This window comes from Chiloscyllium punctatum, chromosome 9 (genome assembly GCF_047496795.1).
Source record: "Chiloscyllium punctatum isolate Juve2018m chromosome 9, sChiPun1.3, whole genome shotgun sequence".
NCBI lineage: Eukaryota > Metazoa > Chordata > Chondrichthyes > Orectolobiformes > Hemiscylliidae > Chiloscyllium > Chiloscyllium punctatum.
This window is the reverse complement of record NC_092747.1, coordinates 3,769,145-3,899,305: the sequence shown is the minus strand read 5'-3', so window position 1 is coordinate 3,899,305 and position 130,161 is coordinate 3,769,145. Positions and strand designations below refer to the sequence as shown.

General features: G+C 45.0%; 2 protein-coding genes across 4 annotated transcripts; one reads left to right on the top strand and one right to left on the bottom strand.

Moving 5' to 3' along the window:
* Positions 1 to 10,433: 10,433 nt before the first annotated feature.
* spcs2 (signal peptidase complex subunit 2) lies at positions 10,434 to 25,893 on the bottom strand. Of its 2 annotated transcripts, none has more exons than XM_072576730.1 (5): positions 25,780 to 25,893; positions 23,268 to 23,351; positions 21,489 to 21,648; positions 16,069 to 16,204; positions 10,434 to 15,628 (listed from the first exon to the last, which is right to left on the bottom strand). In XM_072576730.1, exons 1-5 carry the CDS (start codon positions 25,816 to 25,818, stop codon positions 15,442 to 15,444), a joined length of 606 nt encoding a protein of 201 aa, XP_072432831.1. In that variant the 5' UTR covers positions 25,819 to 25,893; the 3' UTR covers positions 10,434 to 15,441. The 2 variants fall into 2 exon arrangements, with proteins under 2 accessions (XP_072432831.1, XP_072432832.1); XM_072576731.1 differs by having other exon boundaries at positions 23,268 to 23,348; positions 25,780 to 25,865.
* Positions 25,819 to 128,546, top strand: xrra1 (X-ray radiation resistance associated 1). 2 transcript variants are annotated; one of them, XM_072576728.1, is made up of 19 exons: positions 25,819 to 25,937; positions 26,134 to 26,305; positions 39,720 to 39,815; positions 42,880 to 43,055; positions 44,985 to 45,056; positions 66,553 to 66,625; positions 72,654 to 72,751; positions 75,210 to 75,355; positions 75,573 to 75,677; positions 79,489 to 79,775; positions 84,730 to 84,782; positions 87,056 to 87,181; positions 90,305 to 90,395; positions 94,526 to 94,644; positions 96,323 to 96,595; positions 112,703 to 112,856; positions 113,790 to 113,905; positions 118,482 to 118,587; positions 128,201 to 128,546. In XM_072576728.1, the coding sequence occupies exons 3-19, from the start codon at positions 39,725 to 39,727 to the stop codon at positions 128,422 to 128,424; spliced, it is 2,310 nt and encodes a 769-aa protein (XP_072432829.1). In that variant the 5' UTR covers positions 25,819 to 25,937; positions 26,134 to 26,305; positions 39,720 to 39,724; the 3' UTR covers positions 128,425 to 128,546. The 2 variants fall into 2 exon arrangements, with proteins under 2 accessions (XP_072432829.1, XP_072432830.1); XM_072576729.1 differs by lacking the exons at positions 25,819 to 25,937; positions 26,134 to 26,305; positions 39,720 to 39,815; ... (1 more) ...; positions 44,985 to 45,056; positions 66,553 to 66,625 and adding an exon at positions 67,209 to 67,823.
* Positions 128,547 to 130,161: the final 1,615 nt, after the last annotated feature.

Here is a 130,161-nt window from a genome sequence, read left to right as displayed (position 1 = left end):
GTTATCCCTGTCTTAAATACACACAATGACTTGACTTCATTGCCTTCAGTGAACATTTTGAATCCAGTGATCCTTCATCAGGTGTTAACTCTATTTCCCTTTCCACTGATGTTGCCAGACCTGCTGAGTTTCTCCATCAATTTCTGGTTCTTTTTCAGATCTTCAGCATCCACTAAGAATATTGGGGGCATAATACGTTTTTGAATGATGTGGAGGTAGTTGTTATGATTGTCATGGAAGTTCCATCACATTCCCACATATAGATTAGATTACTTACAGTGTGGAAACAGGCCCTTCGGCCCAACAAGTCCACACCGCCCCGCCGAAGCGCAACCCACCCGTACCCCTTCATTTACCCCTTACCTAACACTACGGGCAATTTAGCATGGCCAATTCACTTGACCTGCACATATTGGACTGTGGGAGAAAAACGGAGCATCCAGAGGAAACCCACACAGACACGGGGAGGACTTGCAAACTCCACACAGTTAGTCGCCTGAGGTGGGAAATGAACCCGGGTCTCTGGCGCTGTGAGGCAGCAGTGCTAACCACTGTGCCACTGTGCCGCCCATATAGTTGAATGGCTGAAGGGCTTCTCGATGAAGGGCTTATGCCCAAACGTCAATTCTCCTGCACCTCGGATGCTGCCTGACCTGCTGTGCTTTTCTAGCACCACTGGATTAATAGGGTAGATAAGAAGGCATATGGACACGCCTTTATCATTCCTAGCCTGGACTATAAGAGCAGGGAGGTTATGTTGGAGCTGTATAGAACTTTGGTTAGGCCACAGCTGGAGTACTATATGCAGTTCTGGTGACTATTCTGTAGGAAGGATGACCACTGGACTGAGTGCAAAGTAGATTCACCAGGATGTTGTTTGAATGGAGGCTGGATAAACTCGGTTGTTTTCTTTGGAGCAGAGAAGGTTGAAGAGGGACCTGATTTGAGGTATATTGGATTACAAGGCACAAGATGGATAGGAAGCAGCTGTTCCCCTTAGGGAAAGAGTCAATAACAAGGAAACAGTTTTAAGGTGAAAGGTAGGAGAGGGGACTTAAAATATTTTTTTCACTCAGAGAGTGGTGACAATCTCAAATGCTCTGCCTGGGAGGGTAGTTCAAGCAGATAAACTGACAACCTTTAAAATGTACTTGGATGGACACCTTAAGTATTATAACATTCAAAGCTACAAAGCAAGTGCTGGAAAATGGAACTCATCAGGATTTAGTGTATTTTTGGCAGTACAGAGATGATGGGCTGAAGGGCCTCTTCTATACTGTGTCATTCTGAGGATTTTATTCCCCCAATTTCATTCAGTTCATATTGAATATTCAATTCTATGAGTACATGCATTTATTATCTTAAAAATATGTATTGGGTTTTATTCGGCTTTGGAAGACAAAGCAGGAAATTGCTCTATACTTCAGAAAGGAGTTGGTAATTGGGTGCAAGAGCAAGGCATTTGGGTGCAAGAGACAAGAACAGTGTCCCAGGGAAGGGACATAATGGCTTCTGAGTAGGGTAACCATCTGTGATTAAAAGTATTCCTGGAGGTTCCACCACTTTCCCAAATTCGAGCCATCACTTGGCCGATACATCCATCCATTAGTGCCACATTCCTACACTCACCGGGAAAAATTGGAAATCATTGGTCACCCAGAAGGTGGTGGGAATCTGAAACTCACTGCCTGTGAGTGTGGCAAAGGCTGAAACCCTCAATATTTGATTCTGAACATGTGCACTAGCGATGCCAAAGCAGATGCAGCTATGGACCAAGTGCTGGAAAATAAGTTAGGTGTTTTTCTTTTGTTGACAGCGCAGACTCAATGGGCCAAAAGGTCTTTATGATTCTGACTCTATGAAAGCAAAGACTAATTTCTCAATTTGCTCACCTGTCAACCAAACAAGCTTTATTCCCATCCAACCCCACCCATTTTCAGTTTTTTTTTAAGTATTTGACAGAATATCATTCACATAATTTTTCATTTAAATCACAGTATTGTTACAGTGCAGAAGGAGGCATTCATTGCTCAGATATAGGAGTTGGAATGTCATGTTGAGATCACACAGAATATTGGTGAGGCCTCTTCTGGAATACTGTTATAGGAAGGTTGTTTTAAGCTGAAGAGGGTTCAGAAAAGATTTCCTAGAATGTTGCTGGTAAAGGAGAGTTTGAGTTATAGGGAGAGATTAGATTAGATTCCCTACAGTGTGGAAACAGACCCTTCGACCCAACCAGTCCACATCACCCCTCTGAAGAGTAACCCACACAGACCCATTTCCCTCTGACTAATGCACTTAACACTATGGGCAATTTAGCATGGCCAATTCACCTGACCTACACATTTTTGGACTGTGAGAGGAAACCAGAGCACCTGAAGGAAACCCACGCAGACACAGAGAGAATGTGCAAACTCCACATTGTGGGCGGCACGGTGGCACAGTGGTTAGCACTGCTGCCTCACAGCGCCAGAGACCCAGGTTCAATTCCCGCCTCAGGTGACTGTGTGGAGTTTGCACATTCTCCCCGTGTCTGCGTGGGTTTCCTCCGGGTGCTCCGGTTTCCTCCCACAGTCCAAAGATGTGCAGGGCAGGGTGAATTGGCCATGCTAAATTGTCTGTAGTGTTAGGTAAGGGGTAGATGTAGGGGTATGGGTGGGTTGCGCTTCGGCGGGGCGGTGTGGACTTGTTGGGCCGAAGGGCCTGTTTCCACACTGTAAGTAATCTAAAATAAAAATCTAATCCACACAGACGGTCACCCAAGGCTGGAATTGAACCTGGGACCCTGGTGCTGAGAGGCTGCAGTGCTAACCACTGAGCCACCGTGCCACCCATTATAAAATCACGAGGGGCATAGATAAGGTGAATGGCAGGTGTACCTTTCCTATAGTGGGCGATTTCAAGACTAACTGGCACATGTTTAAGGTGAGAAGAAAAAAATTTTTAAAGACTGTGAGAGGCAATGTTTTTATACAGAGAGTAGTTAATTTGTGAAATGAACTTGCACAGGAGTTGTGGGTTGCGGGTACAGTGTCAACATTTAAAAGACATTTGGATAAGTACATGATTAAGAAAGGTTTTGAAAAATATGGATCAGGAGCAAGCAGGTTACTCCTGCTCAAAACAACTAGCAAAGTTAGGATCTGGGAAGGAAAGCCAAAGGAGACTGTATTTTTGGATACAATACAGAGGGAAGAACCAAATTTAGAGGATTCTGAATTGGACATTCCTCATGTTAAATTGGACAATGAGGAAGTTGTCGAAAATTGGGATAAATTATTGAGTTACCTTCCAGAGAAAAATCAAAATGACCTGAGAGAGTTATTACTATTGCATGGGCAGATGTGTAGAAATAAGCTGGGAAGTACGAACCTAATGCCTGACATAGACATAGGAGATGTTGTTCCGATTAAGTAACATCCTTATAGGCATAACCCTCTGAAGTTGGTACAGGTTCAAAAAGAGGTTGAACGAGTGCTCCAAGACAACATGATCAAATTTAGTTACAGTGGCTGGAGCTCACCCACAATAATGGTTCCAAAACCAGATGGTGTTCAACAGTTACGTGTGGACTATTGCAAAGGCAATGCAGTTATGAACATTGATGCATATCCAATTCTGCATTTGGAAGACTGTGTTGAGAAGGTGAGCCCAGCAACTTATATTTCTAAGTTGGACTTGCTCAGAGAATATTGGCAGGTACCTTTGTCAGAAAGAGCAAAGGCAATTTTGGCTTTCATAATGCCTGATGGACTATATCAGTTTAAAGTCATACTGTTTGGTATGAAAAATGTGGCAGCTACATTTCAAAGACTAAGCAATAAAGTCATTGCCAGATTACTCAATTGTGTCGTATATTGTGGCGATGACCTAGTGATTTCTAGTCACACATGGAAGGAACATTTGCAGCATTTATCATACTTGTTTGATCAACTTTGGAAGGCAGGCTTGGTGATAAACCTGGCTAAAAGTGAATTTGCCAAAGCACAAGTCACTTTCCTGGGCCATGTTATTAGACATGGACAAACAGCCCCATGGGATGCAAAACCAAAGGTAATTGGGGAGTTTCCCATATCATTGACAAAAAGAGCAATACTATTGAGTGGATTTTATCAAACTTCATCTAAATTTTAGCAGTGTGGCTGCTCCACTCACTGCATTGCTAAAGAAAGGCAAGACATTTCAGTGGACAGCTGACTGTCAGAAGATATTTGACAGCCTGAAAGCTATGTTAACCACTGCTCCAGTATTAGCCATACCTAATTATGCAAAGCCATTCAAGGTGACTATCAATGCAAGTGATGTGGGTGTCGGTGCTGTGTTCTTGCAGGAAGATGATGAGAAGATAGAAAGACCTATTGGGTATTTGTCCAAGAAATTGAACATTCATCAGCAAAAATATTTGACAGTTGAGAAAGAGACTTTGAGCTTGGTGTTGGCATTACAACATTCCAATATTATGTTACCGGTAACGTATCTGAGACAATCATATATACTGATCATAACCCATTGAAGCTTGTGGAGAAATTTAAGGACAAAAATGCCAGATTGTTTAGATGGAGCTTGTTGTTACAGCCGTTCAATTAGAAACTTATGCATGTGGCAGGACAAGAAAACGTGATTGCCGACGCATCGTGGAGACTTAGATGAGAAAGGAGGCATTCAGTGGAAGGAGTAAGTCAGTTTGAAAGAGAATGTAGTTATGCATGTTTGCACATTTATAATCGATGTAATATATGTGTGTGTATGCTATAGAGCACAAACAGTTTAGGACTAAGAGGTTTTAAAATGAAGCCATCTTTAGATATGATGGTTCATTGTTTTGGGGGGGGTGGGGGGGGGAGGCACAATGATGCTGCTCCTTTATCAAGGTTACGTTGTCCTTGGGTTTTTCTCAGGAAGTTATTAAAACAGAAGTTCTGAAAAGTCTAGGCTTGGATGGGTATTCGGGCCAATTTGACTATAGCTAACAGACACTGCCTCAGGAAAAAGGCTTTCAAGTCTTTTTTTAAAAAAACATACTTGTACAATGAGAGGGGTGCAGCCAGTTCTCCCAGCGCAGGCTTTCTCTGGTTTGATTTGGTTTTTGGCAGTTTAGCTATTCACTGAAAGCAGTCAGGCAGTTTTAAAGTTGCTGGACTCAAAGAGGCAGGGCCATGCTGATCCTCCTCTCTCTCTGATATCTCTCCTATAAGACCCTGCATTTGATTTTACCTTTTGTGCCAAGGGGTGGAATTATTGCAAGTATTTGGAACACCATCATTAAATTGGGATGACCTATTGGGTTTTTGAATAGGTTAAGTTATTCAGTATTCTGTTCTCTTTTGTTTGTGTTTCGTTGGGTATTCTTGTAAACAAATTCTGTTTTGTTCAAAACGAAGTGGTTTGTCTAACTGCATCCCTCCTGGAATAAAACAACTAGTGAAGTTCAGATCTGAGCTACTTGAAATGTTTTGAGGGGGTCTGTCCTGGTCCAAAACATCAGGAAACATTCTTGTTTTCATTTTTTTCCATACTTTCACATCCTTCCTAAAGTGCAGTGCCCATAACTGAGCACAATACTTTAGTTGAGGCCAAACTTGCATTTTTTACTAATCCAACATAACCTCTTCATTTTGGTTTGTTTCTAATGCCCATGTGATTTCTTCTCCAGAATTGCACACAAACAGTATCCTGGAGATTGATTTATGGAGATGCCTGGCCAATCCTGGAGAGTAGGGACCCTACAAAGATGTGTATAATAGGAAGATCCTATCATTTCCTGAAAATGTTTTCCTGAATCTGTTACTTGTTTTGTTCTTTTGCTTAAGTTTTGGTGACTGCTTCATCATCTTCATTCTTTCTGAACAACTTGACTAACAAAGAAGTCAAAGAGCATTGGGGATCCTCCGGAAAATGAATCAGTCAGATCAAGCATACTCTTACTGAATGGTAGAGCAGGCTACAGGGGCTGAATAGCCTACTCACACTTCTAATTCATACATCTGTGTATGTTTATATGGAATTCCAGTGCATCGAGCTGAACTGACTGAAGGGGTATGCCAAAATCTGAGATAGAATTGTTGGATTGAAAAGCTGGGACAGCCCTAGTGATTCGAGTGTGTCGCTGGAAAAGCACAGCAGGTCAGGCAGCATCTGAGGAGCAGGAGAATTGACGTTTCAGGCCAGGATACACCGGTGCTGCTGGATTTGCTATCAGACATGTTACCTACCTTGAACATCATTTCCGCCCCCATAGTTGGTGCCGCAACAGTTGCTTCTGCCACCACTGACGTCAGCAGCCGAGTACCCTACACTAACGTTGCCTTCCCGCCTGTGATGTCACTTCCGTCATTAACTCTACCATCAGCACCTCTTCCGCCCCCTTTGTAAGCATCACTTCCTTTGGGGACGTCACTACTGACCCCATAACCACATACACTCAAGCCACTATCTCCACCCCCACCTCAAATTCCAGCCCCACCCCAGGTCCCAGCTCACATCCCTGCCATGTCTTCACCATTCTCCCAGACCTCCCCCTCCTTGAGGGCAAAGGTTTAGTCCTCAGTAAAGGCACCACCTTTATCCCTCTGCGGTCCCAGATTAATGAGTTCAATACACGCTGCGATCTTGAACGTTTCTTCTGCCGCCTCCGTGCCTACTTTTTTAACCAAGACACCCGCCCAATCACCCAAGACCCCTTCACCCACCTCCAACACTTCACATCCACCTAGACACCCCGTGCTGGTCTGCTACCTGCCCTTGACCTCTTTACTTCAAACTGCTACCGTGACATTGACCGCCTGAACCTGTCCAACTGCCTCACCTACTCCAACCTCTCACCCTCACAACGCACAGCCCTCCGCTCCAACCCCAATCTCACCATCAAAACAGCGGATAAAGGGGGTGCAGTGGTAATTTGGCACATTGACCTCTACACCGTTGAAGCCAGGCGCCAACTCGAAAACATCTCCTCTTACCGCCCCCTTGACCATGACCTCACCCTCCCATTACCAAACCATCATCTCCCAGACCATACACAACATCATTGCCTCAGGGGATCTCCCACCCACAGCTTCCAACCTCATTGTTTGGGAACCCCAAACCACCCGATTCTACCTCCTACCCAAGATCCACAAGCCTGACTACCCCGGCCGATCTATCATCTCAGCCTGCTCCTGCCCCATCAAACTCATCTCCACCAACCTCGATACTGTCCTATCCTCCCTGGTCCAGGAACCCCCCCTCCCCCACATACGTTTGGGACACCACCCACATCTTCTACATCCTCCAAGACTTGTTTCCCAAGCCCCCAATGCCGCACCTTCACCATGGACATCCTGTCCCTCTACACCTCCATTTGCCATTACCAGGGCCTCCAAGCCCTCCGTTTCTTCCTCTCACGATGTCCCCAACAGTACCTTTCCATTGACACTCATTCATTTGGCTGAGGTGTCCTCACCCTCAACAATTTCTCCTTCCAGTCCTCCTATTTCCTCCAGATGAAAGGGGTAGCTAAGGGGACCCATGTGGGCCCCAGCTATGCCTGTCTTTCTGTTGGTTACGTAGAACAGTCCATCTTCAGGAGTTACACCGGCACCACTCACCACCTCTTCCTCCGCTACATTGATGACTGCATCGGCACCACCTCACGCTCCCACCAGGAGGTCGAACAGTTCATCAATTTCACAAACACATTCCACACTGACCTCAAATTCACCTGGATCATCTGACACCTCCCTCCCCTTCCTAGACTTCTCCATTTCAATCCACAAGGACCAACATTCCTGATGAAGGGATCTGGTCTGAAACATCGATCTTCCTGCTCCTGGGATGTTGCCTGATCTGTTCTTTTCCAACTCTTGACTTCCAGCATCTGCAGACCTCACTTTCTCCCAGCCCTAGTGAGTGGCTTCTGGTTTGGTTTTCATATAAGCCATTTCTCCGTGTAGCATGGGTGCCCTCTACAGGCAAATGATTTAATAATATGCGTTAGAGAACTATTTCATACATTTTTGCTAAACAAGAAAATCGACGTTTCGGGCAAAAGCCTTCATCATGAATAGAGCTCTATTCCTGATTAAGGGCTTTTGCCCGAAACGTTGATTTTCCTGCTCCTCGGATGCTGCCTGATCTGCTCTGCTTTTCCAGCACCACTCTAATCTAGACTCTGGTTTCCAGCATCTGCAGTCCTTGTTTTTACACATTTTTGTTAAACAGCACTTTATACATAATAAAATGGCCCAAGGAGGGTTTAAAAGGAAGTCCGACATTGATCAGAATAAGATGTTCAGGTTGAACTCGTAAAGCTTCGTCAAGGAGATTATTTTCTGTTTTAAAGTAGGAAAGGGATGTACAGAAATGGTGAGGTTTGTGGAAGGAGATCTAAAAGTTAGGACTCAGACAGCAAAAGGCACAGTAGTGAACGGATTAGAATTGGTGGTACTCCAGAAGCTAAAATTAGAAAATAAGAGATATCTTTGGAAGGTTTTCTGTCTGAAGAGATTATGGAGACAGAGTGGCAAGGCAGTAATAGCGGTAAAGGGGGTTCAGGGCTAAACTGGATAAACATGTTGCTAGGTTGGGTATAGTGAAGGGGTAAAGCTTAGGGATGAGGTTTGAAGGAGACAGAGAAAGAGGGAGGTTATTGGGAATAGGTGAAAGCAGACATCTAGTGGAGGAAGGATGAAGGAGGACAGCAGGAAAGGAAGTGTAAAACAGTGGGAGAAACAGCAGGGGAAGGGAACCAAAAGGAGAGAAAGAGAGAAGCTGCAAGGGAGGGAGACAGGTGCAACAAGACAGTGAGCGTTATAAAGTGTGGTTCAATTAGAGGGAGGCTCTAAAGGAAGAACAGTTTTATAAACAAAACCAGAAATTTCTGGAAAAGCTGAGGAGGTCTGGAAATATCTAAGGAAAGAAAGCAGAATTAACATTTCAAATCGAGTGACCTTTCTCTAGAACAGTTTTATATCTATTTTGTTATTTATTTTATTCATTCATGGGATCAGGGCATTGCTAGCTATGTCAGCATTCGTTGTTCATCCTTAGTTGCTCTTGGGAAGTTGGTTGTGAGCTGCCTTCTGGAATTACTGGAATCTAAGTATCCTTGAGCTAACCTTCCTGGAGTAGACAAGTCTCACTTTTTTATTCACTTGTGGGCATTGTTGGCTGGTCAGCATTTACTGCCCATCACTAGTTGCCCTTGAGAAAGATGGTGGTGAGCAGCCTTCTTGAGCCACTGCAGTCAATGTGCTGTAAGTAGAGCCACAAAACCGTTAGGGAGGGAACCCCAGGATTTTCACCCAGCAAAACTGAAGGAACAGCAGTATATTTCCAAGTCAGGATGGTGAATGGCTTGGAAGGGGATTGCAGAGGGTGGTGTTCCTATATGTCTGCTGTAAGATATATGGGGCCTTCTAGAAGGGGTAATAATGTGTTTGGAAGGAGCTGTGTAAGAATCTTTAGTGAATTTCTGCAGCGCATCGTGTAGATGCTATGCATGGCTACTACTGGATATCAATGATGGAGGATGCCTGTGGTTTTTATCTATTTTATTCATTCACAGGATCTGGTCATGAGGAAGTTACAATGTGCTTCATCTCTCTTTCTGTGCACATTGGGACCTTTTGAGTCAAAAATCCCACTACCAAAGGACCTACTGCAACAGCAACTGAAAGCCGTACTCTTTCAATGCACACATGTGGATTCCCCCATTCCATGCAAGAAAGCCTAGACAAGACCTTTGTCCTTTTCAGACAAGACTAATAGCCCTGGCCCCAACCCAGTTAACTGCCTCCCTCTCCCATTGTCTTACTTCCCCTCCATTTTAGCATAGGTATGCAAATCCCCATTCACTTCCCCTCCCTATTAACATCGGGATGTGAATTCCCCCCCATTCCCTCCCCTCCATATTAGCATAGGTATGTGAATACCCCATTTGTAGTAAGCAATACCTTTCTGCTTTAATTTCTTTCCATCAATACATACCATGGAAGATACGATAATTGGTTTCTATAGTCCATTCACACGTTATCACAGGACATCAATATTCATCGGGTTTTGTAAATTCATAATTACCTACTTTAAATTAGGTGATGACAATCATCCATGTAACTGATAAGTTTTTCAATTTCTATAAAATATACTGTCTCTGGGTGTAAGGCAGAGACTTGTGAGGAAGATGCTTTGAATCTCTAGGCAGCTGTCTAATAATAAAGCTACTGCTGTTGTACAGAAAACTTGTGTCATCCAGATTTGCAGAACAAAGCAGACATCAACAGTTAAGGATGGAAAATAAATGCTTGCCTAATTGCACAGGGCAGTTGAGGTTCAAGCACATTGCTGTGGGTCTGAAGTTACATGCTGGAGACCAGCAGTTTCGTTCCCAAAAGGGTATTTGTGAACCAGATAGGAATTTTCCCAACAACTGGCAACAATTGCATGGTCATCAGACATTTGATTCCAGATTTTTATTGAAATTAAATTCCATAAGCTGCACAGCAGGATTCGAAACCAGAACTTCAGAATATTACCTGAGTCTCGCAATCAATAATCTCACAATAATACTACTGCACCATCACTTCCCCCAATAGGGTACTAGCAGTTTGGAACTCCCTTAAAATGGCAGTTGATGCTAGATCAATTGTTAGTCTAAAATCTGAGATAAATAAATTTTGCAGTCATAGGTATTAAGTGATAAGGCAGCACTGCAGAGCTTAGATCTGAACCATTGAATGCAGGGTCACTTAGTTCAGTCTATAAGTTGCTGCTTATTCTGTTTGGCCCACACCCCACAGATACCTAGTTTTGAATTGTTAGATCTGTTTATCACCATGAAAAATGGTGACTGATGACATATAAGATGGAAAGTGATGGAAAGTGGGACTTCGTCTCCACAAGGATGGTCCAATGATCACTCATAGCAATATTGGCATAGATTCATTTTTGCAGGCAGATTACTGAGGATGAGGTCGTATATGATTCTCCCTCATTATAGAGTAATAGAGTTATACAGCACAGATTCAATCAGGTTGATCAGTAGTGCTGCTGCCAAGCTAATCTGGGTGGGGATTTCTGTATCCATCATCAAAAGTATATTCCACAACCCTGCCACCCTCAATGCTTAATAGGAGCATGGAGGAGTATAGTATCATCAGAGTCACAGAATTATACAGTAGAGAAACAAACCAGCAGAAATGGTCCAACTCATCCATGCTAACTAGATATCCTAAACTAATTCCATTTGTCATTCCTCAGCCCATCTAATTAAGCTCCCATTCTACTCAAACATAACTGTCTTCTCTGTCCACTACGTTGCCAATTTTAGTGTCATTTGCAAACTTACAAACCATACCTATACATTAATATCCAATTTTTAAAATACTTTATGTGGCACTGATGCTCTTGGTCTCAGTCAACAGAGTACACTATGTGATGATCACCAGGAGATAGCCTTGCCCATTGTTTAACCTGACATCAAGAGATTTCAGAGTGTTCACTGTCAATGTTAAAGGCACCCAGGGCAACTTCCTACCTGCTGCATGCCAACACCTCTGCTTGACCTATACTATTGATTGGCCAGGTCTTATCAAGGAATAGTGTGTCATTTGGGACATTATCTAGGCTTTGTCTTGCTTACACTCTACTGACAAACCATTTCTTTGCTAGGGAAGTGCTCATATCCAACATGCCGTTGATGGCTTATACACATTGGTGTTTTGGAAACTGACTTATAACTACTGAATCTTTACCAGCTGGCTAGGGAGATGAAATATACAAATTTTAGGGAACTTTTTCTTGCTTCTTCCTCCTACTACGAGGAAGCAGTTTGACCCTGAGAAGTACTGATCACGTTGCTTTTGCCTGCTGAGTGCCACTTTGGTTTACTTACACTGAAAACTAACGACTACTCCCTCTCACAGTAGGGTTCATCCAACTTTTGGATTAGATCACCCTATATTGGTCCTTACCTTTACCAAGCTCACACTTGGGAATCTAAGTTGTGATCAACAAGTCTCAATAGCCACACCCCAATAAATTTGCAATTGGCAGGTCAAGCTCGGTGAGGGTATCCATTAGCTGCTGAATTATGAAGACTGATTCTGGTGGTCTGTGCAGTTTATACAAATCTAAAATCAAACGGTTGTGAAGGTAAATGAGCACCATGTTATGGAGATATTAAGCTCAAAAAGACAAGACATCCTGCAAATTGTGTTTAGCTAATTTCCTTTAGTTTCTTTTTGAAAGGTAATAGATTGGTTCATGAGGGCAATACTGTTGAAAATTTGTATTGTGAACTATGAGGATAATACAGAGCAGTTGATAAAATTAACAGATGTGTAGCTGTTGAAATTTAGTGCAGTGAATTACGAAGTAATTAATTTTGGTCGAAAGAATGTGCACAGGCAACATGAAACAAATGGTACAATTCCAATTTGAATCAACACCATTCATGAAACCCTGGTCATATGTACTAACATCAGCTCGGTAGCTCAATCCATTGTCCTGTAAAGTGCACAGGATAGTTTCCTGTGTAAAGATGCAATGTCAATGCAAGTTCTTATAGGATAATCACTAACTTTCACAAATTATAACATAATGGAATACTGTCTAATCAATCACATTAAAATTACCAGTGAACGAAGTAGATTTGATTTCAACAGTTTCTAATAGACCACAGCCAGATAAAACCAGTTAAACACTTAAAACCTTTTTCAACTCCCAAAAGGGTGGAATGTCATATTACAGGAGTAGCTGTTCATTGGAATAGAAGTTCAAATCTCCAACAAGGCAGTTTGAAAAAAAATCTAGTATCAGTAAAATATCTTTGAAGCTGTTACACGGTCAGAAAATATATCTATACACTTTAGTTCCGTTTGTAATTTCAGTCGAATACGAATATAGATGATTCTCAACTCAAAACGGTCTCTCAAAATCAAATATTGTACCAAACAACTACCAATAGTTCAAGATCTACCATTATCTTCTAAGGACATATTATTTATGGTCCAAGTACTCAATGGCAGAGATAGACTGTTTCAAAGCTAGCTTCAGCAAACATCCAGATCAAAACGATGACAGACTTGGAGGGCAACACAATGTATTCTAGGCTTTGCCCATTAAGTGGGCTTGAGGAATGAACAACATTTTGATCAGTTGTTGATTGCATTCTTTAGATTATGCACAATGCAATTATTGTTCAATTTTGTTGGATGCGCTAATCAGACAGCTTCATATTAAATCGAGTTTCGTTGTAACTGCACCGATTCAGGGAGCAGAACGTATACAGTATTACTTTTTGACTTGTGTCTTGAAAGATGAGCCAGTCACTACATCATACTCAGTCTCCTACCTGGAACTCTTGTTTGAAGAAGTTATCTGCTACAGCTATTGAATTTACATCAGTTAATCAGAGGAACCTTTTTGGAATTTTCCAATGTAATTTGCATGTTTTACCTGGAGAATGTGCACCATCACAAATTGTGACATTTGATTGGATTATTCGAAACAAATTTAAATTGGTATTTCACAAATATACATTCACCATAAGTTGATAACTTCAGGATACAGCCTCAGTTCATACATAAATCACTGCTCCATCATCTACAAACTGGATGCCCTATTTCCCCACATTCTATCAAGGTAGCCCTTCAAAAGAGTACTTTCACTGGCTGTTGGGCACCTTTGAGAAATCCCAAGTCACAAAAGGGGCTGTGTGGATGAGCACGTTTGAGAATTTTTTTTCCAAAGGACACACAAAGGGACAATGCTGCTCCACAAATACTTTCACTCATTACACCATTCAGCATTGGAGGGCAAGTTTCTTTAGAGTCATTACAGGCCGATCTACACTTTGACAAGATTTTAGACAGAACACAAGAGACCGAAGACACTGATTACCGTTGCCTGGGATAGGTCACAAGCCCCCCCCCATAATAAAACTTAGACGTTTCCCCTAAACAGAGGCAGCCAACTGCTTGCCCACTGCCTTGTTCTATTTTATTCGACCAATATCAGAACAATTTAGAGTGGAGGGTATAAAAATACAATTGCTTTGACTCTAACTTGCCGAAGGTTTGCTGTGTGAAACTTTAAGGATAAACAGAATAAGCATTCTAGAATAAAGGAACTGAACAATGTAAACAGAGTTTCTGCTCTTCCTCCCAAAAACATGTAACCAGCATCTATAAGGATGTGCGCAGTGTTGGTTAAGTAGACATGTCACTTTGTTGGGATCAATTCTCTTCTGAAACTGTTGCTAAAGTTTGATTAGGCTTAATCTCCAGGTGGGAATCAGTAATACCTCAGAGGCCTAGCAATACCAATACAGCTTAACACTGACAAGAGATGACATCTGTAAAGTGGAATGTCCACCAGCCAGATGTTAGAAAGAAAATCCCATTGCCATTCTTGGAACAGCACTATTTTGAAGAGCAGAAGAAACTGACAGCAGTGATAGTTTGAACTCATCTACCATCACTGGAATTACAGATTCTGATACATTAAAGCTTAACCTCACCTGACCCATGTCCTTGGAGTCACTGAGGGATAATGTGCAGTAGCTGCACTGGTTCATTCTCTAGCTCACTGCTCATTACTTTAGTGCAAATGGGCTAGAAACATTGTTAAGAATTTGTCCACAAGACAGCCCCCTTCAAAGATCATCCCAGCAGATTACAATCTGGACCTACACAGCCCATTGGAAAATCAAGCCTGAAGATACTGGCCAAAGTCCACTTCTGCCTAACAGAAAGTGCACAGCTCATGACATCAAACAGTCCAGTCAACAAATTCCTCTAACTCCCTACTCAAAGTGAGCACAACTCCAAAGGGTTGATTGTTCTGTAGTATCTGGCACAAGGCAACAATCTCAACTGAAAGGCCAAAACTGGTTCGTTGTCCCCTCTGTTACAGCTCCCCTGAATGATACCAACTACTTCTGCCCCCACCTTCTATAATGGATATTAACAAAGGATAAGTAGTTGTTGACAAAACTTCATGTGCAAGGAATAAATAGTACATGTCACAGCACTGGAAGGTTGTATTTTCTCAAGAAGATAGTCTGTATTTGAACATCTATATTTTCCAAGAATGCATCCTTGCTATCCCTTCCAGCCAGTCATCTACCTATACTGGAAACATGAAAACCCCTTTGCCCATCCATAAACTCCAATCCCTAGGCACCAAATCCATCATTTTTCAGTAGGGATAGTCTAAGATTGGACCAGGCCAGTTGAATCACATCTGACCCTTCCACAAAGCTGAAGGCATTGTATAAATGCAAGTTGCTGCGGCTGAACGAATTTAGAAAATGTGAAGTGCTCCTCCAACCCAAAAGGAGAATCAGTGTTGAAGAGGGTGCAATCATAACAAAGATATTTCCACAAAGTGTTTTTTTTCTCCCCTTTTCTTTGCAAGCATTATCTCAGCAATACAACATAATGCAAAGAAGCACACATGTTCTTATTTAACTTTTTTCTTCTTCCCCAAGGAGTCATGAAGCTTTGACACTTCCACCTCAAACAAATCCATAACCAGGGTACCAGACTCATCAAAGAAGTACTCGAGAGACTTGGTGAACTCCCTCTCTCGCTCCTGGTTGGTTCGCCCATCAATGAAAGTCATCTTCAAGGTGTACTGATCATCAAACCTAAAACAGTAGAAATTAATAATATGCAAAATAAAAGTGAGAAAATAATTCAAAATCAGTTAGTACTTTGCAATTATCCCCACAAACTACTTTCAGTAAAGACTGTTGGTGCAGGACATGTGGTTAATCTTTGTGGTTGGCCAGACAAATCAGCTCCGAAACCCCTAATCTCTATAAATAAGCTACGAGCTGCTTGTTAAAATATTGGTGGCCAGGTACCAACCACAGCAGCACAGCCAACGCCCAGCAATATGAAAGATTCTGGTGCATTTGCTGAACCCTTCAGCCTCAAAGAACAAGTATGAGACGAGTCTATTCAGTCAAACAGGGCTACCTCCAACTGCTCAGTATCATTGCATTCAACCAAAATTATCAACTGAAATAATTAAGTAGTTTGAGATTAAAATGAACTTGTTAAAAAGAGAAAATCAATTCAATACCTCCGCAGAGATGATGAGAGTTGCCAGATGTCACCGGGATCCAATCCAGCTGGGTCTTTCTCTACGGCAATTAAAAATATGCTTCTCTCTTTGTAAGAGGTATAAAACGTAAGAATCCCCATCATAACAAAATAGGTATAGATATGTTAAAGAAAACCAGAGACTTTAGCACCACTTTCATGTGTATAATTAGAAAAGTCACTTTCTTATTGAATGTCCGAACATATTGGAGAAGCTGAATGATCTACTCAAATAAGATATGAAATACTTGCTGAACAGGATCAAAGCCAATCTTCTCTCAATGCCATATTCCTGCTTTCTCCACATACCCATGTTTGTCTTTAAAGTCTAAAAACGTATGGTTCTTTCTTGAAAATATTCAGTAACTTGGCCTCCAACACTGAGGTGCAGAATTCCACATGCAAAATACTTGAGTGAAGAAATTTATTATCTCAGGCCGACACTGTCTACTTCATCTCTAGGACTTTGCCACCTAGTTCTAGGCTCCCAACCAAGGAATACATCCTCTCTGCACTTAGTCTATCCAGCGTTGGTAGAATGTCATATGTTTAAATTAGATCCCCTCTCACCCTTCTAGAATCTTGTGAATACAATTCCTGAAGAAGGGCTTTTGGCCAAAACGCCGATTTTCTTGCTCCTCGGATTCTGCCTGACTTGCTGCGCTGTTCCAGCACCACACTAATCTTGACTCTGATCTCAAGCTCTAGTGAATACAACTAGGAGAAAGTGAGGACTGCAGATGCTGGAGATCAGAGCTGAAAAATGTGTTGCTGGGAAAGCACAGGTCAGGCAGCATCCAAGGAGCAGGAGAATCGACGTTTCGGGCATAAGCCTTCTTCAGGGATGAGGAAGGTGTGCCAAGCAAGACCCTCCTCCCTACCTTTTATCTTAGCCTGCTTGGCACACCTTCCTCATTCCTGAAGAAGGGCTTATGCCCGAAACATCGATTCTCCTGCTCCTTGGAAGCTGCCTGACCTGCTGCACTTTTCCAGCAACACATTTTTCAGCTCTAGTGAATACAAGCCAGTCAATCAAAATCTCTCCTCAAAGGACAGCCCCGCCACCCCAGTATCAGCCTAGTGAACCCCTGCTGCACACTCCATCGAATACCAAGTATATCCTTTCTTGGGTAGGGCTACCAAATCTTCTCAACACTCAGTGTGGTCTCACTGAGGCCTTAACATCTCTGCCCTTAAACTCAATTCCTCTTGCAAAATACAATTTCTTCCCGAATTGCTTGCTGCATTTGTTTGTCTGCTTTCATTGACTGGTATTTAAGGATATCTAAATCCCTATAATACTATTTAAATAATTTATTTCTGTTTTCCACATCAAAATGCTTAAGTTCATAATTAGCTTTGAACTGCACCTGCACTGTTTACCCACTCAACTTGTTTAAATCACATTGAAGCCTCCTTCTGCGGCACGGTGGTACAGTGGTTAGCACTGCTGTCTCACAGTGCCCGAGACCCGGGTTCAATTCCTGCCTCAGGTGACTGACTGTGTGGAGTTTGCACGTTCTCCCCGTGTCTGCGTGGGTTTCCTCCAGGTGCTCTGGTTTCCTCCCACATTCCAAAGATGTGCAGGTCAGGTAAACTGGCCATGCTAAATTGTCCATAGTGTTAAGTTCATTATTCAGAGGGGAGTGAGTTACTCCAGAGGGTCAGTGTGGACTTGTTAGGCCAAAGTGCCTGTTTCCACACTGTAGGAAATCTAATCTAATTTGTTCAGCATGATTTGCCTTTCATAAATCCATCGTGACTTTGTCCAATCCTATTAATGCTTTCCAAATGTTCTGTCATTGTTTCTTTTATAACAGACTTTCATTCTCCCAAGGACTGATGTCAGGCTAACATCTGTAATTAATTTTGTTTTTTCTCAACTCTCCCTTTTCAATACTAAGGTCACATTCATCACCCTCCAATCTGTAAGAACTACTCCAAGGTCTATAGAATTTTGGAAGATGACCATCAGTACATCCACTGTTCCCAGTGTCTAAATCCAAACTACATATAGATTTAGACCTTGGTGATTGGTCATCCGTTAAACTTATTTATTTCCCCAGCATGACTTTCTTACCAATACTGATTTCCTTCTATACCACCCTCTCACCGGACCACTAGTTCTCTTACTTCGCCATTTACTACTTGTTCCACATTTCTTAGATAATCATTGCTCGTGGGCAATTAGAGGTAAGCAATAAATGCTGTCCATCCTCACTGATTTTCCTAAACTACCTCAGTCTACATAATCAATGTTGTCACACACAAGACCTGAACTTCAATTGGCAGTTCTGCTGAGAGGACATGGCAAAGATTTTTATGGCTTTTCTTAAAAAGTGGTTGAAACAGAATCAAAATGGATTTCTCACAGCTACAGAGAAAGAGCAAGCTGACTGCAAGCAATTCAGCTAATTGAAGGGTTCTTTTCAAAGACTCTGCAGAAGTTCCATGGTACAAATGCCATTTTTCCTATGCTATAGGATTCTGTAAGTGAAGCAAAAGAATGGGATAAATTTTATTGCCAGCCATATGGAAAAAGATTCAGAATTAGTTTGAGACCACAAATTTTCTTATCGCCAACTCTGTAGAAAGGTGGTAGGCTAGTAAACTAAATTTCGAGTATTTGGGGTGAAACTGTCCTTCCATCATGCCCATCACAATACATTGGGGAATTTCCCTTGAACCTTGACATTGATAGGGTCAGGACAGACACCACAAACTGGTGTAGCCTAATATACACACACAGGTCAACAGAGCACTGGAGTGGAAACCTTCTCAACCTCTTTCAGGAGTCCAAAGGCACTGCCAACATCAAGTCCGCATTTCTCTCCAATTAAATGTTTTGAGATGCAGCAACAATTTTAAAATCACCTTATTTTTAAAACCAAGCTGTAGACTAAGTTAACCGACGGGACATTAACTGCCTCAACCTCTCCACCCCTCTCACCCACTCCAACCTCTCACCCTCGGAATGTGCAACCCTCCACTCCCTCCGTTCCAACCCCAACCTCACTATCAAACCGGCAGACAAGGGAGGCGCGGTAGTAGTTTGGCGCATAGACCTTTACACCGCTGAAGCTAAACGCCAGCTTGCGGACAACACCCCCTCCTACTGACCCCTTGACCATGACCCCACCTCCCAGACCATCCATAACCTCATCACCTCAGGGGATCTCCCACCCACCGCCTCCAATCACATAGTCCCACAAGCCCACACCGCCCATTTCTACCTCCTGCCCAAAATCCACAAACCTGACTGCCCCGGCCGACCCATTGTCTCAGCCTGCTCCTGCCCCACTGAACTCATCGCTGCATACCTCGACACGGTCCTGTCCCCCTTAGTCCAAGAACTCCCCACCAACGTTCGGGACACCACCCATGCCCACCTCCTCCATGATTTTCGCTTCCCTGATCCCCAACGCCTTATCTTCACTATGGACATCCAGTCCCTGTACACCTCCATCCCCCATCACGAAGGATTCAAAGCCCTCCACTTCTTCCTTTTCCGCCGTACCAACCAGTACCCTTCCACTGACACCCTCCTTCGACTGACTGAACTGGTCCTCACTCTGAACAACTTCTCTTTCCAATCCTCCCACTTCCTCCAAACCAAAGGAGTAGCCATGGGCACTCGCATGGGCCCCAACTATGCCTGCCTCTTTGTAGGATATGTGGAACAGTCCATCTTCTGCAGCTACACTGGCACCACCCCCCACCTTTTCCTCCGCTACATCAATGACTGTATCGGCGCTGATTTGTGCTCCCACAAAGAGGTTGAACAGTTCATCCACTTTACCAACACCTTCCATCCTGACCTCAAATTTACCTGGACCATCTCAGACTCCTCCCCCCCCTTCCTAGACCTCTCCATTTCTATCTAGGGCGACCGAATCAACACGGACATTTACTATACACCTACCGACTCCTACAGCCACCTAGACTACACCTCCTCCCACCCTGCCCCCTGTAAAAATGCCATCCCATATTCCCAATTCCTTTGTCTCCGCCGCATCTGCTCCCAGGAGGACCAGTTCCAATACCGTACAACCCAGATGGCCTCCTTCTTCAAAGACCGCAATTTCCCACCAGACGTGATCGACGATGCTCTCCACCGCATCTCCTCCACTTCCCGCTCCTCCGCCCTTGAGCCCTGCCCCTCCCCTCCAATCGCCATCAGGACAGAACCCCACTAGCCCTCACCTACCACCCCACCAATCTCCATATACATTGTATCATCCGTTGTCATTTCTGCTACCTCCAAATGGACCCCACCACCAGGGACATATTTCCCTTCCCTCTCCTATCAGCGTTCCGAAAAGACCACTCGCTCTGTGACTCCCTCATCAGGTCCACACCCCCCCACCAACCCAACCTCCAATTCCCAGCACCTTCCCCTGCAATCACAAGAAATGCAAAACTTGCGCCCACACCTCCCCCCTCACTCCCCTCCAAGGCCCCAAGGGATCCTTCCATATCCGCCACAAATTCACCTGCACCTCCACACACATCATTTACTGCACCCACTGCACTCGACGTGGCCTCCTCTATATTGGGGAGACAGGCCGACTACTTGCGGAACGTTTCAGAGAACACCTCTGAGACAACCAGACCAACCAACCCAACGACCCCGTGGCTCTACACTTCAACTCCCCTCCCACTCCACCAAGGACATGCAGGTCCTTGGACTCCTCCATCGCCAGACCATAGCAGACGGCTAGAGGAAGAGCGCCTCATCTTCCGCCTAGGAACCCTCCAACCTCAAGGGATGAACTCCGATTTCGCCAGTTTCCTTTTCCCCTCCCCCCACCTTGTCTCAGTCCCAATCCTCGAACTCAGCACCATCTTCCTAACCTGCAATCTTCTTCCTGACCTCTCCGTCCCCACCCCCACTCCGGCCTATCACCCTCACCTTAACGCCCTTCCCCCCCCCCCAAGTACCTCCTCTCCCTACCTTTTATCTTAGCCTGCTTCGCACACTTTCCTCATTCCTGAAGAAGGGTTCACGCCCGAAACGTCGATTCTCCTGCTCCTTGGATGCTGCCTGACCTGCTGCGCTTTTCCAGCAACACATTTTCAGCTCTGATCTCCAGCATCTGCAGTCCTCACTTTCTCCTGTAGACTAAGTTACACCTTTATGGAGTTCAAGATCCCAAATGCTTTGCTAACTACACTCATGAATTCCCTATGTTCCTACACTCTTTACAACTGTGTCATTTAAAGCTCCACAAAAACATTATCCACTTCCCTGCATTAAAATTCTTTAATTAGTGGCCATAGGATCTTTCATATACATGAGGGGACAGATGCAACTTCAGTTGAAAGATGCACCTCCACAACTAAAGCATTGCCTCAGTACCACAACAAAGTAACTGTTCACCGCTATATAGAAAGGATATGAAAGGACACAACCTGCAAGGACACTCTTCGACTCAGGAAAAGGGTGCATGTAGTCCCAAATAAGTGCAATTATTGCAAAGACACAGGAAATTGTGCAAATGAGGAGTCGCCCATCAATCAGTCCATAATTCTCCTCATACCCGTACTTCTCCAAAAGGACCTAACAAGAAATAAAAACGATGAAAATTATTGAATCAAGAGCAAATGTATGTCAAAGATTAAATCATCCTATCTCTCTGGACATTAATGTAATGTTAAATGGTTAAACTGTACTGTCGTTCTCCAAGAAGCTGAACATTCTGGAAGTGGGTGGGGGTGACATGCATGCAGGAATGTGGATGACCCACACTTCATTTGGGCAAAGTTAGAAATCACACATCACCAGGTTATCGCCCAACAGGTTTATTTGGAAGCACTAGCTTTCGAGGTGCTGTTCCTTCATTAGGTGGTCAGGGTACCCGCAAGCATTACCAACTGGACTGTACAAAGGGGATGTATTTCCTTTGTTTGGGGCTCATTTGACTCAACTTTGCATGCTGCAAAGTGTGTCAAAGAGGTCACCGAGCTTGTACAGGCTGTAATAAACATGAACCGTTTGCAGAGGTTGGTGTGTGCACCTTGCGTGTGAAACCTCAGGAAAAGAACCTAACATGTATACACAATAAAGAGATAAAACAGTAAATGTTGAAAAGTATGCAGCAGGCCAGGCAACATCTGCAGATAGAAACGCTTCAAGACAATGACTTCCATTGGAAAGATACTAAGTGTACCTGGACAAATACTGATGAGCATCTACTCTCAATACACCAATAGCAAGAGTAAATATTGCAACCACTTTACAATATCAATGCAGTGGAAGTCGGCAAAGCTCCAGAAGACCACAAGCTGCTCTCAATAACAAGAGAACTTTGGTTCGGTTGCATATGGAATACTGCATACAGTTCTGGTTACTGGATTACCAAGGAGATGTGGATGCTTTGGAGAGAGCACAGAGGAGGTTCACCAGAATGCTGCCTGGTATGGAGGGCACTAGCTATGAAGTTGTTGAGGAAATTAGGATTATTTTCATTAGAAAGGAGGTTGAGGGGGGATCTGACTGAGGTCTACAAAATCATGAGAGGTATAGTCAGGGTGGACAGCAAAAAGCTTCCCCCCCTCCCCCTCCCCAAGAGTGCAGAACTCAATTACTAGGGGACACGAGTTCAAAGTGGGAGGGCAAGGTTCAGGGGAGATATGCATGGAATGTTCTTTATGCAGAGGGTGGTGGGGGCCTGGAATGCGTTGCCAGTGGAGTTGGTAGAGGCAGGAACAATAGCATTATTTAAGACATATCAGATACACAATTGGGCAGGGAGCCAAGGGATACAGATCTTTAGAAAATAGGCAGGTTTAAAACAGGATCTGGATCAGCGCAGGCATAGAGGGCCGAAAGGTCTGTTCTTGCGCTGTAAATTTCTTTGTTCTTAAGAGACAATTGGTGGTAAGAATAGCCAACAGTCTCCACACCTCAGAAGAGAGGCAAAGTGGAGAACGCAGAGATTTTGCAGTGACCTCAGCCAGTAAGGGAATTAAATCTGCGTTGTCGGCCTCACTCTGCATTGCAAACCAGCCATCTAGCAAACAGAGGTAATAAACCCCCAAACAAAAAGTCATCAGTAAAAGCAGGTTGTCTTACAACTTCAAACCCAATGTGTAATGATTAGAAGATTGCCATGGTTTGGCAGGGGATGCAATTAGCTGTAAACAAATGGCAAAGATTCCATTCTGCTATTATCTTACCTTTTTAGCAGCATCGTCCAAGGCATTTTTCACAGCTGCACCATCCCACTTGTCAATCTTAATTGGCTTGTCATCGATCTTCCACTAGGAAAAAGTGAGACCCAGAAACAAAATCAGCCCATCACAGCAGGGCAGATTCTTTAAAAGAGCTACCCATTTAGTCACATTCACCTGGCTTCTTCTCATATGCTCTTTACAAAATGTATCTGTTTCCTTTAGAAATATTCCACTTTTTTAAAAAATCCAATGCTCGTGACAGCATTCTATCTTTTCAGCCATTCCCTCTCTTTTTGATAAGATTCAGGATCCCCATTATTGGTTCAGTGAGAGTAGTTGCTTCCCTATTATAGATAATCATTAAGTTTTGACATCTGATGGTCTCCTAACACTTTCATCCCCACTGTTTTAAGAAAGGGGTAATTTCTCAAATGGCATGTCTTAATGTGTTAGCATCTCTGATGAACCCTGTCCATGGCTTTTCTTGATGCTTCCAGTTACCTGCCCCCTAAACACTGTCTCACTCACCATAACACCAGCCTTACACCCCCCCAATCATGTTCCTTAAAAGCAACTTCTTTGCTGGTTCAGTTGTTCAGTTTGTCATGCATCCATTCATTTCCAGTAGTGTGCTTTAACTTTTTTTATTCTCCTGCTTAGAATTGCTTGTTGCTCAATTTGAGTTTTCCAACAGCCCAGACCTAAAGACTATTGGCTGAGCAGAAGAGGACAAATATATTAAGCAATATTCTGAATATGAATAACAGGAAAATTGCAAACTAAACGATATCAGTAAATAGAATTGCTAGCTCAAGTTTATAACTCTGCACATAATTTGTTAAAAATCATATCACTGAAACCAAGAAATAAAGTGCCTTCTTCAGTATCTGAAAATGTTTGAAACAAACAAGGGGACACTAAACTGAGAGATTATCCTTTTAGGACAGAAAAAATTTGTTTCTCTGAGGGTTGTGCAACTTCAGCACACTGCTTCAGAAGATGCTGGAGGAATTCATTGAATCTACCTCTGCCTTAAAAATATTCATTCTTTTAAATCAGGGAAATCAAACATTACAAGGGTAAATGAAAATGTGGAATTCAAAACAAAATGACCAGCCTTGGTCTTAAATGACAGGTCAATCTCAAAAGGCTAAATGACCTACTCCTGTGAATGCATAGATATGCAGCCCTCGGCAAAAGTGAGGACTGCAGATGCTGGAGATTAGAGTCAAGTGTGGTGCTTGACTCTAATCAGGAGATTCGATAATTCAGGCAAAAGCCCTTCATTGGGGTTTTGTTGGAACCTCAATTGTCTGAAACAGAAATCTGACTTTTCTGTTCTCAGAAGCTAACATCTTCAACTTATTTCCTATACTCAATGTGTTACTCTACCGGCTGGGCTAGAGAGATCTGAGTGAATTAACTATATGAATTGTCACAATAACATTTATTCAGCACTTAAATGTAATAGAACACCCCAACTACAAATCAAAAGCTACCAGCACAGATGGACATATTTAGGTAAATGAAAATAAACAGGCTTTAAGGAGAGCCTCAAAGTAGGAAAACAAGTTAGAAACTTGTACAAATTACAGAATTTAGTGCCTGAGAAACTGAATGAACAATGGCAGAGTAATTAAAATTAGAGATGCTCAAGAGACCAGAATTAGGAATATTAGGATTGCAAAACCATGAGGTTACATACAGGAAGGGATACAGTTAAGAAATTTCAAAACAAAGATGAGAACTTTAAAATTGAAGTGCTACCTAACTGGTTAGCACATGTCAGCAAGCACAGTACTGACAAACAATACTGCAAATTCAGGCACAAACGGCATAAATAATTAACAGGCAGTTAAACTTACGGGTTCTTTTACCAAAATAAAATGGGTCTTTATTTCCTCAAACATGCAAATACTGTGTATAAAAAAAAAACCAGAACCATGCAACACTTCTAAGATTCACTGTACTGCTTCAGTGAGCCTTAGAAATGTTCTGCTCACAAACACAAGATAGTGCTCAAGGTAGACATGCGACATCGGTGCTTTCTTTATTTTTAACTGTACTGGCTTAATGCCCGCCAAGTTTGAAGAGTGTAAACATACCGCGTTGTAGAGGTCAGGAGCTACACTTTATTAAAGGATAGGTAAGGCTTATAGAACCAGATGAGTGGATCAGTGAGAACACAGCTGTGTGACTGAGGAAGGGAAAGGCCACGTCGGCCATCAGCTAATCTGGAAAGGCGCCAGCCCAGAAGCGTGGGTGCCACTTGAAGCTTCCCCATTACCCTGGGCTGCAGATAGCTGCGATCGGAGCGGACTGGCAGGGACCGTCCGCCGTTACCCGCCTGAAAATAAAACCCAACTTATCGCTCTCTCCCCAACTCCCGTCGTCGAAGAGCAACCTCAGCCCGATAAAATGAAGCTTCGCGAGAAAATACTTTTCACAGAGAGAGAAAAAATATATAATTTCGGCCGTAGATTGCTGGATAGAAAAGAACATCCACTCGACTCACTTTGGACAGAAAACCGCTTTTTCCGCTCTTCGCCGCCATCTTGTCTCCTTCGGCCGTCTGCGAAGGGGGCGGGGCCGGCTGGAATAACGGTTACGAACGCCACGCGTGTTCACGGGATCCAGCCAATCCCAGACCGAGCCGACCCCTCTGCGTCACAGGTGAGCGCGCGGCAACGTGACACGAGGTGCGCTTGCGGTTGGCGAATGCGTTTGGGCCAGCCTTGGGCGGGAGGGAAGTCAGAACTACATATCCCAGGGTCCATGGCGCGTGCCTCCCCATCTCCAAGGGCCGGGCCGGTCGTGCAGGGTATTACGGGAAATGTATGCTAATGTCCGGATCTCTTCTCTCGCCCAGGCTGGTTGGCGTGGTGTTACCATAGTGACGATGGCCGGTTGCTGAAAATTCACCATTCAGGCTAGAGCCGCGCAATTCCAAGGCAGGATAATCATCCTCGGACAGAAAAGAAAAACATCAGCAAAGCAGCGCTGAACCTTTAAGTATAGATGGTGTCTGTCAGTCACTGCAGGTAATGGAGGAGGTGGACAGCGTCCTGACTGTGTACCTGGAGGAGGAATGGTTTCCTGTCATCATGTAATATAGTCTGGGAGATTTTACAAAGTCATGCGGATTATCAAAGATCCTATTCTAATCCCATTTTCCAGCATTTGGCCCTTAGCCTTGGATGCAATGGCCTTTCAAGAGGTCATCAAAATAGTTGTTCCCTGTCTGAGTTTCCTTCTCAATTTCCCCCTCAATTCCTCTCCTTGTTTTGAAACTGTACCTTCTGGTATTGATTCCTCTGCTAAGGGGAAAGGTCTCCTCCTATATGCTCACATCAGAACTTTGTACATCTCAATCAAATTTCCTCAGTCTTTTCTGCTCTAAGGTAAACAATTTCAGTCTACCTAATCTTTCTTCTTGGTTGGATTGCTCTGGATCAGGCAACATTTCTGATGTACCTCTTCTGCACCTCTAGTGCAATCACATCCTTCCTGTAGTAGTGTGGTGATGGCCCATTCTCTCTCTCTTCACTTAGATTACTTACAGTGTGGAAACAGGCCCTTCGGCCCAACAAGTCCACACCGACCCACCAAAGCGCAACCCACCCAGACCCATTCCCCTACATTTACCTCTTCACCTAACACTGCGGGCAATTTAGCATGGCCAATTCACCTAACCTGCACATTTTTTGGATTGTGGGAGGAAACCAGAGCAAACCCACGCAGACACAGGGAGAATGTGCAAACTCCACACAGAGAGTCGCCAGAGGCGGGAATTGAACCCGGGTCTCTGGTGCTGTGAGGCAGCAGTGCTAACCACTGTGCCACCATATGCCGCCCATGCCACTGTGCCGCCCATGCTACCACTTTCATTGTGGAAAGAAAACAAGGAAAGAGACTGGTTGGAGTACACTGCTTGGTGGCAGTGAGAAAGTCAAATTGCAGGTGCTAGCCTCCATAAGCAGATTCGGGCCAGGGTAACTTGGATAGGAAACCACGTGTGAATGAATATCAAGTGCTGGCAGCTTTTGTTGCTAGCAGAGGTTGCAGCTGCACAGCAGTCCACAGGTGAAGGTCACTTGTCCCTCAAGACTGCTCTGCTGTTCAATGGCTGATCTGACTACTCCACATTCCCACAAACTCCCTTATCTGACAACCTATCACCTACTTGCTTATCAAATATCTATCTAACACTAAGTATATTCAAGGCTGAGATAGACAGTTATTTAATCAGTAAAGGAGTCAACGGTTATGTGAATTAGGTAGAAATGATCAGATCAGCTATGATCTCATTGAATGACAGAGCAGACTCAATGGGCAGAACAGGCTACGTTATTCCTACATCTTATGGTCACCTTTTTTCACTCTGCCATATAATTGACAGACAGACATGTTGCTGGTTTTTGTTTTTGTCCTTTTGTCTTTCCTTGACCATTCAGTGCCTCAAATCTGCTTAATTATACAATTCGACTGTGATTCCTATGTACCTGAGCTCCACTTTGTGGGTGGCACGGTGGCACAGTGGTTAGCACTGCTGCCTCACAGCGCCAGAGACCCGGGTTTAATTCCCGCCTCAGGCGACTGACTGTGTGGAGTTTGCACGTTCTCCCCGTGTCTGCGTGGGTTTCCTCCGGGTGCTCCGGTTTCCTCCCACAGTCCAAAAGATGTGCAGGTCAGGTGAATTGGCCATGCTAAATTGCCCGTAGTGTTAGGTAAGGGGTAGATATAGATGTTGGGGTATGGGTGGGTTACGCTTCGACGGGGCGGTGTGGACTTGTTGGGCCGAAGGGCCTGTTTCCACACTGTAAGTAATCTAATCACTTATGCAGCCTTTGAGTGTCATGACTTTATGTACTTTTGACAGCTTTCACTAAATTGAAGGGAATAAGTCAAATTATGATATTGTTGCTTTTACAGAAACGTGGATGAAAGAGGGACAGGATTGGCAGCTTAATGTTCCAGTGTTTCACTGTTTTCGAGGCCGGAAGCAAAAGAAATGGGGAATTGCATTACTAGTTAGGAGTGTATCACAGCTGTGTTGAGAGAGGACAAGGGATCCTGCAGCAAGACATTTTGGTAGAGCTCAGGAATAGGAAAGGTGCAAACACAATGCTGGGATTGCACTACAAACTTCCCAGCTGCCAGTGGGAGACCGAGGAAGAGGTATGTAGACAGATTCTGGAAAAACGTAAAAATACCAGGGATATTGTGGTGGGTGATTTTAACTTCCCCCATATTGGTTGGAACTCCCTTAGTGTTAGAGGTTTAGTTCAAATTGAGATCAATTTGTTAGGGTTGTCCAGGAGGGAGTTTTAAAACAGTATGTGAATAGGCCCAATGAGGGAAGTTGCTGTAATGGACCAGGTATTGGGAAATGAGTCTGGTCAGGTGATTAAAGTTTCAATGGCAGACCATTTTTGGAATAGTGACCATAATTCTGTAAGTTTTTGAATGCTTATGGATAAGGACAAAAGTGGACTTTGGATGAAGATATTAAATTGGAGGAAGGCCAACTATAACTGAATTATGCAAGAATTGAAGAATGTAGATTGGGAGTGGCTGTTTGAAGGTAAATCCACATCAGAGTCTTTTAAAGATCAATTGATTAGAGTGTAGGACATGTATGTTCCTGTGAAAATGAAGGACAGGAATGGCAGGATTCAGGAGCCTTGGATGATAGGGAAAATTGTCAGTTTAGTCAAAAAAAAGAAAGCTTACCTAAGGTCTAGGCAACTAAAAACAGATAGAGTTCTTGAAAAGTATAGAGAAAGTAGGAAGGAGCTCAAATGGGCAGTTAAGAAGGTTAAAAGTGGCAGTGAAATGTCCTTGGCCAGCAGGGTTAAGGAGAATCCTGAGACATTTTATATATAAGGAGCAAGAGGGTAGCTGTGGAAATAGTAGGCCCACGCAAGGATAAAGTAAGGAGATTATGTGTGGAGCCAGAGGAAATTGCGTGAGATCCTTAATGAGTACTTTACATCAGTATTTACTAAAGAACGGGACATCAGGGATGTTGAGGTTAGGAAAAGTGTGCGAATACTCTCGAGCAGGTCAACATAAGGAAGGAGGAAGTGTTAGGTATCTTGAAATGCATTAAGATAGATAAGTCCTCAGGGCCAGATGGGATCTATCCTGGATTACTGTGGGAGGCAAGGGAGGAAGTAGCTGGGGCCTTAACAGATCTTTGCAACCTGTTTGGCCTTGGGCAAGGTTTCAGAGAACTGGAGAATGGCCAATGTTGTTCCTTTGTTTAAAATGGGAAACAGAGATAATCCATGTAATTGCAGGCTGGTGAGGCTCATGTCAGTGGTGGGGAGTCTGTTGGAGAAGATACTGAGAGATAGAATTTATTCACATTAGGAAGCAAATGGACTTATTAGAATTAGATTTTAAGTCATGTGTATTCAAGTGTAAAATACAGGAATATAATGAAAAGTGTACAATGTTGCCGCACATAGCAAAGTACCTAGTTACAAATCTTAGGTACTAAAATAGATCAGGTACAAAAATAGAAAAATAAAGAAAAAAACTAAAAGTTCTACATTGCAGGTCTTCATAGAATAAATTAGAAAAATATAGAAATAAAATTAAAGGATAGACCTTACAGTCCTTCACTAGCCTGCAATTGTTCCACGCTGGAGGCTTTCCACATGTGGTCTCACTCTCCCCCACACTGAGCTAGAGGTTTGTGCGGGGAATGTCGTGTCTCACCACCTTGATTGAGTCTTTTGAAGAGGTGACAAGAATGATTGATGAGAAGCATAGATAGAGTAAATAGTCAGAAGCTTTTTTGCAGGTTGGAAAGGTCAATTACAAAAGGTTCAAGGTGAGAAGGGGAAAGTTTAGGGGAGAAGTGTGGGGAAAATATTTCACCTAGAAGGTGATGAAATACAGTGCTAGTGGAGGTGATGGATAAGGCATGTTAGTAATGTTTAAGGCATACCTTGATAAACACGTGAATGGGAGGGAACAGTGGGATAGAAACTGAGTCTGAGTAACAAGTAGCAGGTCGAAATAAGGATTAGGAATCGGCACAGGCTTGGTGGGCTAAAGGGCCTGTTTCTGTGTTGTATCGTATTGTATTATATTTCAGGTTTATGCAAGATGATGTGCTGAAGATTCCCAAAGCAGCAAGGTTGTAAAATTTAGAGGCAAGGTCTTGAAACACAATGGATAATCTCAGTCTCTGAGCCAGGAGCTCTGGGTTCAAGTCTACACTCTGGTATTTGAAGGGCCAGAAAAAGCATGTTTTTAAAAAGGTCAAACAGTTAAGTAACAATTTTTAAATCCTTCCAAAAGATCCCAATGGCAGGTTGTTAGAGCGTGAGAAAATCCTAGTTAAACAAATGAGATGTAGGAGCTGAAGTACCCCATTCAACCCATCGGGTCTGCTGCGCAATTCAGTGAGATCATGGCTGATCTGATCATTCACATCTCCACTTTTCTGCTTTTTCCCCATAACCCTCAATTCCCTCACTGATTAAAATCTATCTCCGTCTTGAATATACATAATGACCCAGCTTTCATAGCCCTCTGTGGTAAAGTATTCCATGGATTCACTACCCTCTAAGAATAGAAATTCCTCCTCATCTCTGTGTCAAATGGGTGACCCCTTATTCTAGGATTATGTCCACTGTTCCTAGACTCCCTCACGAAGGGAAACAACCTTTATGCATCTACTCTGTCCAAGTCCTTTCAGACCTTGTATATTTAAACAAGATCACCTCTCATTCTTTTAAATTTCCAACCTACTCAACTCAGAAACTGAACTAGACTAGCTAAATAAATGCAATTGCTACAAGAGCAAGTCAGAGTCATAGAGATGTACAGCATGGAAACAGACCCTTCGGTCCAACCTGTCCATGCCAACCAGATATCCCAATCCAATCTAATTCCACCTGCCAGCACCCGGCCCATATCTCTCCAAACCCTTCCTATTCATATACCCATCCAAATGCCTCTTAAATGTTGCAATTGTACCAGCCTCCACCACATCCTCTGGCAGCTCATTCCATACACGTACCACCCTCTGCGTGAAAACGTTGCCTCTTAGGTCTCTTTTACATCTTTCCCCTCTCACCCCTAAACCTATGCCCTCTAGTTCTGGACTCCCCAACCCCAGGGAAAAGACTTTGTCTATTTATCCTATCCATGCCCCTCATAATTTTGTAAACCTCTATAAGGTCACCCCTCAGCCTCCGACGCTCCAGGGAAAACAGCCCCAGCCTGTTCAGCCTCTCACGGTAGCTCAGATCCTCCAACCCTGGCAACATCCTTGTAAATCTTTTCTGAACCCATTCAAGTTTCACAACATCTTTCCGATAAGATGGAGACCAGAATTGCACGCAATATTCCAACAGTGGCCTAACCAATGTCCTGTACAGCCGCAAAATGACCTCCCAACTCTTGTACTCAATACTTTGACCAATAAAAGAAAGCATACCAAACGCCTTCTTCACTATCCTATCTACCTGTGACTCCACTTTCAAGGAGCTATGAACCTGCACTCCAAGGTCTCTTTGTTCAGCAACATTCCCTAAGACCTTACCATTAAGTGTATAAGTCCTGCTAAGATTTGCTTTCCCAAAATGCAGCACCTCGCATTTATCTGAATTAAACTCCATCTGCCATTTCTCAGCCAGATCCTGTTGCAATCTGAGGTAACCGTCTTCGCTGTCAACTACACTTCCAATTTTGGTGTCATCTGCAAACTTACTAACTGTACCTCATATGCTCGCATCCAAATCATTTATGTAAATGACAAAAAGTAGAGGGCCCAGCACCGATCCTTGTGACACTCCACTGGTCACAGGCCTCCTGTCTGAAAAACAACCCTCCACCACCACCCTCTGTCTTCTACCTTTGAGCCAGTTCTGGATCCAAATAGCTAGTTCTCCCTGTATTCCATGAGATCTAACCTTGCTAATCAGTCTCCCATGGGGAACCCTGTCGAACGCCTTACTGAAGTCCATATAGATCACATCTACCGCTCTGCCATCATCAATCTTCTTTGATACTTCTTCAAAAAACTCAATCAAGTTTGTGAGACATGATTTCCCACGCACAAAGCCATGTTGACTATCCCGAATCAGTCCTTGTCTTTCCAAATACATGTACATCCTGTCCCTCAGGATTCCCTCCAACAACTTGCCCACCACCGAGGTCAGGCTCACTGGTCTATAGTTCCCTGGCTTGTCTTTACCGCCCTTCTTAAACAGTGGCACCACGTTTGCCAACCTCCAGTCTTCCAGCACCTCACCTGTGACTATCAATGATACAAATATCTCAGCAAAAGGCCCAGCAATCACTTCTCTAGCTTCCCACAGAGTTCTCGGGTACATCTGATCAGGTCCTGGGGATTTATCCACTTTTAACCGTTTCAAGACATCCAGCACTTTCTCCTCTGTAATATGGGCATTTTGCAAAATGTCACCATCTATTTTCCTACAGTCTATATCTTCCATATCCTTTTCCACAGTAAATACTGATGCAAATATTCATTTAGTATCTCCCCCATTTTCTGTGGTTCCACACAAAGGCCGTCTTGCTGAACTTTGAGGGGCCCTATTCTCTCCCTAGTTACCCTTTTGTCCTTAGTATATTTGTAAAAGCCCTTTGGATTCTCCTTAATTCTATTTGCCAAAGCTATCTCATTTCCCCCTTTTGCCCTCCTGATTTCCCTCTTAAGTACACTCCTACTTTCTTTATACTCTTCTAAGGATTCACTCGATCTATCCTGTCTGTACCTGACATGTGCTTCCTTCATTTTCTTAACCAAACCTCAATTTCTTCCCTATACTTACCAGCCTTCCCTTTCATCTTGACAGGATTATACTTTCTCTGGATTCTTGTTATCTCATTTCTGAAGGCTTCCCATTTTCCAGCCATCCCTTTACCTGCGAACATCTGCCTCCAATCAGCTTTCGAAAGTTCTTGCCTAATACCGTCAAAATTGGCCTATCTCCAAATTAGAACTTCAACTTTTAGATCTGGTCTATCTTTTTCCATCTCTATTTTAGAACTAATACAATTATGGTCACTGGCCCCAAAGTGCTCCCCCACTGAACCTCAGTCACCTGCCCTGCCTTGTTTCCCAAGAGTAGGTCAAGTTTTGCGCCTTCTCTAGTAGGTACATCCACATACTGAATCAGAAAATTGTCTTATACACACTTAAGAAATTCCTCTCCATCTAAAACTGCTGGCAGAGGCTAGCAGTAAGTTGCTTCTTGATTTCGCAAAGCTTGTCCACCATTTACCCACTTGCCTGCATGAAAGTAGCTCCAACAACACTTATGAAGATTGATACCAAGCAGGACAAAGCAGTCCACTTAATTGGCACCACATCTACAAAAATCTACTCCCTTCACCAACACTCAGTCGCAGTAGTGTGTACCATTGACAAGATGCTCTGCAGAAATTCCCCAAGGCTCCTTAAACAGCACCTTCCAAACTCATGACCACTTCCATATTTAAGGACAAGAACACCATCATCTGCAAATTTCCCTCCAAGCCACTCACTATTCTGACTTGGAAATATATCACTGTTCCTTTACTGTAACTGGCTCAAGATCCTGGAACTCCCTCCCTAACTGCATTGTCGGTTTCCCTATAGCACATGGACTGCAGTGGTTTGAGAAGGCAGCTCATCACCACCCTTCTCAGTGGCAACCAGGATTGGGCAATAAATTGTGGCCCAGCTACAAGTGAATAAAAATAAACTCTCCTGATAAGACAGTCCCTCCATAATTTGACTCATCCCAGTGAACTTTATCTGGACCGCTTCCGCTGCCAGTAAGTCCTTAGATAAGGCTTCCAAAAAAGTCACAATATTCCAGGTTAGACCATTCACAATATGGTCTAACTGTTGTCTTTTATAGTTTTAACAAAACCTCCCTCTTTGTACCCTATTCCTTTCAAAATAAAGGCAAATATTCCATTTGACTTCTGTATTACCTGCTAAACCTGTATGCTAGTTTTTTTAGATATATGCATAATGATTCCTACATTCCTCTGTACTGTGGCTTTCTGCACAACATCTCTACTTTGACTTTTAAAAGTTTTGGTCTTTTAGATTACAACCTGCAAATATTTCCCTATTTATCTTCAATCTGAAAATAACCTGTAATAGGTAGTCAAATTAGTAGCTATCAATAACCAATGAATTTACAGTTTACCTGAAATTTCGTTCTTGTGTTGGGTCCCTAATCTTAGGCTTCAATTATCCTGTTAAAAAAGCCTTACAAGTTACGAGCCCCAAAAACAAGGCAAGCAAAAAGCACTTCATTCCCCTCTGCACCGAATTCTCACATTGCTACCAAATTCCCTGAACTTAGGCTGTATCTCACTCTGGATGTGAACTCTCCTTCCTGACTATGTGAAACTTACTGACCTATTGAATTATTAGACTATTGAATTTAAGTGGAGAAACACTGCAGAAAACCAGAGTCCAAGGATTCTTGGTAAATTACTGCCAGTGCATCTACTATCGCAGTAGCTACTTCATTTATTTTCCGCGGATGTATTCCATCAGGTCTGGGTGACTTTAGTCCCAACAGTTTTCCTAGTACTTTTTCTCAAATAATAGTTATTGTATTTACTTCTTGTCTCCTTTTGCCCCTTGATTATTTAATAATTGTGGAATGCTTTTAGTGAAGACTGGTGCAAAGCATTGATGGAAAAATATTTGGAGTCTCTTCCATTATTATTCACAGCTCCAGGTTACAACATGCATTTAAAAGTGTACATTCCCACAGGAACTCAGACTCCAGGAGGAGTGGAAGGCATGTTGGATGGCTGGAATGGTAACGTGAATCAGATCGATGTACAATGTTAAAAATCACACAACACCACGTTATAGCCCAACAAGTCTCTTTGGAAGCACTAGCTTTCGGAGCACTGCTCCTTCATCAGGTGGATGAAAGAGCAGTGCTCCAAAAGCTAGTGCTTCAAATTAAACCTGTTGGGCTATAACGTGGTGATGTGTGATTTTTAACTTTGTACACCCCAGTCCAACACTGGCATCTCCAAATCAGGTCAATGGAAACTTCATGGAGTTTGATCCACGTTCCAGCTGAGGTAGATTCAGGACCTTCCTCCTTGTCCTACCCATGATGGAGGTTGTATGCTGTGGGTTGGACATGTCCCTGGGAGAAGAACTCAAGGAGAAGAAGGAGAAAGATTAGCGAGGGTAGAACTGCTTCAATTTTTGGTCTCATCTCTCTGCAACATCTATACATTTCACACACTGAATTAATTTGAAGTACTTTGGTATCTAAACAATGCAGCAGCCTTTTAATGAGCAGCAAAAAAAACTATTATATAACCATGATTTGACTACTTTTTTGGGTGAGGTAATGATCTGTGAATCTTTGAAAAGCGAGGAAGGAGGATACCTTGAGAACTCTCTACTCTACTTTGAATATATATTTGCATTACCTTTTTGAGAAACACATTAAAATTTTTGCCAAGTCCAGCAAACATGAGTTGAATTGGATCCTTTTTCCTGTAGACTGGGTTCAGTTTCTCAGCTCTCTTGCAGTGATTCTGAGTGCGCAAGTGCCTTATGATGTCTTTCTCCCCGTGTCTGGCACAGCTCAAGTAGGTCTCACATACCATGCAGTAAAAGTCCTTGCGACACTCTGGAACAGGCTGAATACATTGATATTTGATTGCCCATTCAGTCTTGAAATGGTGGCTGGACTTCTTTTGGCCTTGATATTTCATCTTCTTTTCCTACTTCTCTGCTGAGTTTGACATGGGATTGAAGGGAGGGGGGAGACCAAGAGGCAGACATGGAAATAGAGACTCGAGGGAATTCTCAATCCCTGGAACTCCTGACTTCTCAATTCTTAAACTTTAAAAATTGCTGTGCAGACTATATTTCTCAAGCAAAAATATGTCATGATGCTTCAGGTGCCCTTAGTAAGCTGGGTAGATATAGCACAGTAACACAGACGTCATAATAACATGCTGTGACAGAGCAAGTGTAAATGCTACCTTGTAATGGTTGCAGTTTAAGTTAAGTTAATTTGTTTGATCTCTGCCACTTTAAGAAAGTGTTTGAAATTGCAAAGAAGAGGTTTTGAATAGATTGCCTGGCTTTAGAGGCACCAGGATTGGAAGAGATGCAAATGAAGAAACCAAGATGTGGAAATTTCAGAGGCATTGACCATAACTTTCCAATCTTCCTTAGACCTAAGTGGCGCCAGAGGACTGGAGAAGTACAGATGTTTACATTTGAGTATAAAGATCAGCCAAGCAACGGCAGGTCAGCGTAGATTTGTTAAGGACAATTTGTGTTTAACTAACAAATGGGGTTGTTTTTTATTGAGGTAACAGAGATGGTTGAGCAGGGCAATGCTGCTGATATGTTGTGCATTGACTTTCAAAGTGCCGCACAACAATCGTGTGAGGAAAGTTTCCATTTGGGTTTTAAAAGGGAGAGTACCAACATTGATATAAAATTGGCTAAGTAACAGAAACAGAGAATAATGATTAATAACATATTATGAGACTGGAAGAAGGTTTAAAGTGGAATTCTTTTGGGATTGATAATAGACTGCTGCTCTTCCTGATAAATATTAATGACATAGATCTAGCTGTATAGGGGACATTTTCAAAATTTGAAGTCAATTAAACATTTGAAAATGAATTATGAGGGGCATAGCATTAAACTCCATAAAGACGTAGACAGGTTGATCGAGTGGGTGAACAGGAAATTTAATGCAGAGAAATAGTGAAGTGATTTACTTTGAGAGAAAGAGGGCACTGCCTGAGAGTGTGGGAGGCAAATTAAATTGAATGTTAAAGAGGGAATTGGATTATTACTTGAACAGGAAGAATGTGTAGGTCTATTAGAAGGACAAACATTAATGTTCTGGTGTCATTGGTTCAAATCTCATTGCAGTATCTGGTGGAATATAAATTCAGTTAATGCTAATATCTGCTCCTGAGGAGTGGAGGGGAGATGATGGCCCAGTGGTATTATTGCTATGCTGTTAATCCAGAAACCTCGGTAATATTCTGGAAACCCAGGTGTGAATTTCCCGTGGTAGATGTTGGAATTTGAATTTGTCATTAAACTGTGGTGCCACTGTGAATGGGGGAGGGAGTGTGTTTGGGGAGAGGGGTCTTCTTGGGCCTCTCTCTCAATCCCATATCCTTACTCTCCTCCAAGTCCTCTTCCCACTATCCCTATTTCAATATTGCATTTCTTTCCTGCATGTGGGCAGCAGCTTCCTACCAGGTCTCACTTTCCACGTCCTCACCTTTTCATTGCAGTCTCCCAAGGCCTCTAGCAACATGTGGTGATGTTAGGGACATTGAGCAGGGGAGCAGCAGCAGTTGAACGAACCATGTCTGGAGGAAAAGAGATAAAGAGGCTTCATGGAGAGTGGTAGAGACAGACAGACAATTTTCTCAACCAGTCATAAACACAGTAGACCTGGTTTAACCTTAATTGCCATTAATATTAATACAGACCCGATGTCAGTGGATCAAAGAATCATAGTTAAAAATCACACATCACCAAGTTATAGTCCAACAGGTTTATTTAGAAGCATTGGCTTTCGGAGTGCTGCTCCTTCATCAGGTGGCCGTGGAGTATAAGATCATAAGGTTCATATTCGACAGTACTGTGCCTTTAAGAGAGATGCGTCCTTACCTGTTTCTCTTGCGGAGAGGTGCTGGAATAAAAAAAAACAAACAACAAAGAAAATTTACAGCCCAGGAACAGGCCCTTCGGCCCTCCAAGCCTGAACGAATCCAAATACACTGTCTAGACTTATCGCCCAATTCCTAAGCATCTGTATCCCTCTGCTCCCCACCTACTCATGCATCTGTCCAGAAGCATTTTAAATGAGTCTCCCATTCCTGCTCCACCATATCTGCTGGCAACTTGTTTCAGGCACCTACCAGCCTCTGTGTAAAGTACTTGCCACGTATACCCCCTTAAACTTTTCACCTCTCACCTTGAACGCATGACCTGTCATTATTGAATCCCTCACCCTGAGAAAAAGCTTATCTCTATCTACCCTGTTTATACCCTTCATGATTTTGTCGATCAGGTCCCCCTCAATCAGGTCCCCGCTCAATCTCCTTTTTTTCTCATAGAATCAATCCTAACATTCTCAACCTTTTTTCATAGCTAGCACCTTCCATACCAGGCAAAATCCTTGTAAACCTTCTCTGGATGTCTCTTTCAGACAGACAGTTGGTAAACAGCTTGTGAGTTCTGCGTGGGTGCTTCTTTTTGAAAAAATGAGACAAAAGAATCATGAATGGGCAGGGTCAGGGCTTACACAGACCCAGGAGGGTTTTTAGTTTTGCTTTTAGTTAGTTGAAGGTCTGCTGGTGGCTGAGCTAAAAGCTTTGCATTCCCTGCTGCTAGGGTCTCAGACAGCGAGGTTTCCTCTTCAAAATCAAAAGAGGCAGCATATGAGAACTAGAACTGTTTTGCTGAGTTGCATTTTTGCCAAAGGGTGTATTTGTGAGGTGTTGCCTATATTGAAACAGTTGATGATTCGCGGTGAAATAAGACATTATCTTGTTAAATAATACAGGAGAGTTAAAATTATTGCCAGTTGTTTTTTCAATTTTATATGTGTTGTAAGAATACAGTGTGGTTTGCTTAAAGCCTAGTGGTGGATCAATAGAATTATATGTGGAATACAGCACCTTACACTTACCTTTAAATATATGTGAAAGTTAGGGTGTAGGCTGTCTTGTTCCTGTATTTTGAGGGTTTCTCTTCTGATCCATAACACATGATCTTCAGATTGTGCCAGAGGTTTGGAGACATTATGATTGGTGCAGAGTTTGAAGTATGTATTGATGTATAAATCCTGCAGTGACTTGGATTTCCTTAACAGTAGAACAATTTTGTAATATCTACCTTATCAAGCCCACTCAGATCCTGTATTTTTAAATGACATAAGAACCCAGCATCTTCTGACTTAGTCATTTGGTAAATCACTACCCAATTAACAAACCTAGCAGGAGATCCCCACTTTGATTCTTGCTATGTGTTAACTGACCCCAGCAATTAGGAGTCTAAGGGTGGCCTCATCATTCCTGTCTTTGGAGCCAAATCAGCCAAAATTCTGTCGTTTGAACAACATTTAGTTGTTCCTGCTTCCTCTGGGCAGTGAACATGCATGGTGTTTGGATGATGAAGGATTTGATTTAATGGTGAAGGTCCTTACAGTTGTTTGTTCATCTGTACTCACAGTCCAGGTTGCATATATCTGATAACTGCCTGTAACTATGGTTCCAAGAGCTCATTAGAATCACCCTTCACATGATGTGAGAAAACTAAGAATAATAAAGATATATTCTCTCAGCTACTGAATTCAAACTGGGCCAAAATAATGCCAGTTCAGTGACCATCAGCTACATTTTAGGCATTTGATGTTCTTTTAATTTTTTTTTGTTGTTTTTCAGTAATTATGTTGCAAAATCAATATAAGCTGGATGATGACAAGAGTGTCTCAATGGATTGCTTTCCAATAAGGAAGATCTTCAAGGGAGGATATCAAAGTAAGCACTTTTTCCTTTTCACAATTGGAAGGTACATATCGTAGTGAACCCAAGAAAGATTGTTTCAAAAACATCTATCATTGTATATCTGAAAGTATCTTCTTGGTATTTTAAATTTTTTCACGGTGCTGGTTCTTACTCCACCAGACCACACATCCAACTTCCAACAGATGAGGCAAATCCCTACTTAAAAATATAAACAAACAGTATTAATAAACAACAATAGCAAATTAAAATTGTAAAACAGCTTTGATAACATCTTGTAGCAAAGAGGAAAACCATTTGTCACAAAGTGCTATTTCCCATAACCATATGTTTCCGTTTCACATAATTACCTAATTGTCTTTGAAAGTTTCTATTGAATCTCCTTCTACCATGCCTTCAGACAGTGCTTTTCTAGTCATAACAACTTCTCATATTCCCTCTGACCTTAAATCTGTGTCCTCTGGGTACCTAACAAATTTTATCAAAATTCTCATTATTTTAATATTCAAGTAATATAAGGGAGGTGTTATTAAATGTCTTCCTAACCCACTCTGCCGAGAACAATCGCTATTTTATCATTCTCTACTTAGGTCCTTCATTGTGTAATAGAATAATACAACAGAACAGCATGTGTGCCAGCATTTATTACCCATCCTAATTACCCTGAGAAAGTGGTGATAAGCTGCTTCCTCGAACTGCTGTAGTCCATATGGTGTAGGGAGTTGAATGTTGAAGTTGGTGCACAGGGTGCCAATCAAGTGGGCTGCTTTATCCTGGATAGTGTCAAGCTTCTTGAGTGTTGTTGGAGCTGCATTCAATCAAACTGCTGCATGTGCCTTGTAGATCATGGACAGGCATTGAAAAGTTAGCAAGTGAGTTACTCACCACAAGATTCCAAGCCTCTGACCTGCTTTTGATAACCACATACTTATTTGGGTTGTCCAGTTCAGTATCTGGTCAATGGTGACACCCTCTCCCCCTTCCCCTTTCCCCCAGATGTTACTCAAAGTTTGTGAGAAGATTTGTAGCTCGGGTGCTCATTGGTGTGGTTCTGTTCGCCGAGCTGGGAATTTGTGTTGCAGATTTAAACCACTATAAATGCCGGAGGAAACATCACAGAAGTGCTTCACAGGAGGCTCCCAAGCACTGAGGATGTCACCTGGACAGGGGACGAAACGTCTGCAATACAAATTCCCAGCTCGGCGAACAGAACCACAACAACTCAGATGTTACTAGTAGGGACTCAGCAATGGGAATGCCAATGAATGTCAAGAGGAGATGGTTGGAGTCTTTGTGAGGTATGTAGAGGAATGTCTTCCACATGTGATCTTTGAAATCCTTCTCTGTGTACAGTTATTCTAAACTCAACTGAAATATGGAGCAATGAGTGAGGAAGCAATACCACATAAAAGAATATTTATGATTTGCTATCGCTTAGTATGTGCTCAATATTTTAAAGATAAAATTATCACCACTGGCAATTTCAAATGGGTAAAGCTAATATTGATGATAACATATTTTACAATAACTTTTGTCAGTTTGATTTTATGGTCATTAGTTTGAGCAAAGATCCATTTAAACTTCCAGTAGATTTTTGATCTTCAAAGCACATGATGACATTGATATGGCAGGACCCATGGAAAAAACTCCCAAGAGGACTGGCCGAGATGGTGTCCTTGGCTGAGCCCTTGGATCCTGTGTGGACCAGCTGATGGGAATATTCACTGACCTCTTTAGCCTCTCCATACCATGGTCCAAAGTCCCCACCTGCTTCAAGAAGACCACCATCTTCCCGGTACCAAAGGAAACTCATGCAGCTTACCTCATGGGGCAGCACGGTTGTTAGCACTGTTGCCTCACCACCAGGGACCTGGGTTCGATTCCCACTTCAGGCAATTGTCTGTGTGGAGTTTGCACATTCTCCCCGTGTCTGCGTGGGTTTCCTTCCACAGTCCAAAGATGTGCAGGTGAATTGGCCATACTAAATCACCCATTGTGTTAGGTGCATTAGTCAGTGGGAAATGGGTCTGGGTGGGTTACTCTTTGGAGGGTCGGTGTGGACTTGTTGGGCTGAAGGGCCTGTTTCCACACTGTAGGGAATCTAATCTAATCAATGACTACCGCTCGGTGGCTCTGACTTCCATAGTTATGAATGCTTCAAGAGGTTAGTCATGGCTGATATCAACTCCAGCATCCCAGCCAGCCTTGGTCCCTTGCAATTCACCGACTGTTGTAACAGGTCCATGGTAAACACCTGGCCTGGCTCTACACCTGCCCATGAAACATCTGGATAACAAGGATACTTATGTCAGACTCCTATCCATTGACTATAGCTTGGCCTTCAACATTACAATTCCAAACAAACTCATCTCCAAACTCTGAGAACTAGACCTCTGGTCTACACTCTGCAACTGGATCCTTGACCTCCTCATCCACAGAATGCAATCAGTGGTACTTTATACAACATCATTTGAAAACCTATTTGCACAATATCAACTGAACTAACCCTCATTAACCCAATCTTGTTACTTAGTGCAAAACTTAATCAAAAACATTTTGACTTTACATAGTGGCTCAGTGGTTAGCACTGCATCCTCATAGTGCCAACCTCCAAGGACTATCTTTGTGTGGTTTGCACATTCTCCTTGTGTTTGCATAGATTTTTTGCGGTGCTCTAATTTCCTCTCACAGTCCAAAGATGTCCAGGTTAGGTGGATTGGCCGTGCTAAATTGCTCAGTAGTGTTCAGGGATGTGTCGGCTAGGTGGACTAACCATGGGAAATACAGGCAAAGAGTAGACAGTGCTGGCTCTGGGTGGGATCTCTTCAGAAAGTCGGTGCAGGCTTGATGGACCAAATGGCAACTTTCGGCACTGTAAGGATTCTATGGTTTAACCAGAGTCACTACTCTTGTCTGAAACTATAGCAAACCGTGTTCTGTCCCCAAGTGCAGTGGACTGTTTCTCTAGATGAATGTTATGAGAGAATAACCAAGATTACATTACATAAAATCATTCTCAGTGGCTGACAATAGTAATACAACCTTATGCACAGTCTGTTTGTGTGCTTTTTTTTTACAGGTGCTGGACACTGGGTGAAGGCTCAGAAAAGTACTAAGGAGAAGGTTTTTCATGTTGTAATTGGGCCAAAGCCAGTTCAAAGCTTGGATCCACAGCCAGCCCCTGTGAATGCAGCCCAACAAACTGACAAGCCTCCTAAACCGATTAAAGAAAACGTGCTGAATGGAGATTTCTTGGTGAGTGTTGGTAAGCTCCCTGGCTCTTCTACAGATGGTAAATCTGGCTGGACATATTTCTGGCGATTTCATTATATCAAGTAAACTGCCTCCATGGTTTTGCTGTTGGTTGTCTGAAGTCCATCCTCATATCATATTGTTTGCCTATGCCCATCTTTGCTGTTCCTGACATGCAAATGTTTGACGCCGACAGTATAGAGGAAGATTTACTCAATACCTGTTTTTGGAATGTTTAGGGACAGTGTAGATGGAGCTTTACTGTATTTAACCCCATACTATACCTGACCTAGGAGTGGCTGGAAACAATGTGAAGGGAACTTTAGACTGTATCTAATTCCATACTGTGAGTGTTGGCTTGTAACTGTACAGAGGGAGCTTTACAGTGTATATGGGGGAAGCAATGGCCTAATGGTATTATCGCTGGACTATTAATCCAGAGACCCAAATAATGTTCAGGGGACCTGGGCTCGAATCCTGCCATGGTAGATGGTGGAATTTGAATTCAATAAAAAGAAAATCTTGAATTAAGAGTCTAATGATGACCATGAATTCACTGTCGATTGTCAGAAAAACCCATCTGGTTCATTAATGTCCTTTAGGGAAAGAAACTGCCATCCTTACCTGGTCTGGCCTACACGTGACTCCAGACCCACAACAATGTGGTTGACTCTTAACTGCCTTCTGGGCAATTAAGGATGATTAATAAATGCTGCCTAACCAGCAACGCCCTCATAGAGTCATAGAGATGTACAGCACGGAAACAGACCCTTCAGTCCAACCTGTCCATGCCGACCAGACATCCCAATCCAATCTAGTCCGACCTGCCAGCACCCAGCCTGTATCCCCCTGAACCCTTCCTATTCATATACCCATCCAGCTGCCTTTTAAATGCTGTCCCCTCTCACCCTAAACCTATGCCCTCTATTTCTGGACTCCCCGACCCCAGGGAAAAGATGACAATAGAAAAAAGTTCTGTGCTAGACCCATTCTGCAAAAGTCTAATGGGACAGTATAGAGGGGATATTAGTTAATATCTGACTCCATACTGCATTTATCCTGGGAGTTCTTTTCGGGCTGTTCTGCACAATTGCATGACTTAGAGGAAACATTAGCCACATCCTATAAATTGGAGTACATACCTATTATGGCTAGTGTCTGTTTCTTACTCCATAACCAATTCCCTGCTGGCAGGCTATATTGGATGCAGTGACCATGATGTGGAAGAGTTAAGGTTTTGTTAGGAACAAAGGCATTAGATGTTGAGGTGAGGAATTGGTTGTGTAGAGATACATATGCAGAAGTTTCACAGCAAGCACAAGACAAATGATTGTCAATTGGGAATTTGTAGATGCAGATATAAATAACTTGAGCAGAGTTTTTAATAAGTATAAAGAAAACTTGTGCGTGGTCAACAACCTTCCAATGTTACATATCCACCTTTTGATTAAAAAGATCAGGATAGCCTAGATGATTTCTTGTACCTCTTTTTAGGGTATGATTCTAAAGCAAGGGTAATTAGTAATCCAATTAAACAAAGAACTGAGAGTACTTGAAATCTGAGACAAAAACAGAAATTGCTGGTGAAACTCAGCAAGTTGGCCGTATCTATGGGAAGAAAGTGGAGTCAACATATCAAGTCTGATGACTGTTCATTAAAACTCAGCTGCTGAGTTTTGCCAGCAATTTATGCTTTTGTTGCATTAATAATCCAAAAGGCTTGACCATTCATTCTGGCCAAAAGGTTTATACATTTTGTGTTGATGAGAAATACAAACTTGCCATGCCTTAAACATGAAGAAGAATATTAGATAAAGCTGAAGTGAAGTGGGCTGAATGTGGTTTATCTCATTTAAACAATATCCACACCCAGCTATGGAACTTGCCAGGATTGATTCAAGTTTCTATCAACTACTCTGTTGTTCTTTACAGAAGTGGCTGCATTGTGTGGATAATTACTCCGACCTGTGTACTGTGAATATTAGTGACCAGAACCTCCATTCCGTATGTATGATGTTAACATTGCAATTTTGTGCTTGTGAATAGGGATTAAGATCATAAATGGCAGGAACCTAAGAACAGGAGGCAGCCATTTATCTGCTCAGATCTGTCCCACTACTCAGTGAAATCATGGCTGACCTGACCTACCTCATAATACTCACCTTTGGCCCATATTCTTTAACGCCTTTGATTAACCAAAATCTGTCATTCTCTGGTATAAATATTCGTCAATTCAACATCACTGCCCGGTTCTACCTCCTTCCCAAGCCTGACCATCCTGGCTGACCCATTGTCTCAGCATGGTCCTGCCCCAATGAACCCATCTCTACCTACCTCGACACTGTCCTATCCCCCCCTAGTCCCCTTAGGAACTCCCCACATACGAGCGAGGCACCACCCATGCCCTCCACCTCCTCCAAGACTTCTGTTTCCCCGGCCCCCAACGCCTCATCTTCACCATGGATATCCAATCCCTCTACACCTCCATCCGCTATGACCAGGGCCTGAAAGCCCTCCGTTTCTTCCTCTCCCGACATCCCCAACAGTACCCTTCTGACACTCTAATTCATTTGGCTGAACTGGTCCTAACCCTTAACAATTTCTCCTTCGAATCCTCCCACTTCCTCCAGACCAAAGGGGTAGCCATGGGCACCCGTATGGGCCCCAGCTATGCCTGTCTCTTTGTTGGCTACGTAGAACAGCCCATCTTCCGTAATTACACCGGCACCACTCCCCACCTCTTCCTCTGCTACATTGATGACTGCATTGGCGCTACCTCGTGCTCCAGCGAGGAGGTTGATCAATTCATCAACTTCACCAACACATTCCACCCTGACCTTAAATTTACCTGGGCCATCTCTGACACCTCTCTCCCCTTCCTGGACCTCTCCATCTCCATTAATGACAACCGACTTGACACCGGCATTTTTTTTACAAACCCACCGACTCCCACAACTGCCTGGATTACACCTCTTCCCACCCTACCTCCTGCAAAAATGCCATCCCGTATTCCCAATTCCTCCGCCTCCGCCGTATTTGCTCCCAGGAGGACCAGTTCCACCACAGAACACACCAGATGGCCTCCTTCTTTAGAGACCGCAATTTCCCTTCCCACATGGTTAAAGATGCCCTCCAACGCATCTCGTCCACATCCCGCACCTCCGCCCTCAGACCCCACCCCTCCAACCGTAACAAGGACAGAACGCCCCTGGTGCTCACCTTCCACCCTACCAACCTTCGCATAAACCAAATCATCCGCTGACATTTCCGCCACCTCCAAAATGATCCCACCACCAGGGATATATTTCCCTCCCCACCCCTTTCCACAAAGACCGTTCCCTCCATGACTACCTGGTCAGGTCCACGCCCCCCAATAAACCACCCTCCGTCCTGGCACCTTCCCCTGCCACCGCAGGAATTGCAAAACCTGCGCCCACACCTCCTCCCTCACCTCTATCCAAGGCCCTAAAGAAGCCTTCCACATCCATCAAAGTTTTACCTGCACATCCACCAATATCATTTATTGTATCCGTTACTCCCAATGCAGTCTCCTCTACATTGGGGAGACTGGACGCCTTCTAGCAGAGCGCTTTAGGGACCATCTCTGGGACACCCGCATCAATCAACCCCACCTCCCTGTGGCCCAACATTTCAACTCCCCCTCCCACTCAGCTGAGGACATGGAGGCCCTGGGCCTCCTTCACCGCCGCTCCCTCACCACCAGACTCCTGGAGGAAGAACGCCTCATCTTCCGCCTTGGAACACTTCAACCCCAGGGCATCAATGTGGACTTCACCAGTTTCCTCATTTCCCCTCTCCCCACCTCACCCCAGCTCCAAACTTCCAGCTCAGCACTGTCCCCATGACTTTTCCTATCTTTCTTTCCATCTATCCATTCCACCCTCCTCTCTGACCTATCACCTTCATCCCCACCCCCATCCATCCATTGTATTCTTTGCTTCCTTCCCGACCTATCACCTTCATCCCCACCCCCATTCACCTATTGTACTCTATGCTACTTTCTCCCCATCCCCACCCTCTCATTTATCTCTCCACCCTTCAGTCACTATGCCTGTATTCCTGATGAAGGGCTTTTGCCCCAAACGTCGATTTTCCTGCTCCTTGGATGCTGTCTGAACTGCTGTGCTTTTCCAGCACCACTCTAATCCAGAATCTGTAGTCATTGTTTTTACCTAGTTTTTTATCATAGTCATGCAGCACAGAAATAGGTCCTTCAGCCCAACTCATCCATGCTGAATAGGTTTCCTAAACTGGAGTCGTCCCATTTGCCTGCATTTGGCCCATATTCCTTGAAACCTCTCCAATCCATGTACCTGACTAAATATAGTAATTGTACTCACCTCTACCACTTCTTTTGGCAGCTCGTTCCTTTTTAGCACCACTCTCTGTTAAAAAGTTGCCCCTCAGTTCCTTTTTTAACAGATCCTTCAGTCCAACTAGTCCACATCGACCATGTTCCCAAACCAAACTAGTCCCATTTACCTGCATTTGGTCCAAATCCTTCCAAACCTTTCCTATTCATGTACTGATCCAAATGCCTTAAATGTTGGAGGAACAATTTACTACATATGCTGGACTCTGTACTGAAAACAAAAGATGTTGGAAATCACAGCAGGTATGGCAGCATCCATGGAGAGAGAGCAAGCTAACATTTTGAGTCTAGATTACTTTTCATCCACCATGTCCATCTCAGACTCCGAGATTTCTTCAATATTAGGTGGAACGGGAGAACCCAAGGGTTCCCATAACCTTCCCAGCTGTTCTAAAGAGCCAGGTATAATTCGCTCCAGCCCTGTTTGTGAGTTTGCAGCTTTCATGTGGTCCACATGCTTGTTCAGGAGTGCCTAAATTAGCAGACTTTGTACATCATGGGACCTCATGTCCACCATGCCTCTTGCCCATGCAGGGCAATTTACCTGATTTCGGCACCAAACTGTGTCTCCCACTTAGAGGAGTTTTTCCGTCCAGCATTAGTATTCCTGATGCCTCCCCCCTCAAGATCCAGGAAGATCAGTTTTAACCTGGTGCAGAGTCTTTTCACCATTGGCAACTCAGCTGGAGCCATCCCTATACAGAGGAACCTCGATTATAGGTAGGACATCATTTGGTTAATCGAATTCCGGATAACATAGTTAGCCAAGTGTCGGGACCTTGCGATCTTGTTCAGATAATCTGAAATTTGGATGATCGAATGGTTAAATGACTGAACAGGAACTGAATAGTTTGGTGTCCAGTGAAGATTCAGGCTGTTTCTGTAAGACTACTCTTTCCGCCAGACCATTGGATAGTATGGAACAGTCCATATATGCCAAATGCCATTCAACTTTAAAAAATACACAAATTCCCTGCTGGTAAATGATGGCCCATTGTCTGCAACCAACATTTCTGGGTGCCTGTGTATTGCAAAAGAAGCTTGCAGCTTTTCTACTGTTGTCCCCATGTTTGATGAATGAACTCTGTACACTTTGAGTGGGCATCCACAACGACTAAGAACATTGAGCCCATGAAAGAGCCAGTATAATTGACATATAACTGAGTCCAGAGTTTACTTTGCCATTCCCACGAACGTGGGGTAGCGGTTACAGCCAACCTCAGAGCTATGGCCTCAGCAGCTGCTTGCAGCCCTGGCCAGGGCATTCGCAACACAGTCAGGGTGACTGTGAAGAAGGTGGAGGAGCGCCCACCAATCAATCGGATGGTGTTTGTGAAGAAGATTTTGCTGGAGTGCTGCGGGTTCGAAGCAATGGACATGTACTGCCTGCAGGATTTCCCTGCAGCAGGCTATTTCGACGTGACCTTCAGGAGCGTGAAGAATTGCGAGCAGCTCCTGAAGGTCTTCAAGGAGAAGGAAGGGGAACCTCTGTTCTCCAGCTTGTTGGTGGTCCCATTGTGTGTGCTTCCTGCGCAGAGGTGTCGGGTTGTAACAATCCAGATGTACGACCCTCACGTCCCAGCAGCAGATGTCCTGACCTTCCTGAGAAGATACGTCCAGGTTGAAGGAGAGAGTACCGATGTGGTCGATCCTTTTGGGATCTGGACCAGCAAACGACAGGTCAGGGTAACCCTGAGGGTCGATGCCAGTGGGAACATCCTCCACCCACCCTCCAGCTTTGCCATCGGAGGAAGCAGAGGTTACCTGACATATGCAGGGCAGCTGAAAGTGTGCCGAACCTGCGGGAGGTCAGGCCACATGGCGGCGGATTGTAAGGTGACTGTCTGCCGAAACTGCAAGCAGGAAGGCCACCCGACCAAGGAATGTAAGGAGGCCAAGAACTGTAATCTGTGCGGAGAGGCGGGCCACATGTACAAGGCCTGCCCAAGATGAGGGGCCTTGTACGTTTGCTGGTCCAGATCCCAAAAGGATCGACCACATCGGTACTCTCTCCTTCGACCTGGACGTATCTTCTCAGGAAGGCCAAGACATCTTCTGCTGGGACGTGAGGGTTGTACATATGGATTGTTACAACCCGACACCTCTGCGCAGGAACCATACACACAGATGGCCGGAGGTGGCAACACGAGCCGTGGACCGCCTAAGACCAGCAAGGTACCACAAAACAGCACAGGAACTGTGTCTGGAAGCACCCAGAAGGAAGGGCAGGCTGTAGCGGAGCAGACAGCGGGGAGATGCAGCAGCCAATCCAAGCACCTTCAAGACAGACAGAGGAAATGGAAGAGGAGGGAACAAAGGAGGCAGGGGATTGAATTACTGTCAAAAGCAGGAAGAGGAAACCTCTCAAGGCCCCCAAAGCCACCCAGCGAAGGGGGAAGCGACACCTATACGACAAGGATACAGGTAGCTCTTCCAACGGTGAGGACGGGTGCAAGGAGGGTCGTCACCAGAGGAAGAGACAGAGCACTGCGGGGAAAAAGGAGGGCAGCACCGCCCAAACAGGAAAAGACGATCCCTCTGAGGGGATGGGTAAAGGCCTCCCCCCGCCCGGTGAGAACCAAGAGGTACCCACCGGCCCACAGCTCCAGGTAACTGGGAGCAGCGGTCCTGTGACAGCCCTGCTGTCAGATGGAGAACTGGACTATGCGGACCCTGGGCCCGACCCGAAGATACCAAAGCGGGGAAATGGCTCCAGCGTGGAGCCGGACAGCTACCTCCGCCCTGGGAGGGTCCAGCAATTTGCTGTCACCACAGGGATGCACACAGCTACCCCAGAGGGGCAAGACCAGCAGCAAATGGACAGTGTCAACCTTGTAAACTGTTAAAATGGGGTTAAAAATTGCCAGCATCAATGTGCGTAGCATCAAATCGGCTATGCGATGTGTTTCTACGATGGCCTTCCTGGCCAAGGTCCTGTTTCTGCAGGAGTGTGGGATACCGCTCCTCGGCAGCTACAGGAGATGGTCGAGCTTGTGAGCCCATGGGCCGTCAGTTTTGTCGGGGGGCAACGATAGCTGCACCTCCGGCCTGGGTATCCTGTTGCGAGGAGGCAACTTCACCATCTCTGAGGTTAAGGAGATGGTGAGCGGGTGCCTCCTCGTCACTGACGTCATGTACAGGAATGCTCCCCTAAGACTGATTAATGTGTACGCCCCAGTAGGTAAGAGTGAACGGTTGGCCATCCTGCAGCAGCTTCCACTGTTGCTGGCTACATCCAGGTCGGTCATTCTCGCCGGAGACTTCAACTGTATCATTGATGCAGATGGACGATCCGGCGGGGGGGACAGTAAACTGGACGCCATGTCCAGAGCCCTGATGGACACGGTAAAAGATGCGAAGCTGCACAACGTCTTCAGCACCCCTGCAGATGGAGCGCAGCGTAGATACACCTGGTCATGGGCAGACAGGTCTATCTGCTCAAGGATAGATTATCTGTTTGTGTCCCGAACGCTCTCGGTCAGATCCACTGACGTCAAGCCGGTGTTCTTCTCTGACCACTGCCTCCTGCTGGCCGACTGTCACCTACAGGATGAGCAGCGGGCTGGTAAGGGAATGTGGAAGCTGAACACAAAGCTGTTGACCCCAGGAAATTGAGGGGCTCAAGAGGGACTACGCAGGTTGGAGAACCGTGAAGCCCCTCTTTGAGTCCCCAGCGGACTGGTGGGAAACAGTAAAAGGGAACATCAAGAGGTTCTTCATCCTCAAAGGTGTTCAGGAGGTGAGAGAGAGGCGGGGAAAACTGTCCCAGCTCCAGGAAAGTATGCAGAACCTGCTCCTGCTGCAGACGATGGGGGTCGATGTCACGGAGGACCTCAAGGAGGTGAAGGGGCAGCAAGCCTCGCTCTTTGCCTCGGAGGCCTCCAAGGTAATCTTCTGGTCCAGGGTCTGCTCGGTGGAGCAGGATGAGACGTGCTCACGTTTCTTCTTCCAGAAGGTGCACAAAGAGAGCTCCGTGCTCTGCAGCCTGAAGGAAGAAGATGGCTCAATAATGTCACCTCAGGCTGATGTCATGAGGATCAGTAATCCTTCTATGTCAGTCTGTATGAAGCGAAGCCGACCGACAGCGCGGCCTCCAAGTCGTTCCTGTCCTCTATCACGGAGGTCTTAGACGAAAGAACACGAGAGAGGCTGGTCTAGCTGCTATCTCTGGACGAGGTGACCAAGGCCCTTGAGTCCTTCGAAAAGAATAAAACTCCTGGAAGCGACGGCTTACCGGTCGAGCTCTATTCCGCTCTGTGGGACTTGATTGGCCAGGACCTGCTGGCGGTGTATGTCAGTATGCTTCGGGCAGGTACCATGAGTGAATCCATGAGGAAAGGCATCATCACCCTCATCTACAAGCGGAAGGGGGAGAGGGAGGAACTCAAAAATTGGAGACCAATCTCGCTGTTGAATGCGGATTACAAAATTCTGTCAAAGGTAATCGCCAACCTGGTCAGGTCTGCTCTAGGGTTGGTGATTCACCTTGACCAAACCTGTGCTGTGCTGGGCACGAAGATCGCTGAGAATCTCGCACTCCTCAGGGATACGATCGCCTACATGCAGGACAGAGGGTTGGACACCTGCCTGATCAGCCTGGACCAGGAGAAAGCCTTTGACAGGATATCACACAGGTATATGAGAGAGGTTCTCTCCAAAATGGGCTTTGGGGAGGGAATCTGCAATTGGATCAGACTGCTCTACACCAACATTGTCAGTGCAGTCTCAATCAATGGGTGGGAATCAGATATCTGACTGGGAAGCTCTGGAGTCAGGCAGGGCTGCCCTCTCTCTATTCCTGACAGTGGGGGCCTGCAGGTTAAGGCCTCCCTGTACATGGATGACGTCGCCGTTTTCTGCTCGGATCCGCTGTCCGTGCGCAGACTCATGTGCATATGGGATCAGTTCGAACGGGCCTCAGGGGCCAAGGTAAACCGAGGCAAGAGCGAGGCCATGCTCTTCGGGTACTGGGCTGACCAGTCCTCGACCCCCTTCACCATCAGGACCAACCACCTGAAGGTGCTGGGTATTTGGTTCGGGGGGCTAGGGCGTGTGCCAAGTCTCAGCAAAGTGAGGCAGAAACTGGGCAGATGGAAGCTACGGTCGCTCTCCATCGTGGGAAAAAACCTGGTCATCAGGTGTGAGGCACTGTCATTGCTATTATACGTGGCACAGGTCTGGCCTATTCCCAGAACCTGTGCCGCTGCAGTCATCCAGGCCATCTTCCAGTGTATATGGAGGTCAAAGATGGACCAGGTCCGAAGGGACTCGCTATACAAAGATCTGGGCAACGGGGGAAAACATACATCCAATGCCACCCTCACCCTGATGGCACCTTTGTGTGTGGCTGCATCAAGCTGTGCGTGGATCCCCGGTACGCAAACACCAAGTGTCACTACGTACTGAGGTTCTACCTGTCCCCGGTGTTGTGAAGAATGGGCCTGGCCTCGCTGCCGCGGAACGCTCCAAGTAGTTGGACCGTTCCGTACCACCTGTCCTTTGTGGAAAAGTTTATGAAGAAAAACACCTTTGACCACAAGTCCATCAGGAAGTGGTCAGCACGTCGTGTCCTTGAGACCCTTCGGGAAAAGGAGAGGGCGGATCCTATCAAGCGGTTCCCTGAGCAGACTGTCAAAGCCATTTGGCAGAATGCCTCATCGCCAGAAATTTCCAACAAGCACCAAGACATGGCTTGGCTGGTGGTGAGAAGGGCTCTGCCTGTGAGATCCTTTATGCACGCCCGGACTCTCAGCAGCACCACACGCTGCCCTCGAAGCGGCTGCAGAGGGGACGAGACTGTCATACACCTCCTACTGGAATGTGCCTACGCAGAAGTCTGGAGAGTAATGCAGTGGTGTTTATCGTGTTCATCCCAAGCAGCGCCGTGACGCGGGACTCTGTGCTCTATGGCCTGTTCCCCGGGACGCACACCAAGACGAACATCAACTGTGCCTGGAGGATCATCAACTCGGTGAAGGACGCTCTCTGGACGGTCCGAAACCTGTTGATCTTCCAGCTGAAGGAATTGACCCCGACTGAGTGTTGCAGACTGGCACATTCCAAGGTCCAGGACTACGTGTTGAGGGACGCACTGAAGCTTGGGGCAGCTGCTGCCAAGGCACGGTGTGGAAAGACCACCATTTAACGTCTGCCTGCCTAAAGAAGAACAGGAGTCATTTGGGCTCTGCTGACGCCTCCACTAAAAATGTAATCGTACAGACCTGTAAATAGGAATGATTACTCTATTTCAGTATGCAAAGAAATGGAATGTTTACATATGTATGGCATGTCCAACTGTACAGACCATCAAATTATTTTATGAATAAAGTATATTTTTGAAATAAAAAAAAGCGGTTGGCTGTAATTTTGGCAATCTGGGCACTGCCTCATCAATGTGGCTATGTCAGCATCCAATCTTGGCTACCAGACATAACTTTTCACCAACATCTTCACTTTGGAAGCTCTGGATGACCCTGATGGAGTTCAGCCAGTATCTGGCAATGACCTTTCCACAGGACAATCATACTTGCTCCCCTAACAAAATGTCATCCTCTACAGTGATCTGGTATCTCTGGGTCCAGAAAGGTTTCAATTCTGGTTGTGACGGCCCTTTTGTATCCCCCATCACCACAAACTGTTTTAGTTTTGCCAGGACTGGATCTTTTTGCGTCCAAAGTCTGATATTGCCAGTGGTGACTGGAAGGGTGTCCAACTACAGGGATAGCTTCAACAGGGTTGCGACTGAGGAGAAGACTGATTAAAGGTTAAATCTGATTTTCCCAGACTTGAGTTGGAGGGTCAAACGGCATCAGGAACACTAATGCCGGACACAAGACTCCTCTAAGTGAGAAAGACAGTTTGCTTCGGGGGACGAAGTTTGGTGCCTCAGGAAACGTTAGGCTCCTAATAACCAAAAAAGCTATGGATCCATAAGCTATCAGGAGAATTACTTGTTGCTTTTCATCTGCCCCAACGTCATTTGCCCAGAAAGAAAATAAGGCATTCTTTCCATATATTGGGCCCAGTCTTCGATGGCAGCGTCAACCTTCTGAAATACCTGCCAGAATTGCTTACCCAACGCTGGAGTGTTTTTTTTTCTCTCTTGTCACCACTGAAATAACTCCACAAAGGCTGGTATCCCATTACCAAGTCAGTCTTTAGTTCCACTTGCATAGTAGGTGACACTGGTTCGGCTTCCTCAGAAGTAGCTCTCAGACACTCCTGTTTATCTTCTTTTTTTTTCTTTTATGATCCAATTTCTCCAGGAGGGAAGGAAACACTCGAGTGGCCAGTCACAACTCCAGGGTGTTGGTGGACACCACGTGCTCCTTCTCCAAGGACACCCAGGCTCTCACACTCCTGTTTATTTTATTCTTTTTTCCGAAAAAATTCTAAGTGTCGCTGGTTACTGATTTGTACTGACCCGAAAAATACATCTGTTTTTTTTTTCTTTTCCCACCCTACCGCCTAAGTGCAGTAGTGCTTATTTTTTCCCTAGCACCCATGGTGTGTGTGTGTAGGTGCGAGACACAGTGAAAGACACAAGGTGCATGAATCTTTATTCAATTTCCACCACCAGGAAGATAGGAAAAAACACCCAAGTGGCTAGTGACAAGCACTGCCCTTCAAATCAAAGGGCAATGCTGTGTGATCAAAAAGGTGAAGGGGAGGGTAGGGACTAAATCAAAATAGAGTTGGAGGGAGAAATAATGCACTCCACTCCCTGCGGCGCCCACCTCTCCCTGAACGACTCCAGGGTGTTGGTGGACACCGCGTGCTCCTTCTCCAGAGACACCCGGGCTCTAACGTAACCCCGGAAGAGGGGCAGGCAGTCGGCCCTAACGACCCCCTCCACGGCCCGCTGCCTGGACCTGTTGATGGCCAGTTTGGCCAGGCCCAGGAGCAGACCCACGAGGAGGTCCTCGGACCTGCCCTCCCTCCTCCGTACCGGGTGCCCGAAGATCAGGAGCGTGGGACTGAAGTGCAGCCAGAAACAGAGGAGGAGGTTTTTAAGAAAATCAAAAAGGGAGTGCAAACGCCCACACCCAATATATACATGGTCCACTGACTCCACAGCGCCACAGAACAAGCAGTTGGGCTGGGAGTCCGTGAACCACCGCAATCTGCGGTTGCAGGGGACTGCTGCGTGCAGCACCCTCCACCCCAGATCCCCGAGAGAAAGGGGGAGGACTCCCGCGTAGAGAGCCCTCCACTGGGGATCCCCACCGCCCGGTGGCAAATGGGCACGCCAAGGCGTGTCCGGACGGTGGATGAGGGAGAAGAGGTGGACGGTGTGCAGCAGCAGTCGATACAGGGCCTTCCTTTTTATGTCCCTGAAAGCAACAAAATTAAAATTCCGGAGGTGGCTCAGGTTGTGGGGCACAGGCTCCCGCAGGAAGTACGGGACCTTGGGGCCAATGTGAAATTCCGTTCGGGCCGGGGTGAGCGCGGACGGGATCCCACCGCACACCTGAGTGTCCTCCAACTGGTGCACTACGTCGGGTCCGAGCACCGCCGTTTTAAGGCGTCGGATGGCGGTGGCCACATACCAGACGTCTACCGCTGCCCTGCTCGCTATGTCCTGCGGCAGCGTCCAGCCCAGGCCCCCGCACTCCTGTTTATTTTTTTTTTACACACCCGAGTGGCCAGTGACAAGCAGTGCCCTTCACAAAAGGGCAATGCTGTGTGGACACTCCTGTTTTTTTTTTTCCTTTTTTTTTTTTTTTTTTTTCTTTTTTTTCCCCCACACTACCGCCTAAGTGCGGTAGTGCTTATTTTTATTCCCCAGCACCCATGGTGTGTGTGTGCAGGTGTGAGACACAGTGAAAAGACACAAAGTGCACGAATCTTTATTCAATTTCCACCACCAGGAAGATAGGAAAGACACCCGAGTGGCCAGTGACAAGCACTGCCCTTCAAACCACAGGGCAATGCTGTGTGATCAAAACAGTGAAGGGGAGGGTAGGGATCAAATCAAAATAGAGTTGGAGGGAGAAATGATGCACTCCACTCCCTGCGGCGCCCACCTCTCCCTGAACGACTCCAGGGTGTCGGTGGACACCGCGTGCTCCTTCTCCAAGGACACCCGGGCTCTAACGTAACCGCGGAAGAGGGGCAGGCAGTCGGCCCTAACGACCCCCTCCACGGCCCGCTGCCTGGACCTGTTAATGGCCAGTTTGGCAAGGCCCAGGAGCAGACCCACGAGGAGGTCCTCGGACCTGCCCTCCCTCCTCCGTACCGGGTGCCCGAAGATCAGGAGCGTGGGACTGAAGTGCAGCCAGAAACAGAGGAGAAGGTTTTTAAGAAAATCAAAAAGGGAGTGCAAACGCCCACACCCAATATATACATGGTCCACGGACTCCACAGCGCCACAGAACAAGCAGTTGGGCTGGGAGTCCGTGAACCACCGCAATCTGCGGTTGCAGGGGACTGCTGCGTGCAGCACCCTCCACCCCAGATCCCCGAGAGAAAGAGGGAGGACTCCCGCATAGAGAGCCCTCCACTGGGGATCCCCACCGCCCGGTGGCAAATGGGCACGCCAAGGCGTGTCCGGACGGTGGATGAGGGAGAAGAGGTGGACGGTGTGCAGCAGCAGTCGATACAGGGCCTTCCTTTTTATGTCCCTGAAAGCAACAAAATTAAAATTCCGGAGGTGGCTCAGGTTGTGGGGCACAGGCTCCCGCAGGAAGTACGGGACCTTGGGGCCAATGTGAAATTCCGTTCGGGCCGGGGTGAGCGCGGACGGGATCCCACCGCACACCTGAGTGTCCTCCAACTGGTGCACTACGTCGGGTCCGAGCACCGCCGTTTTAAGGCGTCGGATGGCGGTGGCCACATACCAGACGTCTACCGCTGCCCTGCTCGCTATGTCCTGCGGCAGCGTCCAGCCCAGGCCCCCGCACTCCTGTTTATTTTTTTTTTACACACCCGAGTGGCCAGTGACAAGCAGTGCCCTTCACAAAAGGGCAATGCTGTGTGGACACTCCTGTTTTTTTTTTTCCTTTTCTTTTTTTTTATTACCCCCAGCTTATTTTTCCCCAGCACCCATGGTGTGTGTGCGCAGGTGTGAGACACAGTGAAAGACACAAAGTGCGCGAATCTTTATTCAATTTCCACCACCAGGAAGATATGAATAACACCCGAGTGGCCAGTGACAAGCACTGCCCTTCAAACCACAGGGCAATGCTGTGTGATCAAAACAGTGAAGGGGAGGGTAGGGACTAAATCAAAATAGAGTTGGAGGGAGAAATGATGCACTCCACTCCCTGCGGCGCCCACCTCTCCCTGAACGACTCCAGGGTGTTGGTGGACACTGCGTGCTCCTTCTCCAAGGACACCCGGGCTCTAACGTAACCCCGGAAGAGGGGCAGGCAGTCGGCCCTAACGACCCCCTCCACGGCCCGCTGCCTGGACCTGTTGATGGCCAGTTTGGCCAGGCCCAGGACCAGACCCACGAGGAGGTCCTTGGACCTGCCCTCCCTCCTCCGTACCAGGTGCCCGAAGATCAGGAGCGTTGGACTGAAGTGCAGCCAAAAGCAGAGGAGAAGGTTTCTGAGAAAATCAAAAAGGGAGTGCAAATGCCCACACCCAATATATACATGGTCCACGGACTCCACAGCGCCACAGAACAAGCAGTTGGACTGGGAGTCCGTGAACCACCGCAATCTGCGGTTGCAGGGGACTGCTGCGTGCAGCACCCTCCACCCCAGATCCCCGAGAGAAAGGGGGAGGACTCCCGTGTAGAGACTCCCCACCGCCCGGTGGCAAATGGGCACGCCAAGGCGTGTCCGGACGGTGGATGAGGGAGAAGAGGTGGACGGTGTGCAGCAGCAGTTGATACAGGGCCTTCCTTTTAATATCCTTAAAAGAAACAAAATTAAAATTCCGGAGGCGGCTCAGGTTGTGGGGCACAGGCTCCCGCGGGAAGTACGGGACCTTGGGGCCAATGTGAAATTCCGTTCGGGCCGGGGTGAGCGCGGACGGGATCCCACCGCACACCTGAGCGTCCTCCAACCGGTGCACTACGTCGGGTCCGAGCACCGCCGTTTTAAGGCGTCGGATGGCGGTGGCCACGTACCGGACGTCTACCGCTGCCCTGCTCGCTATGTCCTGCGGCAGCGTCCAGCCCAGGCCCCCGCACTCCTGTTTATTTCTTTTTTTTTGGTCCAATCTCTCTAGAAGGGAAGGAAACACTCAAGTGGCCAGTCACAACTCCAGGGTGTCGGAGGACACCCGGGCTCTAACATAACCCCAGGCACTCCTGCTTTTTTTTTTTTGTGTGTGTGTGTGCAGGTGTGAGACACAGTGAAAAGACACAAAGTGCACGAATCTTTATTCAATTTCCACCACCAGGAAGATAGGAAAGACACCCAAGTGGCCAGTGACAAGCACTGCCCTTCAAACCACAGGGCAATGCTGTGTGATCAAAACAGTGAAGGGGAGGGTAGGGATCAAATCAAAATAGAGTTGGAGGGAGAAATGATGCACTCCACTCCCTGCGGCGCCCACCTCTCCCTGAACGACTCCAGGGTGTCGGTGGACACCGCGTGCTCCTTCTCCAAGGACACCCGGGCTCTAACGTAACCCCGGAAGAGGGGCAGGCAGTCGGCCCTAACGACCCCCTCCACGGCCCGCTGCCTGGACCTGTTGATGGCCAGTTTGGCCAGGCCCAGGAGCAGACCCACGAGGAGGTCCTCGGACCTGCCCTCCCTCCTCCGTACCGGGTGCCCGAAGATCAGGAGCGTGGGACTGAAGTGCAGCCAGAAACAGAGGAGGAGGTTTTTAAGAAAATCAAAAAGGGAGTGCAAACGCCCACACCCAATATATACATGGTCCACGGACTCCACAGCGCCACAGAACAAGCAGTTGGGCTGGGAGTCCGTGAACCACCGCAACCTGCGGTTGCAGGGGACTGCTGCGTGCAGCACCCTCCACCCCAGATCCCCGAGAGAAAGGGGGAGGACTCCCGCGTAGAGAGCCCTCCACTGGGGATCCCCACCGCCCGGTGGCAAATGGGCACGCCAAGGCGTGTCCGGACGGTGGATGAGGGAGAAGAGGTGGACGGTGTGCAGCAGCAGTCGATACAGGGCCTTCCTTTTTATATCCCTGAAAGGGACAAAATTAAAATTCCGGAGGCGGCTCAGGTTGTGGGGCACAGGCTCCCGCGGGAAGTACGGGACCTTGGGGCCAATGTGAAATTCCGTCCGGGCCGGGGTGAGCGCGGACGGGATCCCACCACACACCTGAGCGTCCTCCAACCGGTGCACTACGTCGGGTCCGAGCACCGCCGTTTTAAGGCGTCGGATGGCGGTGGCCACGTACCGGACGTCTACCGCTGCCCTGCTCGCTATGTCCTGCGGCAGCGTCCAGCCCAGGCCCCCGCACTCCTGTTTAATTTTTTTTTTTTTTTTTTTTTTTTTTTTTTAGGCGGAGGCAGGCCCCGGGCAGCAGCAGTAGAGGCAGGCCTCCCCTCAGGCCACAGCAGCAGCAGTGGTGGTGGTGGAGGTCCTGGGGAGGGGCCCCAAGGCGAGTCCCAGGCAGCAAAGGCGGAGGCAGGCCCCGGGCAGCAGCAGCAGTAGAGGCAGGCCTCTCCTCAGGCCACAGCAGCAGTGGTAGTGGTGGTGGAAGTCCTGGGGAGGGGCCCCAAGGCAAGTCCCAGGCAGCAGCAGGGAGGCAGGCCCCAAGCAGCACCAGGGAGAGTCCTTGCACGTGTGCACACACAGAGAGTCACAGTCCTACACTGATCTGATATCTCCACACAATGGGGGGAAAACACCCGAGTGACCAGTGACAAGCACTGCCCTTCAAACCACAGGGCAATGCTTCTCCTGGTTATATATTTTTTTTTCTATTTTTTTTTCTTTTTTTTTTTCCTTCTCTTTTTTTTCTTTTCTTCTTTTATTTAACCCCCACACTACCACCTAAGTGCGGTAGTGCTTATTTTTATTCCCCAGCACCCATAGTGTGTGTGTGTGTGCAGGTGTGAGACACAGTGAAAGACACAAAGTGTACGAATCTTTATTCAATTTCCACCACCAGGAAGATAGGAAAAACACCCGCGTGGCCAGTGACAAGCACTGCCCTTCAAACCACAGGGCAATGCTGTGTGATCAAAACAGTGAAGGGGAGGGTAGGGACTAAATCAAAATAGAGTTGGAGGGGGAAATGATGCACTCCACTCCCTGCGGCGCCCACCTCTCCCTGAACGACTCCAGGGTGTCGGTGGACACCGCGTGCTCCTTCTCCAAGGACACCCGGGCTCTAACGTAACCCCGGAAGAGGGGCAGGCAGTCGGCCCTAACGACCCCCTCCACGGCCCGCTGCCTGGACCTGTTGATGGCCAGTTTGGCCAGGCCCAGGAGCAGACCCACGAGGAGGTCCTCGGACCTGCCCTCCCTCCTCCGTACCGGGTGCCCGAAGATCAGGAGCGTGGGACTGAAGTGCAGCCAGAAACAGAGGAGAAGGTTCTTAAGAAAATCAAAAAGGGAGTGCAAACGCCCACAACCAATATATACATGGTCCACGGACTCCACAGCGCCACAGAACAAGCAGTTGGGCTGGGAGTCCGTGAACCACCGCAACCTGCGGTTGCAGGGGACTGCTGCGTGCAGCACCCTCCACCCCAGATCCCCGAGAGAAAGGGGGAGGACTCCCGCGTAGAGAGCCCTCCACTGGGGATCTCCGCCGCCCGGTGGCAAATGGGCACGCCAAGGTGTGTCCGGACGGTGGATGAGGGAGAAGAGGTGGACGGTGTGCAGCAGCAGTCTATACAGGGCCTTCCTTTTAATATCCTTAAAAGAAACAAAATTAAAATTCCGGAGGCGGCTCAGGTTGTGGGGCACAGGCTCCCGCGGGAAGTACGGGACCTTGGGGCCAATGTGAAATTCCGTCCGGGCCGGGGTGAGCGCGGACGGGATCCCACCGCACACCTGAGCGTCCTCCAACCGGTGCACTACGTCGGGTCCGAGCACCGCCGTTTTAAGGCGTCGGATGGCGGTGGCCACGTACCGGACGTCTACCGCTGCCCTGCTCGCTATGTCCTGCGGCAGCGTCCAGCCCAGGCCCCCGCACTCCTGTTTATTTTTTTTTTTTTTTTTTTTTTTCTTTTTTTTTCTCGGGGAAATGATGCACTCCTGTTTATTTATTTTTTTTTATTTATTTATTTATTTTTTTTTTTTCCTCCAGGGTGTCAGTGGACACCCGCGTGCTCCTTCTCCAAGGACACCCGGGCATCCACTCCTGTTTATTTTTTTTTTTTTTTTTTTTTTTTCTTTCCCCCACACTACCGCCTAAGTGCGGTAGTGCTTATTTTTATTCCCCAGCACCCATGGTGTGTGTGCGTGTGTGTAGATGTGCGACACAGTGAAAGACACAAAGTGCACAAATCTTTATTCAATTTCCACCACCAGGAAGACATGAAAAACACCCGAGTGGCCAGTGACAAGCACTGCCCTTCAAACCACAGGGCAATGCTGTGTGAGCAAAACAGTGAAGGGGAGGGTAGGGACTAAATCAAAATAGAGTTGGAGGGAGAAATGACGCACTCCACTCCCTGCGGCGCCCACCTCTCCCTGAACGACTCCAGGGTGTCGGTGGACACCGCGTGCTCCTTCTCCAAGGACACCCGGGCTCTAACGTAACCCCGGAAGAGGGGCAGGCAGTCGGCCCTAACGACCCCCTCCACGGCCCGCTGCCTGGACCTGTTGATGGCCAGTTTGGCCAGGCCCAGGAGCAGACCCACGAGGAGGTCCTCGGACCTGCCCTCCCTCCTCCGTACCGGGTGCCCGAAGATCAGGAGCGTGGGACTGAAGTGCAGCCAGAAACAGAGGAGAAGGTTTTTAAGAAAATCAAAAAGGGAGTGCAGACGCCCACACCCAATGTATACATGGTCCACGGACTCCACAGCGCCACAGAACAAGCAGTTGGGCTGGGAGTCCGTGAACCACCGCAATCTGCGGTTGCAGGGGACTGCTGCGTGCAGCACCCTCCACCCCAGATCCCCGAGAGAAAGGGGGAGGACTCCCGCGTAGAGAGCCCTCCACTGGGGATCCCCACCGCCCGGTGGCAAATGGGCACGCCAAGGCGTGTCCGGACGGTGGATGAGGGAGAAGAGGTGGACGGTGTGCAGCAGCAGTCTATACAGGGCCTTCCTTTTAATATCCTTAAAAGAAACAAAATTAAAATTCCGGAGGCGGCTCAGGTTGTGGGGCACAGGCTCCCGCGGGAAGTACGGGACCTTGGGGCCAATGTGAAATTCCGTCCGGGCCGGGGTGAGCGCGGACGGGATCCCACCGCACACCTGAGCGTCCTCCAACTGGTGCACTACGTCGGGTCCGAGCACCGCCGTTTTAAGGCGTCGGATGGCGGTGGCCACGTACCGGACGTCTACCGCTGCCCTGCTCGCTATGTCCTGCGGCAGCGTCCAGCCCAGGCCCCCGCACTCCTGTTTATATCTGTCAGCTAGGGCTCCCTGATTGGACTAGGTTAACAGCCCCAATCAGGGAACTCAGATTTTATGAGGTTCATCTGGCTGACATCGTTACAATGTCTACAGAGCCTTATGAATTGTGCTTTGTGAAAGCTTTTCAAACTTCTACTAGACTTCTTAACCTCATGTCTGAGGTTAGTTGTTAGGTTATGTCCCCTTATCCTAGATTTCCTGCAATCAGTGGGATCACTTTCTCTTTACCCTTTGAGATCCCCTTATTGTCTTGATAGATTTAACAATAACACCTTTAGTACTCTAAATTCCAGTGAATGCAACCCTACTCTTCCCTTATAACATTTGGAGTCCCAGGTATTAATCTAGTAAATCTCTGCTCCATTGTCTCCAAGGCCAATATAGGCCAAGGATCATGAGGTGTGCAGCCCAGACTACACTCCATGTGTGACCTAACCAGAGTTTTCTATACCTGTGATATGACTTCTCTCTGTTTTAATTACAATTGTATCTTGTCCTCCGGATGTAAAGACCTGCATTCCATTTGCCTTTTGATCATTTTATGTGCCAGTACACGATACTTTAATGATTGTGACCTCCCTTGCTTCCACGGAATGTTTTTATGCTCCTTTTGCTGTTGGATTGGTGGCCATTTCACCTGCCATTGGCATGTCTAATGTTTTACAGAGTTAGGGGAGGTCCACCTGCCCTTCAGTGTTTTCAATTCCTTAAGTGGTTAATTTATGGGAAGCCCAGTGGCTTTAGATGTTCTGTCCAATATTCAGTTAGTGTAGAATTCTCCATTGCAGGTCCCCAACTCATTGGAGGTACCCCTACAACAAGCTCATGAGTCTCTTTAACCTTCGAGGAGAAAATGAAGACTGTAGATGCTGGAGATCAGAGTTGAGAGTGTGGTGCTGGAAAAGCACAGCAGGTCAGGCAGCATCCGAGGAGCAGGAGAGTCGACATTTCGGGCTTAAGCCCTTCATCGGCAATCAGGCTTGTGGGCTGGGGAGTTGAGAGATAAATGAGAGATGTGGGGTGGGGGCTGCGACTGGGGGAAGGTAGCTGAGAATGCAATAGGTAGATGAAGGTGGGTGGGAAGATAATAGGTCGGAGAGGAGGGTGGAGCAAATAGATTGGCAAGACAATTGGTCAAGAGGCCAGTGCTGTGTTAGAGGCTTCGGACTAGGATAAGGTGGAGGGAGGGGAATTTAGGAAACTGATGAAATCCACATTAAACCCGTGTGGTTGCAGGTTTCAAGGCTGAAGATGAGGCGTTCTTCCTCCAGGCGTCAGGTGGTTAGAGTTTGGCAATGGAGGAGGCCCAGGATCTGCATGTCCATGGTGGAGTGGGAGGCGGAGTTGAAGTGTTCAGCCACGGGGCAGTGGGGTTGTTTGGTGCGGGTGTATGAAACAATCTGCAAGTTGGTGTCCTGTCTCCCCAATATAGAGGAGACCAGAACGGATACAGTCGATGACATTAGTGGAGGTACAGGTAAATTTCTGTTGGATGTGGAAGGATCCTTTGGCGCCTTGGACAGAGGTGAGGGGGGAGGTGTGGGTGCAGGTTTTGCACTTTCTGCGGTGGTAGGGGAAGCTGCCGGGAATGGGGTGTGGTCTGGTGGGTGTCGTGGATATGACAAGGAAGTCGCAGAGGGAATGGTCTCTCCAAAATGTTGGTAGGGGTGGGGAGTGAAATATATCCTTCGTCGTGGGGTCTGTTTGTAGGTGGTGCAAGTGGCGGAGCATGATGCAATGTATATGGAGGTTGGTGTGGAAGGTGAGGACCGGCGGGGCTCTGTCCTTGTTGTGTTGGGATGGGTGGGGTACAAGAACAGAGTTGCGGGAAGTGGAGGAGGTGTGCTGGAGGGCATTGTTGACCACATGGGGGGGGGGCGTGATATTGCAGTCTTTCAAAAAAGAGGCCATCTGGGTGAAGGTGGAGAATTATTCCCAATTCCACTGCAGGAAGTGCAGAACCTGTGCCCACACCTCCCCCCTCACCTCCATCTAAGGCCCCAAATGATCCTTCCACATCTGACAGAAATTTACCTGTACCTCCACTAATGTCATCTACTATGGGCCTCCTCCATCGCCAAACCCTAACCACCTGATGCCTGGAGGAAGAATACCTCATCTTCCATCTTGGGACCCTGCAACCACACTGGATCACTGTGGATTTCACCAGTTTCCTCGGTTCCCCTCCCCTCATCTTATCCCAGTCCCACGCCTTCAACTCGGCACCGCCCTCTTGACCTGTCCATTGTCTTTCCTATCTATCTGCTCCACCCTCCTCTTTGACCTATCATCTTCCCACCCACCTTTATCCACCTATTGCATTCTCAGCTATGTTCTCCCCAGCCCCACCCTCCTCTCACTTATCTCTCAGCTTCCGTCCCACAAGGCTGATTCCTCATGAAGTGCTTATGCCTGAAATGTCGATACTCCTGCTCCTCAGCTGCTGCCCGACCTGCTGTGCTTTTCCAACATGACACTCTCGACTGTCTATAACTTTTCCCTGGCCGGTAGAATTCACTCCCAAACCCCTGCAAAGATATCCATAACCCTGGACTTTTCTGTACTACCAATGTGTTGTCCCTGTCTAGTTCCAGCAATGACCTCGATGTCCAACCTCCGCTTTTAGGTCTGCAGAGCTGCTGGCCATCTGGTTACCCCAGCAACTCTCCAACATGGGGCTTCCCCACTTTTAATTTATTAATTCTGCTCCAAGTATTAAATTACTAATGCTCAGGATTATGTGACCTTCCCCTGTCACTGAAATGGTAGGAATTATGATTTGGTTTATCTATAAAATCTAGCTGTAGAGCTTTCTGCTTTGGCTGTAGCTCAGTGTCATCTCAGAGTCAGAAAGTTGTGGACCTGAGTCCCATTCCAGACACTTCAGTATCGCAATCTAAGCTGACAGTCCAGTGCAGTATAAAGTGAACTCTATATTGTCCGAGATACTGTTGTAAAAGATTGCTGGCAATATTTGAAGAAAAGCAGGGTGCCTTGACCAAAATTTATTCCACAAGTTATATCAGAAAAAAACACCGTAACATTAACATTAAAGACAAAATACTGTAAATGCTGGAAAGCTGAAATAAAAACACAAAACGCTCAGCAGGTGAGGCAGCATCTGTGAAGAAGTGGACTTAAATATTTCAACTCTGTGACATTTCATTAGATCTGACGGTGTTTCTACATCTGAGACAGAACTGTTACAGCTAAGATTCAGGTGGCTTGTTGCATTAATTAACCTAGTTTTCTGATTATAACAAAGATATTCTGTTCTTAATAATGCGGAATAAATATTGGTTAGCACATGCCTCTTCAAAATACATAGCTTCAATTTTTCATGTCATTCAAGAGATAACACACCTCTGTTCAATGCAGAACTTGCTGGTGTGAGTGAGACCTTTTACCCTTGTATACTTGTCATTGGCAGCATAAGAGATGCTGGCCTTAGTAACTGCTTGGTTTGGTGTCTTTGCTTTCCAACAGTGACACTCTTTTATTAACTTGCTTCTGACAGAGACAAACCTTTGCAGTGCTCTCAGTGAGAAAATAAGCAGATAAGCTACAGTAAATATCTTACAAATTAATAAAAATTCTAATAAGTCCAAATTAGTTTTAACCATCTTACAAGATTTTCTTTTCTTTAGGTTAAAGAAGATGATCTTAAGTTGTTTGATTCTGTGGTTTATGTAAATGCAGCAGAAAACCATTTGCCTTTAGGTAAGAATCAACTCATTGATCAAGGAAATATGTCATCTCAGCATCCTGGATAAGGGAGGGAGAGCAAGTATCCACAGTCTAGACTCCTACTGCAAAGTGTGTGTGCATGTGAGAACACAATCAGGCATGGCTGTGATGCCCCAACAGGTGAACAGTCAGTCAGCACCCAAGTAATGGATGGCCACAGGAGCTGAAATGTGGCTAAGACTTAGTTTTAGGCAAATAGTTGAAATGCAGCTAAGCGGAAGCATGATAATAAATTGAAAAAGGAAGATTAGATTAGATTAGATTCCCTACAGTATGGAAACAGGCCCTTCGGCCCAACAAGTCCACACCGACCTTCCGAAGAGTAACCCACCCTCCTCTGACTAATGCACCTAACAACTATGGACAATTTAGCATGGCCAATTCACCTGGCCTGCACACCTTTGGAATGTGGGAGGAAACCGGAGCACCGGGAGGAAACCCACGCAGACACGGGGAAAATGTGCAAACTCCACACAGACAGAGTGGAATGATATATTAAAGGGTGGGAGGAGGCTTATGAGGAGAATAAACAATGGCATGCACCAGTTGGGCTGAATGGCCTAAATCTGTGTTATGCTTTCAATGTGATTATATGTGATACCTCTTGCACAGAAATGTCCTAATCTCAACAGAATGCATAACCAAGCAGGGCTTGGAAATGCCCAGACAGATATGAGTATGTGAGAGAGAGGTAAAATAAGTTTGAACAATATTTGCTTTGAGACATTCTCACCTTCCTCCCTGATGTTTAGTTTAGAACAGCATTGGAAGCTATCCACAGAGAATTTTTTTTTTTGTCCAGAGAGGAAAGAGGAAAGATAGCTCTTAGAAGAAGGGAGATTGATAGTGAGGGATTCAGCAATGTTAATGCCATTGAATGTCAAGTGGAAATGATTAGATTCTGCCTTGTTAACGATGGTCATTGCTAGCACTGTGCAAAGGCCATATCTTTTTCTTTTTCCATGTTTTTGATTGAATCCTGGAACGGAAGAACGTTTTTAAAAACCAAAGATTATTGCGGGCCTGCTGTACATTTGGAAGGCAGGTAACCTGACACTCATTTTAAGCACTCTTTACTCAGCTGCTTATTCAAGCAGTAGAGGAAGAAGGTTTCCAAAGGAGCTGGAGCTGCGGAATCATGGCATATCCTGTGAACAAGGACCACTGAAAGGTTTTCCCAGTTTTGTCCCTCCACCCATGTTTTGTTTCCTGTCTATGTCTGTCTATACGTTTGTGTAGAGGGAGTGTTTATAACCAGGTTTAGAGTTTTAGCCTAACCTCGGTTGTTGGTAAAATTCTAGAATCCATCATTAAGGATGAGGTTTCTAAATTCTTAGAAGAGCAGAATCTGATTAGAACAAGTCAACATGGATTTACTAAGGGGAGGTCATGCCTGACAAACCTGTTGGTATTCTTTGAAGAGGTGACAAGCAGGTTAGACCAGGGATACCCAGTGGATGTGGTCTATCTAGACTTCCAAAAGGCCTTTGATAAGGTGCCACACGGGAGGCTGCTGAGCAAGATGAGGGCCCATGGTGTTCGAGGTGAGCTACTGGGATGGATTGAGGATTGGCTGTCTGACAGAAGGCAGAGAGTTGGGATAAAAGGTTCTTTTACAGAATGGCAGCCGGTGATGAGCAGTGTCCCGCAGGGTTCAGTGTTGGGGCCACAGCTGTTCGCATTATGTATTAATGATCTGGATGAAGGGACTGGGGGCATTCTAGCGAAGTTTGCCGATGATACGAAGATAGGTGGACAGGCAGGTAGTACTGAGGAAGTGGGGAGGCTGCAGAAGGATTTAGACAGTTTGGGAGAGTGGTCCAGGAAATGGCTGATGGAATTCAACGTGAACAAATGCGAGGTCTTGCACTTTGGCAAAAAGAATAAAAGCACAGACTACTTTCTAAATGGTGAGAAAATTCGTAAAGCCAAAGGACAAAGGGATCTGGGAGTGCTAGTCGAGGATTCTCTAAAAGTCAACATGCAGGTTGAGTCTGTGATTAAGAAAGCGAATGCAATGTTGTCACTTATCTCAAGAGGGTTGGAATATAAAAACACCATTGTGCTACTGAGACTTTATAAAGCTCTGGTTAGGCCCCATTTAGAGTACTGTGTCCAGTTTTGGTCCCCACACCTCAGGAAGGACATACTGGCACTGGAACATGTCCAGCGGAGATTCACATGGATGATCCCTGGAATGTTAGGTCTAACATATGAGGAACGGCTGAGGATCTTGGGATTGTATTCATTGGAGTTTAGAAGATTAAGGGGAGACTTAATAGAGACGTACAAGATAATACATGGCTTGGAAAGGGTGGATGCTAGGAAATCGTTTCCGTTAGGTGGGGAGACTAGGACCCGTGGACACAGCCTTAGAATTAGAGGGGGTAAATTCAGAACAGAAATGCGGAGACATTTCTTCAGCCAGAGAGTGGTGGGCCTGTGGAATTCATTGCCGCAGAGTGCAGTGGAGGCCGGGACGCTAAATGTCTTCAAGGCAGAGATTGATAGATTCTTGTTGTCTCGGGGAATTAAGGGCTACGGGGAGAATGCGGGTAAGTGGAGTTGAAGTGCCCAGCAGCCATGATTGAATGGCGGAGTGGACTTGATGGGCCGAATGGCCTTACTTCCACTCCTATGTCTTATGGTCTTATGGTCTTTAGTCAGTAGATTAAATGTTGACTGCTCATAATTGATGAAGCAGCTGAAGATAGTTGGGCCTAGGACACTCCTGCAGAGATGTCCTGGAGCTTAGATGACTGACCATCACAACCACAATAATCTTCAGATATGACTCCAATCAGTGCAGAGTTTGTCCCGATTCTTATTAACTTTAGTTTTGCTAGGACTCTTGATGCCACATTCAGCCAAATGTAGCCTTGATATCAAAGGCAGTCACTATCACCTCTCCTCAAGAATTCAGCTCTTTTGTCCATGTCAGAACTAAGACTGTAATGAAGTCAGGAGCTCAGTAGCTCTCACGGAACACAAACTGGGTGTCATTGAGCAGGTAATTGCAAAGCAAGTGCTGCTTGATAACATTGTTGATGATACATTCCATCACTTTACTGATGACTCAGTGTAAACTGATGGGGCAGTAATTAGCTGGGTTGGACTTACCTGGGCAATTTTCCACCTTATCAGATGGATGCCAGTGTTGTAGCTGTTTTGGAATAGTTTGGCTAGGGGATGCAGCAAGTTCTGGAGCACAAGTCTTCAGTACTATGGCCAGAATTTTGTCAGGACCTTTAACTTTTTGCAGTATTCAGTGCCTCCAACATTTCTTTGATATTACATGAAGTGAATTGAATTGGCATGTTTCTCTCTCTACAGATGTTCTCAAATCTACTGAGTTTATTCAGTACTTTCTGCTTTAATTTAAGCTAAGAAGTCAAGTCTGGTTCAAGGAATGATGCAGGAGAACATGTGAGCTGCACCATAAATACCTAAAATCGAGGTGTCCACCTGATGAAGATACAACACAGGTCTACTGGCAAGCCAAACTTTGGAAGCAATATGCAATAATCAGAGCCACGTCATCCCAAAGCCAACAGCTCAGATCTAAGCTCTGCAATCTTATCACATCCAGTCATGAATACTAATGGACAATTAAACAACTAAGTGGAGGAGAATGCTCCACAACTATCCCCATTCTCAATAATGCAGGATTCTAGCATATCAATGCAAATGACAAGGCTGAACTATTTAGAACATCAAATTATTTCAACCAATTCAAATCACTTCACATGATGTCAAGAAATAGTTGGAGATGTTGGATTGAAAAACTGTGGGCCTTAACAGCATTCCAATAAGACAATTGAAGACTTATACTCCAGAGCTAAGCTGTTCCAGTTCAGCTATAGTGCTCGTATCTACCCAGCAATGTGGAAAGTTGGCCAGATTTGTCTTGTTGATGCCATCCATAAAAAGCAACTTGGCCAATTAACATTAGTTTAATCTTGATCATCAACAAAGCCATCAACAGCAATATTGAGTGCCACTTGCTCAGGAATAACCTGCTCACTGGTGCTCAGTTTGCATTCCACCCAGGCCATTTGGTTCCTAACCTTAGTCCAAACATGGACAAAAGATTGGAATTTCAGAAAGGAGGTGACAGTGACTGCCCTTCTTATGAAGGTAGCATTTGACTGAGTATAGCAGCAAGGAGCTCTAGCAAAACTAGAGCCAATGGGAATTGGGGGGAGCTCTTGTGATGTAAAGTCTGTGATTTATTGATAATTTTAATATCATTTATTTTGGAAATTGTATTTGAGCTAGAGGCATCTTAATTTTGGGGGTCTGTGTCTTTGAAGGAGTTTAATGATTAATGTGTAAGTAGTTCTGTTGCTGTAGTGATTTTTTAAAAAAGAAACAGACTAAGAGAATTGGGATTGAATCCAGACCTCCTGGCTCAGAAATATGGACATTACCACTGTGCCACAAGGGCTGTCTAGTTCATCAGGGTAAGTCTTCAGCATGACCATCTTCTGCTGCTTCAATAACCATCCCTCCAATATAAGGTCAGAAATGGGGGATTGTAACTCCATCATTAACAAACATGTTCAGCATTATCTGCCACTCTTCAGATACTTAAGCAGTCAGTGTACACATGCAGCAAAACCAGGACAACATCCATATTTAGGCTGTTCAATGACAAATAACATTCATGCCACATAAGAACCAGGCAATGAGTCTCTCAAACAAGACACAATCTAACCATCTCACCTTAATGTTCAAAGACGTTACCATCTCTGTATGCCCTAATATCAACCATTGGAGTCACCATTGACGAGAAATTGAAATTGACAATCTGTGTAAATACTGCGGCTACCAGGTCAGTCATTGATTCTCCTTTGTCAAGATCTTCCAAACTCATGACCACTTCTATCTCGAAGGACAAAAACAGTAGATATATGGGAATACCAACATCTGAAATTTCCCCCTCAACACATTCACCATTCTGACTTAGAACTATATTGCTCTTCCTTCATTGTCACTGGGTCAAAATTTTGAAACTCCTTCTGTAACAGCACTGTGGTTGCCGTAACTCTTTGCCTTCTGTCAGTCAGCTAATCCTCTATGCTTTCAAGTACCTTGTCCCAAATACCACGGATTCTTATCTTATTTAGCAGCCACCTGTGTGGCACCTTGTCAAAGGTCTTTTGGAAAGTACTTCTGGACTTGTCAGGGATTGAAGCAGTCTGGCTTGTGTACAGCAAGACTTGGACAAAATTGGGCTGACAACTGACATGCAAAATTGCCATGCATTTGTGAAGCAGCAATGACCATCTTCAACAAGAGAAAGTCTAACCATCTCCTCGTCACATTCAACAGTATTAACATCACTGGATCCTCTACTCCCCAACATTATAGTTTGTGGTAAAATGAAGTGGACTAGTCATATAAATTCTGTGATTACAAAAGCAGCACGCCGTTCACATCCTAACTCCCCAAGTCTGTCCACCATCTATAAAACACATGTTTGTTATGTGATAGAATAGATACCTCTCTACTTGTCCGGATGAATGCAACCCTAACAAAAACAGAAACTGATAGAGAAACTCAGCAAGTCTGGCAGCAGATCTGTGGAGGGAAAGCAGAATTAACATTTTGAGCCCCATGATCCTGCTCAAGAACTCATTCTTTTTTCCTGTGGAGGAGTGGTAGTATATGCTTTGTTGTTCTACATGAAATTTGGCATCCTGGTGTCTGTTCTGAAGAGTGCAAGATGTAAAGATTTGACAGCATGTCTCTCACTTCAGTAATACTCTATTAAGTTAGTTGAACACAATTTGGCTTTAATAAATCCATGCTGGCTTTACTCCATTAATCCACACTTGTTCAAGTGACCATTAATTTTATCCCTTAGAAATTAAGGTGATAGATTACCTGAATTATAATATCTGAACTCATTCTCCACATTATTACTGCAAATTTGGGTTACCCAGCCAATGGAACCTGTATGTGTATACTGTAATCACTTGCTCTATTTTTCTCTCAGAAGTGTTTAGACTGTTTCCAGCTATCCGAGAACTGGATCTCACAATGAATGGGCTGCAGACAGTGCAGCTGATCTCAAAGGATTTCCCCCACTTGGAGGTAAGTTATTCAGTTTAGATTGGTGCCTGATAGTCACAGGACCTGCCCGTCAGGCCTACAGGTAAGAATTGCTGGATGCAACTGAGTGCCAAGTGTCAATAGGAATCATTGAGCAGTGTTGTATATAGTGTTGATCTCCCTCTTTAAGGTGTGCAGTTAGGATAGATGTTACAAGCTGATGTTCAGTGAAGATTTACGAGTCTAATATCTGGAATGGACAGGTTGCCTTTACATGACAGATTGGGAAGGCCAGACTTGTATTTGGTGGTTTTTAGAAGAACATGAGGTGACTTAATTGAAACATATAAGATCCTGAAGGGTTTTGACAGGATTGATGTGGAGAGAATGTTTCCTCTTGTGAGAGGACCTAGAATTAGAGGTCATTGTTTCAACAGTAAAGAGTAACCCATTCACAGCAGACGTGAGGAGAAATCTCTTCTCGCAGGGGAATGGTAAGGTTTTGGAATTCTTTTCCTCAAGACAGTGGAAGTGGAGTCTTCGAATATTTTTAAGGTGGAGTAGATCGATTCTTACTAAACAAGGGTTTAGTATTGTCAGGGTAGATGGGAATACAGAGAAATCAGACTGGCCACAATTTTACTGAATGACGAACTAGACTTGAGGGACCAAGGGGCCTACTCCTGATTTGTATGTTTGTAAGTAATTTCTGTGGTTTTCTCCTACATCAGATGCAAGCCTTTCAACCCAATGTTCAAGGCAGGAGATCTTTTTTAAAAGATTACTCCCAGGGCCACATACTGGCGAGAGCAGGAATAAGAGGATAGATCAGATGCATGTGTGGCAGGAGGAATGGTGCACCAGGGAGGGGTTTAGATTCTTGAGGCATTGGGACCATTTCTGGGGAAGGTGGAACCTATACAAGCCTGATGGGTTGTACCTGGGCGAAGCTGTGACAAATATCCTCACAGGGGGCTTTTGCTAGTTCCACTGGAGAGGTTTTAAACAAGTCTGGCAGGGGAATGGGGTTTAAATGGGTCAGATTCAGATCGGGAAACAGGAAGATTTAGTATTATTATGGAAAAGGACAGAGATAAATCAGGAGTAAAAGTTTTAAACTTGAAGACAAATTTTACTAAACTGAGCAGTGATTTGGCTGAGGTGGACTGGACAGGACTGCTAAAGGATAAATCAGTGAGAGGCACTAAAATGTGTGATCCTTGGGGCACAAAACAGACATGTCCCTTCCAAAAATAAGAATGGTACTGCCAAATTGAGACCTCCACGGCTGTCTAGAAAAACACGGGGACAGATTAAACAGAAAACAAAAGCATGCGATATTCACAGTTGGTGGTGGAGGCAGAGACACTAAACTCTTTCAAAAGTACCTGGATCTTCACTGTAAGTGCTGTAAACTGCAGGTCTATGGGTTGTGTGCAAGAAGGTGGGAGTAGAAAGGGCGTCTGGGTATCTTTGGATCAGCATGGAAAAGATGAGCCAAATAATAGCCCCTTTTAATGTATAATTTCTGTGGTTTTATAGTTCTAAGGGAATATTGAGCTTCCAAATATTGACTCAAGAGATGATCCATCAAGATTTAATATTTTGAAAACAAAAAATATTTTATCAAATGACTAAAGAACACTATTCACTCAGCACAATCATCACTTTTTGACAGCTTATACTATAAAATCTAGAAATGTCTTACTTATTACACATCACATTCTGTACAGTTACAGTTTTCTTACAAATAATTCAGTTTCATTCAGTTTAGAAAGACCTTTCATGTGAGGATTATATTGTAAATATATTTCTGTAGCTTAGTGCCAGGCAACTGTTTCAGTCCCTTTTTCTCTGTTTCTGTGGTTCTAGGGAACCTGCAACCTGATGTCAAAATGGCATCCCTGTCCTCTTTTCGTTGGCAACAGGAAACATGTTAATCTCGTACCTTCGTAGAAATACTAATCAGCTACTTTTGATCTTAACTTCCTTTCATCTTCAAAGTAAAGGGATAGTTTTCAACATGACTACTTCGAGCTTGTGACTGATATCACCTTCCTGGTACTCTAGGAGACTTTGGATCCACTGGACGTTGACCTAGAAATAACTGTCATTGTCTCCAAATGTAAATATGTGACACCTCCTCCACAGTAAAACCTGGGTCCTCCTTTTACCCTAACAATCAAACCACCTAGACTCTATTGTCAGACAGAGTGTGGCGCTGGAAAAGCACAGCAGGTCAGGCAGCATCTGAGGTGTAGGAGAATAATGTTCAGGCATAAGCCCTTGATCAGGAATGTATGATGATCTATTGTTAGACAGACTAATAGATGTCACATAATCCCTTTCATTTACTACAGTTTAAAGATAGATATCCAAATTCTTAGAAACTAAAGATATAGTCCAAAAACATCATAATCTTGTAAACCTCACAATTGTAACACAATAAAGATTGTTTGTTCTTCTCCTTGTAACTTTAAATTTGTCTCACATGCTTCAGGTGCTGAATCTGTCCTATAACAAACTATCTAACACAGATATTCTGACACTGGGAATCATTCCTCATCTCAAAGTTCTCCACTTGACTGGCAATAATCTGGACTCACTTCCCCCAGATTTGACAATATCCTATGATGTCTTGGATCGGTATGTATGCTGAGAAAGGTTAAGTGGTAAAATGGGTTGTGTGGGGTGTCTTTAAATGGTGGTGTTCAAATTATGCAAGGTTTTGATAGTTTAGATAAAGGGAAATATTGAAGATCATAAATGTGGTCTGATGTGTACAACGTTCACTGATGATTTCTTGTGTGTGTGTGTGCGTGCCACTGAGCCACCTTGCTGCTTGGCTTTTTAATTTTACCAGGTTTGAGGACCCTTTGCTGAGGTTTTCTGCACTTGAGGTTCTGATGTTGGACGATAACAGATTATCTGACCCGTGTGTGTTTTCAAGTCTGGCTAATCTTCACAGGTAAGGTTCATCATTGCATCAGTAGTAAAGTCCCTTCCTTCTATCTTGCATAACATTATGGTTCCAATATGCACCATACCTTGATGGTAGAGTGCAGGTAGCAGGCTTTATTCACAAATGGTGATAGATTAATGCTAAGTGAGAGATTATAGGTTAGATTCGCTACAGTGCGGAAACAGGTCCTTCGGCCCAACCAGTCCACACCGACCCTCTGAAGAGTAACCCACCCAGACCCATTTCCATATGACTAATGCACCTAGCACTATGGGCAATTTCGCATGGCCAATCCACCTAACCTGCACATCTTTGGACTGTGGGAGGAAACTGGAGCATCCGGAGGAAACCCACGCAAACACAGGGAGAATGTGCAAACTCCACACAGACAGTCGTCCAAGGCTGGAATCAAACCTGGGACGCTGGTGCTGTGAGGCAGCAGTGCTAACAACTGAGCCACCTCGCCACCTGGCTTTTCAATTTTACCAGACTGAAATTTAATGCTTCGTTGCCTCCAGAGGCAAGTTCAAGGGCCAAATGGGTTGAGGGAGGGTAATTCATATAATTGGGTGGAAGGGTGCAGAATGAAAATCCTCCTGCCTTCCCGCCTATCTCTGAAGAAATCCAGAGGGGAAGGGGAGTCTCAAACACAGCCATCCTATCCAGATAGGAGTTGTACCCTGCAGGACACCATTTAAGTGCCACATCTCACCACCACTAAACTTCTTGCCACTGGGCAAAATGCACACAACTCTCTATGATAAAGACGGTGGGGGGGTGTCAAGGGAGCCGGCATCAGAAAAAATGACTTTGCAATCCCCACCATCCAACTGTCCCTCTTTCTGCAACCCTATCAGTTCCAATTTACCTATTTCTGGAACCTCTATTGGCCCAAATGCAAATTAGATTAGGTTAGATTACTTACAGTGTGGAAACAGGCCCTTCGGCCCAACAAGTCCACACCGCCCCGCCGAAGCGCAACCCACCCATACCCCTACATCTACCCCTTACCTAACACTACGGGCAATTTTAGCATGGCCAATTCACCTGACCTGCATATCTTTGGACTGTGGGAGGAAACCGGAGCACCCGGAGGAAACCCACGCAGTCCCAGCAGTGGCCAACATGTCTGATGGTAATGCCAATCTCTAATTGCTCAGAAGCTGCCATGATCTCCACCCTGCACCCTTTTGTTTTCTGAAGCAGAGTAATCATAAAGTTACTACTCTCCACACCAGATGGTCCTGTGATTTTTTTTTTGGAGCTGGAGGCATTAGCAGGAGATGGGGGAATTTCCTGCTGCCAGGAAGGCACATCGTTCCATCAGGGCTCCCAGAGATTGAATCTGGGGGCTGCCACCAGATTTTGTTGCAGAGCTTAAGCCCTTCATTGTGCACCTTAAATTTCTGCAGGTTCGCTAACTTGTGGAAACCATGCTCCTTTATGCAACTAGCTTTGTCTACTTCAATCACACAAGATAAATATTATGTTTCAGGAAGGATAGGGTTTGAAGTGTTTAACAATGACAAGAGTTTTATAGGGAGATGTTCACTGGGTAAGGCAGCAAGCTAGAGTAAAATAGCTGATGATGTCATAATGACATCATGTGATTAGACTGTTAAAGTGACAATCCAACATATTTACATAAATACATAACAGTAAGATCTCATGATTGGTCTCTTCCTGAATCCTTTGAGGACAATTTGTACAAATAAGTTACCTTCCTAAATGTCCCCTCAATAACTATAGGTAACTGAACCCTCTGTCTACGTTTGTTACACTAGCATAAACTAAACTATAATCGCTCATGGTCAATATTATCCCTGTTCCTCATTTGCATGCATTAGCACTCGAACTGAACAAGTACTGAGCGTTTTATCAGTTAATACTAGAGGTAACCTGCTAGGCACTTAACGCCTACGTGAAAATGATACCTTTAGTTCACTGTTCCAAATAACTTTCTGACCTCCTTAAAAAAAAATTACCTTTACAGAACTGTCACTACACATGTATTTCACCTTTACTTTAAAATACAAATTCCCAGATGTTAATAATATATGCCTTGATCACAATGTATAGTGGTTCTCGCAATTATTCTTGGGAATGCCAGTGTCCTGTAAAATAACTGTTCCCTATGACTCGCTGATTTCTGTCCTTTACCTCTGTTTTTATCTTCCTCCTCCTTCAGCCTCAGTTTTGTTAACCAGCCTTTTTCTGCTACTTTGTCAAAAGTTTTCTTCAATCCATTGAGGCAAAATCCATTGCTTTCCCTTTATCGACCTTCTCTATTACAACATCAAACATTCAATTAGATTTATCAAGCATGATCTTTTTCAAGAGTATATCATCTTTTCTCCTGTGTGCTGTCATCGTGTGAATTGAGAACATCAGTTTAAAGTTAGAGGGGAAGGAATAAAAGGGAAACCTGAAGGGCAACATTTTTACACAGAGGGTGGTATGCAAGTGGAATGTGCTGCCAACAAAAGTGGTTCAGACGGATAGATTAACAACTTTTAAAAGGCATTTGGACAAATCCATGGATAGGAAAGGTTGGGAAGGATTTGGGCCAAGTGCAGGGAAATGGGATTAGTGTGGATGGACATTTTGGTCAGTATGGACCAGTTTGGGCTGAAGGGTCTATCTCTTTTCTGTAGGACTCTATGACTCTATGTTTAACTTAGAAAGCAGATGAATGCTGCCTGACCCACTGTGATCTCCAACATTTGTTTTTTTTCTGTACGGATTCCAGTATCTGCAGTAATTTGTTCCTTCATCAATAGTTTACATGTCTTGTTCAGAGGGAAATGCATTATTCATTGGGTGAATAGGAAAGGACAATGTTCCTGGAGAGAGAACAGGGATGTGTTTTGAGGATTAATGGTAGTCTATCAAAATATGTGTAGAGTAGGGTTTGCGGAGGTGAGGGTGGTGATGAGTAGGTGTGGGTATTACTTTTAATTGTTGCTTCCTGTTCTTAAAAAGTAAGAACAGGTCAATTTTAAAATGGCATCAGAAAACTAAATCCAATATGGTTTGTGTGACAAAAAATCTTGGTAATGTAGATTTGATTTACTTTCTCCAGAACCAGAGGACAGGACCTGTGCCTGAGGAGAATGAACTGTAGAAAGCAGTGAGTGAATGATGAATCATTCAAATTAAAATTATATATATTTATTTCAAAAAATAACATTTTGGAACATGGCATATGAGTAAGTTGAGGTGGAGTGAGTGTCCAATGCATGTCAATGGTTCACAAACTCTCCTCCTTTGGGATTTTCCTCACCTCACCTGGATCTGTTGTAGACTCATTGATAAGAGATTGATATCTGTAGTTTGGCAGCAACTCCTTTTATCATTGTGTCAAGTGACCATTTGATTGCAGAAAGAGCAGCAAACTTTTTTTTATCATCCAGTAAATCCTGTATCCAAAGAGAGGGGTTCACAGAGAGATTAATCAAACCAATCCTTTTCTTCAACACTCCAATGGGCAAGTTCCAAAAGATCCCCACTCACCTCGTCCTGTACATCCTCACAAGCAAGAGGTGAGTTAATAATAGGAAAATGAAAAATGGAGGTCTTTCTGTTCCATGGTACCAATCCTCATTATGCATGAAATCAAAAAATGGTAATTTAAGGGATTTTTCATCATCTTATCATTGACTTATCTTACCTTCAATGTTGACCTGCACTGTAGGTCTGAACATTTCACCTTTGGTTTCTCAATAAGATTGTCACCTGCCCCTCCCATCCCCCAACCTCATGCTCTAATATACCTGTAATATCGTACCTTACCAGTGTTTTTTTTCAATGTTAATAGCTTAAAATACTTAAATCTCGACAAGAACAATTTCACTGGGGTGCCCTACCTGCAGCAGATGGCATTCTCACTGCTGGAGAGGACTGAAGATGATCCACTTTGCCGATCCATCATCAACCAATTCAAACAGCCCATTCAATGTCCAAAAGGGGAGAAAATGGAGGCCATTGAGTTTGAATCTGATGTCGAAACCAGCAGAGAAAAGCTAAAAGTAACTGAAACAGAGGAGGAAACAATGGAAGAGATAGGAGAGAAGATAAAAGTGTGGCAAAATGATTTTACTGATGGTGGGTGTATTTTATGATTTGTTTCTCATCCTCTCCCCTCAATATATGATCACAGATGATTGGTGCCTTCTCATAGCAAAGTGATCCTGGAAGAGAAGGAATGTCAGGGACGATTACACAATGGGAGGTTAGTCCACCTGCCCTTACCAAAGTCCATGATGTGCACTTTCTAACGCTGAACAGTGGACAAGGGTCAGGGTTGTCCAATATCCTGCAACAACACTCAAGGTGTTTGACATCATCTAGGACATGCTATCCACCCCTGGCTACAATCTGGCTGCAATGTGTACAAATCACAGAATGCATTGCAACAGCTCACCAAAGCTGCTGTGATGGAAGTCAAGGTCTTGGTGAACAGGACAGTTGGTGCATGGGAGCACAACTACTGCCAAGACCCTTTCAAGTAACTTACCATGACGACTTGGACATGTATTACTCCTTCTTTCATTGTCCTGGAGTCATACAATTATACAGCATGGAAACACATCCTCAGTCTAACACGTCCATGCTGATCAGACATCCCAATCTGACCTCATTCCATTTGCCAGCATTTGGCCCATACTCCTTCGTATTCATATAACCATCCAGATGTCTTTTAAATGACATAGTTGTACCCGCCTCCACCACCTCCTCTGGCAGCTCGTTCCATACACGCAGCTGAGCTCATGATTGAACTACATCTTTACCACACAGGACAGGCAATGAAATAACAACATGTAAAAGCTATATCTGAACAATAAATTTGACAGGTACCAGAGCATTAAACACTGATCCAACATCCTGGATACAATCTTATTCTCTGTCCCATTGTGGGTTAAGTGGTGGTGTAGAACACAGAGGGCCTTTAATTTAGCAGAACTATGGCATTGGGTCTCCACTGGCTCTTGGCCTCCATCTAGATTCAGACAGTGGTGGGAAGATCTATGTATTATCATTACCATTTCCACTCCCAGCATAAGCACCTCAATGCCACTGGTATGAATAGAACAGCAGGCTAGATGCTCACCGTGTGTGGAGGCAGACATCTAAACAAGTTTGGTATTCCTTTCAGATTTCTGAGGATAGGAGGATTGCCCATCATTCAACAGCACTCAATGCCTGATTGAGGGATCCAATAGCAGGAAGGTTTGTTTATGGGAGCGGGGGTGCAGTTTCCATGTTGAGAGTCAACCCCCTGCCTTTGCTGCAAACCCCATCCATGACCTCCAATGAATCCTACCCCACAAAAGGAACTGTAACCCTATAAACTGTTATTCGTGGAGCCTGGGATGCAGTGATGATCCTATGTCTCTGGTAGATGGCACACTATCTATAGTAAGCAGCTACTAGTGACAAAGTCATTCATTGAAACTGCAAAACTAGTTGCTTTTGGCAGGCAGGGTATCTGTCCCTAGCGCTTTTAATACCAGTAATTGCCTGTCCACTCTTTGAGGGGAATATGATCTAGCAGACCTTCCTGAAAAGAGGGCACATGGGACGTTGGATGTGGTATCTGCACAAGGTTCTGCAATTTGAGTTCAATACCATAGGGCCCATTTATAAAGCCCTCGTATAACCACTGAAACATCGAATTGCAAAGTATTTTAGATCCTGGTCCTCTACCTTCCATTTCCCCTTCTCTTCCAGTGACAAAAGGGCTTCCAGCCATCACAAGCCTCATCCTACCATTTTCGTCAACTACAATTACAAAAGTACAAGACAGCATAGATTCAAGGCTGAGGGAGTGCTGCAACGTGACGGTATCAGTACTGAGGTAGTGCGGCGCTGTCAGAGTGTCGGTGCTGAGGAAGTGCTGCACTGATGTAGTGTCAGTACTAAGAGAGTTGGCACCATCGGAAGGTCAGTACTGAGGGTGTGTGGAGCTGTCTGAGGGACAGCACCGAGCAAGCGTCACACTGTCGGAGGGTCAGCGCTGACGGAGCACCACACTGTCGGAGGATCAGTGCTGAGCGAGTGCCACACTGTCGGAGGGTCAGTGCTGAGGGAGTGGACGCTGTCAGACGGTCAGTACTGAGGGAGTGCCACACTGTCAGAGCGTCACTGCTGAGGGAGTTCCGCACTGTTGGAGGGACGGTTCTGAGGGAGTGCTGCACCATCAGATGGTCAGTACTGAGAGAGTGCCACACTGTCAAAGGGTCACTGCTCAGGGAGTGCCACACAGTCAGAGGGCCAGTACTGAGAGAGTGCCACACTGTGAGACGGTCAGTACTGAGGGACAGCCACACTGTCACAGGGTCAGTACTGAGAGAATGCCACACTGTCAGAGAGTCACTACTGAGGGAGTGCCACACTGTCGGAGGGTCAGTACTGAGGGAGTGCTGCACTGTAGGAGGTTCAATACTGAGGAAGTGCCACACTGTCAGAGAACATTGTCAGAGGATCATTGCTGAGGGAGTGTCACAATTTCAGGATCAGTACTGAGGGAGTGCCACACTGTCACGGGGTCAGTACTGAGGGAGTGCCACACTGTTGGAAGGTGCTGCACTGTTGGAGGGTCAGTACTGAGGGAGTGAGGAGTTGTCTGAGGGTCAGCAGAACAGCCCTCCAGTCTTGGTAACATCCTTGTAAATCTTTTTTGCATCCTTCCTATAGCAGGACAACCAGAATTATATGCAGTACTCCCAATGTGCCGTTACCGATGTTTTGTACAGCCATAAACACATCACAATTATCTAAATTAAACTCCATCTGCCATTCTTCAGCCTACTTGTTCAAGATCCCGTTGTACTCCTGGATAACCTTCTTCACTGTCCACTATGCCACCAATTGTGATGTAATTCGCAAACTTACTGACGATGCCTCCTATATTCTAATCCAAATCATTAATATAAATGACAAACAACAATGGACCCAGCACCAATCCTTGCAGATTGCTGGTCACAGGCCTCCAGTCTGAACAACTCTCTACCACCATCTTCTGTCTCCTATTGTCAAGCCAATTTGTATCCATATGGCTCGTTCTCCCTCGATCCAAGTGCTCTAACCTTATTAACTAGTGTACCATGAGGAACCTTGCCGAAGCCCTTGCAAAGTCCATTTGGACAATGTCTAAACACTCTGCCTTCATCTATCTGCTTGGTCGCTTCTTCAAAAAACTCAATCAAATCTATGAGACACAATTTCCCACGCACAAAGCCACGCTGACTATCCCTAATCAGCCCTTACCTTTCCAAATGCACGTAGATCCTGTCTCTCAGATTCCCTTCCAACAACTTTCCCACCACTGACATCAGGCTCACTAGTCCATGGTAGCCTGGCTTTCCTTGCAGTCTTTCTTAAATAATTGCACAACAATAACCACCCTCCAGTCTTCCGGCACCTCACCCATGATGTTGATGACACAAATATCTCTGTTAGGGACATAACAATCTCTTCCCTGGCTTCCGACAATGACCTGGGATACTCTTGATCAGGTCCTGGGATTTATCTACCTTTGTGCTTTAAGTTGTCCAGCACCACCTCTTCTGTAATGTGGACTGTTTTTAAGACATCACTATTTATTACCCTGAGTTCCCTAGCTTGCAAGTCTTTCTCCATAGTAAATACTGATGCGAAGTATTCATTTAGGATCTCACTTATCACCTGTACGAGTGCAGCTCCAACAACAATCAAGAAGCTTGACACCATTCAGGACAAATCAACCCCCTTAATTGGTACCACGTCCACAAACACCCACTTCTTGTACCATGATGTGGAGTAACACAATGTGTACCATCTGCAAGATGCATTGCAAAATTAGGTAGCATCTGTACATTCCCCTTTAAGCCAGTCACCATCCTGACTTCGAAATATACTGCTATTCCTTCAGTGTCTCTGAGTCAAAATCCTGGGAATTCCCTCCCTAAGGGCATTGTGGGTCAACCTGCAGCAGGTGGACTGCAGCTGTTCAAGAAGGCAGCTCACCACCACCTTCTCAAAGTGGAACTAGGGATGGGCAATAGATACTGGTGCAGGAAGTGACGCTCACATCCTATGACTGAATTTTTTTAAAAAGTGAGCTGGTCATTGGTGAGAACTTGTAATGTCTTTTTGAATTTCTGTATTATTTTGAGGACAGTTCAAAAAATGATACTTCATTAGCTGCTTTTATGAAGTTGAAGGTGAGTGCAGTACCTTTAAGAGAGAGTGAAAGCTGTTTTGCACTGAGAGCTTGTAGGTACCTGTAATGTAACTAGCAGTCTCAGAGTGTACTGGAAAATTGAAAATATGTAACATTTGGTTGTGAAACAAAGACCCGGGTTTTGGGTGCTGTTTTCACAACAGTTCAAATTTAACCAATCAGTTTAAATTATGCCCGAGGATACTAACACCCAATCGAATTTGAATTTAGTGTTTTGACAACATCAGACTAATGAGACTATCTGAGGTTTAGGGTATAAAGAAGCTGGCATTTTGAGAGTTAGAGAGAGCGACCAACTGCCATTGCTAGAGTAACTGCCAGCAAACCACTCTCTATCAAAAGTACCTTTTTCATATGAAACATCTTTGCAGCAAAACACCAAAGGCAACCCAGGGAGATCTACACCCAGAGGAAGGAGGACACTGGAGGTGACTGCCGCTATCTGGTTCTGAAAATGAAATTGATGTCATTTTAATCTGGGTGGTTATTGGAACAGTATGTTGTGATAGAGTTGGAGGTAGATAGCAAACCTGTAAGAGAAAGGAGGCTTAGAATTGTAAATAGTTGTTGTTTAATGTTCACTTCTAGAGTTAAAGAATAAATTGATTTTTTTCTTTAAATTGTGGAAGTTGGATGTTTTTCATACTTTAACAGATGACAAGGCACGGTGAGCTTTTTTGGGTGTTTGGTTTAATTAGCAGAAGGGTTCACCGCTGTGTCGTAACACTGTAAAGTGCTTTTTTGACAAAATGAGTTTGTGAAATGTGATTCTGTGTTTCTTTCAGTCTAACTGTGCTTTTAAAAGCTTATTCATGCTCTCTGCATTTCCTTTAGTAACCTCCACTAACCATGGCTTGGAATCAAATATTCCCTTTCCCACTATGCAGGTAAGGTAGCCTGAGGGGGTGGGGGGGGGGGAGGGGGGGTGGGGGGGGGAGGGGGCAGGGCATGTTGTACTGTGGTTTTTATTTCTTAAGAATGGCTGTGGTAACTACATATTTTGGCACTCCCAAGGACTGCAGCAGATCAAGAAAGCAGCTTACCACCACATCTGCATGGATTCATATAAAAGAAACTCCCACTAGGAATCGGGCTTTGTAGGATGCAATTTCCTGAAGTGTGCTCCCCTCAGGAGTTTAATTTACACAATCATGCCCCCAATATTATAATCTTTCCAGGCAAAATGGGTGTAAACTTCATCACCTGCAAGTTCTCTCAAAGCCATTCAATATTCTGACATGGAGATATATTGCTGTTCCCTCACTGTCGAGTGGATTAAAATCCTAGAACTCCCTGCCTAATGCCATTGCAGGTTGACCTACAACACACTGGACTACAGCAGTTCAAGAAGGCAGCTCACCATCTTCTTAAGGGTAACCAGGCTTGGGCAATGAATACTGGCCTGGCCAGCATCACCCACATCCCATGAACAAAACAAGCTGTGGACATCAGCAACAGCTCATGTGCAGAGAGTGTTTAACATTTAGAGATCCTGCTGTCTCAAATCATTGGAAGTGGCGTATTTGTTCTTGGGCCACTTAAGGCGACTGATGCTCTGGTGATAATGAACTGGTTCAGATTGCAGAGCGTTTTTCAAATCAGCATCAACAATCATCACTTTAAAAAAATATTATCAGCTCTTTATTGTATTACTGTTTGGAGAACCTTGCTATGCACACACAGGCTTATGTTATAGCCGTGACTGCACTTCATTGACAGTACAGTATTCCTTGACCTTCTGAAGTTGTAGAAGGTGCTATAGGAATGCAAATCTTCTTTTACAGGCTGGGCTACTGTGAAACTGCAAACACAGGCAGATGCCTGGCATCGAGAAGGCCATTTCGTCCATTGTGTCTGCGTTAGCATATAAAGAGCTGCCTGCCCTATTCCCACTTTCTGTTTTGGATTCCAGAATCTGCAGTTTTTTTGTCTCTATTCCCACTTTGCAGCATGCTCGATAACCCTGTAGATTATGACATTTTAGATTATCCAAATTTTCTCTTAATGCAATGAGAGTTTCTATCCTACCACACTTTCTGAGGTCCAGACCCCTACCAAGTGATCAAATTACTCCACAATTTTCCCCAATTCTTCGACCAAGTCCCCTGTTTTTGCCCTTTCACTTAGTAGAAACATATTCTATCTTCTCACTCTCTGTTCCGGCCTGTTATAATTGTACACATCCCAATTAAATCTCCCTTCAGCCTCTTCTGTTTTATAGATACCGATCTTAGCCTACTCAGCCTTTCCTCATCAGTAAAATTCTCCATTCCTGACAACACCAAATCTTCTGTGTGCTCTCCCTGGTGTACAACCTTCTGTATTCCAATGGTGAGGACTGTACACAGTAGAACAACCCACTTTGGAAAGTGTGCTCATGTTTGAGCTCCACTGGGGCCATCACAAAAGATAAAGATTTAATCAAAGTACTCAAAGTCCCCAATTTACCTGTCTGATGGACATGGGATAACAGAAACACAGACTAGGTTTCTGTATTTAACAAGATGCTACTATTTGTAACGTAGAAATCAATTCTAACTGCAGGAAAGCAAAAATATAAATCATCAACATCACTGTACTAGATAAAACTCTAACCCCCTTCTTAAACCCTTAGACATACATACAAAGTGACATAAACAAACAAACAAATACAGATGCAGGAAAAAATTGCAGGGGAGACACAGTTCAAAGACACTTTTGTTCTTCAATTTCCTTATTTCAGATGCATTTACTATTTGTGGAAGGCACAGGGCAATTGGCACACTAATTGTGAAGTCATTAAGTCTTACTGTGTAGAGGCAACAACTTGCAGCAAATGTGGGTGAAAATATCTAGATGTCTTCCAGACTTGGTTATTTCACTGCAAACAGAGTCTATATTGTAAGCACATAAGTTATTCCTCTGCCCAGGAACCAATCAGTGAGTTGCGATCACTCTGAAAAAGAGTCATATTAGATTCAAAACATTGACTCTGTTTCTGTCTCCAAACATTCTATCAGATTGCTGAATTTCTCCAGAACGTTTTGCTTTTATTTCAAATTTCCAGCATCTGCATTTTGCTTTTATTGTGATAATAGTAATGATTGAAGTAGTGTATTATGTTCATTTTTAAGATGTTTGAACAAAATTAAATTATCCTCTTCCCATTCCTTTGTTTCAGGGGCAAGCTAGTTTGGAAGAATTGCTGGAGCCTCGCAAAATAAAACCAATGTGTTTTCTGAAACAGAAGAATGAGTTTCTCCCTCCATTCTCAGAGCTGAGACACCTCAGCCTTGCAAGAAATAAGGTAATGCCTAGATTCCATTTGAGTCACTCTCATTCACCTTTTGTCCTTTAATTTTTCCCTAAATTACCTGATTGCATACATGAGGATTGATGGCAAGAATTACAGTCAAATCCCTGATTCTATCCCTGGTAAGCTGCTACAGACAAACAATGCTCAGAGTGATTGTATCAGAATAATCCTGGACATTTGTTTGAGATCCAGATTTGTTCTGATTTACAGTGCAGCTGTTTCAGTTCCATGTGACCTTTTCCAGTTTGGAGAGTTAGTGGATCATTGGTATAAGGATCAACATGTACAGTCAGTTGCTGAATTATGAATTTGTTCACTGACAACTGGAAAAGATAAAAAGACGCGCGCACACACACGCAGACACTTTGACATATGGGCGCTGCATTTAGAGACACAGAAGATAGTTGGAGGAGGAGGCCTTTTGGCCCTTCGAGCCTGCTCCACCATTCATCACAATCATGGCTGATTGTCCAACTCAATAGCCTAATCCTGCTTTCTCCCCATAACCTTTGATCCCATTCATCTCAAATGCCATATCTAGCCACCTCTTGAATACATTTGATGTTTTGGCATCAACTGCTTTCTGTGGTAATGAGTTCCACAGGATCACCACTCTTTGGGTGAAGAAATGTCTCCTCACCTCCATCCTAAATGGTCTACCCCAAATCCTCAAACTGTAACTCCAGGTTATGGACACACCCACCATCGGGAACACCCTCTCTGCATCTACCCTGTCTAGTCCTGTTAGAATTTCATAAGTCTTTATAAGAGTTCCCCCCTCACTTGTCTGCGCTCCCACAAAAACAATCCTAACTTGTACTATGTAATTAAATATATAAAAGTATAATATTCTGGGGATTCTTCAAGAGCTCACATCCAGTCCTCTGGTCCTAGCTGGTGTAAGCATTGAAGTTAGGAGCGTACCTGAGGAATTTTTTTGATATGTAGTTAGGAATGAGTAATAAATGCTTGCCTAACCAATATGTGTACATCCCACGAACAAATAAACAAAATGAATATAGTTAATTCAAAGTTTGGTAGAAGATTTGTAGCTCGGGTGCTCATTGTTGTGGTTCTGTTCGCCGAGCTGGGAATTTGTCTTGCAAACGTTTCGTCCCCTGTCTAGGTGACATCGTCAGTGCTTGGGAGCCTCCTGTGAAGCGCTTCTCTGCTGTTTCCTCCGGCATTTATAGTGGCCTGTCTCTGCCGCTTCCGGTTGTCAGTTCCAGCTGTCCACTGTAGTGGCCGGTATATTGGGTCCAGGTCGATGTGTTTGTCGATAGAGTCTGTGGATGAGTGCCTTGCCTCTAGGAATTCCCTGGCTGTTCTCTGTTTGGCTTGCCCTATAATGCTAGTGTTGTCCCAGTCGAATTCATGTTGCTTGTCATCTGTGTGTGTGGCTACTAAGGATAGCTGGTCATGTCGTTTCGTGGCTAGTTGGTGTTCGTGTATACGGATGGACTCCCATGCAAGGACTGCAGAAAACACTACATCGGACAAACAGAAAGACAGTTAACGATCCGTATACACGAACACCAACTAGCCACGAAACGACACGACCAGCTATCCTTCGTAGCCACACACACAGATGACAAGCAACATGAATTCGACTGGGACAACACTACCATTATAGGGCAAGCCAAACAGAGAACAGCCAGGGAATTCCTAGAGGCAAGGCACTCATCCACAGACTCTATCGACAAACACATCGACCTGGACCCAATATACCGGCCACTACAGTGGACAGCTGGAACTGACAACCGGAAGCGGCAGAGACAGGCCACTATAAATGCCGGAAGAAACAGCACAGAAGCACTTCACAGGAGGCTCCCAAGCACTGACGATGTCACCTAGACAGGGGACAAAACGTTTGCAAGACAAATTCCCAGCTCGGCAAACAGAACCACAACAATGAATATAGTTAAAAATCACACAACACTAGGTAATAGTCCAACAGGTTTATTTGGTGGTACTAGTTTTTGAAGCGCTGCTCCTTCACCAGGTGGTTGTGGAGCTGAATCATACAATACAGACTCATACGGTTCTGCTCCACAACCACCTGGTGAAGGGGCAGCACTTTGAAAACTAGTGCCACCAAATAAACCTGTTGGACTATAACCTGGTGTTGTGTGATTTTTAACTTTGTTCACCCCAGTCCAACACCAACACCTCCGAAAAGTGAATATAGAAACCTATATCTCATACAGACTGTGAAAGGGGATTTGTTTTATTACCTCATTGACCTGATATATTCTAGAATTAGCCAGATATTTCAATCTCCCTAACCCTTCAAATAGGAGAGTAGTTTTCTGCCAAAAATTATGGAGGTATAAAAGTGAGTTCCATCTCCAAAACCTCTTTGTTCTGTTTTTGAATTCAATTGTAATGGGACAGGAAAAGAATGTGAACTGTTGCAGTTTATGAATCTGTGGAATGAGTATTTCAGTGAGCAAGTGGTCAACCCGCAAAACCAGTTCTCTATTTATTATTTCATAGAACATAGAAAAGTACAGCACAGACCCTTAGGCCCACACTGTTGTGCCGAGACTTAATCAGAATGTAAAATATAGTAACTTAACCTATGCACCCCTCAACTCTCTGCTATCCATGTGCATGTCGAGCAGTCACTTAAATGTCCCTGATGACTTTGCTTCCACCACCTCAACTAGCAAAGCATTCCATGCATTCATAGATTGGATGTCATTTGTTTCCCATTCTTTAATTGAACTAAGGGGTATTGCTGGGCTATTTCAGAGGGCAGTTAATCTGGGACTGTGCAGTTCTAATCTGGTGAAATTAACACTGCATCACTACCTCCCACAGTTGAACAGCTCTTTCAAAGACCAAGCACAGGAATGATGGGCCAAATGGACTCTTTCCATTCTGTGAAGCAGCTTTAGTTCCCAACCTTACTCTGTTGCTAATCTGAGCCAGGAAGATGTCAGGATGGGGAAGACCTTAATGTGATAATCCTATAGATTTCAGATTCAGGGTATTTTCCTCATGCATGGCTGGGACTTGGACATGACTGGGGCAGTGCCAGGTGGAAAAGTATATGGAAAAGCTGCACTTTACAAATGCCTTTTATTTTTGCTGATGTGTTTTCTGTTGCAGATAACGGATGATGAGGAACTGCTAGCTGTTTGTCTCTTTCCGGCACTCAACAAACTGACCATCTACAAAAATCCTGTTGCCTCGTACTCCGGTACTGCATCTTGTTGCTGCAGCCATTTATCCTCTTGAGTTAATGGAATCTTCATATAAATGGACAGCAAGTACCACCAAATGAGATTTCAATCCTTACCTTTGACTATAGACAAGCTGTTTATTTCTTAGAAATTGTAGCACTATTGTTGGGGATGGAAATAAATTATGCAGTGCAATTTAGAAGTAATGCGCCACACACAAGCCTTAAGTATGGACTGGTTTACTCGTGAGCTCACGGGGAGAGACAAGTCGACCGAATGATCACAAGTCACTCGGATGAGATACAGAGAGTTGTGTGATTATAAAGGTTAAAATCGTTTAAAAATTAGCAAACTGTCAATTTGCAAGATAATAAGCAAGCTAGGCACCTTGCCCAGTCATTAGCTTCAGTCAAGTAATGTCTGCACAGTGTTGGTTAGTAGCTGATAAGCAGGTGTTGGTATATAATAGGTCCTTGCAAAGAGAAGAATAGCCCCATGCAAGACTAAAATTTGTTTATCAGATAACAGTACAGCTGCAAGGCTAGACATGGGAAACACAGGCTTTTAGTAAGCAGGCACTAAGATGAGATTCAAAATGGTTTTCAGGCTTTTAATATGTGACAAAATGGATGTCACAAATCTAATAATTCTCCCACAGCTATCAACCACACAGCAACCACACAATCATTGACACCCTACATTTAAATCATTGTTATGGAAAGGAAGAGAATAAATGTCAAGTTTTGTAGAACTCCACTGGAAATTAACTTCCAGTCATAAAAGCATTCATCAACCATTGCACATTGCTTCCAGTCACTGAGCCAATTTTGGATTCAGCTTGTCATTTGACCTTGGATACTATAGACTTTTATGTTCTGGTCCATGCTGGTGTTGATACTCAACATGAGCCTCCTCTCAATCTCTTTCTCTCACTCCTTCTGTTCCTTTCTCCCTCATATTCCCTTCACCTCAACTACACCCTGTGGTCAACAAGTTCCACATTCTCACTGCGCTCTGAGGAAAGAAGTTTCTCCTGAAATTTCAGTTGGATTTATTAGAGACTGTCTTATATTATTGGCTCTATTTTTATATTTTCTAACTTCCCTGTCATTGCACATCTTTGGAAAAGGTGGGACTTGAACCCAGGCCTCCTGGCTCAGAAGAAGGGACACTATCACTGCCCCACAAGAACCCACCACCCCCACCCCCCTCCAATGGCTGTAGTCTTGGATTCACATGTATTACATAAATTACTAAACTTTCAAAAGAAATTGATTGGCAATAAGGGATGTCCTGAATTAAGTTCCACTTTGAAGCGTGTGTACATATTTGATGCTGATGGTTCACAATACAGTACTGAATGAGGGAGTGTTACACTGTTAGGTGGACAGTCTATTTTACATTCCATGGAATGTGATCATCACTGGCAAGGCCATAATTTGTTGATCATCTCTAATTGCCCTTGGCAGTGACCAGACCAAGTAAGAACAGCAGATTCCCTGGCTAAAGTTTCTTGCCGGTGAATCAGATGGGATTTTACTAATGGTAAAGTTTCGTGGTCACCATTACTCGGACTGATTTGGAGGTGCCGGTGTTGGACTGGGGTGAACAAAGTTAAAAATCACACAACTCCAGGTTATAGTCCAACAGGGTGGCACGGTGGCTCAGTGGTTAGCACTGTTGCCTCACGGTGCCAGAGACCCGGGTTCAATTCCTGCCTCAGGCGACTGACAGTGTGAAGTTTGCACATTCTCCCTGTGTCTGTGTGGGTTTCCTCTGGGTGCTCTGGTTTCCTTCCACAGTCCAAAAATGTGCAGGTGAGGTGAATTGGCCATGCTAAATTGCCCGTAGTGTTAGGTGAAGGGGTAAAATGTAGGGGTATGGGTGGGTTGCGCTTTGGCGGGTTGGTGTGGACTTGTTGGGCCGAAGGGCCTGTTTCCACACTGTAAGTAATCTAATCTAATCTAAGGTTTATTTGGAAGCATTAGTTTTCGGAGCACTGCTCCTTCATCAGGTAGCTGTGGAGCAGGATCATAAGACACAGAATTGCAGTGTCACAGAATGAAATATTAAACAAATTTAGCTTAAGTCTTTCATCTTTTAGATTGATCATGTTTGTTTTGGTTCCTTCATATGTAAATCCCAGAACTTTCAAAAAGTTGTGTTCTCAAGATAGCTTTAACAATAGGTGCCATCTCAGCTCAGATAATACATTGAAGGTATGAGATTAAAGTCAGTCTGTGTCCCAATGTTAGGTCAGCCTGATTCTATTTCTAAAGTGGGATTTACAGAATCTTACATGGATTTATGCAGTTTTTGAGCAAAATAAAATGTAATTCTGCAAATACAAATTCACCCCACAAACTTATATGTGTCTGTGTGCAGGGGAGACCGAGTGAGTGTGTGCATGTGTGTGTCAGGATGTGAGTGCCTGTGAGAGAGTGTGTGTCTGTGGGAGGGGGATATGAGTGTCTGTGAGAGTGTGTGTAAGTGAGTGTAATAAGTCTGTGAGAGGGTGCATGTTTGGGAGTGTATATGTGAATGTATGAGAGAGAGCTTGTGTATAAGAGTGGGTTTGCGTGAGTGTGTGTGTGTGTTTAGTACAGTGAGGTCGCCTGTAGTGTGACATGAACCCAAGATTCTGGTTGAGTCCATCCCCATGCCTCTGCTCAGCCACTTTGTGTTGTTGAGTGTCCCAAGGTCTGCCTTGGAGGATGGTCATGCAAAGGTCTGAGGCCGAATGTCCCTGACCATTATTAGGACTAGCTGTCAATCCCAGTTTCTTATTCATGATTACATTTAAACTTATCTTCCTCCACAATTAATCCTGGCCTCTGGATTACTAGTCTGCTGATATTAATTATCTGCTGATTTCCCCACTGCACTGATGGAGGGAAGAGAGCGCTGCACCACTGGAGACTCAGTACTGAGGGATCACTGCACTGATGGTGAGGCAGTATCGAGGGACTCTGCACTGTTGAAGGGTCAGTTAAGAGGAAGCTCTGCACTATCAAAAGATTATTACTGAAGGAGAACAGCACTGTCGGAGAATCAGTCCTGAGTTTTTTTGCACCATTGAATGGTCAGAATGGAGGTTATCTGGAAATTACTATCTGAAATGGTGTTAAAAGTGAAACTGTCACAACATTTAGATGATCATTTGAAATATCCTTATACAAGGATATGGGCCAAGTACAGGAAAAGAGACTGGAGTAGCTAGATGCTTGATGACTGGCATGGATGTAATGGGCTGAAGGGCCTCTTTATATGCTATAGAAAACCATGAACCTATGAAAGCTAGTGAAATATGCGCGAACATCGATTTTCCTGCTCCTCGGGTGCTGCCTGACAGGCAATGCTTTTCCAGCACCACACTCTCGACTCTGATCTCCAGCATCTGCAGTTCACACTTGCTCCTCGTAAAAACCCATCTGGGTCACTGATGTCCCTTAGGGAAGGAAACCTGCTGTTCTTACCCAATCTTACCAACCCACAGCAATGTGTTAAACTCTTAATTAACTGCTCTTTGAAATAGCTTAGCAGACCACTCAGTTTGAGGGCAATTGAAGATCACTAATAATTGACAACCCACCAGCAATTCAAACATTCTCTGAACGTATGTGTCAAAGTGTCGAATAGTCAAGCTGGGATTGGTGCCCTGGGCACTGAGCAGCTTGCAATTCAACTCCAATTTATTTCAATGGACAGGACAGAGGATTTAGATTAGATTCCCTACAATATTGAAACAGGCCCTTCGGCCCAACAAATCCACACTGACCCTCTGAAAGTAACCTACCCAGACCCATTCCCCTACTTTTACCCCTGACTGATGCACCTAACACAATGGGCAATTGAGCATTGCCAATTTACCCGACCTGTACATCTTTGGACTGTGGGAGGAAAGCGGCACACCTGGATGAAACTCACACAGACACGGGGAGACTGTGCAAACTCCCCACAGACAGTGGTCCGAGGTTGGAATCAAACCTGGGTCCCTGGCGTTGTGAGGCAGCAGTGTTAACCACGAGACACGCGGTGCTCCATTTAGCATGTGTGGGTGTGTATGTATGTATATATACTATTTTACTTTGCACAAACACATTGTAATGACCGTTCTTACGCAGATTCTCTTCATTTTCCCATTCAGTGAAGCACCTGCTAGTGCTCTCCATGTTTCAGGACAGACTCGGGATTGAGGTGATCAGAGGCAAGCCCCAGCCCCCAGGGAAACCACCAGTCTGCAATGTCTTTAATCAGAAGCGCAAGGTAACTTTGTTATATTTGTTCAGTGGATGTGGGTGTTGCCAGCAGTTATCATCCATCCATCTCCATTCTCTGCAGAAGGTGGGGGTGAGCTGCCTTCTTGAACCGCTGCTGTAAGTAGACACACAATGCCCTGAGGGAGGGAGTTCCAGAACATTTGACTCAGCAACACTGAAGGATGGGCGACATAATTTCAAGTCAGAATGGTGAGTGGCTTGGAGGGGAACTTGCAGGGATGGTGTTCCCATATATCTGCTGCCCTTCATGATAGAGGAAGATGCTGTTGAAGGAGGTTTGGCAAGTTGCTGCAGTATTTATTGGACAGTAAGTACATTCTGAGACATTTCAGAGGTTAATGGAAACTTAATGGGATAGAAAAGGTGAACCAAAGTACTGCAGGGCTAGAGGACATAGGGTCAGGCTTATGGTGGATATGTTGAGTACCGCTATCAACAAAGATTTCTCAAAAAGTAATTGCATTTGTATTTCATCTTTAATATTGTAGAACATCCAGAGAAATTTTACAGGATTAAACAACATTGCACACTCAGCTATATAAGGAAGTATTAAGATAGGGGATCAAGCTTGGCCACAGAGTCCAATTTAAGAATGAAAATGTGAGCGGGGGGGACAGGGTTTGGGAAGGAATTCTGGGCAGGGACGCCTGTGTGAGTGATGGAGAGATCCAATTTGAGGATGTTTGTGAGTCCAGAAAGTGAGGAATGCAGAAATCTTGCAAGACTGGAGGAGGTTAGAGAGATCAGAAAATTACTCACTGCAGCTGACTTTATCAAAACTGACAGAATGCAGTAAGGTGGGCTGTAAATCTGATGGTATTTCCATCGAACCTCCCAGATCATTTGTGGTGGATTTTAACCAGTTCCCTGCAGTGGCCAGTAAACGTGCTTGTCTGAAGCTGGCAGGTTCATTATGTTAAATATTTGGATCAGGACCTGATGGGATTGGGGCCTGAGTGTGCAGGGGGTTCCTCACTTCAGTGTGTCTCCCTACTGTTGTGACAAATTCCATTGCACATGTAACTGGGCTCATGCCTCCCAGTGTCAGGGCAGACTAAGAGTTTCAATTGTGAAGTTCACACCTTTCTCGGGGTTAAATTGGAGCTCCTTGAGTTGCAGTGTGGGCAAGTTACTCTTGTTGCCAGGGGTTGGGTAGGAACTCTGATTTTGAACTTTAAGTCATTGAATGACAGTGCAGACGGATACTCTCTGTGTCACCTCTTTGGGAGAGGTATCCAATTATGCTGTTTCCCCATAGTCTTATACTGAATCTGCCCTTTCGAGCAGTCTGTTCCAGATCACAACTCAGAAACCTGCTCATCTCCCACCCACCCCCCCTCTTCCCCACAACCTCAACCAACAGTGGGTTGATTACAGATGGTCTCTATTTTCTCAAAGCAACGTGGAGCTGTAAATTTTTCATCATTGGGACAGCTGCACTAAGGCACTTAAATACTTCATATTTAATTTCCCACTGCTTGGAATTCCAGGATTTTTGGGGATTCAAATCCATTTTCTTCAGTGTATGAGTAATGACGTAATGATCAGGTTGGCTTCCTGCTGCAGGAGTGCTAGGGCTAGGAAACCTTCGTAGTCAAGATTCTGAACTGTGTCTCACATACTACTGGATCACTACTTGAGGAAGTTCCCTTTTGCTGTTTCAGGTCAACAGTCACATTCCACGGATTCCTAAACAGGACCTGGTGTTGGAAGCCGCTGAGCAGCTCCTGGAGCTGGACCAGGATGGAGAAGGAGGGAGCCAGTCTGACGATGAAGAGATGGAAATTCCAACACCACCACTTGCCATCTGCACAGACCTTCTGTCATCAGTATCACACAGGATCTGCCCATTGGAGAGCAAGTCCTCTGAAGGGAGCTCCTGGACTTCAGATCAGACAATCAACGAAAAGGAAATAGAGGGGTTCTTCATGACCCAGGTCAGTTCTATCAAAGATACCATGATTATAGACTGCTTCTTATGTTAGAGGAACAGGGAGTTAATGGCACAGTGCATTGAGAAAAGTAAGAAAATCTCAAATTCAGATGAACCACATTCTTTGCGATTTTGGCCTTATTGGAAAAGTCAACATTAGTTGCTCATTCCTAAATGCCCTTAAACTCAAATGTTTTGCTTAGCCATTTGGGGGAGCAGTTAAGAGTCAACTATGTTGCTATGGGTCTGGAGTCACATATAGGGCAGTCTGGGTAAGGACAGCAGATTTGCTTCCCTAAAGGATACGACCACAGAGATAGGTTTTTACAACAATCAATGATAATTTCATGATCACCATAACTTAGACTAGCCTCTGATTCCAAATTTTATTTTGCAAATTTAATTTCAATTCTCTCAGCTGACTTATAGACTCCTAAATGTTTACAGCGCAGAAGGAGACAATTTGGCCATTGTGTCCATACCAGTCAACCAAGATCTGATTCCATCTTCCAGCTGTTGACCCATAGCCCTGGAGTCTATGAAAGTGAATATCTAAATGCTGCTTAAATGTCACAAGAGATTCTGACTCAATCGCTGTGAGTTCCAGACTCCCAGTGCCTTCTGAGTGTGAAGGTTTGTACTCAACTCCTCTCTGAACCCTATTCATCTTACCTTAAATCTAGGCTCCCTTGTTATTGACCTCTCTACTAACGGAAGATGTATCTTCCTGTTCCCCCAATCTATGCCCCTCATTATCTTGCATACCTCTGTCAGGACCCCTTTCAATCTTCGCTGCTACATTGAAAACAACCACAACCAATCTAATTGTTCCTCACAGCTCAGGTCCTCCAGGCAGCAGCATCTTGGTCAGTCTCCTCTCTATTGCAATCACATCTTTCCTATAATGTGGTGACCAGAACTGCACATAGTACTCAGTTGTTATCTAACCAGTGTTTTATACAGTTCCAATATAACCTCCTGACTTTTTTATTCTATGGCTCAACCAGTAAGGACAGGTATTCCATATACCTTCTTAATCACCTTACCTTGTTGTCCTGCTACCTATAGGGATCTTTTGATGTGCCCACCAAACTCCCTCTGCTTTTCTGTACTTTCTGGGAGCCTGCCATTTATAGTGTAATCCCTGCCTTACCAGCTCCCCCCAAATGCATTTACATCACACATTTCCAGATGTAGGCTTGTTCACTGAGCTGGAAGGTTCATTTCAGACATTTTGTCAACATACTAGGTAACATCTTCAGTGGGCCTCTGGACGAAGCATTGCTGATGATTCCTGCTTTCTATTTATATGTTTGGGTTTCTTTGGGTTGGTGATGTCATTTCCTGCAGTGATGTCATTTCCTGTTGGGATGTCATTCCTGTTCTTTTTCTCAGGAAGTGGTAAATTGGGTCCAAATCTATGTGTTTGTTAATAGAAGTCTGGTTGGAATGCCATGCTTCTAAGAATTCTCGTGTATGTTTCTGTTTGGCTTGTTCCAGGATGGATGTGTTGTCCCAGTTGAAGTGGTGTCCTTCCTCATCTGTATGCAAGGATATTAGTGAGAGAGGGTCATGTCGTTTTGTGGCTAGTTGATGTTCATGTAGCCAGGTAGCTAGTTTTCTGCCTGTTTGTCCAATATAGTATTTGTTATAGTCCTTATAAGGTATTTTGTAAATGATATTAGTTTTGTTTGTTGTCTGTATAGGATCTTTCAATTTCATTAGCTGCTGTTACTAGTGTGTTGATGGGTTTTGGGCTACCATGATGCCAATGGGTCTGGCAGTCATTTCCGAGATGCCTTTGATGTAGGGGAGAGTGGCTAGGGTTTCTGGACACGTTTTGTCTGCTTGGTTGTGTTTGTTGCTGAGAACTGTGTTTATTGGGTACCTGTTCTTTTTGAGTACACTGTATAGGTGATTTTCCTCTGCTCTGTGTAGTTCCTCTGTGCTGCAGTGTGTGGTGGCTCATTGGAATAATGTTCTGATACAGCTTTGTTTGTGGGTGTTGGGATGATTGCCTCTGTAGTTGGTCTGTATGCGTTGTTTTCCTGTAGACGCTGGTTTGAAGTTCCCCATTGGCTGTTCGCTCCACTGTGACATCTAGGAATGGCAGTTTGTTGTTGATTTCCTCCTCTCTAGTGAATGTTATGCCAGTAAGGGGATTATTGATGGTCTTGAAGGTTTCCTCTAATTTGTTTCATTTACTGATGACAAAGGTGTCATCCACGTAGCGGACCCAAAGTTTGGGTTGGATGGTTGGCAGAGCTGTTTGTTCGAGTCTCTACTAAGAACCCTGATATCGGAGATCCCATGGGTGTTCCATTGGTTTGTCTGTAGGTTTTGTTGTTGAAGGTGAAGTGGGTGGTAAGACATAGGTCTACTAGCTTGACGCTGCTGTCCTTTCTGATGAAGTTAGTGGTGTTTGGTGTAAGTGTCTTTGGGTCTTCTAATAGTGTAGTCAGTGTTTCCTTGGCCAGGTTGATGTTGATTGATGTAAACAGGGCTGTGACATCAAAGGAGACCATTATTTCATCCTTTTCTATCTTAGTGTCTTTGGTCTTCAGGAATTCTTGGGTGGAGTGGATGGAGTAGCATGAGTCTTCTACTAAGTCCTTTAATCTTTTGTGTAGCTCCTTGTCCAATCCGTAAGTTGGTGTTCCAGGTAGCGAGACTATGGACTGAGGGGGGGGTTCTGGTTTGTGAATTTTGGGTAATCCGTAGAAGTGTGGTGTGTGAAATCTGTTTGGTTTCATTTTTTGGAAGTTGGTCTTATTTATTTCTCCAGATTTCAAATGATTTTTGAGTAGGGCTATGATTCAGTTCTCTAGTTGTGGGGTCCGGTCTATCACCACCACCTGTCGATAAGTGTTGGTATCTGCAAGTAGTGCATTCGCTTTTTCAATGTAGTCTCTTTGGTTTAAAATGACTGTCAAGCATCCTTTGTCTGCAGGTAGGATAACAATGTTTTTATCTTTTTTTTAGTGTTTCTAGTGCTTTCCTTTCTTGTGTATAGAGCGTGTTTCCTTCCTTTTTTCTGCTTAATGTTGGTGTGACTACCTGTCTGATAGTTTGCTGTGTTTCTTCTGTGAGTTGGTTGTCTTTCACTGTTTCTAATGCTGCAAAGGACACCACTTCAACTGGGACAACACATCCGCCCTAGGACAAGCCAAACAGAGACACGCACGAGAATTCCTAGAAGCATTCCAACCGGAACTCTATCAACAAACACATTGACTTGATCCCGATTTATCACTCCCTGAGAAAAAGAACAGGAAATGACATCACCACAGGAAATGACATTACCAACCCAAAGAAACCCAAACATATAAATAGAAAGCAGGAATCATCGGCAGTGCTTTGTCCAGAGGCTCACTGAGGATGTTTCCTAGTATGGTGACGAAATGTCTGAAAATGAACCTTCCAGCTCAGTGAGCAAACCTACATCAGAACCTCAACCTGAGCTACAAATCTTCTCAAAACCCGCTAACACATTTCCAGTTAACTTCCATTTGTCACTATTCTACACATCTGAACAGTCTATTCATATTCTCCTGCAGGTTGTGGCTATTCCTCCTCATTATTTACAGAGTGAAACAGCACGGAGCAGACCCTTCAGTCCAACCAACCATAGAATCATAGAGTGATAGAGACATGCAGCATGGAGCAGACACTTCAGTCCAACCAACCATAGAACCATAGAGTGATAGAGACATGCAGCATGGAGCAGACACTTCAGTCCAAACAACCATAGAATCATAGAGTGATAGAGACATGCAGCATGGAGCAGACACTTCAGTCCAAACAACCATAGAATCACAGAGTGATAGAGACATGCAGCATGGAGCAGACACTTCAGTCCAACCAACCATAGAATCATAGAGTGATAGAGACATGCAGCATGGAGCAGACACTTCAGTCCAAACAACCATAGAATCATAGAGTGATAGAGACATGCAGCATGCAGCAGACCCTTCAGTCCAACCAACCATAGAATCATAGAGTGATAGAGACATGCAGCATGGAGCAGACACTTCAGTCCAACCAACCATAGAATCATTGAGTGATAGAGACATGCAGCATGGAGCAGACCCTTCAGTCCAACCAACCATAGAATCATAGAGTGATAGAGACATGCAGCATGGAAGCAGACACTTCAGTCCAAACAACCATAGAATCATAGAGTGATAGAGACATGCAGCATGGAAGCAGACACTTCAGTCCAAACAACCATAGAATCATAGAGTGATAGAGACATGCAGCATGGAAGCAGACACTTCAGTCCAAACAACCATAGAATCATAGAGTGATAGAGACATGCAGCATGGAAGCAGACCCTTCAGTCCAAACAACCATAGAATCATAGAGTGATAGAGACATGCAGCATGGAGCAGACACTTCAGTCCAAACAACCATAGAATCATAGAGTGATAGAGACATGCAGCACGGAGCAGACACTTCAGTCCAAACAACCATAGAATCATAGAGTGATAGAGACATGCAGCACGGAGCAGACACTTCAGTCCAAACAACCATAGAATCATAGAGTGATAGAGACATGCAGCATGGAAGCAGACACTTCAGTCCAAACAACCATAGAATCATAGAGTGATAGAGACATGCAGCATGGAGCAGACACTTCAGTCCAAACAACCATAGAATCATAGAGTGATAGAGACATGCAGCATGGAGCAGACCCTTCAGTCCAACCAACCATAGAATCATAGAGTGATAGAGACATGCAGCATGAAGCAGACACTTCAGTCCAACCAACCATAGAATCATAGAGTGATAGAGACATGCAGCATGGAAGCAGACCCTTCAGTCCAAACAACCATAGAATCATAGAGTGATAGAGACATGCAGCATGGAAGCAGACCCTTCAGTCCAAACAACCATAGAATCATAGAGTGATAGAGACATGCAGCATGGAAGCAGACACTTCAGTCCAAACAACCATAGAATCATAGCTTGATAGAGACATGCAGCATGGAGCAGACCCTTCAGTCCAACCAACCATAGAATCATAGAGTGATAGAGACATGCAGCATGGAGCAGACCCTTCAGTCCAACCAACCATAGAATCATAGAGTGATAGAGACATGCAGCTTGAAGCAGACCCTTCAGTCCAACCAACCATAGAATCATAGAGTGATAGAGACATGCAGCATGGAGCAGACCCTTCAGTCCAACCAACCATAGAATCATAGAGTGATAGAGACATGCAGCACGGAGCAGACACTTCAGTCCAAACAACCATAGAATCATAGAGTGATAGAGACATGCAGCATGGAGCAGACACTTCAGTCCAAACAACCATAGAATCATAGAGTGATAGAGACATGCAGCATGGAAGCAGACCCTTCAGTCCAACCAACCATAGAATCATAGAGTGATAGAGACATGCAGCATGGAGCAGACCCTTCAGTCCAAACAACCATAGAATCATAGAGTGATAGAGACATGCAGCACGGAGCAGACACTTCAGTCCAAACAACCATAGAATCATAGAGTGATAGAGACATGCAGCATGGAGCAGACCCTTCAGTCCAAACAACCATAGAATCATAGAGTGATAGAGACATGCAGCACGGAGCAGACACTTCAGTCCAACCAACCATAGAATCATAGAGTGATAGAGACATGCAGCATGGAAGCAGACACTTCAGTCCAAACAACCATAGAATCATAGAGTGATAGAGACATGCAGCATGGAGCAGACCCTTCAGTCCAACCAACCATAGAATCATAGAGTGATAGAGACATGCAGCATGGAGCAGACCCTTCAGTCCAACCAACCATAGAATCATAGAGTGATAGAGACATGCAGCATGGAGCAGACCCTTCAGTCCAACCAACCATAGAATCATAGAGTGATAGAGACATGCAGCTTGAAGCAGACCCTTCAGTCCAAACAACCATAGAATCATAGAGTGATAGAGACATGCAGCATGGAAGCAGACACTTCAGTCCAAACAACCATAGAATCATAGAGTGATAGAGACATGCAGCATGGAAGCAGACACTTCAGTCCAACCAACCATAGAATCATAGCGTGATAGAGACATGCAGCATGGAAGCAGACACTTCAGTCCAACCAACCATAGAATCATAGAGTGATAGAGACATGCAGCACGGAGCAGACACTTCAGTCCAAACAACCATAGAATCATAGAGTGATAGAGACATGCAGCACGGAGCAGACACTTCAGTCCAAACAACCATAGAATCATAGAGTGATAGAGACATGCAGCATGGAAGCAGACACTTCAGTCCAAACAACCCTAGAATCATAGAGTGATAGAGACATGCAGCATGGAGCAGACCCTTCAGTCCAACCAACCATAGAATCATAGAGTGATAGAGACATGCAGCATGGAAGCAGACACTTCAGTCCAAACAACCATAGAATCATAGAGTGATAGAGACATGCAGCATGGAGCAGACCCTTCAGTCCAACCAACCATAGAATCATAGCGTGATAGAGACATGCAGCGTGGAGCAGACACTTCAGTCCAACCAACCATAGAATCATAGAGTGATAGAGACATGCAGCATGGAAGCAGACACTTCAGTCCAAACAACCATAGAATCATAGAGTGATAGAGACATGCAGCATGGAAGCAGACACTTCAGTCCAAACAACCATAGAATCATAGAGTGATAGAGACATGCAGCATGGAAGCAGACACTTCAGTCCAAACAACCATAGAATCATAGAGTGATAGAGACATGCAGCATGGAGCAGACACTTCAGTCCAACCAACCATAGAATCATAGAGTGATAGAGACATGCAGCATGGAGCAGACACTTCAGTCCAAACAACCATAGAATCATAGAGTGATAGAGACATGCAGCACGGAGCAGACCCTTCAGTCCAAACAACCATAGAATCATAGAGTGATAGAGACATGCAGCATGGAAGCAGACACTTCAGTCCAAACAACCATAGAATCATAGAGTGATAGAGACATGCAGCATGGAAGCAGACACTTCAGTCCAAACAACCATAGAATCATAGAGTGATAGAGACATGCAGCATGGAAGCAGACACTTCAGTCCAAACAACCATAGAATCATAGAGTGATAGAGACATGCAGCATGGAAGCAGACACTTCAGTCCAAACAACCATAGAATCATAGAGTGATAGAGACATGCAGCACGGAGCAGACACTTCAGTCCAAACAACCATAGAATCATAGAGTGATAGAGACATGCAGCACGGAGCAGACACTTCAGTCCAAACAACCATAGAATCATAGAGTGATAGAGACATGCAGCATGGAGCAGACACTTCAGTCCAAACAACCATAGAATCATAGAGTGATAGAGACATGCAGCATGGAAGCAGACCCTTCAGTCCAACCAACCATAGAATCATAGAGTGATAGAGACATGCAGCATGGAGCAGACCCTTCAGTCCAAACAACCATAGAATCATAGAGTGATAGAGACATGCAGCACGGAGCAGACACTTCAGTCCAACCAACCATAGAATCATAGAGTGATAGAGACATGCAGCATGGAAGCAGACACTTCAGTCCAAACAACCATAGAATCATAGCGTGATAGAGACATGCAGCATGGAGCAGACCCTTCAGTCCAACCAACCATAGAATCATAGAGTGATAGAGACATGCAGCATGGAGCAGACCCTTCAGTCCAACCAACCATAGAATCATAGAGTGATAGAGACATGCAGCATGGAGCAGACCCTTCAGTCCAACCAACCATAGAATCATAGAGTGATAGAGACATGCAGCATGGAGCAGACCCTTCAGTCCAACCAACCATAGAATCATAGAGTGATAGAGACATGCAGCATGGAGCAGACCCTTCAGTCCAACCAACCATAGAATCATAGCGTGATAGAGACATGCAGCATGGAGCAGACCCTTCAGTCCAACCAACCATAGAATCATAGAGTGATAGAGACATGCAGCATGGAGCAGACCCTTCAGTCCAACCAACCATAGAATCATAGAGTGATAGAGACATGCAGCATGGAGCAGACCCTTCAGTCCAACCAACCATAGAATCATAGAGTGATAGAGACATGCAGCATGGAGCAGACCCTTCAGTCCAACCAACCATAGAATCATAGAGTGATAGAGACATGCAGCATGAAGCAGACCCTTCAGTCCAAACAACCATAGAATCATAGAGTGATAGAGACATGCAGCATGGAAGCAGACCCTTCAGTCCAAACAACCATAGAATCATAGAGTGATAGAGACATGCAGCATGGAAGCAGACACTTCAGTCCAACCAACCATAGAATCATAGCGTGATAGAGACATGCAGCATGGAAGCAGACACTTCAGTCCAACCAACCATAGAATCATAGAGTGATAGAGACATGCAGCACGGAGCAGACACTTCAGTCCAAACAACCATAGAATCATAGAGTGATAGAGACATGCAGCATGGAGCAGACACTTCAGTCCAAACAACCATAGAATCATAGAGTGATAGAGACATGCAGCATGGAAGCAGACACTTCAGTCCAAACAACCCTAGAATCATAGAGTGATAGAGACATGCAGCATGGAGCAGACCCTTCAGTCCAACCAACCATAGAATCATAGAGTGATAGAGACATGCAGCATGGAAGCAGACACTTCAGTCCAAACAACCATAGAATCATAGAGTGATAGTGACATGCAGCATGGAGCAGACCCTTCAGTCCAACCAACCATAGAATCATAGCGTGATAGAGACATGCAGCATGGAAGCAGACACTTCAGTCCAAACAACCATAGAATCATAGAGTGATAGAGACATGCAGCATGGAAGCAGACACTTCAGTCCAACCAACCATAGAATCATAGAGTGATAGAGACATGCAGCATGGAAGCAGACACTTCAGTCCAAACAACCATAGAATCATAGAGTGATAGAGACATGCAGCATGGAAGCAGACACTTCAGTCCAAACAACCATAGAATCATAGAGTGATAGAGACATGCAGCACGGAGCAGACACTTCAGTCCAACCAACCATAGAATCATAGAGTGATAGAGACATGCAGCATGGAAGCAGACACTTCAGTCCAAACAACCATAGAATCATAGAGTGATAGAGACATGCAGCATGGAGCAGACCCTTCAGTCCAACCAACCATAGAATCATAGAGTGATAGAGACATGCAGCATGGAGCAGACCCTTCAGTCCAACCAACCATAGAATCATAGAGTGATAGAGACATGCAGCATGGAGCAGACCCTTCAGTCCAACCAACCATAGAATCATAGAGTGATAGAGACATGCAGCTTGAAGCAGACCCTTCAGTCCAAACAACCATAGAATCATAGAGTGATAGAGACATGCAGCATGGAAGCAGACACTTCAGTCCAAACAACCATAGAATCATAGAGTGATAGAGACATGCAGCATGGAAGCAGACACTTCAGTCCAACCAACCATAGAATCATAGCGTGATAGAGACATGCAGCATGGAAGCAGACACTTCAGTCCAACCAACCATAGAATCATAGAGTGATAGAGACATGCAGCACGGAGCAGACACTTCAGTCCAAACAACCATAGAATCATAGAGTGATAGAGACATGCAGCACGGAGCAGACACTTCAGTCCAAACAACCATAGAATCATAGAGTGATAGAGACATGCAGCATGGAAGCAGACACTTCAGTCCAAACAACCCTAGAATCATAGAGTGATAGAGACATGCAGCATGGAGCAGACCCTTCAGTCCAACCAACCATAGAATCATAGAGTGATAGAGACATGCAGCATGGAAGCAGACACTTCAGTCCAAACAACCATAGAATCATAGAGTGATAGAGACATGCAGCATGGAGCAGACCCTTCAGTCCAACCAACCATAGAATCATAGCGTGATAGAGACATGCAGCGTGGAGCAGACACTTCAGTCCAACCAACCATAGAATCATAGAGTGATAGAGACATGCAGCATGGAAGCAGACACTTCAGTCCAAACAACCATAGAATCATAGAGTGATAGAGACATGCAGCATGGAAGCAGACACTTCAGTCCAAACAACCATAGAATCATAGAGTGATAGAGACATGCAGCATGGAAGCAGACACTTCAGTCCAAACAACCATAGAATCATAGAGTGATAGAGACATGCAGCATGGAGCAGACACTTCAGTCCAACCAACCATAGAATCATAGAGTGATAGAGACATGCAGCATGGAGCAGACACTTCAGTCCAAACAACCATAGAATCATAGAGTGATAGAGACATGCAGCACGGAGCAGACCCTTCAGTCCAAACAACCATAGAATCATAGAGTGATAGAGACATGCAGCATGGAAGCAGACACTTCAGTCCAAACAACCATAGAATCATAGAGTGATAGAGACATGCAGCATGGAAGCAGACACTTCAGTCCAAACAACCATAGAATCATAGAGTGATAGAGACATGCAGCATGGAAGCAGACACTTCAGTCCAAACAACCATAGAATCATAGAGTGATAGAGACATGCAGCATGGAAGCAGACACTTCAGTCCAAACAACCATAGAATCATAGAGTGATAGAGACATGCAGCACGGAGCAGACACTTCAGTCCAAACAACCATAGAATCATAGAGTGATAGAGACATGCAGCACGGAGCAGACACTTCAGTCCAAACAACCATAGAATCATAGAGTGATAGAGACATGCAGCATGGAGCAGACACTTCAGTCCAAACAACCATAGAATCATAGAGTGATAGAGACATGCAGCATGGAAGCAGACCCTTCAGTCCAACCAACCATAGAATCATAGAGTGATAGAGACATGCAGCATGGAGCAGACCCTTCAGTCCAAACAACCATAGAATCATAGAGTGATAGAGACATGCAGCACGGAGCAGACACTTCAGTCCAACCAACCATAGAATCATAGAGTGATAGAGACATGCAGCATGGAAGCAGACACTTCAGTCCAAACAACCATAGAATCATAGCGTGATAGAGACATGCAGCATGGAGCAGACCCTTCAGTCCAACCAACCATAGAATCATAGAGTGATAGAGACATGCAGCATGGAGCAGACCCTTCAGTCCAACCAACCATAGAATCATAGAGTGATAGAGACATGCAGCATGGAGCAGACCCTTCAGTCCAACCAACCATAGAATCATAGAGTGATAGAGACATGCAGCATGGAGCAGACCCTTCAGTCCAACCAACCATAGAATCATAGAGTGATAGAGACATGCAGCATGGAGCAGACCCTTCAGTCCAACCAACCATAGAATCATAGCGTGATAGAGACATGCAGCATGGAGCAGACCCTTCAGTCCAACCAACCATAGAATCATAGAGTGATAGAGACATGCAGCATGGAGCAGACCCTTCAGTCCAACCAACCATAGAATCATAGAGTGATAGAGACATGCAGCATGGAGCAGACCCTTCAGTCCAACCAACCATAGAATCATAGAGTGATAGAGACATGCAGCATGGAGCAGACCCTTCAGTCCAACCAACCATAGAATCATAGAGTGATAGAGACATGCAGCATGAAGCAGACCCTTCAGTCCAAACAACCATAGAATCATAGAGTGATAGAGACATGCAGCATGGAAGCAGACACTTCAGTCCAAACAACCATAGAATCATAGAGTGATAGAGACACGCAGCATGGAAGCAGACACTTCAGTCCAACCAACCATAGAATCATAGCGTGATAGAGACATGCAGCATGGAAGCAGACACTTCAGTCCAACCAACCATAGAATCATAGAGTGATAGAGACATGCAGCACGGAGCAGACACTTCAGTCCAAACAACCATAGAATCATAGAGTGATAGAGACATGCAGCATGGAGCAGACACTTCAGTCCAAACAACCATAGAATCATAGAGTGATAGAGACATGCAGCATGGAAGCAGACACTTCAGTCCAAACAACCCTAGAATCATAGAGTGATAGAGACATGCAGCATGGAGCAGACCCTTCAGTCCAACCAACCATAGAATCATAGAGTGATAGAGACATGCAGCATGGAAGCAGACACTTCAGTCCAAACAACCATAGAATCATAGCGTGATAGAGACATGCAGCATGGAAGCAGACACTTCAGTCCAAACAACCATAGAATCATAGAGTGATAGAGACATGCAGCATGGAAGCAGACACTTCAGTCCAACCAACCATAGAATCATAGAGTGATAGAGACATGCAGCATGGAAGCAGACACTTCAGTCCAAACAACCATAGAATCATAGAGTGATAGAGACATGCAGCATGGAAGCAGACACTTCAGTCCAACCAACCATAGAATCATAGAGTGATAGAGACATGCAGCATGGAAGCAGACACTTCAGTCCAAACAACCCTAGAATCATAGAGTGATAGAGACATGCAGCATGGAAGCAGACACTTCAGTCCAACCAACCATAGAATCATAGAGTGATAGAGACATGCAGCATGGAGCAGACACTTCAGTCCAAACAACCATAGAATCATAGAGTGATAGAGACATGCAGCATGGAAGCAGACACTTCAGTCCAACCAACCATAGAATCATAGAGTGATAGAGACATGCAGCATGGAAGCAGACACTTCAGTCCAAACAACCATAGAATCATAGAGTGATAGAGACATGCAGCATGGAAGCAGACACTTCAGTCCAAACAACCATAGAATCATAGAGTGATAGAGACATGCAGCATGGAAGCAGACACTTCAGTCCAAACAACCATAGAATCATAGAGTGATAGAGACATGCAGCATGGAAGCAGACCCTTCAGTCCAAACAACCATAGAATCATAGAGTGATAGAGACATGCAGCATGGAAGCAGACCCTTCAGTCCAAACAACCATAGAATCATAGAGTGATAGAGACATGCAGCATGGAGCAGACCCTTCAGTCCAACCAACCATAGAATCATAGAGTGATAGAGACATGCAGCATGGAAGCAGACCCTTTGGTCCAACATGTCCATGCTGACCAGATATCCTAAATAAACTTAGTCCCATTTGCCAGCTTTTGGCCCATATCCCTCTAAACCCTTCCTTCCTATTCATATACCCATTCACATACCTTTTAAATGTTGTGATTGTACCAGCCTCCACCACTTCTGCTAGCAGCTCATTCCATGCACACACCACCCTCTGCATGAAACATTTGCCCCATAGGTCCCTTTTAAGTATTTCCCTTCTCACCCTAAACCTATGCTCTCAAGATTGACTCCCCCACTTTGGGCAAAAGAGCTTGTCTATTTACCCTATACATGTTCCTTATGATTTTATAAACCTGTATAAGGTCACCTCTCAGCCTCCGATGCTACAGGGAAAATACCCCCAGCCTATTCAGCCTCTCCCTATCGCTCAAATCCTCCAACCCTAGCAACATCCTCATAAATCTTTTCTGAACCCTTTCAGGTTTGACAACATCGACCTCACCCACAACTTCCACCTCACCTTCAAATTCACTTGGTCCATCTAGGACACCTCTCTCCCCTACCTTGACCTCTCCATTTCCACCTCCAGCGACAACCTCCAGACAGACGTTTACTACAAATCCACAGACTCCCATTACTACCTGAACTACACCTCCTTGCACCCAGGATCCTGCAAGAACTCTATTCCCTTCTCCCAATTCCTCTGCCTCCGCCACATTTCCTCGCACGAGAAGACGTTCCACTCTCAAGCTTCCCAGATGTCCACCTATTTTGAACAACATGCATTTCCATCCAGACAGCCCTCCATCACACCATCTCCACTCCCTGTTCTACTGCTCTAAACCCAACCCCTTCCAAACATTATAAAGACAGAGTGCCCCTTGTCCTTACCTAGCACCCCACCAGTCTCCGCTTCCAATGCACCATCCTTAAACACTTCCATCAACTCTGAGACCCTACCCTTAAGAACATCTTCCCCTCCCCAGCCCTCTCCACCTTCCACAAGGACCGTTCCCCTCAACAGTCCTTGGTTTGCACCACTGTCCCCACTGACCCCCTGAACCCACAGATACCTTCCCCTGTAACTGGAAAAGATGCAAAACCTGCCAGTGCGCCACCCCCCTCACCGCCATCCAGGTCCGCAAAAAACCTTTCCAGGTGAGACAGAGGATGACTTGTCCACTTTTACCAACCATGGTAAAAACAATGACTGCAGATGCTGGAAACCAGATTCTGGATGAGAGTGGTGCTGGAAGAGCACAGCAGTGCAGACGGCATCCGAGTACTTCCAACCTAGTTTACTGCATCAGGTGCTCCCGATATGGTCTTCTCTACATCAGGGAGACTGCATGTAATCTCTGAACATTTCGCTCAGCATCACAGTTGGGTCCGCAGGACCTCCCTGTCACTGCCCATTTTAATTCCCTTCCCATTCCCTTTCCAACATGACCATCCTTTGCCCCTTCCATTGCCATGATGAACCAACACCTCACCTTCCGCCTGGGTGGCCTGCAGCCCGGAGGACTCAATATTGAGTTCTCCACTTTCAAATAACCTTTCTTCCCTTCTCCCCTCCCTCTCCGTTTCACTCCTCCCAGCTACCAACTGGATTCATTCCTTCCATTGACCAACCAAGTCATACCCTCTGCCTGTATACACCTATCCCTACTTCACCACCCCTGTTCCCGCCACTCCCTTATCTGCAGCTCCCCCTACACCCACCCACAGTCCTGAAGAAGGATTATACCCAAAACGTCAACTTCTCCATCTCCTGATGCTGCCTGGCTTGCCAGGTTCTTCCAGCCTCCTGCCTGTCCAATTAACATCCTTCCTATAGCAGGGAGCCCAGAATTGCACGCTGTATTCCAAAAGTGGCCTAACCAATGTCCTGTACAGCTGCAACATGATTCCCAACTTCTATGCTCAATGCACTGGCCCTGTTCACAAACTAAACTAGTCCCACCTGGCTGTATTTGGCCCATAACCCTCCAAACATTTTCTATTCATGTACTTATCTAAATGTCTTTTAAACATTGTAACTATACCTGTGTTCATCACTTCCTCTGGAAGTTCATTCCACAAACCAACCATTCTCTGTGTAAAAAGATTGCCTGTGTTTTTTTTTAAATCTTTCTCCTCTCACCTTAAAAATATGCCCCATGTTTTTAACTTGTCAAACCTTATCTATGCCCCTCATGATTTTATAAACTTCTATAAGGACACCCCTCAACCTCCTACGCTCCAGTTTTAAAAAATCCCAGCCTATTTTTATAACTAAAACCTTCCATTCCTGGCAACATTCTGATAAGTCTTTTCTGAACCCTCTCCAGTTTAATGATATCCTTCCTATAAAAGGGTGACCAGAACTGGACACAGTCTTCCAGAAGAGGCCTCACCAGTGTCCTGTACAACCGCAACATTACGTCCTAACTTCTAAACTCAAAAGGTCTGAGCAATGAAGACAAGCGTGCTAAATGCCTTCTTAGCCACCCTGTCTACATGTGATGCAAATTTCAAATTTACCACCCCACAGTTTTTGTGCATCTGCAAACATCCTGATCATATCCGTACATTAGAATTAGCAAGGTCACCAGCAGTGAGCCTTGTGGAAACCACAGGAGCCAGACTTGTAGCCACAGGAACTCCTCTACTGTCACCCTCTGTATCTGCTTCTGAGCCAAAATTCAAATGTGCCACTTAACTTTGGATCCCATGAGTTCATATTTTCTTGACCAATCTGAGGTACTTTATCAAAAGCTTTGCTAAAGTCCATGTACACCATGTCAAAAGTATTATCCTCATCAACAATCCTGGTTACTCCCTCAAAACATTCAATCAACCCTCCCTTAACAAACCCATGCTATCATTCATTAATCCATGTTTCTCCAAGTGATATATATTCTCTGTCTCAGAATTCTTTCTAATAATTTGCCCTCCACTGAGGTTAAACTGACCGGCCTGTAATTTCTTAGTCTATCCCTTCAGTGTGTTGTGTACTCTGTAACCCTCAGTTGTGTTGGCACGGTGTTTTTTTGAGCACACTAGTGTTAACACTGTGTTTTCTCTGAAATCAATAGTATTTTCACTGTATCTTGCTGGAGCTCTCTTCCTATCGCATTGTCACTCCTTACCCTACACTAGAGCCTGAAGAAACACTGAACCTATGGCAGTCCTGTGAGTTCCAATATCTCTGTGTCCTGATTTTTATTTCCCAAAGGTTGACAGTGTGACACTGAAGAGTGAAGGGTTGGAGAGTATGAAGGAAACATTTACTGAAGCATCCTCATTCACATCTAATCTTCCTGAAAAATATAGAGGCTATGAAGAGCTTCTGGATGCAAATCCTGACCCTGACTTTGTGGAACCACTTGGTAAGAGATTCTACTCCCATCCATAGCTTCCTCCCCCACCCACGATCATCTCAGAGAGGTCCAATACTTCTGCATTATGAGCGTCGGCTGATGCTACCAGCTCCTCTAGGAATTGTCCTGGAATCTCCAGGAATTGATGAGGAACCACCTGTCCACTGCTGTGAGGAAATGTCGGAAATCAGATCATTGGTTTTCTAAAAAAAAAGTTATTTTAAATTTCATTGAATCCTTCCAGTAATACAAGTGTTGGAAGAAATGGCAGAAGTTTGGAAATGTTGAAATTGAGAGCATGTAACCTCCAGGAATAGATGCCCCAGGACTTGACATCCGGATATACTACTGACTCCTAGTGGCCCTCTTCCCCATTCCACAGTGGCTCAGTGGTTAGCACTGGTGCCTCACAGCACCAGGGTCACAGGTTCAATTCCAGCCTCGGGTGACTGTCTGTGGAGTTTGCACATTCTCCATGTGTCTGCGTGGGTTTCCTCTGGGTGCTCCAGTTTCCTCCCACTGTCCAAAGGGTGCTAGGGGCATTAGTCAGAGGGAAATTGGTCTGGGTGGGTTACTCTTCAGAGGGTTGGCGTGGACTGGTTGGGCTGAAGGGCCTGTTTCCACACTGTAGGGAATCTAATCTAAAAAAAATTGAATTAATTGTCACGTGTACCAAGGCACAGTGAAAAGCTTTATCTTGTGAGCAATACAGGCAGATCACAGAGTTAATAGCATTGATAGTAAATAATAGGTAAACAGCAGCAAAAACAAAAACACAGGTACAGGCAAATGTTAAGAGTTTGTGAGTCCATTCAGTATTCTAACAACAGTAGGGTAGGAACTGTTTTGAAACCGGCTGGTTTGGTCTTCTGTACGGTAGGTTCGAGTTTCAGTCTTACAGAACCTTCAGCAGTTTGTTTTTGTTCTCGTTTGACTCTCCAGGAATTCAGCAGAATGTTCAACAATTGGAACGCTCACTTCGGAAGCTACAACTGTACCCTGACCCATTTGCCAGAGTGAACCTCCAAAGGGAGCCCTATGTGCCCAGGGCAAGAATGGTATAGTACTTTATTGTCACATCACTTGAGGAATCAGAAAATGAATAACCACTGCACCTTTCACCATCTCAGGATGTTCCAATGTGCTTTATACCTAATGAAGTGCTTTTTGAATTTAGTCACTATCCTAATGTCGGAAACATGGCAACCAACTTGTGCATAGCATGTTCCCACAAGCAGCAAATGGCAGGAGAATCTGTTTTACTGATTTTGGTTGAAGGGTAAGTATTTGTCCCAGGGCACTAGGAAGAATTGCCCTGCTGTTTATTTTTTTGAAGAGTGTTGTAGCAATGTTTATATCATCTTTAGAGGGCAGATGGGGCCTTGGTTTAAAATTTCATTCAAAAGATAGTAATTTTGACAATGCAGCATTCAGTAAAGTCCCACTACTGTTGGAAGTGGAGACTATGGAACTTAGGTCTTTAAAGCGAGACCTGAGTCAAGAATCTTATGATTCAATGGAGAGAGCAAAGACTGACACCATAGTGCCATGTGCAGTGTTGCCAATACCGCAGAAAAGCAGCCATTTAGACAATAGACAATAGGTGCAGGAGTAGGCCATTCTGCCCTTTGAGCCTGCACCACCATTCAATATGATCATGGCTGATCATCCTTAATCAGTATCCTGTTCCTGCCTTATCCCCATAACCCTTGATTCCACAATCCTTGAGAGCTCTATCCAACTCTTTCTTAAATGAATCCAGAGACTGGGCCTCCACTGCCCTCTGGGGCAGAGCATTCCACACAGCCACCACTCTCTGGGTGAAGAAGTTTCTCCTCATCTCTGTCCTAAATGGTCTACCCCGTATTTTTAAGCTGTGTCCTCTGGTTCGGCACTCACCCATCAGCGGAAACATGTTTCCTGCCTCCAGAGTATCCAATCCTTTCTCACTTTGAAAGATCCCAGTAGCTGAGCTTAATCTGATTGTGGTGTTGATTGAGGGAGAACTCTAGCACAGTCTTCGGTCTTGTTTTGTTGAATTGGAGCCTGGGTTCTGCACAATCTCCTGGAATAGACAGCCAAGCTGTCTGCCCAGGCAGCATTCCCTCAGTAAGACATCAGAATGGGAAACCTTTGTTGGCCTTTAACTTACCCAGTTGGTCAGTTAGAGAAAGTGGTGTCATACAAATTAAGGGGTCTCACATTTGGAACACTTCTCTTACCGATGATCACAAAAGGCCTCATGCAAGAGAAGAGGAGTAGCCTGCTCCACCATTCAATAACATCATGGCTGATCTGATGTTCCTCATGCTGACTATCCTGCCCTTTTCCTTTAACCCTTGACTCCCTGATTGAACAAAATTCTCTCTCAGCCTTAAATATCCACAAGGACTCTGCCCCCACAGCTCTCTCTGTGACAAGGAGTTCCAAAGACTCCCAACCCTCTGAGAGAAGAAATTCCTCCCCATCTCAGTCTGAAACCGGTGCCCCTTTATATCGAGACTGTGCCCTCTGGTCCTAGACCCTCCCATGAGGGGAAGCATCCTCTCAGCTTTGACCCTGTAAAGCTCCTTAAGAATCCTGTATGTTTCAACGAGATCATCCCTCATTCTAAATTCCAGTGAGTCCCAACCTGTTTATCCTTTGCCTGTAAGACAGTCCCTCCATACTCATCCTCATGAACCTTCTCTGCACTGCCTCCAGTGAAATAAGATATTTTCTTAAATAAGGGGACCAAAACTGCTCACAAAACTCCAAATGTGGTCTCACCAGCACCTTGTACAATTGCAGTAAGACTTGCCTCCTCTCACACTCCAACCCCCTTGAAATAAGGGCCAATATTCCATTAGCCTCCCTGATTAACTGCTGCACCTGTGTGCTAGCTTTCTGTGTTCAAGCACAAGTATCCCGAAGTCCCTTTGTAATAGAACTGAGACCATAAGCTATAAGAGCAGAATTAGGCCATTTGGTTTTTGTAATCCCTCATTCGATCATGGCTGATATGTTACAGCTTCCTGCAGTTTTTCTTCAGGTAAAGAATACTCTGTTCTTCTACTCTCCCTTCCAAAATGAACAACTTCACATTTTCACACATTATACTCTATTTACCAGTTTTTTTGCTCACATACTTAATCTATCATTATCTCTGTGAATTTTTGTATTCCCATCACAACTTGCCTTTCTACCTATTTTTTGTGTCATCTGCAAATTTTGCAACAGTATGCAGAATGACCTCAGTTATCCGAATGTCAGTTATCCGAATTTCAGATTATCCAAACAAGATCTTGAGGTCCTGTAAAAACGTTATCCGTTATGCGAACAATCAATTATACAAACAAAATACTCCCTGCCCGTCTCGTTCAGATAATCAAGGTTGTTCTGTACTTGCTTCCTTCCTGCAAATTATTAATATAGATTGTAAACAGTCGCAGTCCTAGTACTGATCCCTGCTGGTTACCAACCTGAAAAAGAACCCCTTATCCCCACTCACTGTTTCCTGTCCTTAAGCCAATTCTCTATCCATGCCGATATACTATCTCCAACACCCTGGGCTGTTATTGCTTACCTTTTTGTGGGATACCTTGAAAATGCTTTCTGGAAGTCCAAGTACTTCACAACCACTAGTTCCCCACAATACACTCAGATTTTTTGTCATTTTTGTCATTTACCTAAATGATTTGGATGCAAGCATAAGAGGTACAAGTTAGTAAGTTTGCAGATGACACCAAAATTGGAGGTGTAGTGAACAGCAATGAGGGTTCCCTCAGATTACAACAGGATCTGGACCAGATGGGCTGAGACGTGGCAGATGGAGTTTAATTCAGATAAATGTGAGGTGCTGCATTTTGGGAAAGCAAATCTTAGCAGGACTTATACACTTAATGGTAAGGTCCTAGGGAGTGTTGCTGAACAAAGAGACCTTGGAGTGCAGGTTCATAACTCCTTGAAAGTGGAGTCACAGGTAGATAGGATAGTGAAGAAGGCGTTTGGTATGCTTTCCTTTATTGGTCAGAGTATTGAGTACAGGAGTTGAGAGGTCATGTTACGGGTGTACAGGACATTGGTTAGGCCACTGTTGGAATATTGCGTGCAATTCTAGTCTCCTTCCTATTGGAAGGATGTTGTGAAACTTGAAAGGGTTCAGAAAAGATTTACAAGGATATTGCCAGGTTTGGAGGATTTGAGCTATAGGGAGAGGCTGAATAGGCTGGTGCTGTTTTCCCTGGAGCGTCGGAGGCTGGGGGGGTGACCTTTATAGAGGTTTACAAAATTATGAGGAGCATGGATAGGATAAATAGACAAAGTGTTGTTGTGGTTCTGTTCGCCGAGCTGGGGATTTGTCTTGCATTTTGCCAGTTTGTGTGATGGTGTCCCTGGTAGTGATACTATGGGTCTGAGAGGGATGTCTGGTTTGTGCACTTTGGGTAGTCCATAGAATCTGGGGGTGTTGTTGCTTTCAGTTTTCATTCTTTGTAGGTCAGACCTGGTTATCTGTCTGTTTTTTTGTAGATTCCTCAGTGTGTTGTTTATCCTATTGGTGAGCTGTGGGGTGGGGTCAAACTCCCTCTTTTGGTAGGTGTTGGTATCTGCAAGTAGTTGTTGTGCTTTTTGCATGTACTCTGCTTTGTCCAGGATGACCGTCATTCTGCCTTTGTCTGCTGGTAGTATAATTATGTTCTTATCGTTTCTTAGTGATTTTAGTGCTTCCCTCTCCTTGGTGTTGAGGTACCTGTTGAGAGGGAAGCACTAAAATCACTAAGAAACGATAAGAACATAATTATACTACCAGCAGACAAAGGCAGAATGACGGTCATCCTGGACAAAGCAGAGTACATGCAAAAAGCACAACAACTACTTGCAGATACCAACACCAACCAAAAGAGGGAGTTTGACCCCACCCCACAGCTCACCAATAGGATAAACAACACACTGAGGAATCTACAAAAAAACAGACAGATAACCAGGTCTGACCTACAAAGAATGAAACCTGAAAGCAACAACACCCCCCGATTCTATGGACTACCCAAAGTGCACAAACCAGACATCCCACTCCGACCCATAGTATCACTACCAGGGAGACCATCACACAAACTGGCAAAATGCAAGACAAATCCCCAGCTCAGCGAACAGAACCACAACAACGAGCACCCGAGCTACAAATCTTCTACCAAACTTTGAAGACAAAGTCTTTTCCTTGGGGTCGGGGAGTCCAGAACTAGAGGGCATAGGTTTAGGGTGAGAGAGGAAAGATATAAAAGAGACCTAAGGGACAACTTTTTCATGCAGAGGGTGGTACGTGTATGGAATGAGCTGCCAGAGGAAGTTGTGGAGGCTGGTACAATTGCAACATTTAAGAGGCATTTGGATGGGGATATGTATAGGAAGGATTTGGAGGGATATGGGCTGGGTGCTGGCAGGTGGGACTAGTTTGGGTTGGGTATCTGGTCGGCATGGATGGGTTGGACCGAAGGGTCTGTTTCCATGCTGTACATCTCTATGACTCTGTGACTCTATTTATTCAAAAACCTTGAATATATCAGTCAGACACAGTTTTGCTTTTGTGAAGCCGTGCTGACTCTGTTTAATTCAATAATGATTTTTCCAAATGTACTTATTCAATTTTCTCTTGTGCAGCCAAGGAAATTAGCAGAATTCGCATCTCACAAGAGCAGAGCTGATAAAATAGAAGAGATTCTGAAAAGGATGAAGGAGCAGAGAACAATGAACATTATTCCATTAGGTACTTAATTATCAATTCAATTTCAATCATCACATGACTTGAAAAGATCTCCATTCAGCCCATCCAATCTATTCTGTCCCACATTGGAATGTCACACTGACCCTTGAATGGTTGCAGTTGGTTTGGAGAAAGTGAGGACTGGAGATCGGAGTTGAGAATGTGGTGCTGGAAAAGTACAGCAGGTCAGGCAGCATCCAAGGAGCAGGAGAATCAACATTTCGGGCATAGGTCCTTCATCAGGGATGAGGCTTGTGGGCCAGAGGGGCTGGGAAGTAAACGGGAGGGGGTACTGGGGGGAGGTAGCTGGGAATGTGACAGGTAGATGAAGGTGGGGGTGAAAATGATAGGTTGGAGAGGAGGGTGGAGTGGATAGGTGGAACGAAAGATGGACAGTTCAAGAGGATAGTGCCGAGTTGGAGGCTTGGGACTGGGATAAGGTGGGGGGAGGGGAAATGAGGAAACTGGTGAAATCCACATTGATCCCGTGTGCTTTCAGGGTCCAAATGAGGTCCAAATGAAGATGAGGCGTTCTTCCTCCAGGCATGAGTGGTTAGGGTTTGGCAATGGAGGAGGCCCAGGACCTGCATGTCCTTGGCGGAGTGGGAGGGGGAGTTGAAGTGTACAGCCACGGGGCGGTGGGGTTGGTGGGTACAGGTGTCCCAGAGATGTTCTCTGAAACAATCCGCAAGTTGGCGTCCTGTCTCCCTGATGTAGAGGAGACCACATCGGGTGCAACAGATACAGTAGATGACGTGTGGAATTACAGGTAAATTTCTGTCAGATGTGGAAGGCTCCTTTGGGGCCTTGGATGGAGGTGGGGGGGTGGGGCGGTGGTTTGGGCGCAGGTTTTGCACTTCTTGCCACCACGGGATCAATGTGGATTTTACCAGTTTCCTCATTTCCCCTCCCCCGACCTTATCCTAGTCCCAGGCCTCTAACTCAACACTGCCCCTCTTGACCTGTCCTACCTGTCCATCTTCCTTTCCACCTATCTGTTCCACCCTCCTCTCCAATCTGTCACTTTCACCGCCAACTTCATCTACCTATCACATTCCCAGCTAACTACCTCCCTCAGCCCCATCTCTCTCCCATTTATCTCTCAGCCTCCTGGCTCACCAGCCTCATTCCTGATGAAGGGCTTATGCCTGAAATATCGATTCCCCTGCTCCTTGGATGCTGCCTGACCTGCTGTACTTTTCCAGCACCACACTCTTGACTCTGGTTGCAGTTGATGTTTTCAACTCTGTTATCCAAAATTGCTGCAAGACCGGCTGACTATTTCCAGCAACTTATGCATTCCCTGCTGGCATGAATATTTTAATGTCATATATGTAAGCTCCCCGACACCAGTCTGAAAATTCAAGATTTTTCCACATTTTTTATAAACTTAGTTATTCTGATACTTGAGGATCTTCTATGAGTGATCATCGACCCACACAACTTAAAACGGGTTAATCAGTGCTGACGGTGATAAAGACAGAAAATACTGAAGAATCTCAGCGGGTCTTGCAGCATCTGTGGAGAGGAACAATATAACCCTTTCAGGACTCCAGGATGAGACGGCATGTGATGCTCCCCAAAATGATTATTGGAATTTATTTTCCCTTTCATGATCATTTCACCACCCCCGCCCACCCCTTTATTGTCACCAAACTCCACCTTGCTATCATTGGAGAGGGTGGGTGGTACAGGATGAGCATGATGGGCCATTGTCCCATGGGAACCGGCAATCTGGGCTGAAACACCTATCTCCAGCAGCAGCAGCAGCAGCAGCAGCAAAGACCTGTGAGGTGATATAAAGAAGTTCCATCCACTTGTAAGGGAGATGGATTAGTAATCCTGAAACCCAGGCTAATGTCCAGGTGATAAATCCAACCATGGTAGCTGGTGGAATTTGAATTCAATTTGAATAATTTGGAATTGAAGCTAGTCTCTGTGATGGTGAGCATGAAATTGTCATAAAATCCATCTGGTTCACTCATCTCAATTAGGAAATCTGCTTTCATTACCTGTTTTAGTCTACATGTGACTTCAGCCTCAGCTGCTTTGTCCTGGATGTTGTCAAGCTTCTTGAGTGTTTTTCAAGTTGCAGGCAAATGGGGAGTATTCCATCACACTCCTGAATTGTGCCTTGTAGATGGTGGACAGGTTTTGGGGAGTCAGGTGAGTTACTCACTGCAGGGCTCCTAGCCTCTGACCTGCTCTTGTAGCCACTGTGTTTACATGACTAGTATTCAGTTGCTGATCAACGGTACACCTTGTATTAGAGGATTCAGTGATAGTAACACCATTGAATGTCAGGGGACAATGGTTAAATTATTTTCTGTTGGAGATCTGTAATATTAGGATGGTTATGGGAGGGGATTTTAACTTTCCAAACATCGACTGGGACTGCCATAGTGTTAAGGGTTTAGATGGAAGGAATTTGTTAAGTGTGTACAAGAACATTTTCTGATTCAGTATGTGGATGTACGTACTAGAGAAGGTGCAAAACTTGACCTACTCTTGGGAAATAAGGCAGGGCAGGTGACTGAGGTGTCAGTGGGGGAGCACTTTGGGGCCAGCGACCATAATTCTATTAGTTTTAAAATAGAGATGGAAAAGGATAGATCAGATCTAAAAGTTGAAGGTCTAAATTGGAGAAAAGCCAATTTTGACGGTATTAGGCAAGAACTTTCAAAAGTTGATTGGGGTCAAATGTTCGCAGGTAAAGGGACGGCTGGAAAATGGGAAGCCTTCAGAAATGAGATAACAAGAATCCAGAGAAAGTATATTCCTGTCAGGGTGAAAGGGAAGGCTGGTAGGTATTGGGAATGCTGGATGACTAAAGAAATTGAGGGTTTGGTTAAGAAAAAGAAGGAAGCATATGTCCAATATAAACAGGATAGATCGAGTGAATCCTTAGAAGAGTATAAAGGCAGTCGGACTATACTTAAGAGGGAAATCAGGAGGGCAAAAAGGGGACATGAGATAGCTTTGGCAAATAGAATTAAGGAGAATCCAAAGGGTTTTTACAAATACATTAAGGATAAAAGGATAACTAGGAAGAGAACAGGTCTGCTCAAAGATCAGCAAGGCGGCCTTTGTGTGGAGCCGCATAAAACGGAGGAGATACTAAACGAGTATTTTGCTACTGTATTTACTGTGGAGAAGGACAGGGATGTAAGGTACAGAATGTAGGGAAATAGATGGTGACATCATGAAAAATGTCCACTTTACAGATGCAGGATGTCTTGAAATGCATAAAAGTGGATAAATCCCCAGGACCTGATCACGTGTACCCTAGAAATCTGTGGGAAACTAGAGAAGTGATTGCTGGGCCTCTTGCTGAGATATTTGTATCATCGATAGTCACAGGTGAGGTGCCAGAAGACTGGAGGTTGGCTAATGTGGTGCCACTGTTTAAGAAGGGTGGTAAGGACAAGCCAGGGAACTATAGACCAGCGAGCCTGAACTCGGTGGTGGGCAAGTTGTTGGAGGGAATCCTGAGGGACAGGATGTGCATTTATTTGGAAAGGCAAGGACTGATTAGGGATAGTCAACATGGCTTTGTGCGTGGGAAATCATGTCTCACAAACTTGATGGAGTTTTTTGAGGAAGTAACAAAGAGGATTGATGAAGGCAGAGTGGTAGATGTGATCTATATGGACTTCAGTAAGGCGTTCGACAAGGTTCTCCATGGGAAACTGGTTAGCAAGGTTATATCTCATGGAATACAGGGAGGTACAGAACTGGCTCAAAGGTAGAATACAGAGGGTGGTGGTGGTGGAGGGTTGTTTTTCAGACTGGAGAGGTCCACTACTTTTCATCATTTACCTAAATGATTTGGATGCGAGCTTAAGAGGTACAGTTAGTAAGTTTGCAGATGACACCAAAATTGGAGGTGTAGTGGACAGTGAAGAGGGTTACCTCCTATTACAACAGGATCTTGACCAGATGGGCCAATGGGCTGAGAAGTGGCAGATGGAATTTAATTCAGATAAATGAGAGGTGCTGCATTTTGGGAAAACAAATCTTAGCAGGACTTATACACTTAATGGTAAGGTCCTGAGGAGTGTTGCTGAACAGAGACCTTGGAGTGTAGGTTCATAGCTCCTTGAAAGTGGAGTTGCAGGTAGATAGGATAGTGAAGAAGGTGTTTGGTATGCTTTCCTTTATTGGTCAGAGTTTTGAGTACAGGGGTTGGGAGGTCATGTTGCGGCTGTATAGGACATTGGGAAGGCCACTGTTAGAATATTGCATGCAATTCTGGTCTCCTTCCTATCGGAAAGATGTTGTGAAACTTGAAAGGGTTCAGAAAAGATTTACAAGGATGTTGCCAGGGTTGGAGGATTTGAGCTACAGGGAGAGGCTGAACAGGCTGGGGCTGTTTTCCCTGGAGCATCGGAGGCTGAGGGGTGACCTTATAGAGGTTTTTAAAATCATGTTGGGCATGGATAGGGTAAATAGACAAAGTCTTTTCCCTGAGGTGGGGAGTCCAGAACTGGATTAGATTCCCTACAGTGTGGAAATTGGCCCTTTGGCCCAACCAGTCCGAAGACTTTCTGAAGAGTAACCCACCCAGATCCACTTCCCTCTGACTAATACACCTATCACTATGGGCAATTTAGCATGGCCAATTCACCTAACCTGGACATCTTTGGACTGTGGGAGGAAAGCAGAGCACCCGGAGGAAACCCACACAGACACAGGGAGAATGTGCAAACTCCACATAGACTCACCCGAGGCTGGAATCGACCCTGGGACCCTGGTGCTGTGAGGCAGTAGTGCTAACCACTGAGCCACCGTGCCAGGGCAAAGGTTTAGGGTGAGAGGGGAAAGATAAAGAAGAGACCTAAGGGGCAACTTTTTCACGCAGAGAGTGGTACATGTATGGAATGAGCTGCTAGAGGAGGTGGTGGAGGTTGGTACAATTGCAACATTTAAGAGGCATTTGGATGGGTATACGAATAAGAAGGGTTTGGAGGGATATGGGCCGGGTGCTGGCAGGTGGGACTAGATTGGGTTGGGATATCTGGTCGGCATGGACAGGTTGGACCGAAGGGTCTGTTTCCATGCTGTACATCTCTATGACTCTATGGTCATTGCCTAGCACCTGCGTATTGCAAATATTACTTCCCACTTGTCAGCCCAAACTTGGATATTATCCAAATCTTGTTCCATTTGGGCATGCACTGCTTCAGTATCTGGGAGCCATGAATAGTGCTAAACATCATACAACCAACAGCAAACATCCCCACTTCTGATCTTTTATTGGGAGAAAATCTTTGATGAAGCAGCTGAAGATGGTTGGGCCTAGGACAGTACCCTGAGGAACTCCTGCAGAGATGTCCTGGAGTTTAGATGATTGACCTCCAACAATCAGGAGCATCTTCCAATGTACCAGGTATGACTCCGACCAGCAGAGAATTTTCTCCATTACTCCCATTGATTCCAGTTCTGCCAGGACTCCTTGATGCCACACTCAGTCAAATGCAGCCTTGATGTCAAGGGCTGTCACTCCCTCCTCCCCACTGGAATTCAACTCTTTTGTCCATGTTTGAACCAAGGTTGTAAAGAGCTGAGTGGCCCTGGCAGAACCCAAACTGGATGTCACTGAGCAGGCTATTGTTGAGCAGCTGCTGCTTGATAGCCCTGTTAATGGATATCTTCCATCACTTCACTGATGATCGAGAGTAGACTGGTGGTGCAGTAATTTAGCTGTGTTGGATTTGTCCTGCTTTTTATGTACAAAACATAACTGGACAAATTTCCACATTGTTGGGCAGATCCCAATGTTGCAACTGTACTTGGCTAGGGGATTGGCAAGTTCTGGAGAACGTGTCTTCAATACCATTGCCAGAATGTTCAGCACCCATTGCCTTTGTCATATCCAGTGCATCCAGCCATTTCTTGTTGTCAAATGGTGTGAATCAAATTGACTGAAGACTGGTATTTGTGATGCTGGGAATCACAGGTGTAATGAAGATGTGGGTATACTGTAACTATTGAGCTATTGAAAATTGAACAGTTATGGGAGAACTGCCAAGGAGACATCCACTTGACACTTCTGGTTGAAGATTGCTGCAAAAGCTTCAGCCTTGTCTTTTGCGCTGATGTGTTGGGTTCTTTCCCTCCCTATTTTCAAATCCTCTCTGAACACAGGAAAGATGCTAGAGGGCAGCTGATGTAGTATCATTATTCAAGAGGTTATACCAAGGAAGTATAAACCTGTGAGTCTAAAATCAATGGAAGGGAAACTATTGGAAAGATTCTGAGGGACAGAATAATTCTTCACTCGGAGAGGCAAGGATCAATCAAGGATAGTCAGCATGCCTTTGTAATTGGGAGATCGTGTCTGACAATTTAACTCAATTTTCTGAGGAGGTTTCCAGCTGTGTGAATGAGGGTAGTGCAGTGGATCTCATCTACCAGGACTTTGTTGTGACTTTTAACAAAGTCTCATATAGGAGACTGGTTAAGAAGCGAAGAGTCCGTGGGAATCAAGCTAATTTTGCAAAATGGATCCAAAATTGCCTTTGTGGCAGGAGCAGATGTGATACACAAAACGTTTTTTTGTGACTGGAAGCCTGTGTCCTCTGGCATACCACAAGATTCAGTGTTGGGTTCCTGCTGTTTGTTATATACATTAATGGTCATACATGGATGTAGGAGAATGAACAGCAAGGTCACAGATGTCATGAAAATTTCTGGTGTGGTAAACACTGAGGAGGAAAGCCTTAGACTAGAACATAGAACATAGAACAATACAGCACAGAACAGGCCCTTCAGCCCACGATGTTGTGCCGAACATTTGTCCTAGCTTAAGCACCTATCCATGTACCTATCCAATTGCCGCTTAAAGGTCACCAATGATTCTGACTCTGCCAACCCCACAGGCAGTGCATTCCATGCCCCCACCACACTCTGCGTAAAGAACCTACACCTGACATCCCCCTATACCTTCCACCCTTCACCTTAAATTTATGTCCCCTTGTAACACTGTTGTACCCAGGGAAAAAGTCTCTGACTGTCTACTCTATCTATTCCCCTGATCATCTTATAAACCTCTATCAAGTCACCCCTCATCCTTCGCCGTTCCAATGAGAAAAGGCCCAGCACTCTCAACCTCTCCTCGTACCATCTATTCTCCATTCCAGGCAACATCCTGGTAAATCTCCCCTGCACCCTCTCCAAAGCTTCCACATCTTTCCTAAAGTGAGGCAACCAGAACTGCACACACTACTCCAAATGTGGCCTGCAACATCACCTCATGACTCTTGAATTCAATCCCTCTGCTAATGAACGCTAATACACCATAGGCCTTCTTACAAGCTCTATCCACCCGAGTAGCAACTTTCAAAGACTACAGGGCAATATAGACAGGCTAGTCAAGATTGGCTGAACAGTAGCAAATGGAATTTAATCACGGGAAGCATGGGATGGTGCATTTTGGGAGAACTAACAAGGCAAGGAGAGTACACGATAAATGGTAGGACTCTGGGAAGCACAGAGATTCAACAAGACCTTGGTGTGCTTGTCCACAGATCTTTGGCTACAGGATAGATGGATAAGGAGTGAAGAAGGCATATGGTGTACTTGCTTTTACTAACTGAGGCAATGAATGAATACAGGAGCAAAGGTGTGATAGAAACAAAAACGGAAATGACTGGAAAATCTCAGCAGGTCTGGCAGCATCTGCACAGAAAGATCAGAGTTAACGTTTCAGTCCCCCGACCCTTCTTCAGAATGAATGGTAGCTAGGAAGGGTCACTGGACCCTAAACCTTAACTCTGATCTTTCTCTGCAGATGCTGCTAGACCTGCTGAGATTTTCCAGGCATTTCTGTTTTTGTTTCTGATTTCCAGCATCTGCAGTTCTTTTGTTTTTTTTACTTAGAGGTTATGAAACCTGCACCTCCACACACATCATTTACTGCATCCACTGCACCCAATGTGGCCTCCTCTATATTGGGGAGACAGGCCGCCTACTTGCGGAACATTTCAGAGAACACCTCTGGGACACCCACACCAACCAACCCAACCACCCCGTGGCTCAACACTTCAACTCCCCCTCCCACTCCGCCAAGGACATGCAGATCCTTGGACTCCTCCATCACCAGACCATAGCAACACGACGGTTGGAGGAAGAGCACCTCATCTTCCGCCTAGGAACCCTCCAACCACAAGGGATGAACTCCGATTTCTCCAGTTTCCTCATTTCCCCTCCCCCCCACCTTGTCTCAGTCAAATCCCTCAAACTCAGCACCGCCTTCCTAACCTGCAATCTTCTTCCTGACCTCTCCGCCCCCACCCCCACTCCGGCCTATCACCCTCACCTTAACCTCCTTCCACCTATCACATTTCCAACGCCCCTCCCCCAAGTCCCTCCTCCCTACCTTTTATCTTGGCCTGCTGGACACACTTTCCTCATTCCTGAAGAAGGGCTCATGCCCGAAACGTCGATTCTCCTGCTCCTTGGATGCTGCCTGACCTGCTGCGCTTTTCCAGCAACACATTTTCCGTTATGATAGAGCTGTCCATAACATTAGTTAGGCCACAACTGGAGAACTGTGGAAGGATGTGACTGCACTAGAGACAGTGCAGAAGGGATTCATCAGAATATTGCCTGGGATGGAGTGTTTAGCAATGGAGAGAATAGACAGGTTGGGGCTGTTTTCCTGAGATGTATAGAATTATACATACAATAGACAAGGTGAGTAAGAAGAAGCTTTTCCCTTCAATGGATCAACATCGAGAAGGTATAGATTTAAGGTAAAGAACAACAGGAACAACCGAGATTTAAGGAGGTGATTTTCACCCAGAGGATGGTTGGAACTTGGAACTCGCTGCTAAAAGGCAGAAACCCCCATCATAAGAAGAATTTAGATAAACACTTAAAGTGCACTGCCTATGGGCCAAGTGCTGGAAAATTGGATTAGAATAGATAGAAGCTTAAACAACAGTGTGGATATGATGGGCTGAAAGGCCTTGTTTTGCATGCTGTAAACCCCTACCTCCCTTTCAGGTAGTGCGTGTAGATCAGTCAGAGTCACTGCCGAAAGAGGTTTCTCTCAGACACAGCATTGTTTTGCTAATCATCTTCAGTCTGTGTCCCTCTGGTTTCCAACCCCGTCTTTTGAAACAGTTTACCCTTATTTACTGTATCTATCCTTCTGATTCTGAACATCTCCATAAGATTGTTCCTTAATCTACCCTACACTAAGGAGAACAACCTCATTTTGAGTCTCTCCATATAACGGAAATCCCTGGTCCCATTGTGGGAAATCTCCTCTACAACTTCTCCTAGATTTGACTCCTTTTTAAAGGGTGGTGCCCAATATTCCAAAATGGCATATAGGTGTCAGTGATTACACCATCATTTGTTGCCCATGGAGTCACATATAGGCCAGATTGGGCAAGAATGGTGGTTTTCCTGCCACAAAGAGCATTGGTGAACCAGTTAGCTTTGAGGACTATCAATGGCAGTTTCATGGTAACCATCTCAGAGACTAGCTTTCACTGTCAGATGATATTAATTGAATTGCGCCAGCTGCCCAGGTGGGATTTGAACCTATGTGCCTAGAGCTACTAACGCTGAACACTGTTGTGACTGACTTTCTGATTCCACCTAGCCCATGTATTAAGGGGAAAAGGTATCAGCAAGCATGACTACGAAGAGGCTGTGCATTTACTGAGAGAGCTGCAGCTGAAATACAAGGAAGCTCGAAAGCAACTGGCCGCTAACTTCAGCGAGCTACAAGCCGAGTGTGTGAAACCCGACAGCAATGAGGAACAGTCTGACATTAGTGTCAAGCCTTCAGATGGTCAGTTGGAACCAAACAGCAACACAGAGTAACAGCAGCCAATTTCTGTATGTTTGTCGCATGACCTAAATTATTCATCACTCTGCTGAAAGGGCATGCCCTCAACCTCCACATTGTGTATTAATTTTCTTTGTAACTAACAATTTTTAATAAAAAGTACAACTAATTTAAACACAAGTATCATCTGTCTTTAAAGTGTTTCTTCAGTGCGCAAAGAATTTCATCTGTGATTCTGGAGGATCACCAACTATTACAAGGAAACAGGAAACCAAAACTGCTCAAATTTAAATTTAAAAATTAAAATTGAATAGTGTTACTCTAACCTGAAGAAGGGCTTATGCCCGAAATGTCGATTCTCCTACTCCTTGGATGCTGCACTTTTCCAGCAACACATTTTTCAGCTCTAACTTTATTTGCTTTCATTTCAGAGCTCCTTGATGCTGCTTCATTATTTCAGAGCTGCAAATTCTATTTAACTTCGTTACATTAAGAATGTTTCATAGAAAATAGAAGCAACAGCAGGCCATTCAGCCCTTAAAGCCTACTCCAATTTATTATGAGCATGGCTGATAACGCAACTCAACCCTCCAGCCTGTTCCCACCGTTTCCCCGCCCCCCCATATTCCTTGATATCCTTAGCCCCAGGTGCTATATCTAATTCCTTCTTGAAATGCTAAGTGTTTTGGAACTCAGCTGTTTTCTGTGGTAGCAAATTCCCACAGGCTCACCACACTCTGGGTGAAGACATTTTCTCAATGCTAAATGGTCTACCCCGTATCCTTCCACTGTGACCCGAGTTCTAGATTTGCCTGTCGTGGAGAACATCTTTCCTTCAACTACCACTCCTTGTCCTGCTAGAATTTACAGGTTTGATTGAGATGCCTACCTCATTCTTCTGAACTCCAGCAAATATAATCCTCACCGAATCAACCTCTCCTCATACATCAGTCCTGCCGTCCCAGCAATTAATCTGATAAACCTACACTGCACTCCTGTAGCCAGAACATCCTTCCTCAGATAAACTGCACACAGTACTCCAGGTGTGGTCTTACCAAGGGGCAGGAATATTGACATTTTGGGCAAAAGTCCTTCATCAGGACTGAAGGCAGGGAGCCTCCAGGGTGGAGAGATAAATGGGAGGGGGGTGGTGCTGGGGAGAAGGCAGCCAAGAATACAATAGGTGGGTGGAGGTGGGAATGAAGGTGATAGGTCAGAGAGGAGAATGGAGTGGATCGGTGGGAAGGAAGATTGGCAGGTAGGACAGGCCATGAGAATGGTGCTGAGCTGGAGGATTGGAACTATGGTAAAGTGGGGGGGGAGGGGAAATGAGGAAACTGATGAAAGCCACATTGATGCCCTGGGGTTGAAGTGCATCAGCAGTTTCCTCATTTCCCCTCCCCCCCCCACCTTACCTCAGTTCCAATCTTCCAGCTCAGCACCATCCTCATGACCTACCCTACCTGCCACTCTTCCTTCCCACCAATCCGCTCCACCCTCCTCTCTGACCTACCACCTTCGTCCCCCACCTCCACCCACCTACTGTACTCTTGACTACCTTCTCCCCAGCCCCACCCTCTTCCCATTTATCTCTCCATCCCAGAGGCTCCCTGCCTTCATTCCTGAGGAAGGGCTTTTGCCCGAAATGTCGATTTTCTTGCTCCTTGGATGCTACCTGACCTGCTGTGCTTTTCCAGCACTACTTTGATCTCCAGCATCTGCTGTACCCACTTTTGCCTAGTGGTCTTACCAAGGCCTAATATAACTGCACC

Excerpts from the sequence above, each read along its gene's own strand:
- spcs2 (XM_072576730.1), bottom strand. The coding sequence starts at position 25,818 with ATGGCGGCGAAGAGCGGAAAAAGCGGTTTTCTGTCCAAA. Across the intron at positions 23,352-25,779 it reads AAAGCGGTTTTCTGTCCAAA|TGGAAGATCGATGACAAGCC; the intron begins GTGAGTCGAGTG and ends ACTTTTTCCTAG. Across the intron at positions 21,649-23,267 it reads TGGACGATGCTGCTAAAAAG|GTCCTTTTGGAGAAGTACGG; the intron begins GTAAGATAATAG and ends ATTTCTTGTTAG.
- xrra1 (XM_072576728.1), top strand. The coding sequence starts at position 39,725 with ATGTTGCAAAATCAATATAAGCTGGATGATGACAAGAGTGTCTCAATG. Across the intron at positions 84,783-87,055 it reads TTCCCTTTCCCACTATGCAG|GGGCAAGCTAGTTTGGAAGA; the intron begins GTAAGGTAGCCT and ends CCTTTGTTTCAG. Across the intron at positions 113,906-118,481 it reads ATGTGCCCAGGGCAAGAATG|CCAAGGAAATTAGCAGAATT; the intron begins GTATAGTACTTT and ends TCTCTTGTGCAG.